Genomic DNA, 144179 nt, shown 5'->3' with positions numbered 1-144179 from the left:
TTGCTCTCTTCATCTTCATCATCTTCATCTGTTTTATACTGCGTAAAAGGATCTTCAGGTGAGTCCAGACTGATCTTATAACGTCGTACTTCAGTCTTTATATCTGACACTAGTTCACAAGAGCTCAGGTCATCGTCAATCACATTTACTTTCATTTGATCAGATTATTTTATGATTCTGTCACTTTAGTAGAACAGCTTTCTAGAGTATGAATTCATATTTGTATAGATTTTGGTGGAAGAAACAAAGAGGTGAAAATATAACTCATGATTTGACCTCATATAATAATAGTGTGTATAATAAGTGTCAGTGTGTTGTCAGATGTTTTCAGAGGTTCATCTGTCAGACTGATGATGATCCAGACAACAGGTGAGTGAATCAAACTGAGAGAAAGACTTATTTCTCTTCGTCACATGATCATCTCAGAGATGAGACAGATGATGATGATGTAACGTACAGCTGATGAAGATTAATCTGAATCTGTTTCACACAGGGATCTGGAGGTCGGATCTGATGATCCTCATTCACCGAATGAACATCAGAAGGAATGTTGAAAGATACTGAAATCAATCTTGTCTCATGTAATCCATCAATCAGTGTTTCAACCGTACAATAATTCAACAATAATCTGTAATTAATAATCTGATATGTCATATAACGTCACATTTACCTCAGAAAAGCCATTCGCTGACAATAAACTCCTAGAGAGGAGCATTTTGAAAAGCTGATGTAATGGAGATCAGGATTGAATGGGGAGATCAGCTTGAATCGGTGAGCGCCGGCAGATCTGCCTTCTGCAAACAACCCCAAGATCATGATTTCTGGAGAACAAAACATGAAGATAATAAATCTCAGTACAAGCTAGAACTGAAAACTGAAGGCTGCTATTGTGAACACAAGTACAGTTCATTTTCTAAATGCTGTACCTTAATGGAAATTAATTAAACAAAATGTTTATGTTTTGTATTAGTTGGTTGCAGAAGTACTGACAGACTTTATTTAGAGACAGAGCCATCGTTTGTTCAGTAATTTTTCGTTTTGTTTTGTTTCTTTTTCCCACTGTGAACCGTGACTTAAAAACGAGGTATTTTATTTTGTGTGTAGCGCTACACTGCATTTCTCTGCTTTAGCCTGGTTTCTGTAGCTTTCTAATAAATCTGTCTTTATGTAGGAATATCACTGGCTCTGTGATCGATTGCTTGAGATTTGATTTAATAAATGTAAATGAAGCTGCTGTTCATGTTTTGAATGTTGTTTATTCACTAGTTTGGTTTGTTTTTGTGCTCATTTACCCCTTTTCCACCAAAAAAGAACTGGTGCTGGTTCAACTGGCAAACCTTCTCAGAACCTGTTTGTCTTTACACTGACTATAGCGAACAACATCGTTCTGTCACTGTGTATGCCTACGTTGCCGTACGTCTTAGCTTTCCCAACTTCATGCATAACAATTACAATGGCGGACTACATTGTCTTTCTGCAAATGTTTCTTCTGGGTTTGCGATCCTATATTGGGGTCAGAAGAAGACGTTTAAAACACATTTGTGCTGCTCGTCTGGATTACTATAGACGGAGGTTACTTTCGATAAGAAGTTCAACAATAACCCCGGCCCCAGCCCCCGACGTAAGCATGACGTGGTTAAAAAACGGTTCTAGTCCAGCAAAGAGTTGGTGTCTCTTTGGAACCAATTTTCCTGGCCGAGAACCGGTTATTCGGCTGTCGAAACACAAAGAACTGGTTCACGAGTAGGCACCGGCTCCGAACCGGCACCAGCACTGCCTTGCTGGAAAAGAGAGGAGCTTGTACATGGAAATTGTGTTCACTTATTCTTACTCAAGTTTTGATTCAGCCACAGAAACTACAGAAACGCTCAAACATGTAAAAACACAACTCAACATCTCTCCCTTTTCACAGAAATGCATATAACACTTCGTTTCAACATTTACTGTTGTGGCCCACGCTCAATCGGCCCAGTGGAGGGTTTCATCTGACTCCATAAGTGAAAAGGTTTTAATGATATCTGTCCATCATTAAATGTGAGCGAATGTTTGACTATTCCTTTTAACTCTTTACTGAAAATAATTTCGGATTCGATTAGAATAAATCAAATGTTTACAATTTATTATGTCAGGTACATACTCAGTTCAAAGATAATAGATACAAAACATCAAATGCTCTGGAATAAAGAGAGAGGATGCAATACCTTTACATTATAAAATACATGAAGTGTTTTGCGTAAACTCAACATCACGGGCTGATCTGGGTTACAGAATCACGCTGATCCTCTGTTGCATTTCATTATATAGACAGAAACTTCTTTCACATGGAAACATATGCTAACGATGGGAATTTGCATTGATCACCTTCCCAGACTTACTGGAGGCAGAATTTGCATTGAGTTTATGTGATATAGTGGATTTTATATAAAAAATAAAAAGTGTAAGAATGAACATGGCAGTCTTCATTTACTCTTGTTATTACTCGAGGATGGATCTGTACTGTCTGTGATCCAGCTTACAGTCTCCGGAGTGATAGGCCTAACGTTACTGATCACGACAGTAATGCGCACTTTATTACAGTCAGAGTCAGAGTCGTGTATTACATCAGAGTTGTTTTACAGATATAAAGTTTACCAGTTTATTAAGCACCCCCTGAAAGGGTGTAAGGGTCAAACAGGTCAATTGAGCCTAAAGGGAATTATTTATTAATTTATAGGGAATTCGAAATAATCACTTATATCGGCCGAGCCAATGACTTGTCCAGCGTTCATTTGAACAGGCCGTAACTATCAGCTCTGCAGCGGATATAAATATCCAAACTAGTGAAAACACAGTTTAAGACATTAAAGGGGCTATATGCAACTGTTTCCCCAAAATAAACGCAACAATAGCCTTTTTATTTGACCATGTATGACTCAAACATCTCCTGATGAGCATACTGACACCTTGTCAGCTCACAGTGGGTGCACCTATAAGCCTGTATCCTATTTTTCCTATTTTCTGTCGGGTCGGATTTTTCGCGCGCTGTCTGCGGATGTGACGTCAAGCGCGTTCATGTTAAACGTTTCAGATCACTCTGAAACAAACTTAGTTTCTCAAACAATATATGTATTTGACTGTTCTTACCTCTGTAAACATAATGTTGACTTCTTTGCAGCGGATGACTTGTGAAGTGTGCACGTACGAGAGCGAGCAGAAAGGAAGAGCAGTTCCGTTTATTGGCCACAGGTGTCAGTCGCGAGTTTAAATTTCAGAAAAAAGCATATAGCCCCTTTAAGGGCCCTATTTTAACGATCTGAAACGCAAGTATCAAGCACGAAACGCAAGTAACTTTGTGGGCGGGTCTCGGGCGCTGTTGCTATTGTAACCACCCCACTGCAATAGAGTGATCTACAGGTTCTCAACTGGACCAATGATTTACTGTGGCTCAATAAACAAGGAAAACACTCAAGTACACAATTTCTTAGATATAAATATAACAATTTTATTTTTGGACAAGCATAGTATTAAAAACCCAGGGGGGACAGCAGGTTAATGCAATGACAGGTACAATTCTAATCATGTATTTGTAATTAATGATAACATTTAATCAATAAGCTTAAAGAGAAATAAAGCATCAATCAGACAGGACAATATACTCAGCACGAGGTTACCAAGGTTGTTAAATACATGCATTAAATCAATTCATGTGATCACCCATAACACACATAATTTCACTGCACTGCAAACCTCATATAAAATCATATAAATCACTTAAATACCACACCAATAAATACACACCAAATATCGACATACCATCAATACCACTCACGCTAAATACATAGCCGTCGTCAATAGCTATACAGAATAAGAGTCATATGGGAGGTAGCGCCGGGGGACCGGTAGTCACACACATAAATTAAGGCCTCCCCGGGGAACATAGCACTACCAAAACACACATCAATAACATTAAAAATGAGAGTGTACTGCTGGCTTCCTTACCCGCTACCGGACGTGGGTTCACGAATTCAAGGAAATCGATGGCAGCCGCCAAACTTTAAGGGGAAAACCCCAACAAAATATCCCTCCCAGTCGCACGCGTCTGTCTCCAACCCACGTCCCGGCACGGCAGCCTCGGCAAAGAACTCAGCAGCACGCACAAACCCCCCCCCCAAACAACAAATACATCATACCTTTATGACTTTGATCCCTGATTGCTAATGCAACACAGGTGTTTCTCTTCCCTGGCACATCATGAGGAAAACACTGTAGACGCTAGTAACGTTGCCACTCCCCTTATTTGGGATGAGCAGCTTACACTATTATACCGGCGGGATAAATGACTCTTGCGCCCGACGCAAATCTAAAATGGGTTGGTCTGAAGTAGCTTCATTACTCATAGGTGTGGTTTGGGCGTAACGTGAAATAAACCAATCAGAGCAACCTCTCACATTCCCTTTAAGAGCAGAAGCGCTTGTTCCATGGCGGATTGCTATTATAACGGCGGATTTGCTGAGACACCCCTTGCTGCCATAGATATCCATATTAATGACGTTCTGTATCCGCCACTGTTACAATGTCCAGCAATCGATTTAAATAGTAGGCTACATGGGGTTTAATTTGTCGTTTAATGAGATGTAGCCTAATATATGTTGTCAGTGCCGAGAATTTGCGTGTCAATCAGAATCAACCGTGTCAGAGGTTCTGGGTTCTAATCCGCACTCGTATAGTTTGGTGCTGGTCCTTCAAGAGTCACTCTGAATCTGTCTGTCTACATAGCCTATAAAAAACAGTCTTCATGTAACACTTCAGCTTGTGATTCTTATTAAGAGGGGGGTAATTTTTTAGGATTCTTTGCCTAACCTAAGTCTCTGAGACCCTGACACCTTGCTCTTCTGGAGACTCCAGGTTGGTTGCAGGTCTGGAAAATGGTGGCGCTGAAGACTAAAGGATTCCTGATGGTTTCACACTTAATTCTTCACCTTAATTCTTCATTATTTTGCAGTTAACATGTGTCTTTTCTTCTCCACCTGTATTTGTCTGACCCTGCTGACCTAATGATCATTTCACTGTCCAATGGTCATGCCTTAACTGCAATCTCTAGTATTACATTAGTATTGCGTTCTTCTCATGGGCATTTAATAATTTTTGATTTTTCTTTCCGAGTAAAATCTCTTTTTTAGCTTATTTTATCTGTAATAGAAAACTTGCCTAATAATTCTGCACACCTGAATATAAGGTATTTTTCATTTCCAGCCTTCATGAACAATTCTACACTGTAAAAATAAAAGGTGCCTGGAGGAACCTTTTGGGGTTCTTCACTTTGCCACACCGGCGGAACCATCTGTAGATCCTCTAATCACCCTTTAAAAAGGGCCGGTTCTCTGAGGAACAACACAGGTTTCCTGAGGAACTCTTATATAAGGCACTGTGTGGAACCACTTTGGGTGCCTCCAGGAACCAAATTTCATTTTTTTAAAATATTTAATTTCATGTTGTTACTATGGTTACCTTTGACTTCTATTATAATAAACAAATTGAACCAAATACAAAATAAGAATTGTTTATTACATATTTGATATTCATTTTTATACATACACTTCCATGCACATGGGAAAAAAGCTAACTATAGATTAATATCAGTGAATACACAAAAAAATGTATAATACATAAGCAACATGAATAATCAACCACGTATATACAATAGGCTATACAAGAAAAGACATTTCAACAAAATGCATGGAAACACATATGTTCCACGAAATAAATCAATGTAAAAAAATTACATTTTGACTAATTAAAAATGTCCATCTTTAATTAACTTTAAAACATTTGTGTTTCAGACCGATGGTTAGTCTGACATCACTGTTTCCAAGTACAAAAGCTCTATCAGATGCTAAAAACAAACAGTGCTAATATGCACTCATTGTGCTGTAATATTCCTGAAAATTATGATCCTAACCTTTATCTCTATACCGAAATCTCTGATGGTTAGTTATTCAGCTATTTTGAATCATAAAATGTTGAAATGCTGGGATGCCATTAGACTGGAGACTGTAATGTACACTATGGCTTTTGAAAAGCTTAAATGTGTGACTTGAATCAACAGTGTTCATAAATGGTTGTTGAGTATTCTCATGAAACAAGATAGAGGAAGTAGAAGTAGAGGCTTCGACCCGGAAAGAGAATTAAGGTGCAGTAAAATTATCTGTTGTTCTGTGAATGTTCACTGGTGAATTCCAGTCATTTCAATAAGAATTTACATGGTCAGCAATTTCGTTTGTGGTCAAAAATGTCACTATGGGACCAAGTTGGTGTGAGGTACTTAGTTAGAAAAGTGAAAAGGTACAGCAGATTCGTTTTCCGTTTGTTTTTCCTCTTTTCTGGTGGATGGTCCAGGCACTTCAGTGATTTTCAGGTCTAGAGGAGGATTTTTATTCTTGTTCAAACTTGTATTTCAGCTTACCGAGGTCCCTGCAAAGTACAAAATTTACTGTTAGTAAGGTTATTAAAGTTATAGATGTGAAATTTAAATAATTTCCTCAGCCTTGTGACGTTCCAAACCTGTTTGACTTTCTGTCTGTGGAACCCAAAACCAGATCTCAGGCATAATGCAACCCCAGTCACCATTCGCTTTCACTGCATGAAACACAAGCAGAAAAAAATTGTGTAAATCATTCATGAAACCATTCTGATGTACACTTGTCTAGTTCAATTCAGTGCAACAATTTATGTAAAAATAGTTAAGCTCCAAAAATGTCCCAGAAAAGATCCTAAAAATAATCAGTGAGTTCACAACTCATGTGAACTCATGTAAGTCTTCTGAAGCCATATAATAGCTTTTTCCTTTTTTTTTGTCGAAAAAGACTAAACTTGAAGTTATAATTCAGAGTTAAAATGTCTTATATTCAAATGCAAATGATAAAGATATAAGAAAAAATGCATAGCATTATTTGTGAACCAAACCTAATATTATTTTTCTGAGTAACATGAATGAGATTTGAGAGCATGAGGGAAGATTTTCAGAGAATAACTGATTAAAAAACACAAGTACACAGTCAAACAATACAATTTCACACAGAGAAAGTTCATAGTAATAATAAAGTACTTGCATGTGGTGCAGGTAACTTACTGTAATTCAATGTTGCCACTGAAATGTTCTTTTTATTTTAGAAATGTAATGGTTGTTCTGGGGATACAAAAGAAAAAAGCTGATTATTCACAACATAATATTTATTGACCAGTAAATGGCTTTAAAATGGTAACTTATTTGAGAGAATGAGGGCACCTGTAGTAAGTAAAGTTAGGCTAAACAAAAACAGACCAAACTATATTAACCTGCTTTTGTTATTCATAACAAACGCCAATGACAGCAGGAATCAGCTAAATTAGTTAGGCTATATCAGCAATTTGAAGGCACAGTTGTACAGAATATGTTTAATTGAATGACTAAATCAATCTAAGACAATAAGTCAATAATTTCCATTTGTTCATTAGATCAACGTAACGTAGTTAGCATCGCGGCTAAAACCTTCACCAGATACTGTGCAATAAACGAGTGGTAAACACTGTAAAAACGTAGTAATGTATAATACATTTAGTTTATATATATGTGTGTTTGAATATATAGTGAGTAGACTCTGTATTTATATTTATTTGGCGAGTTTACAAACCTTGTAACGGAGAGCCGAACAAACGGCGGAAGCTTTGATGAGAGGAGCCGTTACTTTCAAACCCGATGACGTCGATCAGCTGAGCTTTGTTGCGCGCGAGCAGCGCGAGCATCACTGAAGCGACGACAGCAGAGGAATAGCAGCAGTTTCGTGACAGAATAAAACTTCTCTCCTCCTCCTGGTTCTTCTTCTTCAAATTATTAATATTATTATTATTTAGTGTTGTTGTTTAAGGTTTAAATTACTTAATAAAATAGCCTAGGCCTATACTAAATAAATGTAAGCTACCCAAGTGAAAAAGACGTAGGCTACTGTTAAATGTATTAAAATGCATTAAAGTATATTTGTATTGTAGGTCTACTAAAAACACACTCAAGTACATTTTTAATACATTTAATAGTACGTCTTTTTCACCTGGGTATGTATACTGAATCAAACTTAAGTAGCCTATAATAATAATAATAATAATAGGATAATAATAATCTTATTCTGGCCTCACTGAACCATTGGGTTACTCCAGATGCTGGCTTTAACATAAGAGATCTTCCAGGAACCACTTAAATGTTAAAAGATCTTCCAATAACCCTTTTATCGCATTCAAGTTCCTCTATTTTCCCCCAAAGCACTTCGAGGTCTCATGGTAATGAAAAGGTGACTCCAGAACCTCTGAACTAAATACAAAGTGCTTAAAGGATCCCATAACTTCCAGCAAGAACCTCAAAGATGGTCAATGCTCCTCCAGTAACCCTACTATAGGAGAAAGAGCTTAGAGGCACCTAAATTACATTTTGAAGTTCCTTGAGTATCCAACAGGATATTTGAGGCTCCTTTAGTTTTTACAGTGTATATCACTATATATCACTTTTAAATGATTAAATACAAAATTAATTGTATTTATTATGATTAATGTGGTTTGGAATTGGTCAAATGTGCATGGAAAAAAAATATGATCAGAAAATCAACGTGCCTAATAATTCTGCACGCACTGTTTAAGTTCCTGTGTTTCCTCCATTCATGGTCAGTTGTTGGTTGTGAGTTATTATCTGAGTTTAATTTGTCATTAAATGACCTTGTATCTGAAACCTTTGGACTTTTAGAACTGTGACAGAATAACCGACCACAAGATGAATTATGCAGCTGAATTTGCTCCCATGGCCAGGAGAGATGATTCCAACGTCTGACACATGACTGTGTGCAAGTTACGTATTTCAGAATTGTACAAATCATGCAGTTAGCTAACAATGTATTCATTTAAACAATGCATTCATTTAAAGCAGAGACAATGAGCTCAATGAAGTAAAGAATACATGTGATATAACAAATGATTAGGATATATAGAAAATTTAGCATGTTGATTCAGTTGGCATCGTCTTAAAGGTATAGCGGAGGATTTTTTACTTCCGGGTGGATCACCTATACTATTGGTCCTCCTAATTGTCAATCATTCTGGTGAATCAATCAAACTTATTCAAAAAGTGGAGAGGGCGGGTCTTATCTAAAATTCGGAAAGATCCTCCACTATACCTTTAATTCCTCTGATAACAGATCACTCTAAATTGTAATTTTTAACACAAATTAATTTTCTGTAAAGCTGCTTTGAAATGATATATATTGTGAAAAGCGCTATACAAATAAATTGTATAATTGATTATATATAATTTGGCACCTTGCCGTTAGTTCACCATTTGATGTTGAAACCATCATATCTTTGTATTGGATTGGGGCAAACTATAGACAGACCTCCCATACATGAGTAATACTTATGCGGGACAGAGCATAGATATCATATAATAAAGGCTAGATGTCTTAAGGTGGAGTCACTTCCGGCATCACCGGCGGCCATCTTACCACAGGGAAGCTGTGAATTAAGGTGAGTGATCAGCACACACACAAATCCTCTTATCTCGCTGAAATCTTGACGGATTTACAAACAGCTTGGTTTCTTACAAACGTTATTAACGTGGCTATAATTCTTTCATATGGAAGTCCATTGTTATAATTATTCATATGTATGCAGTGTCATAACTACATCTCTGACGTTTATAACAAACCAAACCGTTTGAAAATCGGTAGAAAATTTAGCAAGTTATGGTTATTTAAAAGTACATGCACCATGTTACGAGTGAGCGAGCACCCTGTGGTAAGATGGCCGCCATGTGCGGACGTCGACCTCCATTGGCCAGCAGCGCGCACGAGACATCTGGCCTTTATTATATGATATCTATGGGACAGAGTGCCAAAATGATGGATGGTGAACTTTGACCTGGACCTCTGACCTCTTTCCACATTTCATCACAGGGGCATTTTATGGTTTGTCCTTATCTCTGAGAAAAAGTACGATTCTAACATCAAAATAAGTAGGCTAAAAGGAATAAACATTTTTATTTGGTCAGACCAAACCATAATGAATCACACACACACACAGTTCTATAAAAGATACTTATCAATATGATATCAATATTTTAAAGAAGATGGTAATAAATAAAATATATAATTATATATAACACGCAAAATATAAAATACACATGATATTAAAGGAACCATATGTAAGAAATGTATTTCAATTAATCATAAAATGGCCCTGATATGTCACTAGACATTAAGAAATCATGTTCATTTCAAATACTTATATCACTGACAACAGTAGTCCGGCCAGGATATTGTCATTTAAAAGTGAAGTTGCAGTCCTCAACTGATGTTGATGTTGTCATGTTGTGTTTTGGCCTGAAGCGCCACCCTCCACCGATCTACCAATCACGAAGTCACTAGTGTTTCGGCATCCGGGTTGCCAGCTCTGCTCTAGTTACCACAGCTGCAGCTACAAACGTGTCGGATAAAAAATGTCTAACGTTACTGTTACAAACTCTTATGATTTGCAAGGTCAAAAGAGGAAACATTGAAGTCGTGACACTATTTGGTGTGGTTAAAGTGGCAAAAGACAACATGGCAACAAAATAAAGCGGAAAAAGATAATTTATTATACATAATAAGTGAGATAACTATACAAAAGTAAAAGATAATAATAATAGTAATAATATTGAACTAATATAAACAATGAAACAAACAACAAGCGGCTTATAAATCAAAAAGATACTAGAAAGATAAATAAACCAAGAGTAATGAGAGGACGCTAGTAGTGAAGCCAAAGAAATGAAAGTAACAAAACAAAACTCATTCTAACTCGTAGTTAAACCTCTTACCTAACTAATAAACAAAAGAAAAGAAAAGACAACAACTCTTCGGCGTCACACGCCCTAACTTCCTTACTCTGTCTCACAAACAAAACATACAGGGGTCGGCGTTCACTTCCTTACCTGATGTTCTATACAGATCGAGTTACCTATGTGTTTGTAATGTAGGTCACGTGACGTATAAACTGTCCTCTTAACTCTATACTCTTTCCGTAACACGCCAAACAAAAATCAAACCTGAACGAAAAAGGAAAATACAAGGCAACAACAAAACCAAACGGCAGAAAACAAGTTGCGTCCATGCTCTCTCTCAGCGTCCTTTTAACTGCTGCCGAGGAACTCGATTGGCTGCGGTGGAGGTGACGTCACGCCACTGATAGCAAACGATAGCCCTCCAGCAAACAGGAGGTGGAGCAAACCTAAGAGCGCGACAGAGAGAGAGAAAGAAAGAGACACACACACAGGCACGCACAACCACTCAGGGACGTAACAGTTACGAAACCTAAAAGACCTCGTTATGAATCCAAAATACGCAAAACATCTTTCATGAAGCATAAACATAATTAACAGAAAAAAAAACTTAATGTGTAGGACTTGTCACTTGCCATTGGAAGCTCCTTGTAGCAGCCTACGTTCCTGCTGGATCCTGCAGCGTATCTGGCAACCTCGAGTCAGGGGGAGGGGGAGGGGATACACTGCTCTACAGTAATTTGAAAGTGATTGCAGTACCAGTTTTGGCCAGTTCCTTTAAAATAAAAGCAAAACAATTATTATAGTTTTAATTAAATAAACATAATAAAAACAGCTTTTGTTGTTGAAAATGTGTATGGTCAGCTGCTGTTTCTTTGCCATTTATTCACATTGTGATTCAGTTTCACGGAAACTGTATCTTGAACTTTTCTGCACCAAATGTTTTTAAAGAAGATCAGACAAGCATGAGGAATAAGGAAAGAAATGAGGAAAGCACACTCAGAAGTGTTTACTTCACATTTTTTCTTAAAGAATGTGCCAATAATCAACCTTAACAATTTGTTCCACATTTTTACACTTGTGGCATTCATGAAATTGTTCTCCAGAAATGTATTGAATGACATATTTAACTCATTCTCAGAGTTGAGGAATGCATGTTTTACTTTACTGCATTACTGATAACTAAAGCAAGAGAGAGAAGAAATCCTAATCGTGAAATATTGTACAGAATGGGGAATTGGAGAAGAAAACCAGACATAAGTTATATGTTGATGAATTCAATGCAGAGTTGAAACATTATTCTGAAAGTGTTTGAGCATATTTGTAAAAGAGAAAAAGAGATAAGGCTGTATCCAAAATATTTAAAGTTATTATTTAAATATATCTTCAAATTTGATCAAATACTTCAGTAAGTACTTCTTTTCGCTGAATGTGAACATGTGGCTTCAGTATTGACCAATGTTTCTTACCAATTACTGTCATAGTAATGTATATTGTATTACTGCTTTTCTGATTTGCTAAACTGACATCGCTAAACCTCATTCTCTGAACCAAATCCTCAATAGCCTAAACCAGTTTGTTGAATAAATCACTCTTTCTTGTAAAACATTCAACAAGTTCAGGGAGTTAAAAAAATACTGTTTGCAAATCTCCTGCACTCTTTTTGCAAAACTCTGAACACATTCTCTCATGAGTATGAGGAAGAGGATGAGTATGAGGAAGCAAGTTGTGGGGAATGTTGTCAGGACAGGATCCGATACACTAGAGGGTTTTCCCCTTGACTGGCAAGAGACGACACCGTCTGTGATGTTGAGTCAAGTCAGCTTATTTATATAGCGCTTATTATAACACAGAGTGTTTCAAAGCAGCTTTACAGAGAGAACAGGAAAATAATGCAACAAAGTTTGTTACAATCCAGCTTAAGTAAGTTCAGTGATGATTCATTTCTGTTGTAAAAAAGTTATTAATTTAGGTCATTTATATCTATAGCCGCTCTGGAGAAAACCGTGATGTCATCGTCCAGCTCAGTTCAGGTCTCATATAATGCTGTCAATGCAGGAGCTCAATAATATTGTTGAATATTAAATTAAATGGACAAAAAAGTAGACAAATTCCTCAGCACAATGAAGTCAAGATGCCGACTGAATCTCTCACTGTGACTGTAACATGCTTTCCCTGCAGAGTTTTCTTTGACCTTTCTGTTTTTTTTTTTTTCAGTTTGACTGTATTATAACAGTAAGTGCTGAGTACACAGACATTCAGTGCTATACAATATTCAGTACAATACTACACTTGGAGTGCACACAATATACAGTTCATTCACCTCACTACTGTAAATTGTGATTGCTATACTTTTTTGCGTATTTTCTAGATTAATTTACTTTGTTACAATATAGTTTTTTTCTGTAAACTGCATGCTCTCTGTAGTGACTCATGAAGGATTTCTTTTCATTTTGCTGCTGAATATGCATTTTAGTGAGACAGAATATGTAATATTATTGATATCTGTTTCCTACTTATTTGTGATTGTGGCGAGGGGGGCGTGGTTCTGCGGAGTCTGTAGCGGGAGAGAGAGGAAGGAAGCGAGCGGTGAGTAAGTAGGTCAAGTGCAGATGATGAACACCTGTGTCTGATTTCAGTAATTGGCGTGGAGAGACCGGATATAAGCGAGAGAGAGAGAGAGAGAGAGAGAGAGAGAGAGAGAGAGAGAGAGAGAGAGAGAGAGAGAGAGAGAGAGAGAGAGAGAGAGAGAGAGAGAGAGAGAGAGAGAGAGAGAGAGAGAGAGAGAGAGAGAGAGAGAGAGAGAGAGAGAGAATTTTGAAAAAACCTTTATTCACAATAATTCACACAACTATTACAACAGAAGGGAAAAAAACTAATCAACACACCTTAAAACCAACACACAATAACATATACCATCAAGCCTCACAAAAGAGGGGGACATTACAAAGAAAAAACTAACTCATCTTCAGAAATAACACACAATGCTCCATTACAACACCAAATCGTCTCAAAATTAGACAAGTCATCCATAGTTTTATAAAATTTAAAATCAATCACCACCCTTGATTTCACCAGCATTAAAAAAAAACTCAGTGATGCTTTGGCAAGGCTTTTGCTCAATTTTCCTTTTCCATCAACCCACTGACCAACCAAGAGTGTCTCACATTTTGTCCAATTGACTTTAGCAGAGGATAACAACATAAAATCTCTAATTAATTTAAGTAAAATTTGTACATCATTTTGTCCACTAATTAAAACCATCACATCATCAGCATAAGCTGACAAAACAATGTTATTTTTACAATTGGGTAAACATAAGCCACACACCTTTTGTCTTATTTGTTGTACCAATGGTTCAATGGCCAAAGAATATAGCATCCCAGATAAGGAGCATCCTTGTCTTATACCCCTTTGAACCTGGAAAGGAGCACATAAGCCGCCATTTATCTTCAGTACACTCTCAACTTTACTATAGAGTACTTTGACTTTGTCTATAAAATCTTGACAAAAACCAAAAGCTCTCAAAGTCCCCCACAAATAGGAATGTTCGACTCGGTCAAATGCTTTTTCTTGATCCAAAGAAATCAAGCCCACGTCTAACTTTAACAATTTTGAAACTTCTAATACATCACGAATTAGTGAAATGTTATCAAACATTGATCTACCACGAACACAATAGGTCTGGTCCGGATGGATGACCTCGTCCAACACTCCAGCAGTCTGCTAGCTAAGGTCTTGGAGAGCAGTTTGTAATCGCTGCACACAGAAGTGAGACGGGGCGCCAGCTCTTTATTTCAGTGAGATCCCCTTTTTTCGGTATGAGGGTGATTATTGCTCTACGACAACTCAGCGGCATCATACCTTCAGACAAGCTGTCATTCAGTACCTGTAGTATATCCACTCCCAGCTCCGTCCAGAATGATTTATAAAAATCAACTGGGAGACCATCCACTCCTGGAGCCCTCCCAGACTCCATGCCTTGAAGGGCCTTATGCAGCTCTCCCAAGCTCAACGCACCTAAAAGGGCTGCATTACCGTCTTCAGACATCTGGGGTAAGGAAGTGAACAAGGCATTTCCTTCATTGCTCCCCGACTCAGACTCACTTCTGTATAGATTCTGATAAAAACTAACTGCTCTCCTTCGGATATCACCAGGTTCTACTAACAATCTACTAACCATTCTCAGAGCGCAAAGCTTGAATTAAACGTCTTTGCCCATTCTTTTTCTCAAAGCTGAAAAAGTATTTGGACGGCGCATCCATTTGGGCTATACTCTGAAATCTTGACCGGACCAGTGCCCCTTGTATTCTATACCCCAGCAAATCATCTAACCGAGCCTTTTTCCTTAACCCAATTTCTAAATATTGATTATCTCCAGAGGATTCCGCTAACTGTTGACATTCACTTATTTCATTTTCTAAATTCTCCAAAAATCTTCTCATCTCTCTAGTAACATTGTGAGTGTACTGCTGTCAGAACTGCCTAATTTGAACCTTGCCAAAGTCCCACCACTGTTGTACTGATTGAAATTCGTGCTTTGTATTTCGGTATTCCTCCCAAAAAAAATTAAAAGAGCCCCTAAAAAAATTGTCACTCAACAGAGAAATATTAAAATGCCAGTAAGCACTTCTAGGTTTGAGAGAGCTTAAAATAAAACAGCATTGCACCATTCCATGATCTGAGAAGCCTATAGGAATAATTGAACATTTATTAAAAATATTAAGATGATGCTTAAATCCATAAACTCTATCCAATCTAGCAAGCGACATTACGTTATCTCTTGTATGAACCCATGTGTATTGTCTCTCAGTTCCATTTAATTGCCTCCAGATATCACATAATTCATACTTCTTTATTATGTGGATGAGACGTTTTTGGGAAGGCAAATGAGGTTCAATGTGGTTTCTGTCCAGTACGTGTTCAGTACAATTAAAATCACCCCCCAAAAATAAATATTCTTCAGAAGAACAACTTTGCAAGATAGAACATAATGTGTTTAAAAAAACCATCCTTTCAACTGCAGCAGTTGGAGCATAAACACAGATGAAAACAAACACATTATTTTCAAAACAAGCTCTTACTTTTAAAAGTCTGCCTTTTATTATTTCATCAACAACATATGAAATTGGACTAAAACTTTTTGCAAACAAAACAGCAACTCCAGCACTTGTTGAAGTATGATGGCTCAGTACCGAAATACCCTCAAACTCCCTCGCCCAATCAGCAGCATTTTTTCCATCACTGTGTGTTTCTTGTAGTAAGATAACATCTAGGTTCTTCTGTTTCATCACTTCATTCAGCATGGCTCTTTTCCTAATGTCTCTGGCACCGTTCACATTCAAGGTAGCCAGGCGTACTTCACTCATGACAAAAGTAAGCAGAAAAAAGAAGAACAGCCCTCCAACACACAACAAGTCATTAAAAGTGGTATCTCTTCATTTTTTAAACATCATTATACAACTCCTTGTCTAAATTCCTCACAATCTTCTTCAAACGATACACTTCTCTATTAGTAAAACAACCTTCTGCCATTAGGCTTCTCGTTTTTTCAACAAACTGCTTGATGTCAGGGAAATATTCTTGAACACAAACACCTCTTTTGTTTTTTGTTGCCCTAAGAAACATCTTTATATCCTCATTATCGTAACTTCGACCAGAAAAATCACTTTGAGAAAGCACTACACTGGAGTCAGACAACTCGCTATCACTTTCAGTCTCCTGATCCTCACTAACTTGTACATCCATTTTTTTGCAAGCTTTTTCATCCTGCAATTGACCAGGCTTTTTCCTTTTTTTGGGTACTCTGAACATATTGTTTTCCATCTCTGTAACAACACAATCCGCCTCACATACACTCTGCAAAGTCATATTCTCTGCAACACCAGATGATTTTTTGCCTTCTGTGTTCCCAGAAAACTGTACCCCAATCACTTTTCCATCATTGCAAATAGCAACGCCTGAGTTAATATTTCATCACTAAGAAAAGGGGGAACGTTGGATAAAGTCACTCTTTTTGATGGTAGTAAGAGGGGAAGCACAGTGACAAACTCATCGCTGATCACAATTCCATGTTCAACTAATTCGTTTGCTTTTTCAATACTGTTGAGGAAAATCACCATGGCATTGTTCATCCTCGAGGCAGAAACAATACATTCATGCCCCACAACCACTCCGACAGCCATGCAACATTCCTCAACACCTGCAGCGGACGCCACTTTAACCGCATGGCGCCGCGTGAGTGAACCCAAACCCTGCGCACTTTGGGCCGTCATGTTTCCCTGACAAAACAGGTAGCACGAGGCCCCAAAGGCAAAACCAAAAAAAATAAAAAACACAAACAAACAAACAACAAAACAACAAGAAAAAAGAAAGAAAAAAAGATCCACTCGAGTAAACCACCCACGCTCACAACCGTCCACTCGCACCCAACACTCACGCCGGAAGCAGAGAGAGAGAGAGAGAGAGAGAGAGAGAGAGAGAGAGAGAGAGAGAGAGAGAGAGAGACTTTTTGACTTTTAAGATCTCTTTATTTACAAAAGTATTAAAAATATAACATTTTCAGTAAAAAAGTTTTTTTTTTTTTTTTTTTTTTTTTTTTTTTTACCAACTAGAAATGAGAGCATTTAAAACAAAATAACCACAGAGTCTCAAGACTTTTACGATCAAAACTCACTCATGCATAAATTTGGAGACAGCCATCAATGTCAACATCACAAATAACATTCTTTATGCCCCATTTACCTCTGAAAACATCCAAGTCATTAACCAACTTGTAATAGCTAAACTCTATATTTATACGGGATTTTATTAACCCCTGTAACACTGCAACCACATCAGTTAATCCACCATTATTCAATTTTTTCTTTCGTGACAACCAAATTGACATTTTTGCTTGCCCAAATAAAAAATTTAATAAAACATGAACTTCTTTGTTTTTCCTACTGTACTTAGGCCCATAAATAAAAAACATAGGCATAAAAACTTCCCCCAGGGTCTGACACCACTCTTCTAATTTGTTAAATAATGGCTTTAATCTAAAACAGTCAAAAAACAGATGAAAAACTGTTTCCTGCATCCCACAGAACGGACAGCCCTCCCCTACCTGTGGGTCAAGGTGTGCTCTGTGTCTGTTTGTGGCTATTATCCCATGCACAATTCTCCACTGAAGGTCTCCAGACCTTTTCTCTATAGGAGTCTTGTACAGGGACCTCCAGCAGCCTTTAGGGGAAGCGCCTGGCCCAAAAACCTCCTGCCACTTGGACTCTCTTACACTCTCAAGCGAGTGCAGATGTGACACCTTCACACAAAGTAAATAAAAAGCTTTTTTTCCTGTGTTGCTAAAAAGCTCCAGTTGGGGGGTCTTAAAAGAAAGCAAGCCTCCCTCAGCCTCTTGCCATTCTCCAGTGTCTGCTGAAAAAGCCAGTTCTGGGAAAGTCGAGGTTTCCTCCTCTCTACCAGACGACTCTAAAACCAGTCTATAGTCCTGGGGCAAAAACTCACGTATTTGAGTCAGCATTCTCTCCACCACTCGAACTGATCTGATGTCCAGCTTTTGAGCCAAAATTTCAGCAGATATCCACCCATTCTCAGAAATCAGAAGTCCAACTTTAGTAATGTTTGCAGTCCATAAAGCTCTTCTGAGGGAGACTGAATTAAAAATGTTCAAAACCAGTGCCGGGTTTAAGAGCAGAGGTTCTTCCCTCATCCACAGGTCCAGCACACCATTTGGCTCCCGAGATATTTTTAAAAGTCTCCATGCTCTCAGTACCGACCTGTAGAAAGGTGTCAGTCCTGTTAAGTCCAGCTTGTCGATGTCCATGAGAAACAGGTGTCGGTCTAACCCCATATTGCCGGCTCTCCTCAGAAGAGCACAGGCCACCTCGGCCCAACTCACGTGCTCCCCGTAGAGTAGTCTCCGAGCCGCCTGGAGTCTGAAGGCTTGGATTCTGGAACTGATGTCGACCAGCCCCTGTCCTCCTTCCTGAATAGGCAGATACAGCACTGGCGCCCTCAGCCAGTGCTGTCCCGACCAGAAGAAGTCCACCAGGTTTTTCTGGATTCCTCTTACTAGCTCTTCTGGAGGCTCTAGAATCATCATCCTGTGCCATAACGATGAAGCCACCAGATTATTGCAGACCAGGACCCTCCCCCTGTAGGACAGCCGAGGCAGCAACCATTTCCAGCGAGACAACCGAACACACACTTTCTCCACTAGGCCCTCCCAGTTTTTCCTTTTAAATTCATCTACTCCTAAAAACACCCCAAGATATTTAAAGCCTGTTCTCCCCCACTGTAATCCACCAGGAAGTGATGGACTATTCAGACCAGGACCACACCAAAGAGCCTCACTTTTACCCCAGTTAACTTTAGCTGAAGATGCCTTCCCGTAACATGCTAGAGCTCCTTTTAAAGAATCAACCTCACTCTGACAACTAATTAACACTGTAATGTCATCTGCATATGCAGAAAGTTTAGTAGGTTCTTTAAAAACCAGTGTACTAACATTCAAGCCCGTGAGCTGCTGTCTTAATCTACATAACAGAGGCTCAATAGCTATGCTGTATAGCTGACCCGAGAGAGGACACCCTTGCCGAATACCTCTGTGGATCTTCACCGGAGTACTGAGGCCACCAGCCATTTTAACCATACACGTAGCCTCAGTATACAACAGTTTAATCTTAGAGATAAAAACATCCCCAAATCCAAAAGCCTTTAACGTATTAAAAAGAAAATTGTGGTCTACTCTGTCAAAAGCTTTTTCCTGATCTAATGACAGAAACCCAATATTAATATTGTTTTGAAAAGCAAAATCAAGCATGTCCCGTACCAAATGTAAATTATCTGTGATGGATCGATCTTTTATACAGTAAGACTGGTCTTTGTGTATGATTTCAGACAATACAGTATTTAGCCTGTTTGCCAGACATTTAGAAAAGATTTTGTATTCTGAGCATAAAATTGCTACAGGCCTCCAGTTCTTTAATAACGTTAAATCTCCCTTTTTTGGGAGTAGTGTCAAAACAGCCCGCCGACAGCTTGTGGGAAGGATTCCTTCTGTAATGCAGTTTTGCAAAACCTCAAAGTAGTCATTTCCTAAAACAGTCCAAAAGTTCTTATAAAACTCTGCAGGTAATCCATCCAAGCCAGGTGCACGTCCTGAAGAGAGACCCATTACTGCAGCGGTGACCTCCTCAAAGGTGAGCTCAGTCTCTAACAAGTGTTTGTGCTCTGGAGTTAAAACAGGAAGGTCCTGAAGCAGTTCATTTGTGCACTGTTCATCCGAGGTTTCAGCAGTAAATAAATCAGAATAAAAATCCACAGCGATTCTACGCATTATAATTGGATCAGAGGTTTCTTTTCCATTGTTTTCTTTTAAACAGTACATCTGCTTTTCCTGTCCAGCTTTTCTCTCCAAATTAAAAAAATAAGATGTAGGACCATCCATGTCCCTTGTTGTTAAAAAACGGCTCCTTACAAGGGCTCCTTTAACTTTTTCATTTAGAATGAAGCTCAGCTGGTTTTTCTTTTCTGTCCACAGTTCTTGTAAATCTGCAGTATCATTAACAGTCATTGTCTTTTCAATATCAATGATCTCCTTTTCTAGCAACTCTAGTGTCTTTTTTAAAACCAAAGAAGAATGGGTTGCATATTGCTGACAGAACCCTTTTATATGAACCTTACTGATTTCCCACCACTGAATTATATTTTCATATAAAACTTTTTCATTTTTACAGGTTTCCCAAAAAACTCTAAAATTATCACAGAAATGCTTATCATCCAGAAGTTTAATGTTAAAATGCCAGTAGTAACTTTTCTGAGCTCTATTCACCAACGAACACTCTATTGTAATGAGTTTGTGATCAGAAAAAGATGTAGGAGTGATAGCTGTATGTTTTACTCTATTCCTCATATTATGTGATGTGTAGAACCTGTCCAAACGTGCCCCAGAAATTCTACCATTGCTAAAATGTACCCATGTATATTGTTGTGCTGCTAGATTGTGTTCCCTCCATACATCTGCTAGATTGAATTTTTTTATCACATTTACTAAAACTGCAGCTGATTTTGCGTGAGGTTCTTCTCCATTCCTGTCTTTTGTGAAATCTAAAGTGCAGTTCCAATCTCCTCCTAAAATTATTAAATCCCCATCCTGCTGTTGGCTTAAAACTTTTTCCAAATTGGAAAAAAACTGCAACCTGTCAGATCCTAAATTAGGAGCATAAATGTTTATGAACACAAAAAAAAGGTTTCTAATTTCAGCCCTAATAAGTAATAATCTCCCTGGTTCTATCTCATTTTTAAATAAAATTTTCACTTGAAGACTAGGGGAAAAAAGCACAGCCACTCCAGCACTAAGATTAGTCCCATGACTTAAAACCTTCTCTCCTTCCCACCACAAACCCCAGTCAACCTCATTTCTTTGGTCACTATGGGTCTCTTGCAAAAAAACAACACTAAGATCTTTCAAGCGTATGGTTTCTGAAAGTAACCAATTTTTCTTCCCATCCCTCATCCCATTTACATTTAGGGATCCCACCTGTAAGGTCTCCATAAGGAAGAGAGAGAGAAAGAGAAAAAAACAGAGAAAAGAGAAGTCAACAGCCATCATATTTATTTAGTTTTTCCCCTCGCTTTTCCTGCTTTCTTACCTAATCTTATTGCAGTTATATGTTTCTTTAAACGAAACCTCTTTTGTTGTGTAAGCTCTTCATAGTTGCTCCTTTTTCTAGCCCATATTACCGAAGAAATAAACTTTTCCACGTCCGGGAAATAGTCACTTATTTCAACACCTGATTTTTCTTTTGTTTTGTCAAGAAAAGAGTTGATTTGTTCGACAGTATACATATCTTTTTCAACCTCTAACCACTGCTCATTCTCTCTCATTCCATCATTACTATACTGAGATAAAACCTCCATCTCATCAGTCATGTTTTCCATTTCACCTTCTACCTGTACTGTATCATTACTCTGACACACATCCTCAACATCACCTTGAGTCTCACTCTTATCAACATCAGACAATTCACACACTGATTTTTCAGGAACATAACTGCAGCCAGATTGTTCCTTACTTACAATTACATTATTTTCACTCACCTCCTGCTGTCCCTGCTCTTCCTCAGTAGTGACTGTATCATGCTCCTCTGCGTTCCGTGTTCCTGTGTTTTTTCCTGATTTATCAGTGTTGTTTGCGTCAGATGTGGACGCGCGCGGTTCGTCTCTGTGTGGACACGCGAAGCGCTTATGTCCCAGATCTCCACAATCAAAACAGCGTAGACTGTCGGTAGTAGCATAAACCATAAAATAATTCCCACCTTGAATGACACGGAAGGAGACTTCCAAGGTTCGCTCCGGTGAATTTAAAAACATATACACCTGACGTCTAAATGAAAGGACGTGCTTTAAAGTGGTGTTTTTACACCCTAAGGGAATCAATCGGACGAGACCCGCGATCTTACCAAAACGTTGCAACTCTTTTATGATAACATCATTAGATACAAAAGGCGGCACATTTGAAATGGTAACTTTTGTTGCTGGAGCGGATAGCGGGGTTACCGGGACATATGTTTCCTTCACCCATATACCGCTGACAGTCAACTGATTGACTAACGCCTCAGACTTTAAAAACACAACAACTGCTTTATTCATTCGAGAGGCCGAGACGACATTCTCAAAGTCCACCTGTTCTCCTATCACCAGCAGCAAATCCTCCACTGTCACTCCGGGCTCTGGCACACACCTGCACCCGTTCCGCAGTGACAGTGTTGCCGTTCCTGGCGTGGGAACAGACGCCATACTGGCGTCTCAAAAACGCACACACACTGAAGAAAAGAAAATTCTCTACTCCGTGTTAAAAAAAAAAAACGAGGGGAAAAAGAAACCGTAAAGAGGAAAACCAAAGTTTCCACAAGTGCTCTCAGCAACCACTCAGCTCCCACGCACACTCCCAACATGCACTCCGATAGAGAGAGAGAGAGAGAGAGAGAGAGAGAGAGAGAGAGAGAGAGAGAGAGAGAGAGAGAGAGAGAGAGAGAGACCTCGTGTGCTGCTGCCGACTGAGAGAGAAGCTGACGATTTATATTCTGAATTATTGACTGAGTTTATGCTGTGTTTGTTGCACGGTGAACGCGCTACGAGCGCACGAACGGAATTTACATTATTTTCTTTATTAGCATCGGTTTCCTTTAATTTATCCGGACAATTCCGAATTACATGTCCTGATTTGCCGCAACCGAAACACTTTGCTTTCGCGGTTGTAACAAAAATCACGTAATCAAATCCCTCAACTCGAAAATTAAGGGAAAATTCCAACTCGGCATCATCTTTAACTACCATATATGCGAAACGCCTAAAAGAAACGACATGTTTCAAAAGAGGGGATTCACTACTGATCTAGCCTGTGAGCTCTCGTTATATACACACTGGCCACACCCATCTTGACGGTTAGAAGGGTGTGGAGGGCGCGAAGCGCCCTCATTGGAGGCCACGTTTCACGAGGCTCACTGATAGGCTTAAGCAGTTGCCGCCGAGCAGCCAATGAGCACGCTTATACAGCCTGCCTTGGTCTGCCGGCTGCCGCACTGCGTTGACAATGAATACAAAATTAAGGATATTTTTTTGGCTTCAGATCTCGAAGAAAGACGACTTTCCCATAGCGTAAGCAACTTACGCAATACTCGTTCCCTCTTCTAGAGAGAACCGAGGTTACATTAGGTAACCGAGTACGATTTACACAAACTGATAAAGTCCAAAAGCGTTAGATTGTGCCCCGCTCACCCCTAAACATTGTACATTTATTTCCTTCCATGAACCTTTAGACGGAATTATATTTGACAATAAAAATAAATAAAATAAATAAATACTAATAATCTAATGTAATCAATCAACTGTTGAAGTCTGGTGATATATATATATCAGTGGCGGCTGCTGGTCTTTCAAAGAGGGGAAGCTCATTTTCGGCCTACATCATAAAAATTATTAATTTATTTATACGTAAATTCTACGTTCCTTTTCAAGAAAATGCTCTGTGAAAAAAGAATGTAATAATATAATAAAGGTATAAATAATAATATAATAAAGTATAATAATAATTATAATAATAATAAGATATTTTTTAAATTATTTTAATAATTATTTTTGAATTATTACTAATAATAATAATATAAACATATAATAAGTAATAATATAATAAAGATATAAATGTATAATTGTGTGAAATGTATTATAAAAATTGGCTAGCAATTTCGACAAGCAAATACCAAGAAATAGGTTGCAGCAGTTTGTCTTTGAAAAATCCGCGATGGGACTGAGCTTGAAAAGCTTCAACATCAGCGACTTTTTATTGTATGAAATCGCTGTCAATCAAAAGGAGACACAGCCTTTCGACAGACCCTCCAATCATCACGCGGAAGCCCGGAGTCCAGGCCAGCCCATTCCCCGTTCACCCCCAGAGAAGCTGATGCCGCGTTCCAGGCAACCTGTAACCCGTGTTTTTCCAACTCGTAACTGGGAGTACATCGATCTAGTACGAGTTCACGGGTAGGAAGTTACGGGTTTTACTGCCGTTCCAGTGCACTTTCACGGGTATAAGGTTGGAAAAACACGGGTTACAGGTTGCCTGGAACGATGTACTCCCAGTTACGAGTAGGAAAAACACGGGTTACAGGTTGCCTGGAACGCGGCATGAGCTTCCATGGGCGGGACATAATCACAGCATTTATCCAATGACCGTCTAGTTTCGAAACGCTGAAAAAAAACTGTTCGAAGCAGCCCCATTGAAGTCAATGGACACTGGGCTTCAACAGGGAAATGCACTGTGACGCTACGGGAATGTATGAGAAGGAAATCGAGTCAGCCGACCTGCAGTATGTAACTGATTCTGAACGAGCTCGTCTTTGAGACGAACGTTTTCTAACGCATTTTAGTCAATAAAATGTTAATACAATAGTACACATTTGACCATTCATTTTTTGACATTATAGGGGAAGCCGAGCTTTCCTTGCAGTCTTAAACAAATCGCCACTGATATATCAGTGGCGATTTGTATATATATATATATATATATATATATATATATATATATATATATATATATATATATCTTTAATTCTCTGATGCTCGATATGAAATGATGCTGTCACAAAATCCTGACTTTATTACAGTGTGGGTCAAAGTCAGTTCGAAGCTCATTCATAACATTGCGCATGCCCAGAGTTTGATCTGTGTGAAGGAAACACCCCAGGTGAATATGGGGCTGTTTACACCTGGCCACTTCATGCGTTTTCTCAGATCGGATAGCTATCCGATCGTGAAAAGACCAGGCATTTACCCTCCGAAACGCATTCGAGACGGATTTGAATCCGATCGCTCAAACCACTTCAGGAGGTGGTCTTGGCCGCATTCCAGACGAAACTGGACAAGTGTAAATGCATCTGGTTGTTGAAACCACATATGTAAATTGTACTCCTCCCAAAAATGCTAAAATATAAACGTGTGAGAGCGTGTTATAGGCTATATGTAATGTTATAGCCAGATATGACGACGCTACTGGAACACGCGCGTCACGCAGATGAGCAGCTGAGCATCTATTCATTAAGCCAACGTGCAAACTATCGCAAATCAAAGCGAAAGTAAGTCGCAGACGCTTAACACACAATCATCATCATTAAAAGTAAAGAAACGAAGTGATCTTACCAGGGCTGTTGCCGCTCTCTCTTATTGCGGTTACCTTTTGAAATTTTAGCTGATGAACAATAAAATGCAGCTCATATCTGTTGCTTTCGGTGACGTGCACTCCATTAAATCTGCATATAGCGCGGGAATTGAAGATCGGATTTAAATCCGTTTCGCAAAAACACATTTATGTGACCAGGTGTAAATGGAATCGTTTTGATAAATCAGATAGCTATCCGATCTGAGAAAACGCATGAAGTGGCCAAGTGTAAACAGCCCCTAGGATATATATATTATATCCTATTCTATTATATTCTATTCTATTATATCCTATTCAAGACAAAAATGTTCGATGCGTGACCAGGGCCACTTTTACTAAAACGGCTATAACTTGTGAACGGAAAGAGATATTCTCGCTACACCCGGGACACATGTTCATGAGCTCAATCTGAGGTCACATGAAAAAAAAATCGCAACGATTGGCCACTTGGTGGCGCTATAACAGGGAAAAAATCATTAAAATGGCTATAACTATCATTTTCAATACTTTGCTAAGAACTGGTAGCAAACTTATTGGTCGATTATTATGAATATTAAGCCAGGGCTGCATTTTTCTGTAGATGAATAACCTTTGCATCTTTCCAAGCTATTTTTAAATACAGATATTAAAGATGTGGCAAACTGATTCTGCCAAAAAAACATTTCTTCTCTTAATTTATCAACTTTATTTAAGAAAAAATCATTGACATAATTTCCAGTTTCATATGGTTTAAAAATAGTTAAAAATGAGTCACCTGTATCAGTAAAAGAAGGAATTTGAATTGTTTCCTATCCATTATTTCATTGAGTGTACTCCACATTTTTTACAGTCATATTAACATTAATTTATTTTACATTTATTTACATTCTTTACATTTGAGTTTCTTGATTTCTTCATTTGCAAAAGACGTCCCAGTCCTCCTTGTTCCCAGTTCTGTTTGCTGTACCCTTTGCCACATCTCTCTCAAACATGTTTTTCAAATCCATGGTGCCCTAACATTCTTCACTACATACATATACAGAGTATTTTGATATTTTACATTTTTTCTTGTTCTTGTCTTTAACTGGTCATTTATTTCAGAGGAATCACTATTCTATTCTACAGGGCTGCTGAGATCCTTGCCGAGGCGGCCGTGCCTGTTTGTGGGCTGGAGATTGTTGTATGATGTGTGCGAATAGACTGAGAGGGAAATTTTGTTGGGTTTTTCCCCTATTAAGTTGCTGTAGATTTCCCTGAACGCTGTTACCCACGTCTGGTAGAGGTGTAAGAAAGCCAGCAGTACACTCTTATTATTACTTATCTTATTACAATCTTATTATGAGGTTTGCTGTGCAATGAAATTATGCATGTTAGGTGATCACATTCACTGATTTAATGTATGTATTTAGCAACCTTTGAAACCCTGTGCTGAATATTATCCTGTTTTTTGATGCCTTATACTTCTCTAAGCAAACTTATTGCTGATTATCATTAATTACAAATACATGGTCAGTTGAAATGTACCTGTCATGATTCCATCAACCTGCTGTACCCCATGAGTTTTAATATTATGAATATTAATATTAAAAATTTTACATTTGTATCTAACAAATTTTGGGTACTTCAGTGTTTCCTTGGTTATTGAGCCCACATAAAACCATTGGTCTAGTAGAGAACCTGTAAAATCACCCTTATTATTCTTATTAGTTGTGGCTAGCTGACATAAGTTGTAGCTGGCGCGACTTCAACGTTAGGGGCAACTGCCGCTCAACCAGTCACTATTGGAGCGGACTGGCTGGCTGTCTTGAGGGGCAGGCAGGTTGGCTGTATTGAGGGATGGCTGGTTGGCTGCATTGAGGGACGGCTGGTTGGCTGTATTGCGGGATGGCTGGTTGGCTGTATTGAGGGGCGGGCTGATTGGCTGTCTTGAGGGGCGGGCAGGTTGAGGGACGGCTAGTTGTCTTTCTTGAGGGGCGGTCAGGTTGAGGGACGGCTGGTTGGCTGTATTGAGGGGCGGGCTGGTTGGCCATCATGAGGGCAGGCAGGTTGGCTGTCTTGTGGGGCGGGCATGTTGAGGGACAGCAGGTTGGCTGTCTTGAGGGGCGGGCAGGTTGAGGGGCGGCTGGTTGGCTGTATTGAGGGGCGACTGGTTGGCCTTCATGAGGGCAGGCAGTTTGGCTGTCTTGAGGGGCGGGCAGGTTGAGGGGTAGCTGGTTGGCCATCATGAGGGCAGGCAGGTTGGCTGTCTTGAGGGGCAGGCATGTTGAGGGGCGGCTGGTTGGTTGTCTTGAGGGGCGGGCAGGTTGGCTGTCTTGAGGGGCGGGCAGGTTGAGGGGCTGGCAGGTTGGCTGTCTTGAGGGCGGGCATGTTGGTTGTCTTGAGGGGCGGGCAGGTTGGCTGTCTTGAGGGGCGGGCAGGTTGAGGGGCGGCTGGTTGGCTGTATTGAGGGGCGGCTGGTTGGCTGTCTTGAGGGGCTGGCGGGTTGAGGAATGGCTGGTTGGCTGTCTTGAGGGGCGGGCAGGTTGGCCATCATGAGGGCAGGCAGGTTGGCCGTCTTGAGGGGCGGGCATGTTGGTTGTCTTGAGGGGTGGGCAGGTTGAGGGGCGGCTGGTTGTCTGTCATGAGGGGTGGGCAGGTTGGCTGTCTTGAGGGGCAGGCAGGTTGAGGGATGGCTGGTTGGCTGTATTGAGGAGTGGGCAGGTTGGCCATCATGAGGGCAGGCAGGTTGGCTGTCTTGTGGGGTGGGCATGTTGAGGGACGGCAGGTTGGCTGTCTTGAGGGGCGGGCATGTTGAGGGATGGCTGATTGGCTGTATTGAGGGGTGGGCAGGTTGGCCATCATGAGGGCAGGCAGGTTGGCTGTCTTGAGGGGCAGGCATGTTGAGGGGCGGCTGGTTGGTTGTCTTGAGGGACGGGCAGCTTGAGGGGCGGGCAGGTTGGCTGTCTTGAGGGCGGGCATGTTGGTTGTCTTGAGGGGCGACTGGTTGGCCTTCATGAGGGCAGGCAGTTTGGCTGTCTTGAGGGGCGGGCAGGTTGAGGGGCGGCTGGTTGGCCATCATGAGGGCAGGCAGGTTGGCTGTCTTGAGGGGCAAGCATGTTGAGGGGCGGCTGGTTGGTTGTCTTGAGGGGCGGGCAGGTTGAGGGGCGGGCAGGTTGGCTGTCTTGAGGGCGGGCATGTTGGTTGTCTTGAGGGGCGGGCATGTTGGTTGTCTTGAGGGGCGGGCAGGTTGAGGGGCGGGCAGGTTGGCTGTCTTGAGGGCGGGCATGTTGGTTGTCTTGAGGGGCGGGCATGTTGGTTGTCTTGAGGGGCGGGCAGGTTGAGGGGCGGCTGGTTGGCTGTCTTGAGGGGCGGGCGGGTTGAGGGATGGCTGGTTGGCTGTCTTGAGGGGCGGGCATGTTGGTTGTCTTGAGGGGTGGGCAGGATGAGGGGCGGCTGGTTGTCTGTCTTGAGGGGTGGGCATGTTGGTTGTCTTGAGGGGTGGGCAGGATGAGGGGCGGCTGGTTGTCTGTCTTGAGGGGCGGGCATGTTGGTTGTCTTGAGGGGTGGGCAGGATGAGGGGCGGCTGGTTGTCTGTCTTGAGGGGTGGGCAGGTTGAGGGATGGCTGGTTGGCTGTATTGAGGGGTGGCCAGGTTGGCCATCATGAGGGCAGGCAGGTTGACTGTCTTGAGGGGCGGGCAGGTTGAGAGGCAGCTGGTTGGCTGTATTGAGGGGCGGCTGGTTGGCTGTCTTGAGGGGCGGGCTGGTTGGCTGGCCCATGATGTTGATGCAGACCTCTGTCTCTGAAGCCTTTAACTGCACTGAATGAGGATCATTACATCTGACCTTCATCTGTGACCTAGAGATGCACCAGATAAAACTTAATTTAAAGTCTCAACTGTAGGTTAACATTAACCATCCGTTTCAGCTCTTAAATGTTGATGTGATTTATTTCAATCTTTCTTTCCCTTAGTATGAGATTCAGTCCATTATACTTATCATTTGGCAGATGCTTTTATCCGAGTGACTAACACTGCATTTATACTGCATTCAAAAAGCACATTTGATTCAATCATGTAAATGTAATGGAGTGAATCTCAAACTGAGAGAAAGAAAGACTGGGAATTGAACCCATGATCATCATCTAGTGTTGAGCTACAGGATTCACTCACCTGTTGTCTGCATCATCATCAGTCTGACAGATGAACCGCCATTATCTCTGAAAACATCTGACAACACACTGAATCTGATTATTACATATTATATAATTTTTAGACAGTTAAGATACTGCAATCTCATGATGGAGTTGAATATGATGACATGAACTCTTGAGATTTACTGACTGAACTGAGATCAGTCTGGACTCACCTGAAGATTTTTTTACGCAGTATGAAACACATCAAGAGCAGAATGATGATGAAAAGAGCAGAAATCCACCAGAACTGATCTATACAAGCCATACACAAACAACAAAATAATACAATCAGCTGATCCACTCAATTAATGAACCAATGAAATCAGCTGATCTATAATGATTAATCAATATTAAAGTTGATGTTTAAAGCTCTTGATGTTTTACCTGAGATCTGGAGAGACGGAGTCACTTCATTCACATCTTTAAAACACACAACGATCACAAATATCAGACAATATGACAGAAAACATTCACACTGGACTGAGTCTGAATCAGACCTGAATCAGTGTTTTATTAGTGAATTAGACACACGTTTATCAGCTGAAACTCACCTGAGTTTGGAGTCGCTGCAGTTTCATTCCTCACTGAAAAACACATTCACAATCATCATGATTCACTTACAGAAGATTCAGTTCAACACAGAGTTTAGTCTGATTCAGGACACACTGATGTTTTACGCAAGAGTCTCTCTCACCTCTGAACATGGTCTCTATTCTGAACTGAAATGAAAGAAACGAAGCATTAAAGCAGCATTTATAGAGTTTCATTAGGGATTAAATATGAATTATTGTTTGTTTAATGTTTTGATGAACTGCAAGACTGCAAATCAAAATAACATTATCATAATTTCTGTGTGTTTAAATAGAGTGGTGCAGGTATGACGTTACTAGGAATAGTCTTCCTAGAATTGTCTGGGAAGCAGACACACTCTGTCAGTTTAAATCTAGTCTAAAAACGCATCTCTTTAACCTGGCATTAACAACGCATGATGTAGTCAGCCGGATCTGGGCCGTATCCAGATCAGATGGAGGACCTGCACCTAGACACGACCACAACATTTATCCCCTGCACAGGAAGTTTCTTCATTTCACCCATCAAGGCACATGTTACGAATTCACGGATGTGCAGAGGCGGGCTTGGCTCCCCTGAGAATGTCAGGTCTGCAGATTTTGACATATACTGTGGTGAGCAGGACGAGGCCGAGGGCCGTGATTACTGATGAGTGACTCCTGCAAGACGCACCAGTCTCGTATCTCTCACGGAGTAGCGGAAGCATAAAGGATGAGCGGCGACAGTGAAGAGGGAGAGAGGAACAGGCCTGAGTTTTATGTGATGTTTTGTTCCTGTTTTGTGTGGCCAGTAGTTGTCCACGAGGGGCTGCTGGCTTATACTTTTGTTTTTGTATTGGTTTATTTATTTATTAATTAAAATGTTCGCCAGTTCCCGCCTCCTTCCCATAACAACGAACCTCGTTACACTGGTGCCAAAACCCGGGAAGAAGGAGGAACGCGCTGTCAAATAGCCCTCGCCGCTGTGGGGAATCCGCGGTGCCATCGAGCATGGCGGGCAGTTTCCGTCGCCATGGACGCTCGAGGCGGTGCACTGGAGTGAGTTGCCGGGGGGACGGTCAAGCTCGCTGCTGGCCGTCCGGGTGCTGGAGGGGCGGCTGCCGTCTGTGAGGGAGCGGAGGGGTCGCCGCTGTTCGCCGTGGGCTGCGTCGGCGTCAGCTAAACATGTCAGTGAGCTACATGTACTCTCAGTTCATTCCTCGTGCACTAAATTATCTCTTAGTGGAGGTTTTATGGTGGCGTTGAATTCGTGGGACCGCAGTGTATTTCGTTTATAGCCTACCTTTAGCTGTTTACTTCTGGCGACTGCATTTAGGCTTCAGAAATTCATAAAAGTTGTGTTCATCTGTGATTTATATATATTTACACACACACACACACACACACACACACACACACAGGCAGGAATTTAAATGCATGCTTGGTGACAGGAATGTGCATGGCCTGCCGGCCCTGTTCCTTTACTCCAATGTGTAATTGGAAATGAAAAAGGAGGGTCGCAGGGAAGGGCTATGAAGGCCCCACCCCCAAAACACAATGTGCTTCCGAGCTTCTGGTGACATCCAGCCGGTAGTAAAGCACAAACATCTAGGGAGAAGCCCAGCTGGCAGCAGAGCAGACGTCCTGCAGTGACACTCCTCTGAACAAAGCCCAAGAGCCCCTCGTGGACTGAGCTCTGATGTCTCCTGGGGGCTGCACTCCCTTTGATTCAAAGCTCCCAAAGCTATAGCTTTACAAGCCAATGCGAGAAGCGTTGCTTAGATATGGGACTCCCCTAGTGAGGGAGCGCCCATGAAATAAAGAGCTGGTCATTCTTCCAGGAAAGCACTGGTCCTGGCCACATATGTCTGTAAGGCACGGACAGGACACAGAGCATTCAGCCTCTGATCCTCCACGGAGGAGAAAGGTGGAGGGTGAAAAGCGGACAGCTCTAACACCTCCGATGGGAACTCAGGGAAGCATTTGGACATACAAGCCGGATTAGGCTTTTTGTATAAGAGCATGATTATAAGCATAACTGTCATGATTCATGTGTTCCCCTGTCTTGTCACCACTCTATATGAAAACAAATGAATGGGAGAGAGAAAGTTGATTTACTGCATTAGAATGACACTGAATCTCATGATGAAGCTCCTCCACACAGCGAGACGTGACGAGACGATCAGATGAGACTGAAATACCAGGATCCATCAGTTTTTCAGGATCTGATGGATCTGCTATCAGACGCCCGTCCTGAACACACCAAACACAAGAAGATCAAGTGTGAGTGTGTGTGTGTGTGTGAGTGAGTAAGTATAATGGTGTAGTTTGATGACAGAAACACACACACACACCTCTGAATACCAGCTCTGATCACAGTCGGGAATATTGGTTTGATTCAGTATATTAGACTGAAGTCTGTATTCAAACCCGCGGTCAGTCTGAATCTCTGCACATGTTTTATTGATTCCGTTCATGTTTCGGTGCTAAAACCAGAAGAGAAATGTTTTAAAGAACCAAATGACTGCAGTTTATTAATATTGTGTAGTAGAACAAACATTTAAACATACTCACCTAAAGGATTATTAGGAACACCTGTTCAATTTCTCATTAATGCAATTATCTAATCAACCAATCACATGGCAGTTGCTTCAATGCATTTAGGGGTGTGGTCCTGGTCAAGACAATCTCCTGAACTCCAAACTGAATGTCAGAATGGGAAAGAAAGGTGATTTAAGCAGTTTTGAGCGTGGCATGGTTGTTGGTGCCAGACGGGCTGGTCTGAGTATTTCACAATCTGCTCAGTTACTGGGATTTTCACGCACAACCATTTCTAGGGTTTACAAAGAATGGTGTGAAAAGGGAAAAACATCCAGTATGCGGCAGTCCTGTGGGCGAAAATGCCTTGTTGATGCTAGAGGTCAGAGGAGAATGGGCCGACTGATTCAAGCTGAGTAGTATTAACATACTTTGTGTCACTTTTGGTTGATTTATGACCCCCTTTGATTGATTTATGACCCTTGTCACTAGTGACTGACAGGGAATCCATGTGTCACTCAAACTGACTGGTCAGTGGGTGTCAATTGTTTTTACAGGGGGAACGTCTGTATGGGGGAAACTGTTGCTGATTGTATTTTCCTTTGATTGTTGGGGGTGAAATTCACCCATGATGGTATGTTGACACCCTGAGTGTCAAAATCATTGTTTGATCAATAGGGTAGCTTACATGTTAACTGAGTCAAAGTATTTGAGTCAAGACATTCAGGAAAACCATTACCCCTACACCACACTGGCTATATTCATTAAAATAACATGTCTGGGGATGTTCTTTTAAGTCAAGTCACGTCATCTTCATTTATATAGCACTTTTAACAATGTAGATTGTTTCAAAGCAGCTTTACAGAGATAAACGTATAATTTAAGGTAACAGATATTTTTTTGGCTTTATAGCGGTTCTTTAATAAAGTTATTTTCCAGCTAAAGTTAGTTTTGATTGATTTGCTTCCGTCGCAACAATCATTTGTTATTAAATTAGGGGCCGCTAAGACGACACCATTCTCTCTACACAGACTTTAAACGCGAACCTGTGAGAAATGCTGATGGCGTTCACATGCGCATTAAGAATTGGTTCTATAGTTATGTGCGTTTGAATATATGTCTGCAGGTTTGGAATTCCCTACAAACCAAGCCAAAACAAAAGTACTGGTCTTTCCGTATAAATTTTGATACAGAATTTTATTTTATTTTGTCACTTCGGGGTAGGTACGCGAAACGAATTTTCCCGACAACGCCTTATCTGTAGAGTGGTAAATGTTCTTTTAAAAACAACTGTGTGTGTGTGTGTGTGTGTGTGTGTGTGTGTGTGTGTGTGTGTACCTCAGTAGGATCAGTAGTACCTGAACTTTAGGTTTATGTTAATGCCTAAGACAAAGAATCAGACACGTTCATCAAGCCAAAGAGGCCTAATTACCCACACATCCCGTGCTATATTCTTCTCAACAAGAAAAGGTGTCGTTTTTTCTAGAACATCTGTATCTGTTTCCCGACGCCAATAGGATCAGTGTTAAAAAGACAAAGAATCAAAACATTTATCTAACTCACAGTGAAGGTGTTTGCGAGTGGAACTGGCGGGGGAAGAGTGCATCCTAAATGGGTTTGTTAATGGTTTTAGGACAGTTGCTTAGGCTAGCCTAGATGTTTAAAGAATGACACTTCATCAAAAGCTTTCTGGTGATTCTCTGGGCTCGCACACAAAAACATCTTTTGGTCATGCATTAACATGAACTTTTGGTCGTTACTTTTGTTATTTTAGTATTTTTTAAAGAAAATGTTTTCGTTTTTAACCCATCCCATTGTGTGTGTGTGTGTGTGTGTGTGTGTGTTGCAAAACAACAAATTTACATATTTTACTACAAAATTCTGACTAAAATAAGACACACAGGGATTTTAAACGTTCAAACATTTTATACATTTGTTTGCCATACAAAAAGCAAGAAAAGTTGTCTATTTCCTTTAAATAAAACTTTTACTTTATTTTATTCTTTAAAACAGACTGATGACCAGCATGTTTTATTAGCCTAGTACTGTAGCCGAGCAGTTTCCTCACATGAGTAAAACACAATTTTCACTTAGAAAACTTTTTAAATGTATGCATGTACCTTTTTTCTTTTGACAAACCTACATTTCAAATTATACCTGTGTGTGTGTAACAACCACAAGGGATATATGTTGACGCCAAAGTTTTGGGTACAGTGCAAACATGCAATACTCAAGAAATCTAATCTTAGTGTAATGTTACGTCCCTTTTGGTCTGTCTGTGTTTTTATGCTGTTGTGGGAGGTGTTTGTTTTTTATCCAGGAAGAAGACCGGATTGGTTCCTGCAGTCTGATTGGTGCCACGCCCTGATTGATCAGCTGACTCCTGGACGTGTATAAAGGCCTCCTTTGTTGTTGCTTCATTAGCCCTTTTGTGCTCACTTGCTGTTTTGCTTGACTGACTTTGTTATCTGCTGCTGGAGTGTAAAGATTTGAGAGTGTTTGTCTTTGGATTGTTCATTTGAGTGTTTGGACCAATGCCTGTTTAACGACTTTGAGAACGGATTATCCCCTTACATTTTTCTGGTAGAACTTACAATTGTATATATTGTACATAGTAATTTGGGAGGTAGGGAGACCGATGCCACCTTTTTGATTTGATATATTTCTGTGCCTGTTTTGGATTAGGGAGTTAGGGAAGTAATTGTATTTTTCTTTTCTTTTCTTTTATGGATTAGGGCAGGAAGAGGTATATTCCAAATTAGTTGTTTTTGTTTGTTATTTTGGCCTTGTCGGCTCCTGAGGTAAAATCCCATGGTAACATAAATCTGTTAATTTACTCAATAAATACTGTTTCATACACTTTTCTATAACCGCACTGTTGTTGTTGTTTTTTTTATTTCATGTTAAGTCCTTTACCCTAGACGGGGCGTAACAGTAATCTTCGTGTGGTCAGAACACAAAACTTTGTGTTGAGTGATCCAGACAAAGCTTCATGCTAGAAAATATCATGGAAGTCACTAGCCCTTCAACATCCAGCACAAAATTAAAGAGATGCGCTTAGGATGTTTCGACTACCATCTTCTATGACCCCCAAAAACGGGTGATATCAAGGTTCTATCAAAGCGACACAATATATAGTTAGATATTTGTGTGTGTGTGTGTGTGTGTGTGTGTGAATAGTTGTGCTAAACTCTTTGTGTGTATTTTTACACGCCAACATATTCTGTCAGGGGTGTGTCACACTGCTGTGATGCAAAGTTTTCACACTCTTGAATAACTTTCAAACATAATATTTATACAGGAGTTACTGTATGTGTCCAAAACACCTGTAAAATTCAAACGACCAAATCAGTAAGAAAAGAGGGCACAGCATACATTGAAAAGTAACATTAATATTAAATACACAAAATCCATTCGTGAGCAATTGTGAAAGTTTGTTCATTTTGTCTTGTAAGTGTTGTTTTATCACTCCACTAGTGTCCATCTTATTCAGATAGCACTATTTTGTTTGTTGGACTCTCCTTTGAGAACTGTCAACATTTGGTGTTTATAGGAATAAATGCAAATTAAGAATTTGAGTGATAGTCTTTCTGCTTGAGAGTGTTTGACTAAGTTGATATTTTTTAGTGTAACTTTACAGCTATCTATGATGTGGGATCACATGAAGCATCAGCAGGAAAAGTAAGTTATTATGTTTTACACTTAATCTGTTACAACTGAATCACATCTGACTATTGCACTGAGAGCTGCACATTCATTAACATTTGAGACTGGTAAACAAAGTTCCACACTCTGGTAAAACCTGCAGATAAAATAAAAAAAATGACTTGTGCAGAAATCACCATGTAAAATTAAGACCCCAAATCACTAAGAAAATAAGTTAGGCCATACAAAAATTGTTTATGATGCATACATATAGAAAACTCAAATGATGAGAAATTTGTAAGTTTGTTACACGTTTGTAAGTATGGTTTTGCAAATGACTTTTTATTACACCACTAGATTAGTCATCTTGTTGAGATGACACTGTTCACATTTCTTTGTTTGTTGGTCTGTGTTTTGTTTTAGGCGAAGACAAACCGATGTAAGTTCATGCTATTCCACACATGGGAAAACGTGTGATAAACGCAGGCCTTTCATTTAAGAGGCTTTTTAAATATATGACTGAACTTTCTCTTTTTGACAAACCAGTATTTCATATTATATAACATTATACAGTTGTTTAACGTCCGCAGAATTGTTTATTTCAACGTCCCGCTTAACATTAAAGATTATAGTTTGTTTTCAATTGTTATCACCATCTTCTTTAACTCAAATAAAGTTACTATATGTGCTAAAAATCTTTATAAATTTTTTGCTCTTCTGTCAGATTTGTTAGAGGAACTATGTCACACTGTTGTAATACAAACTCATTAAGAACTATAAAGTTGCATGTCCTTATATACAGGATTTATGTGTGTACAAAAGTAAATTCAAGAGGTCAATTTATTACGAAAGAGTGTAAGGCATATAGGAAAAGAGAAAATTAGCCATAAAGAATACAGAAATCCTCTCTCCTGGTCTATTGTGAAAGTTTATGTCGATACAGTATGTAAAATGATATTTTTCCACTAATCGATGACCCGCATTACATTTAGTTTCTTTGTTTTGTACAGTTTGTAAAGACTACTCTCTGAGCGTGGTCAAACATGTTCATAGGAATAATGAAAACATGAACATATCCGCATTTTGAGAATTAAATGTCAGTCCTTCTACATGACACTGCTTGAGACTAAACAAATGAAATTTCTTTTAGGACATCTTTCTGGTCTATCTACGCTGTGGGATCGCAAGACACAATGACCCAACAGGAAAAGTGAGTTATGCCGTTTATTCTGTTACCTATTCAACCATTACACTTCAAACTTTTCAAACTATTACACTTAAAACTCTGCATTTCACCGCACAGTCATAGATACACAGTTCATTGTGTTTGTCTCTAAACAACTGTTAAGTAAATGAACTACAGTTGATAAGTAGCCATTTTAAGTGAAAGGGGCAATGTTTCTGTCCATGCCAATACTTTGACACCAGTGTTTTAGGCGTCTGTCTTTTAGGTTTGATCCAGAAAACAGGCGGTGTGTTTTATGTCTTAATATTTTGTTCTCCTTTTTTTTTCTTTTTCTTTTTTTTATGAAACTTGCAGTTTTTGTTCACATCAGCAGAGTACCTAAATGTTTTAGTATATCGTAAATTTCAATAGTTAGCTAGCAAATGCAAGTGAACTATTTATTACTGTGATCATTTACAGTTATATGTGAAACAAGCTCAGTCACATCAGTGTTGAATTGGAACAGTTATTGTCACGCATGTTTAACAGTGCTAGTGTTCTTGGTCTCATCAAAGTTCACACAAGGCACAACGTTTTCACTGTGGTGCGTTTCATTCTTCCAAAGCACCATTGCTTCAAAGTTTAATTGTAGCATGTAACAGTTTGGAGACATTTTTAAAAAAAATGATATGCTACTTTGATTTTGTGTGCACTTTTCCTGAAACAAACTGTTTAGAAACTGTTAACCGTGTGTGTGTGTGTGTGTGTGTGTGTGTGTGTGTCTTCCTTACACTTTGAAAAACAACTGTTTCCTCTAATCTGCTGTAATTTTAGTGAGCTCTAGGTGTTCTCAGCTTCTCTTTGTTCAAATAAGACAATGCTCCCATGAATTTTGGGGTGGTATGTGGATATAGAATGCAGCACAAGGAACTCTTAAATATTTAATCTAATATAACATCTATGTAGTGTTTTTAAAAACACTGTAAAACAAAGGTATGAAGGCATCTTTCTATCAGAGACCTTCACAATCTATTTGTAAAACAAAATACAGTACCAGCAAATTACTGTAATCACTTTTGTTTGAAGAAAAATACTGGTTAATCTCACTAAGTGTGATGTTTTATGACTACTGAAGGTGTCACATCCTTAGAGCATTACAACCCTGGATGTTTCTCACCTACAGCTCAGCCTCCTGAATTTGGTATTTAAATAAGATTTAGGATATAATTAAAACTCTAGTGTTACAATGGCTACTCCAAAAACTCCTGAAACATCTAGAGAGATGTGTGTAACACCAACAAGAACAGCAACAGATGAACAGGACTGAACAGTTAACAAGCTTAAACACATGAAGACCTTCACTATCCATGCCAGAAAATTAGTTTGACAAAGTTTCTACGTGAAGATGAAGATTTTGTGAAACAGGATGTGTTTTTGTGGAAATTTGGAAGTTTTTTTACCTATTTACTGCACAATTACATAACTAGGCCATACATTGGCTCATGAAAAATGATTTTTTTAAAGAAAAAAATCACTTAAACTATGATCTTAATTAAATCTAAATAGTTTTTGGACATTGCTCTATGTGTTAGGGATAGAATACTGCCATCTAAAGGTTAGTCGAAAAACTATTTCTTATGGTTAAGGAATTAAAGTGCAATGACCACATATATCCAATAGAGGGCCATAGAGACTCATTCATTTTCACTTCATTTTTCTTGATGCTTCAACTTCTCACAACTTTATGATATATATTTTGTGAATATTTATTTAAACATTTTGAAATACATAACAAATCTGTAGTTTTGTCAAAGTTAGAATTTGTTGTTGTTTTCTGATATATTTTGAATTATCTGCTTTTTGCAAATTATTATACATACATTTGCAGAAACATTACAAGTCACCACTATGACATGACTGTAATCACACACTATTTATTTCAGAAAATTATTTATCAGCAATTATTTATTTTTTTAGAACAAGATGAATTCTTGTCACTGGCATTAATCTGAAAAATTTCACAAATGAACAGTTTAGTTGATTTTAAAAGGTAAAAAAAAAATTACACACCTTAAGAACAACCAAATCAAGCCCAGTTTTTTTTTTGTGCATGTTTAGATAGATTATTTAGGAAAAGTCACAGAGTTTCATGCCCCTGAGATGAAGGTAACACTTTTAAAAAATGAAGGAAAAGTCCAGTGGGGTCAGCGTGACCCCAAACAGTGATTAAGGGTTAAAACACAACTCTGATTTTATTTTTGGTTTATACCAAATTGAAATTAGCAAGAAAACCTCGCTCATTTAAGAACGTGCATTTATCGCATGGACAGAGCAAGAACATAATAATGCGAGTGTTAAATGCATATACTTCGGCTTGTTGTTAATGCAAACTGTCATGTTTAAACACCAGCGCAATGCGAATGTTCATCTGTCAGTCAGAAAGCAGTCATGCAGGACGATACTTTACTCAGGTCTGAAAGCGAGATGCTCAAACACTGTTTACAGTAAAACGATGGAAAAATAGCATAATGGAAATCTTAAGTTTCATTCTTACATCTACTTCATCTGAGCTTGTAGTCCACAGTATGGGGGTTCCCTCACTTAAATGTTAAAAGCCAGGGTGGGTTTCCTCCAGTTGAATGACTGAAGAAACACTGTCAGTAAGATGGTAGAAAACTGCACATTTCTCGTCTATTACCACCCACTTTCTTCTTCTTCTTCTTCTTCTTCTTCTTCTTCTTCTTCTTCTTCTTCTTCTTCTTCTTCTTCTTCTTCTTCTTCTTCTTCTTCTTCTTCTTCTTCTTCTTCTTCTTCTTCTTCTTCTTCTTCTTCTTCTTCTTCTTCTTCTTCTTCTTCTTCTTCCAGTTGAAATAGTGGACAGTTTCAGATAACTCTGAGTAAGATTGGACAACACACTTTGATCAGCACATTATGGACATTCAGAAAAGAAGTCATGTCAGTCATTCATAAACTCCAAGGACTTAACGTTGCTCCTCGATTATTACCGCTTCATCAAAGCATCTTTCAGACAATTTTATTGTATTGTTCTATTTTTATTTTATTTGTTTCAATATGCTTTCTGTTAAGAACTGGACCAAATTCACAAAGGTGTAACCGTGTTTGTTTTTTGTCTTTTGTATTATGTATTATATTGGTTATGTTGTGTGTGTTAAACAAGTGCAGTGCTGTGGAAAAGAATTTCCCCCTGGTGACAAAGTTAATCAATTAATGTTTTTTATTATACCAACGACGGAAAAAAGCGCAGTTATAATCTTCTTTTATCCCTTAATTCATGACTTCTTTTCAGAATGTCCATAATGTGCTGATCAAAGTGTGTTGGCCAATGTTACTCCGAGTTATCTGAAACTGTCCACTATTTCAACTGTTTGATTAATAACAGTAGAATGATGGGGTAGAAGAAGAAGAAGAAGAAAGAAGAAGAAGAAGAAGAAGAAGAAAGAAGTGGGTGGTAATAGACGAGAAATGTGCAGTTTTCTACCATCTTACTGACAGTGTTTCTTCAGTCAATCAACTGGAGGAAACCCATCCTGGCTTTTAACATTTAAATGAGGGAAACCCCATACTGTGGTCTAAGCTCAGATGAAGTAGATGTAAGAATGAAACTTAAGATGTCCATTATGCTATTTTTCCATCGTGTTTACTGTAACCAGTGTTTGAGCATCTCGCTTTCATACCTGAGTAAAGTATCGTCCTGCATGACTGCTTTCTGACTGACAGATGAACAGGGCATTCGCATTGCGCTGGTGTTTAACATGACAGTTTGCATTAACAACAAGCCGAATATATCATTTAACACTCGCATTATTATGTTCTTGCTCCGTCCATGCGATAAATGCACGTTCTTACATGAGCGAGGTTTTCTTGCTAATCTCAATTTGGTATAAACCAAAAATAAAATCAGAGTTCTGTATTAATATTTACAAGTAAATATGAAGATACATATTCACGAAGATACAACTCGCAAACATTTGCCGGTTTTATTGTGTTTGTCAGTTTATATGCTTTCCTGCCACAGACTGAAGCGCGCGAGTTACTTTCAGTTCATAAAGGACAAGCCTACTGCAACCACACACACACGCGCGCGCGCTTTCAGATGCGAGGTTCGGAGCTCCCCCGAGAACATTTGGATTTCTCTGACCTACAGATGTGCGATTTAAGACTTTTGAAGGCCAAAAAATGTAAAGGAAATATCTTTAACCCCATGTCAGTGTGCAGTAGATTATTAGTAAATACCAGGGGCGTCATTTATAACCGTTGCGTCGCACAAACCCCTGAGAGAGCCGTACACACTTCACACACAGGAGCTGATTCATAAACACACTTGACTGGAGAATGTGCGCCTGGAGTAAACTCTGATCACGAGACACAGCGGTCTCCATACCGGCGAGAGGACTCTGATCTTCAGATGAAACTACATATTCTGCATGTTCTGATCCAGTCTGACCTCTGACCTGTAACGCTGGATCATAATCACACACTGATCGCTCGGTGGCCAGAGGAGAACTGAGACTGAGTCTGGGTTCTCCCAAGGGTTTTCTCCATTCTGCCCTGATGGAGTTTTGGTTCTTTGCCACTGTCGCCTTTCCCACCTTTGTTGCATCGGCTTGGCTTGCTTAGTTGGGGACTTTAAATTTAACATTTATTTAATATTCAACAATATTATTGATCTGCCGGCATTGACACCATTACATTAAATAAACAACTTTTTACAACAAAAATGAAACATCACTGAAAAGCTGAACGATGACGCTTTTTTATTCTGGAAATCTGGGAGTTAAATGTCACGTTTTTAGACAGAGATTGCAAGAAAATGATACAAAAAGACAATACAAATATAATTTCACTCACCAAGCCTATCACTTGAAGCAAATATCATCCCTTTTAATGTCGCTGGCGCGAGCGCGCTGGGCCGTTTAGTGACACTGACGCATATGAGCCTATCTGACGGCAGATGAAGGAAACCCGTAAATATTAATGATGAATAATAAATACAGTGCATGTTCACAATAACAGTTAAAATATATAAAAGAATGATTTAAACTATGTTTTACTTAAACATTTAGATTAAATGTGCGAGTATTAGAATATTAGTGTTGTTTTAAACTGTGGAACATAATTTCCCTGCATGGTGACAATAAGTTATTCAATTACAATTTTTCTTATACCAACGACGGAAAAAAGCGCATTACAATCTTCTTTTATCCCTTAATTTAACCATGTGACTGAAACCCAAATGTGAGACGTTCAAACTGACCGGATAATTACAACTCCCACATCGTGTAAAATTATCAGAATTTCACATGCGACATTTTATTTAATGTGACAGAAAAAAAAAGACAGTAACTCCGACATACATGAGACCACAGATCATTATTCTTCAACTATAATTAAGCAGACGAGACTCACACAATCTATCACTGACACTTAGTGAAAGCAGTTTGTAAAAGATCATAAAGATCACGCGTTCAGGATCAGCATCTCTACACTGTCTGTAAAGTCACTGCTTCTCAGTTTAACTATATCTGACCAAAGCAGCTGAAATAACCAAATAACTAAATGAATAGCTTTGAATACAGTTTATCTATAAATGGGAGTCACTGGTGTTACCAATAAGAAAAGTGACACTAGTGACAATCTTCATGAAAAATGCATGTTTACAAAATGGCGGCCGCAAGGTATCAAACCACATGTTGTCAATCATGGTATAATCACTAACTAAAGTAGTTCAAGCCATATGTGTTCTAGTTTTTTACAATTTCCTAACAATAAAGTAGGTCAGCAGTGAGTTCAACTAAAAGCTTCATATATAGGGTGAATTGCCCTAATGTGGGACACTGCCTAATGTGGGACATCTAAGGTCTAGTGTTTGTAGGTCCCCCATAAATACATGAATGACAGTGGAACTATGGGTTAGACAAAGCTGTGGTGTCATGTGATCAAAATCACATGACCTATCAAATGTCCAATCATATTTGAGGGTGGAGCAATCATCAAACAGGAGGCACCTTGTGTGAAGACCATCCAAAGGCCATTGACATAGAGTTTTAACAAGTTTGATATTAAGGAGTTAAATACATTTTAAACAATCCTGCTACTTTTTAGCCTAATATGCTTATGAAATGTTTGTCCATCAAAAAATAGTCTAACTTTGTGTGTATAAACTATATATTTTATATTTTTAACAAATTTCTTAGTGTCCCACATTAGGAAATGTGGTTTCCAAATCTGGGACAGCATGATCAGCCTAATGTGGGACAGTACTTCAATGAGTCAAAAATGTGTGGTGGGTCATGGTTTGTGGGACAAACATGGTTATTTACATGGTTTTAGTCTTGTAATGCAATATTACTACTGTTAATGCAGATTTTTACAGTAATGTGAATGTTTTATTCTTGAAGGGCGGTTTGAAGGCTCTTTTTTGTGTGTATGTGTGCGTGTGCATGCCTACATATGTGTCTCTCTCTCTCTCTCTCTCTCTCTCTCTCTCTCTCTCTCTCTCTCTCTCTCTCTCTCTCTCTCTCTCTCTCTCTCTCTCTCTCTCTCTCTCTCTCTCTCTCTCTCTCTCTCTCTCTCTCTCTCTCTCTCTCTCTCTCTCTCTCTCTCTCTCTCTCTCTCTCTCTCTCTCTCTCTCTCTCTCTGTGTGTGTGTGTGTGTGTGTGTGTGTGTGTCATGTATGTGCCATGTATGTGTAAAAGGTATAGTTGACTTAAAATGAAAAATAGCTCTGAATTTAAAAATGCAGTAGAAAACCAATAAAGCAATTCCACTTTATTTTATGCATCTGATTAATTCAATGAAATGTATTTTAGATCACATTGGCAAAGGTGAGAAAGACAGGGACAGATTGTCACAGAAAGAGAGGCAGAAACAGGGAAAGGATAAGAGAAAGAAACTTAATCAGTGGAGGCAGGACAGGATGAAAAGAGCCATAGAGGAGTATTGTTGAGGATGGTGGGGTCCCTCAGCTGAGACTGTTGGCCAGGGCATGGAATGTCCCTATCTACTCTCCAGTGAATCTAAAATAAAAGATTTTACTATTCTACATGTATCAATGTGATTTTTGATCTTTTATCATAGATTTTTCAGTGTCCCACATTGGGGACACGTTCTGTCCCACATTAGGAAGCTGCAGATTTTCTCAGACGACTTGCAATAAGAGCACTAATATGTCTATAATTTATCTTATGAATGGGTTATCTGAATTTTCTCTTTTGATTTGATTAGGATACATCCTGGGTTTTTTAAAATGGTATTGGGTGTGGATTTAATGTTTTGGTTACACATCGCAATATGTCACAGAAGTCTGAAGTGCAAAAAATGTCCCACATTAGGGCAATTCACCCTAATCAGATAAATGAGAAGATTTCTGAAAGAGCCAGTGGATCTACCACTGTGGTCTCTATGAACCCCCTTCTATGAATTAAATATTTTGTTGGTTTTAAAAATATAACCACTTTTAATTTAAGTATGACCCAACAGGCTGCATTTGTGTTATAAATAGATATGAAAACTACATGTAAAATAAGGCATAATGCAGCGAAAGTTAGTTACGAGAAGAATGAGAAGTTTCTCTAAATGAACTCAAATGTCATCAGTAAAATATCATTGATGGTTTTGGCTGCTCGTGAATCCGAGGATCAGTTTCTGCCTGTGCATAAAATCATATTCTATCTAAACAATCAAATGCTTTGTAATAGTCCAGAAAGAGGCTAATGTAGACCTATAGCGCTACAGCCTATAGATAGATCAACGCTAGAGTGAGCTCGTGTGAAGAGTCTCCGTGAGATCGGGTTTGGACACATCGTGTAGTGACAGACAATGGCGGTCTTTTTCCCGGAAACGCGGAAGTGTTTTATCATTTAATTCTCTTTCGTGTGTTGTGTGTGTGTGAGTGTGTGTATGTCGTAGTTATGTGTATTAAAGTTAATATAAACATGATTTCTCCATACGCTGGAATATAGCCTACAGAAGCGCTGATTTCTCCACTTTATGAACAGATCATTGTGCCGTGTGGGAGTTTCACTTGAAACACTCGATAAAACTTTCCACACATGCCAGCATGATAAAACTTAGTGTACTAGTTTCCATATCAACTCTATTGTTCCGGCCCTGGACGTAATGTGTTGATCCTTTGCTGTGTGTCTGAAGTCTCGATGCTGTGACAGTGATTAGCCTAAACCTTAAAATAGACAGACTTTTGTCATTATTTTTTGTCTTTTTGACATCTCATTTGTCTCCTTCTGATCTCTATCCTATTCCTCTATGTTGCTCTCCTCTTTGTCCTCATATCCATCTTCCTGATCTTTCACATTTTTTTAAAAGAAATGCATCTACCGTATTTTGCCAAAACCTTTTTTGCCATTCTACACTCTCTCCGTTCTGTCTGTTTTGGAGGATAAGCAATTAGACCTTCTTTATTGCATCAATTTGTTATGTAACAATATTACTGTAATATATTTCCATAATAAACATTGCTATATGGATAAGTATTCAAATCTTAGATGTTTACAAAGATCCTTCTATTATCTATTGAATCCCACAATAATATTTAAAATATCAGTAAGCTTAATAAAATCATTATTTATTGGGTACTTTCAATTGGGAGGTGGCTGTCCCGAACAGTCATGACCGAAACATGTCATCATTGTTTTGGTAGTGACAAAAGGGAACACAATCATTCATTTGGGGGTAATAAACACTTTTTTTGTACAGTTATGTAAATCATTAGTATCTTATATGTTTTAGTAGTTTTTTTTTTTTTTTAAGATTCTGTAATGTGATGTGGTCGCTATCAATACATTACTGTCACTGCCGAAGATGTGCCGTCACAGGTCTAAATTATCAGCTAAGATGTTATTAAAGTGATTGTAATGAATCCTTAACTTTGAAATCAGTATGATTAAAATGCCTTTTACAAAGAAAGATTGGATTCAAAATACAACAAATCTGGTAAATTACACTTGAAATATTGTCGAAATTGTAATTGTTATTGATTTACCTGTGAAAACTTTATTTTTTTTATTGCAAAGGTAGATGTAAACAACATATGAATAGGTCAATATAAGCCTTCTTATTAAATTATTTATTATTGTGTTTCGGTAGTGACAAATTTGGGGAGAGGAAAAATATTCCAAAACTTTCTGAAAATACAATATGATAATTAACTGCACAATTACTAGAAATGGGTACCTTGGATATTATACAATTTGCATGTACAAAATTTGTGGAAAAAGACAAAAAAAAGTGTTTTTGAAACAATTCTGTAGAATGGCCCATATAGCCTAAATACGTAAGAATATGACACACACTGATGATGAATAAGGAGTGTAAGACTATTAAATAGCAGTTCCAAAATAGCTTTTGTTGATATAAAATAAGTTGATATGCGAGACCACAGTCCTTTATAAATATAGTTATATTTTATTTTATTTAAATAAAGTTAGAATAATGACACTGAAATAAAACTTCACAACATCTCATCTGGCCGTGGACAGTAAATGAGGACAACGCGTTTCTCTCAGTGAATCGCTTTCGTCAGAAAAGCAGAATTAGCCTACGCGGTTTCTTTGACTGCACACTCCGCGACCCACCCGTTGAGAAACACTGCTTTAATGAATGTTTTTATGATGACTTTGTGTAAGGTTAACTAAACAGCATGAGCCGTCTTCCAAATTTATTTTTATCAATGTTGAAAACAGTTGAGTACAATTTTTTTTCAGGATATGACGAATAGAAAGTTCCAAAAGAACAGCATTTATCTAAAATAGAAAGATTTTGAAACATTATAAATGTATATACTGTCACGTTTAATCAAAATAATGCATACTTGCTCAATAAAAGTATTTTTTTATTTATTATTATGCCTTTATTTAACTAGGAAAGTCACATTGAGGTTAAAACCTCTTTTACAAGTGAGACCTAGTCAAGACGGGGTCGGATAGCAGGATTAAACAGATAACAAGCAACAATATTTTCTAACTGACCACAAACTTTTGAATTGCATCTTAAAATATATTCAAATAGAAAACAGTTATTTTAAATAAATAAAAAAAAAAAAAAGTTTTTGCTGTTATTTTGGATCAAATAAATGAAGCCTTGGTGAACAGATGGGACTTCTTTTGTAAACATTAAAAAAATCTTACTGGTTGTGTGTGTGTGTGTGTGTGTATATAAAGTTCATTAATGAAGACTTTTGTCCAGAGGTTTTGAACGAATCGCATTGAAAACATTTTAATAGTCACTACTGGAATAGCCACAGTGGATCTACAATCTTTATTTGAAGGTAAACTTTCGTTTAAAGGGCATTTACTTATTTTGATAATAATTTCGAAGGTTTAATAGAGAGTCGTCTTTGTCATATAATATTAGACTACAGCCTATAATAAAAGATAATGAATTTCAAACCTGAAACAAATATAGTTTTATTCAAAGACCAACAGTCTGTGATTAGTCTTTAGTCTGCCACAAAAAAAAAAAAAATAATAATAAAAAAAAAAAATTACATTCAAATCATGAACTCAAATGTCATTGTGAATAATAATAATAATAATAATAATAATAATTTGTTGTAAGTTGTAACAGTGTGTAAATAATCAGACCTTTCAGGCTATAGCCTATACCGCTAATAAGCCTTAAGCCAAAATTTTTATTTCAACTAAATTGTCGGTCATTAAATAAGAAAACTAAATAATTGTGTAGATAATTTGCTTTGTGTAACCCGACATCAGGCCGAAGTATTTTGTTCCACACAGTGCCGCGACCAGTCAATCACTCTTTATTAGCAGCTGCGGCAACTTGCGCTCGCTTATTAATGTCTAAATTCAAGCCTACGATATTTTTGTAGAATTTCAAAAGAACTCCAGTCCTGGCTGCAGGACGACTCAACCTAACACTAGGCTACTCAAGATTTTGCTTTCTAAAGCATAATTTGCGGGACGTCCCGAAAATTATACTAAAGCAAAATCTTGAGTAGCTAGTGTCTGATAAAACATTAAAAACTATATATATAGTGCCGATAAAACATTAAAAACTATATATATATATATATATATATATATATATATATATATATATATATATATATATATATATATATATATATATATATATAGTTTTTAATGTTTTATCAGACACATTCAGACACTCAAGATTTTGCTTTAGTATAATTTTCGGGACGTCCCGCAAATTATGCTTTAGAAAGCAAAATCATGAGTAGCCTAGTTAGTGTTAGGTTGAGTCGTCCTGCAGCCAGGACTGGAATTCTTTTTTAGCGTTTTTAGCGTGATCTAAGCTGTTTTAGATTTCAGGACTGTCCCGAATTTTCCGGGACGTCTGGTCACCCTATATTTGTCCCGAAAATTATACTAGGCCTACACAAATATAATCCCAAATATTTCGGGATTCGGGACAACATCTTAGATTTCGGGGCTGTCCCGAATTTTTTTCGTCTGGTCGATGGAAGCTCATTCGCTTAATAATTCAAATAAAATAGACATATGTTTTTGAATACTCGCGCACAGTCACTCATTTCATATAGGCTACATTAACACTACATTTTCATATTCGTAAGTAACACGTTTCTAATTGTTGAAAATTCGTAGCAATTCTGAAATTCAGTTTTAAAGTTAATTTCTTGACCAAAAATGCAATGAACGAGTGTACTTTAAGTTACAAAAGTTAAGCTGACCTCTTTACAGTGTCTTCATCACGTTGCGTTTCAGAAAATCTTCACCCACTAACACAATAAACAAGTGTTTAATAATGTTAAACCTTTTCACCATCTTCACATGTGCTGCACAAAATGGCTACAATTTTTTGGCTGGAAAGGCATCACGGGAAATTGCATATCACGTGGCTTGTATATGCTACTTAAAATGTTATAGATTTACTTAATTTTGAAGCAGTTGATATGAAACAGCTGATACCTGAAGCGAGTGAGTGATGGAAGATGAAGAGCAGACCCAAACTCCTCCTGTTGATGCTGGAGAATCAGCTTTATGAGCAGAAACACACGAGAAACCAGTGAGGAGTGATGAACTGGACCAGATGTAAAGATAGAGGAGTGATGCGGAAACAACCGAGAAGAAGAAGTGCCTCTATGATCTTGTGTTTCCGTTCTAGCTAGGCTATTTCCTTTGAGCTAAACCTCTTGCGTGAGACGGTGTGTGCGTGAGAGAGAGAGAGACAGAGAGAGAGAGAGAGAGAGAGAGAGAGAGAGAGAGAGAGAGAGAGAGAGAGAGAGAGAGAGAGAGAGAGAGTCACCTTTTCATTACCAGGAGACCTCGAAGTGCTTTGGGGGAAATTAGAGGAACTCGAACTCTATAAAAGGGTTATTAAAAGATCTCTTAACATTTAAGTGGTGCCTGGGTTGGGGTTAGGTTAGGTTGTAACACAGGTCAGTTGTAACAAGAACAATTCCAATCTGTCCAATCAGGAACTAGTTACAAATCACCTGATTCACTTCGCACATGCTCAGTTTAGTTCTTATTCCACATGTGATAAAGTAGAGCCCTGTGGCAGACACAGCACATGTTAGAGTGGAAAAAAAACAATTTTGAGGTCAGAAAGTTACTTTATTAACTTTTTTTTGTTTTTGTTATGGGAATTTCTGCTCTGTAGTTAAACTCATCAAACTTTTATTATGTTTATTGTGTGTCTGTGTAGATATTTTCCATGCAAGTTGTTAGTGCTAATATTTTGCCTGTTAGCTGTAAGGTGAGCTAGTTCATGGCTACATGACTTTGGGTTAGTTGTAACAATAATGAAACGTTACAACCTTTACTATAGACTGACAGTAACAACCGTGCTTACACAAATAGAATGTTCAAGTGTTCAAGTTCAATCTATTATGGTCAATTACTATGACAGAGTAACAACAGAGTCACACACACACACACACGTCTGGTTTACTATCTTTGTGAGGACATTCCATTGGCGTAATGGTTTTTATACTGCACACACTGTATATTCTGTCCCCTTAGGCGGCGTTCACATATCGCGCCTAAAAACGCATAGAAAACGCTAGGCGCGCCGCGTTCTCCTTTTTCCAAAGCGCTCGGGTGGTTGCGCTCTGGAGGCGTCTGTCGTTGCTAAACTTGTTTCTTGTCACGTGACCTGCGGTGCGCTTGCGGCATTCTGAAAAGTTGAGATGTTTTTATCTCGATGCGGCGCGGACGCGCTTGGAAAAAACGAGCGCGTCGCACCGCGACCGCGTCGCTTCCATTATGAGCGCGCATACCGCGCGTCTACATTTGAAATAACGGACTTGCGCGCGCAAAAAACGCGATATGTGAACAGGCCCTTACACTGCCCCTATCCCTAAACCTCCCCATCACAGGAAACATTCTGCATTTTTACATTTAAAAAAACACTGCTTAGTATGTTTTTAAAGCCATTTGAAAAATGAGGACCCCCAAAATGTCCTAATTTTTCCAAGTGTCCTCATATGCAGGTGTGTTATAACGCGCACACACACACACACACACACAGTTCAAGTGTTCAATTTTATTATGGCCAATACTCACACTGGCAGTAACAAACATGCTTACAAACAAACAATGTTTGTGTTCAAGTTCAATTTATAATGGTCAATTACTATGACTGAGAGTGACAAACACACTGAGACTACGAGTGACACACACACATCAGTTAAATTGAAAAGTCAGTGTTGAATAAAAACCTTTCAAAATCATTTTTTTGTCCAAATCCTTATTTCATAATGTTACATCTCACCCCAGGGTATTACAACTAACCCAGACTATGGGGTGAATTGTAACATTTCACTCCTCGTGTTTCAAACTAAACCATGCATTTTCTGTTTATGTTGCAAAGATAATAGCTATGTCATTTAATAGCAGACACTTGTAACTAGAGTTGGGGTACTCGAACTCGGACTCGGACTCGAGTCCGGACTCGAGTCCAATTTTTAATGAACTCGGACTTGTCACGCACTCGGATGAATTTGTACTCGGACTTGACACGGACTCGGACATTTTAGACTCGGAAAATTTGCCGAGTACAGTCGAGTCCGGGCACTGGAGGACACAATATTATTCAAAAACGAAACGAAACGAAACTGCTTACATTGTGTTGTGTCAGTGTTGAGCATTGTAGCCAATCACAGACATGTATATTAAGCGCATGAACACAGTGGCCAATCAGAGGCGTTTTGAGTCACCATGCGGAGAAGTCGCTCAAAACGTATGTTCAGAATCAGCGCGAGTTTTATCCTTTCGCAAATCTCCTCATAAACAACAAAGTCTTGACGCGATATAAATAAGAGATTCGCTGTGCAGTGCGGACAACTTCAGTGTTTATAACGAGAGTTTCAGTGAGAGTGCAGAACGTGGTAAGTAGGCTAAGTGATGGCTTAAAGTGAGCGCTATTGACAATCTAAATAATATATTTTTTTCATGCTTGTAGAGGACCAGTGGTTACGTTCACACTGTAAATTAAAAAGAGTGATAACTGTATTTAAATGTGGGAGAGAATCCGCAGAATTTTAGTCCTGTGAGCCATGAAATTGCGATGATTGACACAGTAACCATAGCAACATGAGAACGTGATAACCAAAGCAACATTTTGGCGTCTAATAATGTTATGATTTTTGTTACATTGATTTAGCCTACACTTTAGTCATAAGTTTACATACACCTTGCAGAATCTCCAAAATGTAAATATTTATTTATTTTTTAATGAGGATGATCATAAAAACATTGTTTCTATTTATTACTGCCCTGAAAAATCTTTTTCACATAATGGATGTTTAATAGCCTAGTCCACAAGAAAAAATACAAACACAAAATACAAGACAAATTACATGCTTGATTTAATATTGTTTCATTACCTGAATGATCCACAAGTTTTTTTTTTTTTTTTGGTTGTTCATGAGGAAAAATCTCCAGCTCCTGCACATTATTTGCTTTTCCAGCATCTTCTGCATATTTGACTCCTTACTAGCAGTGACTATGATTGTGAGATCCATCTTGTCACACTGAAGACAACTGATGGACTCATACACAACTATTACAAACCCTGCAAACATTTAGTGATGCTCAAGAAGGAAGCAACCATTAGGAGCCAGGGGGTGTACATTTTTGAACTGGATCATTGGTGTAAATTGCTCTTATTTTATTTAAAAATTCATGAATTAATTTAGTCCTGCCATTTAGAGGCTAAATAAGATATTAGCATGTAAAACACAATAAGATGATCAAAATAAATTTTTTTTTAAAAATCAACGTCATCTTGCTCAAAAGTTTACTCCTGGCTCTTAATGCATGTTATATTCTTGAGCATTACCTTGCAGAATCTGAAAGATGTACAATAGGTAAACGTATGACTGTAACTATACATTGGAATCATTTTGTAAGGTTTAACATTAATTTAAGAGCTCAGTGTTGAGACCGTTCACTGGAATTTGATTGACATGCGATCTGACCAATCATAATGCAGATACCTGCCATTTTTGTCCGACAAACAAACCAAACCAGATAGTAGATTAAAGTCATTGGACTTGAACTTGAAAAATGCTGTGTATTGAATTCTTTTTGCAGTTCTGATGTTCATTCATGTTTAATTCCTGCTATAACTAGAAGATATTATCAGTTCATGTGCTGCTTGAGTTGAGGCCTATATTAAAGCACCACAAAACGGTATGTATTGTTTTAATTTCATAAAAATTACAAAATTTGAAAGCTGAGACTTTATTTCATATACCAGAAGTAGCCTTGTCTTATCTGTTGGCGCATTGTCAGTGTCCTCTTTGCTCCGCAATATATATTTCACTGTGTGAGAACATGTGGAGTGAGAGCAGAAAGGCTTGTCAGACAGACGTAGCGACAGTAAGAGGGGCGGGTCTTTGTGAAAGGTCAATTTAAAACAATTTAAATCTTTGTGGACTCGGCCGGACTCGACTCGGACTCGGATGTTAAGGACTCGGACTCAAGTGCGACTCGGCCCTCTTTGGACTCGGACTTGGACTCGGACTCGATTGTTAAGGACTTGGACTCGACTCGGACTCGACAATGGTGGACTCGGACCCAACACTACTCTGTAGCCTAATAAAACACAACATGCACAGATTTCTGCAAAAAGCTGTTGCAAATGGTATAGTGATGTAAATAGTTATTTTAAACGACCTGTCCCTTTTTATCAAATCTAAAAATCTAAAGTTACTTAATTGATAAAAAAATTATAATATAATATAATATATATATATATATTACAAACGCAAAAAGAATGTAAAAATAAACCTGTTAAACATTTTTACATTACATTTTGTCATTTAGCAGATGCTTTTGTCCAAAGCGACTTACTAATTAGGACTAAATTAAGCGAGTCATCGTGAAGATGCAAAAAACAACGCAAGTGCTCAAAATACGAAAAAAAAAAAAAGTTCAGGCATTGTTCAGAGTAGCATAAGCCCGACAAGCGAGGATTTAAAGGAAATGGAATTTTTTTTCCTCTCTCTCTCTCTCTCTCTCTCTCTCTCTATATATATATATATATAATAGCTAGTGTTACTAAAAAAAAGAAAACTAAAAAAAAATACACCCGGCCCACCTGGAACATCACTTGGCCCACCTTCCATCTCATATCTGGAGCCGGGCCTGACTGTGTCATTATTTTACGTAGCTCGGTGAACACCGACACGCCGCGCTCCCTCTCAGTGCGTGTGCACGCGCGCGTCTTTTGCATCAGTAAAATGTGATCGGTTAATTTGAATGACAAGTTGTAATCACGCATTGAATCGAAGCAAGATTTGATCAGCTGTTTCAGTGGCCAATTGTTTGGAGTTAGAAATATATAACTCGCGCTGCATATTTAGTAATTTTGCCTCAGATACAGGATTATACATTTGCTTAAGCAGGTTACCACGGCGACCGCTCTGGCGTCATGTAATTGAAATACTTATTTGCAGCTGTATCATACAAATAAATAGTTAAAAAATCATACATTGTGATTTCTGGATTTTTTTTTTAGATTATGTCTCTCACAGTGGACATGCACCTACGATGACAATTTCAGACCCCTCCATGATTTCCAAGTGGGAGAACTTGCAAAATAGCAGGGTGTTCAAATACTTATTTTCCTCACTGTATATATATATACATATATATATATTTATATTTATAGAGTATATTAATGAAGACTTTTGTCCAGAGGTTTTGAACGAATCTCATTGAAAACATTTTAACAGTCACTAGCCTACTGGAATAGCCTTACAGTGTAATAGATCTACAATCTTTATTTGAAGCTAAACTTTTGTTTAAAGGGCATTTACTTATTTTGATAATAATTTCGAAGGTTTAATAGACAGTCGTCGTTGTCATATAATATTAGACTACAGCCTATAATAAAAGATAATGAATTTCAAACCTGAAACAAATATAGTTTTATTCAAAGATCAACAGTCTGTGATTAGTCTTTAGTCTGCCACAAAAAAACTACATTAAAATCATGAACGCAAATGTCATTGTGAAAAATAATAATAATAATTTCTGTTGTAACAGTGTAAATAATCAGACCTTTCAGACTCACTGTCCTCGCGGCTGTGGCAACTTGCGCTCGCTTATCAATGTCTAAATTCAAGTCTACGATATTTTTGTAGAATTTCAAAAGAACTCCAGTCCTGGCTGCAGGACGACTCAACCTAACAATAACTAGGCTACTCAATATTTTGCTTTCTAAAGCATAATTTTCGGGACGTCCCGAAAATTATACTAAAGCAAAATCTTCAGTGTCTGATAAAACATATATATATATAATTTTCGGGACGTCCCGAAAATTATACTAAAGCAAAATCTTCAGTGTCTGATAAAACATTATATATATATATATATATATATATATATATATATATATATATATATATATATATGTAGCTGTTGTGAATTCCCTGCTGTGAGGAGGTCACGTCACAGCAAGCTGCTTCATACAGAGTCTGAGGGACTGTTTGCGCATGCGCAGTGTGTTCGGGGAAAATCTTCTGTGTAGTCAATAGTTGACCTTCCACCGACAGTCCGTGGTCTTCATTATTACTTTGTACAACAGTGTGCGTCGGTGATGATGTAAGTTACATGATGAGTAGATGTTGTTTATATATTTGAATGTGGCGTGATCTGTTGATATTACCGGGGTAATATGTTTATTTGTTGACTTCCTATTTAGCACGTGTTGCTGAGCCCCGTGAAACAGACGGCCCGACATGTAGTTAATTACCCCACATTTTATTTCCTTATTCTACTGTTTATTTAGCTGTGTAGCTTTGTTTATTGAGGTCGTTATTATTTTGACGTTAATGTGTCAAATTACAGATCGGTAGTTGACAGGGCTTTCTCAGTTTAGCTTGGTCACGTGACCTACCCGTGGCGCGAAGCTGTGGTGTTGTTTAATGATCCTACACTGACCCCTAGTGGCGATTTTCAGTATTACACGCTATTCATATCTGTTGTAATTCATGTTATTTTATCATTATTTACCATTGATGCCACTGAACTTTAATTAGTATTAATATTGTTTTACTGTTGTTATTTTCTGCAGGCATCACAAACCACACATACACATATTACAGTGCCCTGTAGAGTTGTAAAAAGACCAATAAATTCATCTAAAGGAAAGAAGTTTCTGCGTCTTCTCTGACCGGAGGATTAGGCCAGTATACATACAGCCAGCATTTCATCACCGCAGCTGTTCCGTTACAGTAGCCTAGCCTATATTAGTTTTTAATGTTTTATCAGACACTGAAGATTTTGCTTTAGTATAATTTTCGGGACGTCCCGCAAATTATGCTTTAACTAGGCTACTCAATATATTGCTTTCTAAAGCATAATTTGCGGGACGTCCCGAAAATTATACTAAAGCAAAATCTTCAGTGTCTGATAAAACATTAAAAACTAATATAGGCTAGGCTACACATATATATAGCCTATATTATTTTTTAATGTTTTATCAGACACTAGCTACTCAAGATTTTGCTTTAGTATAATTTTCGGGACGTCCCGAAAATTATGCTTTAGAAAGCAAAATATTGAGTAGCCTAGTTAGTGTTAGGTTGATTTGTCCTGCAGCCAGGACTGGAATTCTTTTGAAATTCTAAAAAAATATCGGCTTGAATTTAGACATTAATAAGCGAGCGCAAGTTGCCGCAGCCGCTAATAAAGAGTGATTGACTGGTCGCGGCACTGTGTGGAACAAAATACTTCGGCCTGATGTCGGGTGACACAAAGCAAATTATCTACACAATTATTTAGTTTTTAGCGTGATCTAAGCTGTTTTAGATTTCGGGACTGTCCCGAATTTTCCGGGACGTCTGGTCACCCTATATTTGTCCCGAAAATTATACTAGGCCTACACAAATATAATACCAAATATTTCGGGATTCGGGACAACATCTTAGATTTCGGGACTGTCCCGATTTTTTTTCGTCTGGTCGATGGAAGCTCATTCGCTTAATAATCAAATTAAATAGACATATGTGTTTGAATAGTCTACTCGCGCACAGTCACTCATTTCATATAGGCTACATTAACACTACATTTTCATATTCGTAAGAAACACGTTTCTAATAGTTGAAAATTCGTAGCAATTCTGAAATTCAGTTTAAAAGTTAATTTCTTGACCAAAAATGCAATGAACGAGTGTACCTTAAGTTAAAAAACTTAAGCTTACCTCTTTACAGTGTCTTCATCACGTTGCGTTTCAGAAAATCTTCACCCACTAACACAATAAACAAGTGTTTAATAATGCTAAAACGTCAAAATCTAATATTTTACCAAGTTTATAGAAAGTTAAGCTTGCCTTTTCACCATCTTCACATGTGCTACACAAAATGGCTCCAATTTTTTGTCTGGAAAGGCATCACGGGAAATTGCATATCACGTGGCTTTATACTTAAAATGTTATGCTAGATTTACTTAATTTTGAAGCAATTGTTATAGCCTAGTAGTCGATACTATATATATAGTCACTATATATATAGTCGATATATATATATATATATATATATATATATATACTTTTTCGTATCAAATATCATTCCACATAGCCTATATGAAACACAGCTGATACCTGAAGCGAGTGATGATGGAAGATGAAGAGCAGAACCAAACTCCTCCTGTTGATGCTGGATGTGGAGAATCAGCTTTAATGAGCAGAAAAACATGAATGAACTGGACCAGATGAACAGCTTTATGAGGAGAAACACACGAGACACCAGTGAGGAATGATGAACTGGAGCAGATGTAAAGATAGAGCAGCGATGCGGAAACAACCGAGAAGAAGTGCGTGCCCTCTGATCTTGTGTTTCCTCTCTGTATGACTGTTTCCTTTGAGCTAAACCTCTCGTGTGTGTGAGAGAGAGAGAGAGAGAGAGAGAGAGAGAGAGAGAGAGAGAGAGAGAGAGAGAGAGAGAGAGAGAGAGAGAGAGAGAGAGAGAGAGAGAGAGAGAGAGAGAGAGAGAGAGAGAGAGAGAGAGAAGAGAGAGAGAGAGAGAGAGAGAGAGAGAGAGAGAGATTGAAATCACCTTTATTTACAACATAGGTCAAACCAGTCTGTGTTACCACTAACAATCTGTATTACAAAATCTCAAAATACGAAAAACACACAAAAAAATAAATAAATAAATAAATGCAAAAAAAAACTAACAAAAAAAAACAACTTAAAAAGTCAACATTAAATCATCATTTTCATTAACTGTGCATAACACTCCATTTATGGCCCAAGTATTCACAAACACTGGTAAGCACCCAACCAATTTATAGTATGCATATTCTATCCTAAGCCTTGATGCTACCAAACCCTTGAACATCAAAGGATCTAAAGTATCTTTGCCAAGCATCTTATTTTTCCTTGTTTTCCAAATAGTGAGTTTGGCAGTTCCAAACACAAAATTTAGTAAAACCAAAACATGTTTACGACTAGCGAAATACTTTGGCTCAAAAATAAACAATTGAGGAGATAAATCTTCACCTAAAGATGATACCCATTGAGATAAAAAGGAGAATAAATTACCCAACCGTACACATTGCACAAAGAGATGAAAAATAGTTTCGTTTTCAGAACAAAATAAACAACCCACCTCTACATTTGGATTGAGGTGCACCACATGTCTGTTCGTAGCTATTGCACTGTGTACAATCCTCCATTGTAAATCACCAGTCCGTTTATCAATGGGGCGTTTATACAGTGACCGCCAGCTACCTTTGGGGGAGATATCTACTCCAAAAAAAATCAGTCCATTTAGATGACTTTACTCCGGAGAGAAGATGTGTATTGGTCACTTTCACACAAGTCACATACAGAGCTTTTTTCCCAACAGACTCAAAAGTATGCAGCTGAGGAGTTTTGAAAGACAATATGAGATTTTCCTCCTCATGCCATCCCCCCACATTAGCAGCTATCATCAAGGATGGAAAATCATAGTCACGTCCAGCCATCCACTCTTTGATATGATTAGAGTTGTTGATAAAAAAGTATCTGATCATAGTTCAGTTCTCCAAGTACTTCATCAGTAACTTGTTTCAAAAATCGAACAGATTTTATCCCTGTTCTCTCACTCAAGATCTCCGAACTGATGCTTAAAATGTGTCCAAGTTTTACACATCCAACAGCTATCAGCCGTGATGACAAGTTAACAGAGCTCAGGTGTCTAGAAGGTAAAAAGGGGTTCTGGAACAATGGCTCTTCCATCAGCCAAAAACCCGCATGTATTCCAGCAGGTCTTGAGACAGAGAAAACTTTCCATGCTTCCATCACAGATCTGTAGAAAGGAGTCAAATCTGTAAGAGTTGATTCATTCAAGTTCAATAGAAAGAGATGTTTGTCAAGTCCCATATTGCCTGCTTTCCTCAAGAGTGCAACTGCAGTGTTGGCCCAAGCAATGTCCCCATAATACAGCAGTCTCTGAGCAGCTTGCAGACGAAAGGACATGAGTCTTGATCTGATGTCCACAAGACCTTGCCCCCCTTCTTGCACTGGCAAAAAAAGTACAGCTGATCGGACCCAATGCTGTCCTGTATCAGCTGTACAAAAAAAGTACAGCTGATCGGACCCAATGCTGTCCTGACCAAAAAAAAATTCACCAGCATCCTTTGAATGTCTTGAACTAGTCCAACGGGAGGCTGTAACACAATAAAGTTATGCCACAGCGCAGAAGCGACCAAGTTATTGGCAACTAGAACTCTCCCCCTATAGGATAGCTGGGGTAGCAACCAGTTCCATCTAGACAATCGGGTGCACAATCTCTCCAAAACTCCCTCCCAGTTTTTCTTCTGAAACTCTTCTGATCCCAAAGACACACCAAGTAATTTCAACCCTTTTCTATTCCAGTTTAAACTTCCTGGTAGTTGTGGGAGATTTTCTAGATTTCTTTGACCTGACCAGAAAGCCTCAGTCTTATCCCAGTTTACTTTACCCTTCATACAGCTCAAGTGCTCTAGACAAAGCTTTTATGTCATTATTGTCATTGACAAACACTGTAACATCATCAGCGTAAGCAGTAATTGTAGTTCTTAAATGTTGAGGCATTGTAGGTATTGATAAACCATTTAGAGTTTTTCTTATATTGGAAAGTAAGGGCTCAATAGCAATACTATACAATTGTCCTGATAGAGGGCAACCTTGTCTGATTCCCCTTGAAACCACAATAGGCCGACTTAGGCCACCCCCCACCTTGACCATACAAGAAGCTCCAGTGTACAACAAACGTATCCATTTGATAAAATCCTGACCAAACCCGAATGCAGCAAGTAGATTAAAAAGATAGTTATGATCAACGCGATCAAACGCCTTTTCTTGGTCTAAAGCAATCAATCCAACCTCTGCATTAAACATTTTACAGATATCCAAGGTATCCCTCACTAAAAAAAGATTATCCATTATAGATCTTTTTGGAATGCAATAGGTTTGGTCTTGATGAATTATCAAATGTAAAAACTTCTTAAGCCTATTGGACAGACATTTAGACAAGATTTTATACTCTGTTGTTAATAAAGCAACAGGTCTCCAGTTCTTTAACAGAGTCAAGTCTCCCTTTTTAGGCAATAGGGACAATACAGCAGGTTGACATGTAGCAGGTAAAGTGCCATCTTTATAACTTTCACAGAAAACTTCATAAAGGTCCATTCCAATATACTCCCAAAAATGTTTATAAAATTCAGAAGTCAACCCATCAAATCCAGGAGAACGTCCGGATTTCAGCTGTCCAACAGCAATAGTGAGTTCTTGAAAAGTAATTTGTGTGTCCAAAGCAGTCTTAGAAACAGAGTCTATTTGAGGAAGTTCATGCAAAAGTTGTGCTGCACAACTAGAGTTACAATGATCAGCTTTGTATAGAGAAGAATAAAAACCAACAGCATGACGACGCATTTCTATAATGTCATTTGTAATCTTCCCATCTGGAAGACGTAAACATGTCATCTGCTTAGACTGTGCCACTGAACGCTCTAAATTAAAAAAATAGGCACTTGGGGCATCCATCTCATTAACTGTAAAACGTGACCTCACCAAAGCTGCTTTCACCCTCTCATTCAAATGAAAACTTAGCTTTTTCTTTTTCTGTTGTAAGTTGTTAATAAAAACTGGGTCATGTCTTCTTATCATTTCTGTCTCTATAGACTCTATATCTCTTTCCAGAGCTTGCATTGTTTCTCGTTGAGTAGTCGTACAATATGCAGTGTACTGTTGACAGGATAGTTTTATTTGAATTTTCCCAACCTCCCACCATTGTTTTAAATTTTCAAAATCATTTTTCTTCCCCTTCCAATGATTCCAAAAAACCACAAAATGTTCAGAAAATAAAGCATCCTGTAACAGTTTAGCATTAAAATGCCAATAAGAAGATTTTCTTGGAAATTGTGCCATGTTTACTGAAATATATACCAGATGGTGATCAGAAAAACCTATCGGAGTAATAAAACAATCAACAATCCTGTTATTTATATTTTTTGAAACATAAATTCTGTCTAAGCGAGCAGCACTTACTCTGTAGTCAGAAATTTTAACCCATGTATATTGATTTTATTGATTTAATTATTGCAAAAATGTGCAGTCCTTCATATATCTCAATCCGTGATATTGATCCATAAAAGAAGGATGATTTGATGAGGGATGGATGTATTTTATCTATCTATACAGATGTACAAACAATATCAAACAGATAAAATAGTACTGAATTATGTGTGTTACACTCAAGTGTTACAACTAACCCTCTGTCTGTTACAGTTAACACCGCACATGGGCTAAGCTGTCACATTTGCACTTCTGTCACTTTCAGTGCAACTGTACGAAAATGGTAGGTCCTAAACAACTTTAAGTGTTCATTTGTAGCAGAGATGTGTAAAAAGAAGAAGAAGAAAAAAAAGATTCATCTAACTTAATTATTTTTTTAATAATTAATCCAAAACCAAAATGTGTTCGGTTGTGCCACGCACTCCCCTACATTATTTCAGCTCGTCACAGCTCGTGCACGAGCCTGAATGCGGAAGAAGAACTCGTTCATTCAACAGGTGTCTGAACTCTTTACTCTAGGCTACCGGCAGACTTGTTTTCCGCTAAATGAGTTCACGGATGAATAAAATATTCACATTTATGGTGAAATATGCTCAACATAACGTGCACGTCCCATTATATGAACATGTGATCGGGCCACATGGAGCCGATCCGAGCCGATGTTCAGTTTAACTGGTTTCACTGGGTCCCGTGACAAGCAAGACTTTATTTATTCTGTCAAACAAACTTTTGCCATAACAAGTCGTCTTCATTTATACAGCGCTTTAACAATGTAGATTATTCCAAAGCGGCTTTTGATAATGGGAAATTAAAGTAGCCTATACAGAGATTGTTTTGGCTTTATATCAGCTCTGGAATAAAGTTATTGTCCAGCTAAAGTTAGTTTAGATTTTTTACAAGTAATTTTTCATTACTTAATTTTTAATATTTCCAATGACACCAGCATCATGATCGTTCACATCTGGCGTCAGGTCGCAGTTTAACTCGGTCACCAAACTGCTTTAAAAAAGCAGTCGACTTCATGTTCCAACGTCTAATTACGATTAATTACATAACGGAATATAAGGGGTTATTAATGTACATCCACACGTGTTCTTTGGTTCATTATAGTCGTGATCGGCTCAACTTATGTATCACGCTCACAAGCTGATAATAGTCACATTACATCACACTTTAATAACACTGTTCTCGTCAAAATGCATTGCTCCCCCAAATATTACACGACATAACAGCACACTTCATAAATCATCCAGTCCATTTACCTGCATTTTATTCTAAAACATAAATTAATGCTAAACGCCGGTTCAGTTGAAATTAACAGAATGAACGCGGTTCGCAGAAATGAAACGAATTCCCAGTTATTATTATCAGCATGTTTGCAAACCAGGTTTACAATAAGAAACGCGGGACATTCCTCGGCATAAATATATTCGCACACGAATAATACACACAATATGCAAATATAACGGCAATGTACATTTAAAAACCTTTCATAATGATAGTAAATCGCAATTCAAAAGCACTTACCATATAGCTGAGGTGAAACTGAAGACGGATGATGTGGTCTCTGTGTGTGTGTGTGTGTGTGTGTGTGTGTGTGTGTGTGAGAGAGAGAGAGAGAGAGAGAGAGAGAGAGTGAGGATCCCGCATGTCTACAAACCACACGCTCCTCCAAACTACAGTGACTCCTCCCGTGAAGAAACAAGCCTGGGTGTCATTGACTAAAACTATCTTTTAATTAAATTATTTTATGTTTTATGTATGAAATGTTTGTAAGGCTAATTTATTTTGCTTTCGAATCTTAAGAAATAGCTTTAAATAGAGAGAGCGAGGCACATCCTAACGTTTTTGACTTTCTCAGTTTGTGTAAATCTATAGGGTTCAGAGTGTTTATTTCACACATATGTGGTTTTGTTTTATTAATACAGTGTATAGTATACACTGTATTAATAAAACAAAACCACATATGTGTGAAATAAAAATACACTGTATACTTTTTTATTGATATACCCCGAAAGAATGGAAGTGAAATGTGACAACATGCCCCTTAGGAGTACATTATAGCATGACCATATGACAGATTAAAATGCTATCTGATCTATATACTCACACACACACACACACACACACAAGACAAACTAAACTATTTTCTCAATAAAATACAATTAATCACTTTTTCATATAAAATAATGACGTTTCAATGATTAAAAATAAAATCATTTTTGAGTTTGACATCGAACACACTGGAAAACACAGCTATATAACACAGTTCAAAACTTTATAATAATTAATAATTTCTGAACATTTACTCTCAGTCTTTATTCACTTTTTTTATCATGTTTTCTCACTATAATTCACAAAAGTAGAATATAATATCATAGTGTGAAGTCTATAATTCGATGATTATCTTGTGTCAGTCTCTACACGCATCATGTTCCTTAACAAAATACTGATTTCTTCTAGTTTCCAAACAGAACAGAAGCAAACAAAAGACACGTGCTTCCACAGCTGATCACACTGGGAGTAATGGGTTAAATAATACATCCTCCAAACACTCACACCCTATATTCTCTTAAAGAGACACCGTGTTAAATGCCAAAAAGTTTAGAAACATTACATAGGAAACAAAAAATATGAGATAAACACAGCAAAATATACTATTATTAAACATAAAATATGCACAAATACAAATAACATTATGGCCAATACACAGGGGCGGATTAAGGTGGTCAGGGGCCCCTAGGCTGCTGGTTGTGTGAGAGAAAAGAAAAAAAACTTAATATATTCTTATTTTGTCAAGAATTAAAAAAATCGGCAATAAGCTCATAATGTGTACTAAATAGTTTAAATGTTTAGTTTTAAAAACAATTTTAAAAAGCTGGCTAAGTCTATTCTGATGTTTCTGCGCAAGTTCAGCAGACAGTGAGGTTCGGGTTTGTTCCGATCAGAGCTTGTGAGCGCATTTCTGAATATTCCGCTCCGCTCGCTCATTCCGCAGGGTCGCTCGCTCAACACTGAATGGCCTGAGCCTGGCTAGAAAATATGTGGAATGAGGGCTGCCTCCGACTAAATTTTTTTTTAGTCGACTAGTAGTTGTTGACACAATTTACAGTGATATATTTCTCATTTAGATTTAGGTTCAAGTTATATTAAGAAAACGATAACTATGGGAACTTTGAACAGAAAATAAAATTAACTTTCAAATCTTTTGCCAGTCATTTTGAATTTAGTAATGACGCAGGGATTTGTTAAACACTGGTTTTATATGCTCTCAATAAGAAATCCAAACTAGTGAAATAAATGAGAAAATAGCAGCATCCAACGATGTTAAAATCATATAGGCCTATTCTAATGTTTTTCGTCAGCAAAGCTAACTGCACTTGCGTATTTACTGTAGCCTATGTAGTTTTGTCTCAACAGCACTTCAGTAATTATGTCTTGTCTTCCAAACTGCAAATGCTCTAAAAAATACTCTCTCGAGAGCAAAGGCGAATAATATTCCTATTGTTCGCAGCAAATTGCTTTGCGTTAAATTTAGTTATGACGCAGGCCTTTGTTAAACACTGGTTTTACATGCTCTCAATAAGAAATCAAAACTGGTGAAATAAATTAGAAAATAGCAGCATCCAACGATGTTAATATCATATCCTAATGTTTATCGTCAAGAAAGCTAACTGCACGTGCGTTTTGTCTCACCAACACTTCAGTGGATTTGTCTTGTCTGCCAAACTGCAAATGCTCTAAAAATGGGGGGGGGGGGGGGGGGGATATTGGAATCAAACACTTTTACATTCCAGTAATGTCCTGATAACACGCAGTTGTTAACAAGTCGATAAAATTAATTGCATCTGACATGCCTATGAATTCTGTTCAAAATATGAATATCTTAACAGCATTTGTAATAGATTGCAATATTTATGGACGTAAATTTAAGTTAACTTACCAAAAATTGAGTAAATAGTGCCTTTTATCTTCAACTCTTCTTAGCTGTTCCAGTCCACCAGTTTTCAAACCTGTATTCAGCCCCGCGCAATCCCATAATGCCACATCACAGTAAATTTTCTGTGCTTTCCAGACCCTGCCCTCTTCATACACACATGCATGATGTCAACTTGGGGCACCTCCTGAAGATGGAGATAGTGACTGGCACACACACACACACACACAGTATATTTATAATTAAAATGAATCTTTGTCCTTGTTACTTGTCGTTTAACCTTTACTGTAAATAAAATGAATCTTTGTTCTCGCTGTTGTTACTGTTTCCCAATATTTGGACAAACTTTACACAAGATTTACTGTGTTTGATTTACTTGTTTTCATATGAATAACTGACTTGATCTGAAAACATTCAGTAAACGTGATGGACGGACCTGTAGGACCAAACTATAGCATTAGGTGGTCCTGCGAAGGTTATGGGAATGTGGTGTAGACACTCGGGAACGTCCTATAGTAATGGTCCCCTAAACATTCCCAGAACGTCATGAATGTTCCCTTAAGGTCCACATCATGACCGTCTCGGAACGTTCCCAGAACGCCAATCAAACATTAATCCTATTATATACCCAAGTCAATGCATTATTCTTTCCTTTTTGTGTTAGTGTTTAACATATTTAATTTACAACTAATTATATTGATTTATATCTTCATTTATTTTTTTATTTTTTTTGCAAAATCGTACATATTTTACGAGTTGCCCAATTCGTATGAATTCATACGAATGACCTACCCCTGACCCCGCCCCTAATCCTACCCATCACGTGGGTTTAGACAAATCGTATAAATTCGTACGAGTGAGGTCGTACGAATTAGCCAACTTTTTATCATTCGTACGAATTCGTACGAATTGGTCGTGAGATAGTGTTGGTTTATTATAATATTAAATCTAATATTCAAGCTGTGCTTCGCCTTCTGAGAATATAGTTCCCAGTATGTATGCGGTTAGAAGACGGCTGTGACTCATGTGACCTTATGTTATTTGTACACGCTGTGACTATACACATCACAACATGTAAATAGGAAAATGTTGGCGTTATTTTGTCACTTATTGAGCAGTATGCTAGTGTTGAAGAATTTCCCCTTGATTCATGTCTAAGTATGATGCAATGAAAATGACAAGCATGAAAAAATAGGTCTGAAAAGGATGAGAGAATGGAAAAATACTCAGTATGCATAAGAAATGCAAGGTGTCAAAATACTGTATGAAACAGGACACCATTATGTAAGGTTTTGAGATGTTTGACCAATAGAGCTAATTGTGTCAAGGTCACCAGGCGTGACAGAGGGGAAGAGATAGTTTTGAGATTATCCATTGGAGACTTGATGATATGAAAAAAGTATAAGACATGAACACTGGCCAATGTAACCTTAGATGTCCGGATGGCCAGCCGGCTTCTCACTTTGTTGCTTGTCAATAAAGTTAATTCTTCTGACCTGGAACCTCGACTCTGAAAACTCTTTGAGACCTGAACCAAAAAGAACTATGAATTTGCCACAACACTAGCTGGAGCTGTTTACCTCCAGTCTTTGTGCTAAGCTAGGCTAGCGGTGGGTGCGTCAGACAGAGTTACGGCACGCACGGAGATGAGAAGGGTGTGTGTGGACTTATCTAACTCTGGGGGATGCAGTGAATAAGCTAAAGTCCCAGAAAGTCAACGTGTTCCTTGAAGTCTCACAGCAGCCAATCAAAGCAGTGGGCGTTTACCCTGAGTCTCACAACAGCCAATCACAGCAGTGGGTGTTTACACTGAAGTCTCACAGCAGCCAATCACAGCAGTGGGCGTTTACACTGAAGTCTCACAGCAGCCAATCACAGCAGTGGGCGTTTACACTGAAGTCTCACAGCCATTCTCAGTAGTGGGTGTTTACACTGAAGTCTCACAGCAGCCAATCACAGCAGTGGGTGTTTACACTGAAGTCTCACAGCAGCCAATCACAGCAGTGGGCTTTTACACTGAAGTCTGGTGGGCGTTTACACTGAAGTCTCACAACAGTCAATCACAGCAGTGGGCGTTTACACTGAAGTCTCACAGCAGCCAATCACAGCAGTGGGCGTTTACACTGAAGTCTCACAACAGTCAATCACAGCAGTGGGTCTTTACACTGAAGTCTCACAGCAGCCAATCACAGCAGTGGGCGTTTACACTGAAGTCTCACAGCAGCCAATCACAGCAGTGGGTCTTTACACTGAAGTCTCACAGCAGCCAATCACAGCAGTGGGTCTTTACACTGAAGTCTCACATCAGCCAATCACAGCAGTGGGTGTTTACACTGAAGTCTCACAGCAGCCAATCACAGCAGTGGGCTTTTACACTGAAGTCTCACAGCAGCCAATCACAGCAGTGGGCGTTTACACTGAAGTCTCACAACAGTCAATCACAGCAGTGGGCGTTTACACTGAAGTCTCACAGCAGCCAATCACAGCAGTGGGTCTTTACACTGAAGTCTCACAACAGTCAATCACAGCAGTGGGTCTTTACACTGAAGTCTCACAGCAGCCAATCACAGCAGTGGGTCTTCACACTGAAGTCTCACAGCAGCCAATCACAGCAGTGGGTAGAGTTCTCAATGGGCCTGAAAATTACAACCCGACCCGACCCGGCCCGTGGCTTTTAAAGCCCGGACCCGATCTAACCCGACACATCAACATAATTATCTGCCCGAACCCGGCCCGCGGCCCAACGCGCGTCGGATTTTTTTTTTTTCTCATACACGTATTATCATGACCAGCAGACGGGAATTCAAACCAACCTTTAATGTTCACGCCTTTTAATAATACAAACAATACAAACAACTGAAACAATAAACTTTAAAATATCTAAATAGGCTGTAGTAGCGACGGTGAATTCACCTGCAGCAAGTTTACTTTTCACCAACTCCATCTTCTTCTCTCCAGGCTAAAGGCGTGCACGCAGCGGCGTCAGGTCTGCCCCCGCCCCTCTCCATAATGCACGTTGCACGCAGCAGCCAGACTTTCTTTACGGTGAACAGCAGCGATGATTAATAAATGTTTTTTTTTTTCACTGAGCGGAAAAGATTAAGCCCGAGGTCCGACCCGACCCGAGTCATTTGATTATATTTTCGACCCGAACCCGCGGGTCCCGTCGGGTTTGTCGGGCCGACCCGACCCGTTGAGAACTCTAGCAGTGGGTCTTTACGCTGAAGTCTCACAGCAGCCAATCACAGCAGTGGGCGTTTACACTGAAGTCTCACAGCAGCCAATCACAGCAGTGGGCGTTTACACTGAAGTCTCACAGTGAATTAGTAATTTGTAATATTTGTAGTAGAATATTTGTAGTTTTAGAGTTTAAACAGGAACAAAATATGTTAAAGGAAATGCTAAACTGACATTTTACACGGTCATCCAATGTTTGCATTATGCATGATAAAAAAAGGTCCTATTACACTAGTAAAACCTTTGTAACTGCAATTAAACAATAGGCTAAATAAATTAAATGTTCAATAGGCTCACTAATATCTGTTGAGCATTTAGAATAAAAATATGCTGAAAACCCAAGCAATAGCATGTGACAAACGAAAAACGGCGTATTATGGTTTAATTTGCTGCGGTTACGAAAATTGAATAAATAAATAAATAAATGACGAACTACAGTAAAGTAGGCCTATGGGACATAAACTGTTTTGTGTTTATAGCCTAATGGTTCTTGTGTTTGTAGATTGTAGTTGTATTATTTTGGATATCATGAAGGCTATTTTTTTATATCCTATTACAGTTTTTCTCGATTGTTTACACACATTTTCTGAAAGCATGCCTCATATTCTCAGAACTCTACACACAAATCCAAAAAAACACACAATGGGCAAAACCCCTCAATTCTCCTGCAAAATGAAACTTTACATTCAAAACAATGTTATTTCTTCTCAAAATGGTATTTTGTTTTCAAATGACACACACAAACCATCATATGAATAGACATTTATAAGAACCAGTTGAACACTGATGTGCTCAATGTAAAACACTATGATGAATGGAAAACACTTCTTCTCCATTCATCATAATGTCTTAGGCCTTTTTTTGGTTCAGTGTTACACTTACTACAGACAGTACATACATAAGTGTGTTGTAAAATATTTGAGAATATTGTTTTTATACTCAGAACACACAAATACACGGTAAAATTTTATTTTATTTTTCCCGCAAAAACAATGTAGACAGTGTACATTAGGGCTGTGTATCACCAACAATGTCACGATGTGTACATCCCATTCCCAATCAACACAAAGTTGCACATACACTACATACAAAATAACAGAAGAATTTACTGTATACAGTTACAGTAAAAAAAAAAAACTATGCTGCATCCTCTCTTCTGTTGCGGTCTGGCCACAGCACCTCATCCACATCACAAGCAATGTTTTCCCTGGCCAAGCCGTGGGGGAAATATCGCCTAGCATGGCGATTCCAGCCATGAAAAGCATCAGCTGCTATATCTCCACATACGTCCTCCATAGCTTGGAGAAGAGGTATACACGTTTGTGGATTTCGGTCATACACTTTCCATCTCCAGGCAGAAAAAAAATCCTCAATAGGATTGAGGAATGGAGAATATGGAGGGAGATAAACAACTAAAAAGCGTGGGTGGGCAGTGAACCAGTTACGAACCAGAGCAGCCCTGTGGAAACTTACGTTGTCCCAAATGACAACGTACCTGAGCTGCTCTGGGCCATCTACCTGATCTGGTGGAATGAGTGTGTTGTGCAGGGTGTCCAGGAATGTGATCAGATGGGCGGTGTTGTAGGGGCCAAGGGTAGCATGGTGATGGATGACGCCGTGATGGGTAATCGCTGCACACATTGTGATGTTCCCTCCGTGCTGGCCAGGGACTTCAACAATGGCACGCTGGCCGATGATATTCCTTCCCCTCTTTCGTCTTTTTGTGAGGTTGAACCCAACCTCATCAATGAAGATGAACTGGTGCTCCACTGCAGCCACCTCTAGCTCAAGGACTCTCTGAAACACACATGACAATATCAGAAATAGACATGGAGTGGTCCCTATTGTGAAGCACAATCATTATGATTACAATATTGAAATACGTATAATTTACTGTATACAGTGTTGAGAGTATGCATCAATTGTGGGACTCACTTGCACATAGTTATGTCGCAATTCTTTGACTCTTTCTGAATTGCGTTCAAATGGCACCCTGTAGACCTGCTTCATCCTGAGATGATTTCTTCGCAAGACACGGTCCAGTGTTGATAAGCTTACCCTATCAATATTTTGAAATATGTCATTGTTTTCTATTATTTTTCTTTGTATTTGCCGTAATGTTATGGCGTTGTTTTCTAGGACCATGTTAATGATTTAAGTTTCCTGTTCAGGAGACAGAACACGTTCCCGACCGCCTTGTGTTGGTAATCTTTCAGTTCTGCCAAACAAATAGTAAAATACTGTAAATACAAAGTAGGTATACATTTCCTATATACATAAAGCATACTTTACAGTATTTTTACAGTCCTAGAACAGTCCACAGGCAATACTGTACTACTGTACTCATTGAGTACTGTATTGATATGCAGTACTGCAATTTTCTAGTGAGAGTAGATTTCTTACCTATTCTCATTTCGGAAAGTCCGGATGATGGATGCCACAGTGTACCTGCTCAAATTTGGCTGTACTCTTTGCCCAGCCTCCCTCATTGTTAGACCATGGTTGACCACATGATCAACCAAAGTGGCTCGGATCTCATCAGAGATTACGGTCCTTGGCCTTCCTCGTCCTCATCCTCCTCTTACTCTCACTCCTCTGGCTCTGCCTCTGTTTCCAATGTTGGCATCCATTGCTCCATTGAAGAGCTCACCTGTTGCCCTTTTATGCTAAAGCTCTGATTGCTAATTGTAAAACTGTGTGACAGGTGTTTGCCCATGTGATGAGTCAGTGTGCATATCTGAATGGCAGTGTGTTCCTTGTGAAAACAGATTTTCTGCATGAAAATTGTGTCAAAAGCAGAGAATTGTGTGTAGAGTTTTGAAAAAGGTGTGTTTTAGAACTGCAATTTGAGTGTAAAGCAGGAATTGTGCTTGTAGTTTAGCAGAACTGGTTCAGGGGGTTGGTGAATGAGTTACATGTTGTGGTCATTGTGTCTCAAGTACCAGAAATTGTGTGTAAACAATTGAGAAAAACTGTAACAATCTCAGTTGACGCGATAGATTTGCGATGTAGTGCCGAAGTGCTGAAGCCTAGGCCTATTAAAATTATAAAAGATAAAAACACAATAACAACCCCAACAATAAGCTATACAAATGCAATAGCCTGTGTCAAAAATGTTGTCTTATCAAAAAATAAACAATAAAAATACATATGATGTTGAGTGAGTATGTTGCAAACAAAGTTATGTTAAAGAACGATCAGAACGACAAATGCTGACAAATGCTGACGTCATTGAATATAAAGCGGACGTAAGGGGGACCCTCCCTGTTGCGAGACTTTCCAATCGGTCTCTGCAATCAGCTTTTAGCGAACAAACAGTTTTACAACAACGAAACAATTTACAATCAACAATAGAGTCTCTGCTGGCATTCCTTCTCATGATCCACGACACATTTCCACTGTTTCCTTCAATCTTCTGCTGTTCTTGAACATTTCCTGAAACAATCTCTCTCTCTCTCTCTCTCTCTCTCTCTCTCTCTCTCTCTCTCTCTCTCTCTCTCTCTCTCTCACACACACACACACTGATCTGCTTCTCCTCCATCTTCACCCTCACACACTCCAGCTTCATGTTCCTCAACTTTAAACTTTCCATCTGCCATTAAAGTGTTTCCAGATGAGCTCTTTCTCTAGGACAGAGCAATAATTCCGTGTGAAGTTGAGTGTAGAATTTAAATAGTTCGCTGAGTCACTCGTGAATGCGCGCCTGTCATTCAAAACGAAAGGAAGGATAAATCACGTGACCACGCGAGAGCACGCGAGAGCCAAAGAGCAGCGACATCAGCCAACATCAGCCAACCCAGTCACATTACGTCCAGCGCGGAACAATAGAGTTGATACGGCAACTAGTTATACACTAAGTTTCATCATGCTGGCATGTGTGGAAAGTTTTAAAGCACGAGTGTTTCAAGTGAAACTCCCACACGACACAATGATCTGTTCATAAAAGTGGAAAAATCAGCGCTTCTGTTGGTTATATTCCAGCGTACGGAGAAATCATGTTCATATAAATTTTAATACTCAGAACTACAACACACACACACACACACACACACACAACACATCAAAAAAGCACACAAGTTATATGTTTTATTTTGACCTATTATGACCTATTCAGTCAGTTTATAATGTTCTAATGTATGCAGCGTTATTGTTGTTTTCCTGCAGTCGGGTTAATAAAATTGAGTTGCAATTGCAATTTATATCTGTTGTTTTTCTTGGTCACATAATGAAATACAGTGCTTATAGAAAATCTTACAGTGAATTTGAGTAAAAATATCTATTTATATAAAAATGTTATGTACATTTTACATTTAAAATTACTGAATTTGTGTGAGGGACATCTGATTAATAGGAAAATGTTGATTTCATTACAAATATATTTTATAATCACATTCAGAGCTTCCATAGTGTCCATAACAGGGTTGAAGACTAATAGTGCCTATATCTTAAAATAATTACCAATAATAATAGGGATTTGATGCCTGAGGTGTAAATAAATAAAAGAATGATTTAAACTATGTTTTACTTCTGATATACATTTAGATTAAATATGCCATTTATTTTTTATGCCACTTTTTATGCCACTTTATTTATTATAAAGGGAATTCTGCGCAGGTTCTGGCGTTCGCACAGATTTATAAGTCTGAATATTCTTTGGCCTTCGCCATTTTGGGCTTTCGGGCGCACGTACACTTTTAGTAAGAATTGTAAGGGGTTAACACTTTAGGACCCAAGGACCAGATGTTTGAAAGAAGACCCGTAGTCAGAATTATAATAAATTGAAGAAAAGTTTTACTGAAGATAGTTTGCAGTTTCAGTTACAAAGATCACAGCAGTTACACACACACACACACACACACACACACACACACACACACACACACACACACACACACACACACACACACACACACACAGCAGTTACACCATTTCCATGGCTACGTCATTGCTTACAGGCTGAATGATTCTGATTGGCTAAGAAATAGATAAACATAGTAATTTTCCACACATATACAGATAGACAGAAGCATATCTCCATAGATTATGCCGCGCTGACACTCGGACCCTGAAGTTGTGGCTCAGTGGCTCCTTAACCTGTAACCAAAAAGACTAACACACACACCGACACACAGCTTTTCCCAGGTTGGATTTGGCCAGGCTCTAACTATAAACAGGAGAGTCCTCTCAAAACATCAAGATAACAAGTTCTTTCTCTCAGGATAGGACACTTTAGGCTAAATGGAAAATATAGGCTTTAACTGAGAAATGGTCCCTTAAAACTATAGTCTTTAATGACCCCTATGTGTTTTGGAGACCTTTCTCAAACACAACACCAGTCCCCATTTCATTTCTGGAAGCCGGGCTAAATGAGCAAGCACTGTTACTGCATTCAGATATCAAACACTGATATTAGAGAATGTGATCACATTATCATATCATATTTCAGTGATCACACTGGTGTACTCATATACACTGAAGCAGCAGTGGATTACAATCCCCCCTTCAGAATCCTACACACAGTTTTATCAATGAGACCCCAGTTGTGATCAGAGTGATTCTCCAGTCAAGTGTGTGTGTTTATGAATCAGCTCCTGCGTGTGAAGTGTGTACGGCTCTCTCAGGGGTTTGTGCGACGCAACGGTTATAAATGACGCCCCTGGTATTGACTAATAATCTACTACCCACTGACATGGGTATAAAGATATTCCCTTTACATTTTTTTGGCCTTCAAAAGTCTTAAATCGCACATCTGTAGGTCAGAGAAATCCAAATGTTCTCGGGGGAGCCCCGAACTATAACATCTGACAACGCGCGCGCGTGTGTGTGTGTGTGTGGTTGCAGTAGGCTTGTCCTTTATTAACTGAAAGTAACTCGCGCGCTTAAGTCTGCGGCAGGAAAGCATAAACTGACAAACACAATGTTTGCGTGCTAGGTGTAAATTACAAGGAGTGTATGCAAATATTAATACACAACTCTGACTTTATTTTTGGTTTATACCAAATTGAAATTAGCAAGAAAACCTCGCTCATTTAAGAACGCGCATGTATCGCATGGACGGAGCAAGAACATAATAATGCGAGTGTTAAATGCATGTACTTTGGCTTGTTGTTAATGCTGGCAAACTGTCATGTTAAACACCAGCGCAATGCGAATGTTCATCTGTCAGTCAGAAAGCAGACTCATGCAGGACGATACTTTACTCAGGTCTGAAAGCGAGATGCTCAAACACTGGTTACAGGAAAACGATGGAAAAATAGTACAATGGACATCTTAAGTTTCATTCTTACATCTAGTTCATCTATTCTTGTAATCTACAGTGATATGGGGTTTCCCTCATTTAAATGTTAAAATAGTTGCGGTTGTTCAGGCTGCAGGACTGCTGAATGACTGAAGAAACACCTTCAGTGAAATGAAACTGAACATTTCTTGTCTATTACCACCCACTTCTTCTTCTTCTTCTTCTTAAGTGCACTGTTAGACAGTTCTTGTAATTTTACAGGAAATTCCTGGCTAATAGTTGCCGTAAATTTACTGTAAACAGTATACAGGACTGTTATTGTAATACTTAATACAACATCCCTACTGTAATTAATTACAATAATCATGTAAATTTACTGGTATTTGCCAGGAATTTCCTGTAATTTCACAGGATAGAATACTGTAAATATTACAGCAAAATGTTATATTTACGGCAACTCAGTAGCCAGGAATTTCCTGTAATTTCACAGGACAAATCAATATACTGTAAAACATTACAAGTATAAATATTACAAGTAAAAAGCTGTCATTTTCCGTATTGGCCAATTAAAAACACAACAATGGTATATTTTCTTTTTTTTTAATTAACAAACTGTGCAAAAATACATATTACAAAAGTATCCACTTTATCACACATAAAACAAAATTTTACTTTTAAAGAGATACTCCACTTTTTTTGGAAATAGGCTCATTTTACAACTCCCCCAGAGTTAAACAGTTGAGTTTTACCGTTTTCGAATCCATTCAGCCGATCTCCGGGTCTTTAGAAGAATGTCAGAGTTTTTGGTCCCATTGACTTCCATAGTATATATTTTTTCCTACTATGGAAGTCAATGGGACCAAAAACTGTCTGGTTACTGACATTCTTCTAAAGACCCGGAGATCGGCTGAATGGATTCGAAAACGGTAAAACTCAACTGTTTAACTCTGGGGGAGTTGTAAAATGAGCCTATTTCCAAAAAAAGTGGAGTATCCCTTTAATGAAGAAGCTCACTTCCAGACATCCAGGCAGCCAATCATCAGGGGGAACATGATGATATGGAACAAAGGTGTCCAGCCAGACTTGAACTGCATAGGGGAAGTTGTTCATGTTACTATCCCATCAACTCAAAGTCCAGTTTTCTTAGGAGGGTGCAAACAGGTGCGTTGAGCCTGTGTCTCTTCTCGGCTTTACTGCCCGTCTGGGAGTGGATTCCACAAAAAGCTCTGAAAACCGAGAGAGAGGAAAAAAGTTAAAGTTTTCATATCTGTTAAATAATGACAAATACTGTGTAAAAAACATAAGTAACCTACTTGCTCATAAAATAAAATGACTTTGATGTATTTATTTAACATTAACAACTTTAACCATACAATTTAATTTAATGAATTAATGAAAGTTGTAATGTTAAATTGTTGTCCGTCAGTCTCTTCTGTTTACACAAATTATGTCCTGCAGGGGAAAACCAACTCTACTATAGAACAGACACTTAACAGCAATAGCTGGGTCTCCATCCAACTTTTTAATGCACATTTTAACCATTTGAAAAAGAAATCCTGACTGGAAACGGTTAAAATTCACATAAAATATTCTAATGTGAACAAAAACTTCTATGTGGATTGACAAATTTGCATTTTTTGCAATTATATCAGGTGTTTCAAGTTGCCCTGTCAACCTTACGTTTTGATCCCACAGCTGTTCACGACTCCTAGGTGCGTGACCATTTATAATTCGCATAACAGAGTTGATTGGAATGCTCTCCAATTAGAGGGTTTTTTTGCCAAATTTTTACGAATGCGTTTAAAAGTTATGTTTTAATTGGATGGAAACCTATCTATTGACATCATTGCATAGAATATATCAAAGAACCTAACAATACTGGTAATAAGGTAATAATTCATGGGACGCTACATATGAGAATGATGGATTCACTTTACAGTAAGAATTATCATGAATTCATGTATAAATTCATGCATGAATTATGCATTCATATCTCATGAATCATCAGGAACTAACACGAGTTCAACGTTTTTCATTCATGACTTCATGAGTGAACAACACCTTAATTAAAACATTAACTAAGATGGGTAAATCATCATGAATTATGATTTATTACGCATGATCATGATGTTTTCTTTGTTCACAGTTATACCACTGTTCATCAGTGTTTCTAAGGACCAGTCACCACTTTAGTTGAGGGGCCACACACATGAAGTCATTGATAGATAATGCTTAGTTAATGATGACTACTGTATTTGAATGTCAACAGTTCATGTCTTCTTCAAAGCCTGCAGGTGATGATGATGATGATGATGATGATGTTTATTTCAAACCTGCATTCTAATTTTCTCACAATCAACATAACAGGCAACATAGCAGACAAATTATACAAGTGCATGGTTTGAAAAGGAGGTGGACGAAGCAAACGCTTGTGGTAGTTGGACAGACCCCAAAATAGACCAATCACAGCTCAGAGCACACAGATTCTGTTGACATTCAAATACAGTAGTCATCATTAACTAAGCATCATCTATCAATGACTTCATGTGTGTGGCCCCTCAACTAAAGTGGTGACTGGTCCTTAGAAACACTGATGAACAATGTGCTAATGGTCGCATATGTGAACAAAGAAAAGCATCACGATCATGCATAATAAATCATAATTCATGATGATGTACTCATCTTAGTTAATTTTTTTATTAAGGTGTTGTTCACTCATGAAGTCATGAATGAAAAACGTTGAACTTGTGTTATTTCCTGATGATTCATGAGATATTAATGCATGAATGAATGCGTAATTCATGCATGAATTTATACATGAATTCATGATAATTAATGTACCCATACTGTAAAGTGTTACCTCATTTTCTTTATTAGTGTGTAAACAGTTTAAACATACCTTTGTATAAAGTGCCTGAGGCGTCTTTAGGATACTGCATGTTGAACACATAGTAAGCAGCGAAGTTTTCAGCCACTCCATTCAAAAGACTGTTTTGGGCCCCATCACAACTGTTCCTTCTATGAACACTTGTTGCGATTAGTGTCTCTCCTGAAATGCATTAACACAATATGATAATAAAAGGTGAGTAAATCATGGGGTAATTTTCATTTAAAAGTGAACTACTCTATAAAATAAGGGAAGAATTTACCTTGCACAATTAAGCAAGGTGTGCTGGATAGGTCTCTCTCTCTCTCTCTCTCTGGATATCAGCAGCTGTGGCAGAGGGCTAGGCTAGGGAATAAAAAACGTAAACATTACCAAATGTATTACCAATTACACAAATGCCAAATTAAAAATCTATTATTATTTTAGTCCATATAGTCTGCCAGGCAGCCACATGTAATTTGAGACAAACAAAATGGTTAACTTAATTTTAATACTACTGATAATTTGCTGCCTTTTCTGAAGACAAAGAGAGCATTGAAAGCTTTTCAACAGAACCCAGGCTCCGGAAAAAAAATATTTTATGACGATGCTGGTTGGATTTAGTTGCGCACGCGCAGTTTATTTTAGATACAGACAGTTACATGACTGCTCTTCCAACCTGGTTTGCCAAGCACAAAGTAATGTTATAACATATGAGCATACCAGATGCTATATTCAGCTTATCTCACAGTTATAGCTGACTCACATAATTAAAGATACCAACATTGTCGTTTAATTAAAGCCCATATTTCAACTAAAATTTGCTTGTGTTTATTCAGTGGCCGTAAAATCTAACGTTACAAACTTCGTTTATGCTAGTGTGCAAACCACGGCTTCAAGACCCCCGATTACAAGACAGCAAAGCCCTAATAATGTTACGATAGCCTGTCCAGTAGCACGTGTAATCAATGCAATAATAACCTGAGCTTACTGATCGGGCTAACGTTAATGCTTATTTTTAACAGTCTGGGCTAACGTTATTTGAGCTATCGTCATTGTGGTGGTTTTCCATTAACGTTAGGCTACGTTACAAGCTCAGCTCTACTCGATTCTACTCACCATGTTTGTTTTTCCATTGAAAATAGTGCCGTGTATCTGCATGTGGTAACGTTACTATTTTCTTTATGGATTGAGTAACTTAAAGAAGACGCCGCTTCACCGCGGTCAGTTCAGGTTTATAACGTCGTTACCCGGGAGTGAGCGGGGCGAGTTGAGCTAACGTTATATCTAACATTACTCTAGCTAATGTTACTGAAATATACCAAGCGGAAAATTGTGAATATCTCGTACCTTGTAGCTGCATGTGGTAACTTTTTTCCGTATGGGTTGAGTAAGAAGACGCCACTTCACCGCGGTCAGTTCATGGTGTTGTTTTACCGGGAGTGAGCGAGTCGAGTCGGGGCGAACGTCACAGAAGCTAATGTCACTGAAATATACCAAACGAAACAATCACCACTCATATGACCGGTATTAATATATCCATAGACTTATAAAAATAGATGGCATGTTAACGTTTCATACCTGAGATGTGTTCCTTCCAAAAGCTGCTTCTTCCAAAAGTGTTTGATTCTGGTGCCGTTGGCCGCCGCGGTACCGCGCAATTTCAAAATTCAAATCGCAGCAATCCCACAATGCTATGCGGTGGCTGTAAAATAATGCTTCTACAGTGTAGTTACAACAAAATTACAGGACTGTCCATAAATTTCCCATCATGCATTTGTATTTACAATAAAAACATGAATACAATATGTTGTTGTAAATTTTATTGTAAAAATTACATCAATTGCTAACAGTGTGTGTTTTTCTCTTCTCTGTATTATGTCTTTTGTATTATATTGGTTATGTTGTGTTACTTGTACCCAGCATTTCTGAGAGAGAGCGAGAAAGAGAGTGTAGAGTAAGAGACAAAGAAAAGAGGAGGTAAAGAAAGAGAGAATAAAAGAGATAGAGGAACAGTTACAATCTTCTTTTATCCCTTCATTTATGCTTTCAAACTGACCGGATAATTACAACCTCCCCCACGGCACTAAAGGAGTGAGAGTTATCAGAGTTATCAGATCACCTGATCTCGGCCTCCAGTTCTCCATCACTGTCAGCATCTCTGTGTCTGTAGGAGTTACTAATATGGAGGAGAGAGGAGGTGGAAAACAGTAAAAGCAAATGTCTCTCAAATATCTTGGATTATTTTCAACATTACATCTTCATCTAGTAATCAATGCAACCGTTGAGAAGAAGAAGCTTCTACTACTTCAGTGTCTTAGAACTGAAGGACAACGATGCAGAAACACACACATTTAACCCTTGACCCTATGGACATTTTTCACTTTTTCAGTTTTATTTGTTTTGATAATGTCGCCTGTGTTAATGCCAACTGCACACATTTTGGCACCGGTGTGTATTTTCATTGGATTTTTATCATTTAACCACAATTTCCTAATATAAATCTATTTTACACTAGAAACACACAATAGTTCCTCTCAGGAGCTCCAGGACAAAAATGTCCCATTTAAACCCATTAAAACTGCAATTTTAATCCCAGGGTCATTTAACTATAAAATGACGCAATCTTTGTTAACAGGCTTTCATTCTGATGGTAAATGCTCAATAATTTACATTTTTACATAACTAAACTAGAATAAAAGAGATAGAGGAACAGTTACAATCTTCTTTTATCCCTTCATTTATGCTTTCAAACTGACCGGATAATTACAACCTCCCCCACGGCACTAAAAGAGTGAGAGTTATCTAACTGAATAAAAAAACTCCTTAACTAGGAGTTAATCTGACACTGAATAAAAAAAATGATGCATCAAAAAATAATGTTGTTAATAATCAACATATTCAAGAATAATCAAAGAAAAAAAAATCTGCCTTAACATTTATATGGAAAATAATTACTATTTTTCTTTTTCTTTTTTTTCATAAAAAAAATAAATAAAAAAAATAATATATATATATATATATATATATATATATATATATATATATACCCTTGCACATATGAACCCATCTGTGTGTAACTCTTTCTAACTAAGGCTCAAGGGTTAAATAATGAACCACAGACTGGCAGTTGAAGGTGTGTCGACAGTGGTTTCCTCTCTCCGTCTGTGTTCAGCATTTTGCTTTGTTATTTCCATTCACAAGTCATAAACACATGGAAGTGGTCACGAACACAAACATGTCACTCACACATTTGAGATTTCATGACATTTCCGGTTCAATAACTTAGTTATTATTATTTTTAATTTTTTTTGAAAATGAAGTTTTTATTGGTTTTCTTTATAGCCTACATAACAAAACCTACCAGTACAAACAATAAATTCATAAATACACTCTATAAAAAACACACAACAAAATAAATTAAATAAATAATAATAATAAAATATTGTTATAAGAAACTACACTTTAATGCACAACCTGGTAGGCAAGTCACAACTCAGGCATGGATCTAGTCTCAGTCATCATCAGAAGTGATATTCAGAATTAAATTCTCCCACACAACCGGGTAAAGGTGATTTCCATCGACTGTATGGCATTTTCTGTGCTTTCCAGACCCTGCCCTCTTCATACACACAAGTTCTCCCAACTTCGGTTTTCAACATTACAGCAGCATATTGCTGACAGGCCAGAACAAGGTCAATTTCACATCATAATATGATACGTTTATTGTTATAACAAGATGTTTTTCACCTTATATGAACAATATGTTCATATTTTCTCTATAATAACATAACTGATTGATTTATCCCTTCACTTATTTACTTATAATACATCTAAGTATAATTAAAAGCAATTAAAAAGTAAGTGAAGTGATTAGTAAATATTGTTGTGTATATGGTACTTTCAGGCAGCAGAACAACTTGGGGTGCACACACTCACACACACACACATACACAGACACACACACACAGAGAGAGAGAGAGAGAGAGAGAGAGAGAGAGAGAGAGAGAGAGAGAGAGAGAGAGAGGGGAGAAGAGAATGCAGTGTATCTTTTGACTGGGCTTCATTAACATTTGAGAAGACATTTGAACCCACCCACACGCCTGATACCCCGGTTACATGTCTGACTAATGAGCTGTTTCTCAAATGCACACATCGCTCACCAATTGGTATCTTTTACTTTTTCTGTAACAACTGCTACTTATCAACAACAAGACACCACAGAATATCCTACGCATGATGACAAGATAATTCACATCTGTGTGCCTGATCCTTGTGTAGAATGTTTCAATTGACACAGACTTACTGCACTCATTAGAACTAGAATAGAACTAGAATAGAACAGAATAGAACAGAACAGAACAGAATAGAACAGAACAGAACAGAATAGAATAGAATAGAATAGAATAGGAAAATGTATTTAGGTAACCAAAATGTGTTTCATGTGGTAACATCTAAATTCTACAACTCCCAAAAACTTAACATGACTAAAGCAGACTGAAGTGTAAGTTCACCCATAAATGAAAACTCTGTCATTAATTACTCAGCCTCATGTCGTTCCAAACCTGTAAGACTTTCGTTCGTCTTCAGAACACAACTGAAGATCTTTTTCTGTCCCTCCATTGACCGTCTACGCAACTACCACTTTCCAGTCCCAGAAAGCCAGTCATTAAACTAGAGTAATCCACGTGACTCCAGTGGTTTAACCTCAGTTTCATGAATATTAATCTCCAACGCGCGTTCACACATGCGTTGTGGTGCTCCCATGAACACACGTTGGAGATTAATATTTTTGAGAATAAAGTGGTTTTACCCTTTACACTATAATCCTGAAGACAAATTCACCGTTCACATTTATACTCTTGATAGACTCTTATCCAAAGCGACTCTCTGTTATTCCCAGGGCCCAGTTATTTAAAAAGCTATTCTGGATCAGAATGATCCAATTCATCCTACAATTGTGCTTGTTTTTAAACGTAATATTGTATTGAATCACCCGAATCCAAATACAAACTTGACCAAATCTGGATTAGCAGTGCACTCAATGGGACTACTGTACATCAAATTGTATAGGTTATGTAAAAACAAGAAAAACATCCCCTTTCATTTTCAATGCAAAACTAAATAACATTTATATTATTTTAAACAATAAATAAATAATAAATCTATTAAAATAATATAAAATAACAATAAATCTAGTGTTTTTGTTTGACACTGACAGCTGTTTGGAGGATTATTTTATGGTGACAAAAAAAATTATAGTACGGTTCAATATAGGAAGAGGACAGGGTCGGCTTGGGAGCCTGTGGGGTTTATAAAACAAAATAAAAATACAAAGAAAAGGTGCGCACACAACACTGCAACAAAACAACTCAAATAATTCTCTCCCAGTCCATAAAGGGTTAATTCCCTCAAGCGGTCTCTCTCTCTCTCTCTCTCTCTCTCTCTCTCTCTTTTTCATTTTCAGGAATTTACATATTACAGTCTCACAAATAATGTACCTGCTTTTTGTGAAATCTGGTGTATCAATGAGGTTCTATGTGTTGTACATGATGATCAATTGGTCTTAGGTTTTTAAAAAAAAAAGTATTTTTATTTATTTTTTTGAATATTATATTTTATTATTATTATTATTATTATATTATTATTGTGAATGAGATATAAATGATGTCTAAATAAAAGTTGTTTAATCCTCCTCTCTCTCTCTCTCTCTCTCTCTCTCGCACTCGCCGGCTGCCGGCGCTCTCTCTCTCTCTCTCTCTCTCTCTCGCACTCGGGATACACTTACATTTACACTTACATTTACACTTACATTTACATTTACATTTGTTATTTCAAAACAAGACAGACATCAGTATATTGAATTGACAAATCAAGAAGAATATATTAATATTATGATGTATCTAAGAATATAAACTAATTGCATAAACCAAGTAAAATAAATATGCAAAGACATCACATTCATATTATGTATATACATCCACACATACACACTCATATACATATATACATATATATACATATATATATACATATACACACATTTTTTTTTTTAGAAGAATTAATATGAGGTTTCTAAGAATCTGATACAAAATAGACATAAAATAAAAATAAATACACATGCATACACATCCATACTTTTTTTTTTTTTTTTTTTTTTTTCTCAAGAAGAATAAATAATAGGTTTCTAAGAATCTGTTTTAAAATAAATAGAAATAAAACACTCACACCGCACACATACACACGCACGCATACAGACAATTTCTAGTGTATCTCTTTTTTTTTTTTTTTACTCTCTCTCTCGCACTCGCCGGCTGCCGGCGCTCTCTCTCTCTCTCTCTCGCACTCGCCGGCTGCCGGCACACTCTCTCTCTCTCTCTCGCACTCGCCGGCTGCCGGCGCTCTCTCTCTCTCTCTCGCACTCGCCGGCTGCCGGCACACACACTCTCTCTCTCTCTCGCACTCGCCGGCTGCCGGCACACACTCTCTCTCTCTCTCGCACTCGCCGGCTGCCGGCACACACTCTCTCTCTCTCTCTCTCTCGCACTCGCCGGCTGCCGGCGCTCTCTCTCTCTCTCTCTCTCTCTCTCTCTCGCACTCGCCGGCTGCCGGCACTCTCTCTCTCTCTCGCACTCGCCGGCTGCCGGCACACACTCTCTCTCTCTCTCGCACTCGCCGGCTGCCGGCACACACTCTCTCTCTCGCACTCGCACTCGCCGGCTGCCGGCACACACTCTCTCTCTCTCTCTCGCACTCGCCGGCTGCCGGCACACACTCTCTCTCTCTCTCGCACTCGGGCTGCCGGCGCTCTCTCTCTCTCTCTCTCGCACTCGCCGGCTGCCGGCGCTCTCTCTCTCTCGCCGGCTGCCGGCACACACTCTCTCTCTCTCTCGCACTCGCCGGCTGCCGGCACACACTCTCTCTTTCTCTCGCACTCGCCGGCTGCCGGCGCTCTCTCTCTCTCTCTCTCGCACTCGCCGGCTGCCGGCACACACTCTCTCTCTCTCTCGCACTCGCCGGCTGCCGGCGCTCTCTCTCTCTCTCTCGCACTCGCCGGCTGCCGGCACTCTCTCTCTCTCTCTCTCTCGCACTCGCCGGCTGCCGGCACACACTCTCTCTCTCTCTCGCACACACTCTCTCTCTCTCTCTCGCACTCGCCGGCTGCCGGCACACACTCTCTCTCTCTCTCGCACTCGCCGGCTGCCGGCGCTCTCTCTCTCTCTCTCTCGCACTCGCCGGCTGCCGGCGCTCTCTCTCTCTCTCTCTCGCCTCTCTCTCTCTCGCACTCGCCGGCTGCCGGCACACACTCTCTCTCTCTCTCTCGCACTCGCCGGCTGCCGGCACACACTCTCTCTCTCTCTCGCACTCGCCGGCTGCCGGCACACTCTCTCTCTCTCTCTCGCACTCGCCGGCTGCCGGCACACACTCTCTCTCTCTCTCTCGCACTCGCCGGCTGCCGGCGCTCTCTCTCTCTCTGTCTCTCTCTCTCTCTCGCACTCGCCGGCTGCCGGCACTCTCTCTCTCTCTCTCTCGCACTCGCCGGCTGCCGGCACACACTCTCTCTCTCTCTCGCACTCGCCGGCTGCCGGCACTCTCTCTCTCTCTCTCTCGCACTCGCCGGCTGCCGGCACTCTCTCTCTCGCACTCGCCGGCTGCCGGCACACACTCTCTCTCTCTCTCTCGCACTCGCCGGCTGCCGGCACTCGGCGAGTGCGAGAGAGAGAGTGTGTGCCGGCAGCCGGCGAGTGCGAGAGAGAGAGAGAGAGAGCGCCGGCAGCCGACCCAAGGACCGGGAGGTTCGGACCGAAGCCACGCCGCCACCGGTCGAGCTCCCCCACCTGTCCATGAACAAGATGGGGTCCCAGGATGACCCGGAGGTCTTCCTGGACCTCTTTGAGAAAGCAGCAGAGGCAGGTGGGTGGCCGAAGGAGCATTGGCCGGTGCGCCTCATGCCACTGCTGTCCGGGAGGCGTAGGCACCCGCCCAACAACTGCTGGTCCAGAACCTTCCGGTCTTCGACGACCTCAAGAGGGTCATCCTGGAGCCGGTCGGCCGGAGCCCAGAGCAACATCGCCAGCGATTTCGGTCGCTGGATCTAGGCGACAACGGCCGACCCTTTGTGATGGCCCAACAGCTCCGGGACTCTTGCCGCAAGTGGTTACTGGCCGAGGGAAGCGACGCCGAGAAAATCATCGACCGTGTGGTGCTGGAGCAGTTTATCGCTCGTCTACCGAAGAAGACAGCAGAGTGGGTCCAGTGCCACCGACCGACGTGGCTGGACTCGGCCATCCATCTGGAAGAGGATCAGCTGGTGGCGTGCTCCAGGGTCGGCGATACCCTCCCTAATGTTTCTCTCCCTTCTTCTTTTTCAGCTTCCCCCTCCTCTACACCCTCCCCTTGACCTATACCACTCCCCAGGTACTGTCCGCCAGGACCCTTCAGAGGCCTTCAGATGTCGCCGGACCAGGCAGGGGACATACGGGGGCAACCAAGGGTGGTCGCATCCGCCGGAGCAGAAGCTTCTCCTCTTGTTTCCCCGCTCTCTCCATGCCAATCCCTTGGCCCACTTCCTGCCACTAGCGAGGCGGAGAGGCCTGGGCCGGCCTGCTGGCGTTGTGGGGACCCGGATCATTTCATTGATAGATGTCCCATGATGGATATAGGGACAATGATCCGGGTCCCAGACGTCCAGCAGGCTGCCCACGATCAGGCTGGCCGGTACCAAATACCTGTGAGTATTAAGATGCTGGCTTACAGAAAAGATCTTCCAGGAACCACTTAAATGTTATAAGATCTTTTAATAACCCTTTATAGAATTGGAGTTCCTCTAATTTCCCCCAAAGCACTTCGAGGTCTCGTGGTAATGAAAAGGTGACTCCAGAACCTCTCACGCACACACACACACACACACACACACACACACTCTCACGCAAGAGGTTTGGCTCAAAGGAAACAGTCATACAGAGAGGAAACACAAGATCAAAGAGGCAAGCACTTCTTCTCGGTTGATTCTGCATCGCTGCTCTATAGGAGAGACCAGGGACGGTTGCAACATGTGATTTTTCTCCAATCAGAAACAAGCTAGATTGATGACACTCACACTGCACATGCTCAGTTAGACCACCCTCCCCCCTCTCCCCTCACCAGGAAGAGGACAGAAGACATCTTTAACATCTTCTGCTGCATTTATTGAACAAAACTTGTTTTGGAGGTATGAAAGTATTTTTTTTTTTCATGAGATGTATTTTTGTCATACTGTCCTGACATTTTGTATGAATTAATCAAAACTTACTTAGTTTGAATTATTGTTGTGTTGACTTCTAAGTGCCATGGATAGCATGTGTCAGAGTCAGTGTGTCTAGCAGGAGTATGATGCTCTGTCATGGCTGATAGGGTCGGGGACGGTTGCAACAAGTTATAAATTGCATGTTTAATAAAAGTTTGTTGCACTGCAAATTGTTCAGTTCTTCCTGACACTGAAATATGGAGAGATTGAATAACATCTGTAATTCCTGCACACTGAATCTATGTAGGCCTATGTTCTACACATAAACTAACAAAACTCAATAACTGTTATTTGATAAATATGACTATATAAATAAATAATAGGTTACAATAATATTACTGTATAAATAAATAATACTATAATATTATAGTAGGCCTAAAACAGTTAATATTTTCAGAATTCTATGCTTATTGAGACAAAAAAGCTAAAGTTAATTAGTGAAATTTAAGGTATTTTTAACATGTTGCAATTTTCATCTGGCTTCTTCCATTCAAATAAATACTGTAAACGATATGTCATATATAATCATCTTTAAATGGTATGGGTAATTAGCAGACAGACGCAAGTTTAATATATACAAATTTGGTTGGTCTAGTCCAAATAGTCTCTGAGTAACTGAGAGAAATGCAAAAAGTGTTGCAACTGTCCCCGGGCTCCCCCTTTAGGCTACATCTGTACATCAAATACTTGTTCTCCCCACTGTATGCATATATATATATATATCACCAGACTACAACAGTTGATTGATTACATTGCTAATTGCAAACATTTTTTTTTTGCATTACAAGTTTTCTGAAATATTTAAATATGCAAACTATGTGTTATCTAATTAAGTATGCACTAATTTGCATACATTTCTAGAACAAAAATCTGAACATTGGATGAAGTCAGGTTCTAAATTCCTGTTTATTTTTTTTATTTTTTTATATATTAGAGTCAAAGGTTTTTAAAGAGGGGATTTTGGATATCTCTAATCACTCCACAAATCAGAAAATACTGTCAACAGACACAAATAAAATATAAAAATCACATTTTTTTTAGGAATTATATCAGGAAAATTATATATGAACAAACCCCTCTGTAAAACCCTTCAGAATATGGATAAGAATCAGGGCTGGACTGGGACAAAAAATCGGCCCGGGCATTTTGGCCCAGACCGGCCCACTATATGATCATAAACACCACCCTTCTTTGCACGCCCTTAATTATATGCATACCAACTCCTATTCATTAAAACCACTAATGCCATGTAATGAGTGAGTATAGGAACGAGTGAGAGTTAACAGATGAAATAAGTAAAAATGTGATATTTATTAATACGGCCCAACTATACTTCACAGTGTTGAATACTAAAACAAGGTGTAATCTGCATTGGCATAGCAATACAAGTGTTTCTTACAGGATTTTTGGTAAAACTGTAATTGGTGGACCTCAGTCCTTCTAGGGGGGTTCGGGGGCATGCCCCCCCGTGAGAAAATTTGGTGCATTTTAATGTTAAATTCATCAATCTGGTGCACTTTGAAAGTTCAAAATTAAAAGCTCCAAACCATATTCAGTGTGCAAATTAAACAAAGAAAAATTCAAACCTCTTTTAGTTACAGTGTCTATTTACATTACACCTACTACATAATAATAGTTATAGCCTAATATTAATCCAATGACAGTAATTTTTTCTTTTTCCATTCGTATTTTTTCGGCCCCACCAATTTCTTTCTCTTCTTTCCTTCTTTTCGCCATTCTTACCGTCTGTCTCTCTGTTGTATTCACACAAACCCAAACCTAACCAAAAGTAAACTCCTTTGATCGGCGCCCGCGCCTTTGAGCCAATCGGATGTCAGGAAAAACGAGGATCAGTCCAAGCTGGGAGGGGCCGCTCATATCCCCCCTCAAGATTGGAAGTATTGGTCTGGCCCGGTCTGAAACACACACACAGACACACAGCGTTCCGCTGCCGCTGAGCGGCCGGCCAGGCCGGTACGGTAGCTAATCATTTGAAAAAAATGTCTTGCCCACCGGCCGGTTCGGCCTGAAATGGACCGGCCGTTCGGGATTGTTCCCGGTATTCCCGATTGCCAATCCGCCCCTGATAAGAATAACACTGTAAAGTTTGGTGTGTGTAAAGCTTTCGAAGTGGAGATTTCTGGCTCAATCATTTGTCTCGCCTTTACGAGTTTGACATTGATCAGTTCTACAGATTCTACAGGATTTTGCGTTTAGCAGTTTAATAAATGATTATTAGTATTTGTTTAATATTGTCAAACATAATTCCGTCTAAAGGTTCATGAAAAAAAAAATATGTTTAGGGGAGAGCGCGGCACAATCTAACGCTTTTGGACTTTCTCAGTTTGTGTAAATCTATAGGGTTCAGAGTGTTTATTTTTCACCACATTAATTTCACACATGTCTAGTACAATTATTTGGTTTTGTTTTATTAATACAGTGTATATTTTATTATTGATATACCACGAAAGAATGGAAGTGAAATGTGACAACATGCCCCATAGGTGGAGTATTGTAACATGACCATGTGACAGATTAAAATGCTATCTGATCTAAACAAAAAATATACAAGACAAACTAAAATATATTTCCAAAAAATAAAAAAAATATAAAAAACAGCTATACAGCATAGTTCAAAACGTAATAATAATTAATAATTTCTGAACATTGACTCTCAGTCTTTATTCATCTTTTTCTCATGTTTTCTCAATATAATTCATAAAAGTAGAATATAATATCATAGTTCTAATAGCGGCTCATTGTAGCGCAGTGTGACAACGCAACCCGGTCACACTAAATGCGTCTCTATAGCACGCATTGTGTTTATCGTGCAAAATACGCTAATGAGTTTTTACGTGCATATGATACGCGTGGGTAGGATTAGTCGTGTGGGGCGTGTGTATTACACGCAATAATGTGCGTATCAAATGCACGCGAAAACTGCGTATGCACGTAAAAACTCATTTTCGCGTATAAATTGCACGATAAACACGATGCGTGCAACATGCCCCGCCTGAGCAACTTAAACCCGGCGAGTGTTTCTGCTAGTTAGCGAAACATTAAGGAACCATATCAACTGTTACATAACATATTGGATATTAAAATAATATCAGATTTGTCTAATTTAAAATAAACACCCAAAATAGAGATGAAAAATTAACATAAGTAATAAATTAACTTTTGCTACGGTTAAATAAAGGTTCAGGGATTATCTTTCAAAGATTTCAGAATTTTGGCGCATTTTTTTCCTCTATATAGGCTATAGTGTTGATATGGCAACTAGTAAATACTGAGTTTCGTCATGCTAGCATGTGTAGCATGTCCAAATGTTACCAGGGCCATAGCTATAGAGGATTCGGGGCCCCCTGTAATGATATTGATGTGGGCCCCCACCACCCTCCACCAATATCATATACTGTAGATGAGCATGGAGGCCCACATATAACAGAAGATGGTGATGTTGTTGTAAAACCTTTATTTTAAAAGTTAAATGTTTATATAAAAATTAAAACTAGTAGGCCTAATAAAAATGAACAAAAAGCAAAAAATTTTTAAATAATAATAAAACCAATTTTAAAAAAGTAACAGCAAAATAATGTTTTTCCCATTAGTCTGTTATAATTCCTAAATCAAAAAGTAAACATTTAGAAATTGACAAGAATGTAGTCACATTAAAAAGATAAAATCATTTATTGTCTTATTTTCTAATAAAGGTAATATTAGTAAATAAATATAATAAATGTATTCATTCAAGTGCAGTGTGTTGTATTCGTGTTTTCTTGATGTAATAAGTACATCATCAGCCGGCAGGTCAGGTGCATAATGCAATGCGTCGTGACTCGTGTAAATTGTGTAAAAAGACAGGACTTTTGAACACGTAATCATTCGGTGGATTGTGGTTCGCACCGGCAGGGACGGACTGGGGCTAAAAATCAGCCCTGGACTTTCTCCCACATAGGCCCATCATCCGGCCATTCGCCTCTAGCCGTGTGCGACAGACACTATAGCCAGGATGTCCTGATACTACATGCCACAATACTGTAGCCTAAGGTATTCACAGCAAGTAACATCTCAAAACCAATGATGATAATTGGGGTTGTGTTTATTAATGAAGCCTCAGCCTTCAAATAAAAACAGAAAATGTACAACGCCATAAAATACAAATAATGAAATGTCACTGGCTACAGAAACCCCAAATTACACAAACTTGTAATTATAAAACATATACCAGGGGTCTCCAACCTTTTTGTGTACCTTTTTATCCCCTGCCTGAAGGGATAAAATAATCTAGAAGAGATTTTTGTTTGTTATACTCAAATATGTATTAACATGGTGGTGCTTTTTTACTTTACACCATCATATGCGAAATAATAAAATATCTTGATATTCTGGTTCAGACTTACAAGCCTTTAAAAAATAATAAAAAATCAACAATTCCTGAAAAATTATGAAAATATTGTTTGTTTGTTTTTTGTTGATTTTCTATCAAATAAATAAATTCTATAAAATATAAAACAACCTCTTGTATGTGTTATCAAAAACAGTAGCCCAAACATTTAGTTTAAATATAAATGCATAAATAAATAAATAAACTACCATAACTTCTAAACAAAAACATTACTGCATTACATTTAATACATTTAGGCCTATACATGACTATATTAATTTAACAGCATTTTTAACCTCCTCAGACCCCGTGTCCACATACGTGGACACCACATTTTTGGCTGTGTGCAGCTTAATACTTAATTCTGTGTAACTGGAACATGTTTTTCACAAACATGGACACTTATACTGCCATCTGGTGGTGTCAGGAGAAAAAAAAATGTAACATAAATAATTTCAAGATGGCGGAGAACAGAGGCGAAATGTCACGCAGCCACATCAGACCAAAACGCCCACAAGGTAAAAAATTTAATAACATTTCATCGTTGATTCTTGTTAAGTTATGCATAATAGTGTTGTATGATTAAAATGGCATGCACATTTGACAAACTTTTGTAACAGGAAAGATTTACTAGGCTGCTAAACTTTATGTCCACATATGTGGACATTGGGACTTAACTTCGATGAAACTGTATAAGAATTTTAGCAAAAAAAATGAAAATTTGTAGTTGCACAACTTGCACTGAGCTTCGTGGCGCGCGTGCACACACACACACACACTCTTGATCACTCGCGATCGCACACACAGACACTCTCTCTTGCCCATTCACGATCGCGTGCGCGAACACACACACACACACTCTCTTGATCACTCGCGATCGCACACACAAACACTCTCTCTTGCCCATTCACGATCGCGTGCGCGCACACACACACACACACACACACTCTCTTGATCACTCGCGATCGCACACACAGACACTCTCTCTTGCCCATCCACGATCGCGTGCGCGAACACACACACACACACACACACACACACACTCTTGATCACTCGCGATCGCACACACAGACACTCTCTCTTGCCCATTCACGATCGCGCGCGCACACACACACACACACACACACACACTCTCTTGATCACTCGCGATCGCACACACAGACACTCTCTCTTGCCCATTCACGATCGCGTGCGCACACACACACACACACACTCTCTTGATCACTCGCGATCGCACACACAGACACTCTCTCTTGCCCATTCACGATCGCGTGCGCGCACACACACACACACACACATTCTTGCTCACTGCGATCGAGCGTGCACACACACACAAATAAAAATAACATTCCTAGTTTGGAGAAGTTGAAGTTTTGGAGTGTTACAAAAAAGAAAGCAAATTTTCTTTTTTTTTTTGGATATGTTTTTTATTTGGATATAAATTTTGTTTTTCCATATCAATGTTCAGAAGTGGTGATCAGTTGACAGCTCCGCCCCTCTCTTCACCGAGTGTCCAAGATATACAGCCAGAGGCCAGATGAAACGTCCACAAAGTCACAAAGTCGATCATCGACCTCCGGCCTAAGGTGTCCTGGTGCCACGTGCACTGATGGACACCCTTATGCTTGAACATGGTGTTCGTTATGGACAAACTGTGACTAGCCCGCTCGGGTTCAGATCAGGGGGGCCGTTCCTCCCAATCACGCCCCTCCAGGTGTCACTGTCGCTGCCCACGTGGGCGTTGAAGTCCCCAAGTAGAACGATGGAGTCCCCAGTCAGAGCGCTTTCCAGCACCCCTCCAGGGTCCAGGGATCAGGTCGTCGAAGCCCCCGCCTTCGACTGCCGCCCGATCCTCTAAGCACTGGCCCCTTACAGTCCCACCTACGGGTGGTGAGCCCACGGGAGGGCAGCCCCACATCGCTTCTTCGGGCTGAGCCCGGCCGGACACCATGGGGGAGGCCTGGCCACCAGGCGCTCTCATACGAGCCCCACCTCGGGCCTGGCTCCAGGGTGGGGCCCCGGATAAATTTTCCTACTCACCTGGGCTGAGCTGTGGGTCATGACCGAAAAGACAAGATCCCGGATACAAGTGGCCGAAATGAGCTTTCTCTGCAGGGTGGCTGGGCGATCCCATAGAGATAGGGTGAGAAGCTCGGTCACTCCGGAGGAGCTCAGAGTAGAGCCGCTGCTCCTCCACATCGAGAGGGGCCAGCTGAGGTGGCTCGGGCATCTGTTCCGGATGCCTCCTGGACGCCTTCCTGGGGAGGTGTTCCGGGCACGTCCCACCGGGAGGAGACCCCGGGGAAGACCTAGGACAAGCTGGAGAGACTATGTCTCCCGGCTGGCCTGGGAACGCCTCGGTGTCCCCCTGGAAGAGCCGGACGAAGTGTCTAGAGAGAGGGAAGTCTGGGCATCTCTGCTTAGACTGCTGCCCCCGCGACCTGGCCCCGGATAAGTGGAAGATGTATGTATGTATGTTCAGAAGTTATACAAGAGTAACAACGAAAAATGTTCAGGCACAGGCTGTAAATAAAAGAGATTTGCACTTTGTTACACAATGGTGTATTGATTTTTTTCTGTGAATTCAGACCCAGTGTCCACATATGTGGACATAATTTTTTTCAAAAAGTGCTTCATGTTCAAAGATAATATCTGGTTATTATATATATTGGTCCCTCCTAACCCCAAAAAGCTAGAAGAAATCTAAAATGCACGCCAAACCAAAGCTCGGGTCTGAGGAGGTTAATATAAATATATACAGGCACATTTCTGCCAAAAAAGTTTGTTTTACTACAGTTTTACTACAGTTAATTCATAAGTTGTGGAGTGAAATCCTTCTGACTGGTTTGTTCTTGGAACAATGCTTCGCCTGTTTTTTGCGTCAATATGTTGAGAATATCAGCGCTGTTTCATCTGGCTTTTAACAACCTTAAATCACAATGTCATCTGTGGGTTTATAATAGAGACAGAGAATTCTGCGCTGAATTGAACTGCTTCTCAGTGGATCGCGCAGCGGTGTCTTGCCGAATGTGGTATCTTCTTGTCAGCAATTACAGTTTGTCTATAAGCTTACATTCGGCAAGACACACGCAATGACCATCGTGATTATCTGTAAGAAATGTACAACACTATCAAAAACAATAGCATAATACAGATCTGTATGTTACAGAATGAAATATCCAAAATACTGTCCAGCAGGAAGACGGCTCATGCTGTTTAGTTAACCTTTCTCAAAGTCATCATAAAAACATTAATTAAAGCAGTGTTTCTCAACGGGTGGGTCGCTTTGAGTGGGTCGCGGAGTGTGCAGTCAAAGAAACAGCAAGCGTAGGCTAATTCTGTTTTTCTGACGCTAGACTTTTATTTTAAAAGACGCGCGTGAAAGCGGTTGACTGAGAGAAACGCGTTGTCCTCATTTCGGCCAGATGAGATGCTGTGAAGTTTTATGTCGGTGTCATTATTCTAACGTTATTTTTGTAACTATATTTCTAAATGACTGTGGTCTCACATATCAACTTATTTTATATTAACAAAAACTATTTTGGAACTGCTATTTAATAGTCTTACCTTATACTCTTTATTCATCATCAGTGTGTGTCATATACAGTATTTAGGCTATATGGGCCATGCTACAGAATTGGTTCAAAGACAGAGTTGGAAATGTCTTGAATTATTATTTATTTATTTATTTTGTCTTTTTCCACAAATGTTGTATACATGCAAATTGTATAATATCCAAGGAGCACATTTCTAGTAATTGTGCAGTTAATTATATTGTATTTTCAGAAAGTTTTGGAATATTTTTCCTCTCCCCAAATTTGTCACTACCGAAACACAATAATAAGGCCTATATCGATCTATTCATAGATTGTTTGCATCTACCTTTGCAATAATAAAAAAAGTTTTCACATGTAAATCAATAACAATTACAATTTTGACAATATTTCAAGCGTAATTTGTTGTATTTTGAATCCAATCTTTCTTTGTAAAAGGCATTTTAATCATACTGATTTCAAAGTTAAGGATTCATTACAATCAATATAACATCTTACATGATTATTCAGTATACCTTATTCTTAGACAAAACATGTTTTGGTTGTGACGGCACATTTTCGGTAGTGACAGTAATGTATTAGTAGTGACCACATCACATTGCAGAATTTTAAAAAACCCTACTAAAACATACTAAGATACTAATGATTTGCATAATAAAAAAATGTTTATTACCCCCAAATAAATGATTGTGTTCCCTTTTGTCACTACCAAAACAATGATGGCATGTTTCGGTCATGAATGTTCGGGACAGCCACCTCCCAATTGAAAGTAACCAATAAATGATGATTTTATATATATTAAGCTTACCGATATTTTAAATATTATTGTGGGATTCAATATAATAGAAGGGAAAATGTGGGTCCAATGGCCTAACCAGTAGAGAACCACTGCATTAGAGCACAGACAAAGTTATTATTACTTATCCATATAGCAATGTTTATTATGGAAATATATTACAGTAAGATTGTTACATAACAATTTTTGATGCAATAAAGAAGGTATAATTGTGTATCCTCCAAAACAGACAGAACGGAGAGAGTGTAGAATGGCAAAAAGGTTTTGACAAAATACGGTAGATGTGTTTCTTTAAAAAAAAAAAAAAAAAAAAAAAAAAAAAATTGAAAGATCAGGAAGATGGATATGAGGACAAAGCTGTTATAGAGTGATTTTTTTTTTTTTTTTTTAAAGAAACACATCTACCGTATTTTGTCAAAACCTTTTTGCCATTCTACACTCTCTCCGTTCTGCGTAACATTACGTGTGACTCTTTTGACTCGATTCTGCAAACGGCTGTGAAGTAAATAAGCGATCCTTCACAACAACACACTGTCTGATTCACGATATTTAACTCGCCTGTGAACAAATATATTTAGAAATCCTGTTTTAGAGTTAGTTTTATTATAAATTGTGTCAGTGGCTACAGATGCTAATGAATGTGAACACAGTATAAGCCGTGTTTAATCCTATTTATTCCTGCAGACTTGAGCTTCATTAAGAATTCAACACATCTAAACCTGCCGATCAAGTTCTTTACAATTCATTCACATTTTTAGGCAGGTGTGTTGGTTAGCCTATTTATGTGAATAAAATAAAGTAAATATTACAGCACCTCCACTGACACAGAAGTGCTGAACAGGAATATAAAATAATATAACAATATCTGATGCACTGAAGGGAATGTGGTGAAAAAGTTTTATATTGCGTCTAGACGCGATGGGAAACTCCTTTTCTCCTGATACTGAAGCCTTTATAAAATAACGCAGTGCTTCGCACAGCCATATAACAGTGCCGAGACTCACTCGCGCGCTATTGGCTGGTCAATGGGAACTGCACTAACCTATGGCGGAGCGGCGTAACTACGGGAACCAATCGGAGCACGCCGATCTGAGCGCGCAGCCCGCCAGAAGGGGCGAGGCATCTGCCTATAAAGCAGCTCATTTCGCCTTATGATTCAGGTTACTCGACTGAAGCGACGATCTTTGGACCTCGCAGAATATCCAGAAAGTCCTCTTCGCGCTTAGACCTTGTTTTTCAGCCGGAATGCAAATTAAACTAGCACACAAAACACAAATGGCATTTGATTGGATTATTTAGTTAGCAAACATGTCACTATAAGCTCTTTCCATCGATCAATTTCTTATTTTCACATTTAAAAGATTTCATGAAGTTAACTTATTCCCTACCCTACTTATGGTCAGTCAGCACAAATAACGATTAACGTGCTTGTTTGCGGCCCCTTTGAGTATAAAAAGGCATTTAATCTACTTCGAGCGTCCACAAATCTTTCTACCAAGTTGTTGGCAGGGCGGCGAGAGCGACTTTTGACGCTCTCGCCGGCGGCGGTGTGAACGCACCGTTAGACGAGCTGCTCTCACTGTGAGAACATGCCGCTCTCATCTCTCCGCTCTCGGGTCACGTTATTCTCAGAGCGCGACTCCGGTCCTCGCGCTCTCCCGTTTGCTTTCGCTCTCGAGCCTCGGAGGAGGAAACGGTGGAGTCGAGGGTTGAGCAGTCGAACACAGTGAGTTCATAGAGAGATGTCGCCGGTGCCCTTCACCCTCCAGACCAGCGGCCCTCGTGCGATGCGAGCGGCATCGTCTCGTTCGAGCTTATCCGCGTCCTGTCGAAGCTTTCGAGGAGCTCGGACTCACTGGGCTTCTCCTGAACGAGCCGCCTGGACGAGTGGTTCCTGCCGGTTCCTCATCACCAGCGATCTGAACCGTTCCTCCCAGAAGTTCACGAAGAACTGACAAGTCGTGGCGCGCCCCTTATTCGCGCATTGCGTTTATTGGGAGATTCTCATCTCTAATGATCCGCCTCCTTTCATCCTTCTTTCATCTTTCTTTCATCCTTCTTTCGAGCAAATCTCATTTCAGAAAAGCTACATGGTCGTGATGCCATAGCCTATATAACACGCGCTGAAGCCCAGCGAGTTTCCGGACGAAAATATTTTAGTTTTCTACAAATTTTGACTAGAATCCGATCATGGTTTAAATATGTCTATTTTATATGCTTAAGATATTTTTGGGAGGAAACCGGGTAACATTTTTTTTTTTTAAAGAAAAAACAGTTTTTCACTCAGATCTCACTGACTGACGCTGGATTTATTTTCACAGTCAAATGTTCTACTCTCAACTGTCATAATCAATTCAGCCTATCCAAACAATGATACGACATTCATAAAGTTATACAGTTTTAGTAAAGTTACAACTCTGCACTTTTATGCTCTGCATCGGCCATTTATACTTTGGTATTTTTGTGCAATAAAACAATCATAAGATACTAAGATAAAGCAGACTAGTATTTTTTTTTTTCTCTATTGTATCTATTTGGCTACAGTTGTTGCCCTATTAAAAATCTTTTAGACTAGACAATTTATTATGAATATTTAGTTTTGAATAATTTGAATAATTTGTTACACAAATAGGAGTTTGTATATGCATTTTTTTATTATTAATGTTTTCCCATAGATTTTGCAGTAATGTCAACACTTACTTTCACTTTCATTATTTCATTAGTGACAATAGCGCCCTCTTGTGCCCTACATGCATGTAGGGTCCTTCTGCATGTCATTGTTTTGTTACAATTTATACGAGTTTCTTCTGAAATGTGATGCTTTCTGGGAGGAAAAGATTGAAATTAAGGTTGTTTGTTGAAAACTTCATATTTTAAGGGGTAATTTTCACTGGTTTAAATGCACATCTCTACACATTTTCCACATGTTTAAATGTTTGTTCTACAACACAATATTAATAAACTGCAGTCATTTGGTTCTTTAAAACATTTCTCTCCTGTTTTCAGCACTGAAACATGAACAGAATCAATAAAACATGTGCAGAGATTCAGACTGACGGCAGGTTTGAATACAGACTTCAGTCTAATATACTGAATCTAACCAATATTCCCGACTGTGATCAGAGCTGGTATTCAGAGGTGTGTGTGTTTCTGTCCTCAAACTACACCATTATACATACTCACTCACACATACACACTCACACTTGATCTTCTTGTGTTTGGTGTGTTCAGGACCGGCGTGTGATAGCAGATCCATCAGATCCTGAAAAACTGAGTGATCCTGTTATTTCAGTCTCATCTGATCGTCTCGTCACGTCTCGCTGTGTGGAGGAGCTTCGTCATGAGATTCAGTGTCATTCTAGTGGAGTAAATCAACTCTCTCTCTCAACATTCCTCTGTTTTCATGTAGAGTGGTGCAGATATGACATCTCTCTGAAGGCCAAGCCGCGGAAACAAGTTGCATTTTAGCACTTGCATTTTTTATTTTCCCGAAGTCAATGGGGTTTTTTTTAAATGGAGTTTTGGTTAAATGGCTGAAAACTTTCACGTTTTATTCCACGGCATAAAATACATCAGTATTACCCACTCGTGATTTTAAAGCTGTTATGTGTCTTGAAAAAGGCAAATGCTAAAAAGTGGCTAAATGGGACTACAGAGGCTGTCGAGGAGATTAAACGTCATCACGCTGAACATGTGAACTCTTTTACAGGCTCGTTATTATGGAAGCCCGTTTCCGCCACGTTGAGTAAAAAAAAAAAGATTCTTTAAGTCATAATAATGAGAAACTTTCTCATAATTATGACTTAACATCTCGTAATAATGAGAAACTTTCTCGTAATAATGACTTAAACATCTTGTCATAATATGGAAGCCCTATGGAAGCCCATTCCCGCCACATAAGAAAAAAAAACGAGCATAAAAACTCGAAATTATGACATTCTTAAGTCATTATTACATAAAATGTCGAATTTATGATTTACTAAATCGAAATTATGACTTTAAAAGTCATAATTATGTGATAAAAAGTCAAACTTTTGACATACCAAGTCAAAATTTTGACATACCAAATCGAAATTATGAGATTAAAAAGTCGAAATTATGACTTTAAAAGTCAAAATTATGACATAACTAAATCGAAATTATGACTTGCCGACTGGCACGCTCATTGATCTGACGCACGCGACCCGACACATGATGAATTATGAACAGGCTAAGGAGTATTTCGATCGTGGTTTTACAAATGATGAATTTCTTGCCGTACTAGTGGAACGGCATGGAATAGCTCTGAGCAAACGCACTCTTGAGAGGATTTTAAGCAAGAACAAACTTTGGCGCAGAAAGAACAAAACGGATGTGGCGGAGGTGGCAGCTTTCATAGAACAACTTCAAACATCTGGGCAATGTCATGGCTATAGATTGATGCACCAAAAATGTTGTATGAATGGGACTGTAACTGATAGGGAAACAGTGAGAGTTCTGCTGTATGGAGCTTATAATATGACAATATGATTTGAATTTGAATTGTGTAAATTTGAATTATTTAGGCTACAAGACATGTAATCTAAATTTGAATTTTATGTGGTATTTTAAATAGTTCTGAATTTGATTTCTTTAAACGAATATTGAACATTTGAAATTTAACGAATTGAAATGTGTTTATGGCTGAATTTATTAGACATGTATTTTCAAACAGCTATTTTTTTTGTTCTGAATTCTTAGAAATGCAAATATTCAGTTTAAAAACAATACAGATTCAAGTTTTCAAGATGAAGAAGAAATCCAGAACTTCAAATTCAGTTTTCTAAAAATCAAACCGCGGAAAAATCAGATCTTACAGAAAGTAGGTCACAGGTCATCCACAGGGAAGAGTAAAGGATCTAGAAGAGTAAAGTCGAACAGAGCATTTTGGCTGCACTGCAGTAGTTTTCTGCCGCAAATGTGGTGGTGGTTCAAGAGAATCCGTGTATCTTTTTTTATTATATTTAATATTAAGAGTAGAAAAATGAGAAAACAGCTTGAGTATTAGATTTCTAATATTCATAATAATGACTTAAGAATGTCATAATGTGGCGAGCAGGACGAGGTCGAGGGCCGTGGGAGGACGGCGCGAGACCGGTGGCGTAATTATGATGAGCCACACCTGTGAGACGCACCGGTCTCGCATATCTCACGGAGGAGCGGAGGCATAAAGGAGGAGCGACGACAGTGAAGAGCGAGAGAGGACAGGCCTGATTTTTAGTTCATGTGTTGTTTCTGTTTGTGTTGCCAGCAGTCGTCCGTGAGGGGCTGCTGGCTTTTACTTTCATTTTTGTATTTGTTTATTTATTTATTAAAATCTTTAAATGTTCGCCGGTTCCCGCCTCCTTCTTCCCGTAACATCTGAACTTCGTTACACTGGTGCCGAAACCCGGGAAGAGGGAGGGACACGCTGTCGGAGAGCCCTCGCTGCTGGGAGGAATCGCGGTGCTGAGGAGGTCGGGCAGCACGAGGGAGCGTCGGCCGCCGATTGCTGCCCGAGGCGATGGTGCTGGAGCGATGGAAGATCTGGTGGGACGGAGAGCTCGACACCGTGCTCCTGGATCGAGGAGGGGTGGCTGCCGTCAAGAGGGAGCGGAGGAGTCGCTCCCGTTCGCCGTGGGCCGGAGCCTGTTGCCGTCGGCCATGATGGGGGCGGAGCAGGGAACGGGAAACTCGCTGCCGGCTGCCCTCGAGAGGAGTCACCGCCGGCCGCCAGGAGGCGGAAGGGCGTCGAGCCGTCCCCCAACGAATGTCCAGTACCATCGCATGGCACCGCGAGTGACTCTCAGCTGTTTGAGGACCGAGCGGCAGTGTGTCCGGGAACCGGATCAAGAATTTTTTTTTTTTTCCTCTCTCCCCTCTCTCCTCTCTGTCGCTCCTCATGCTTCCGTCTCCTTTCCTCTCGCCTCGTCTGTCCATACCCCCAGGTACCGCAGCCGCCATGATTGGTCCCCCCGGGGAGGGGGGGGGGGGGAGTAGGCGCAGCCTCGGGAGTACCCCCCGGCCTGCGAGGGGCGATGGGGGTATGTGGCGAGCAGGACGAGGTCGAGGGCCGTGGGAGGACGGCGCGAGACCGGTGGCGTAATTATGATGAGCCACACCTGTGAGACGCACCGGTCTCGCATATCTCACGGAGGAGCGGAGGCATAAAGGAGGAGCGACGACAGTGAAGAGCGAGAGAGGACAGGCCTGATTTTTAGTTCATGTGTTGTTTCTGTTTGTGTTGCCAGCAGTCGTCCGTGAGGGGCTGCTGGCTTTTACTTTCATTTTTGTATTTGTTTATTTATTTATTAAAATCTTTAAATGTTCGCCGGTTCCCGCCTCCTTCTTCCCGTAACATCTGAACTTCGTTACACATAATTTCGAGTTTTTATGCTCGTTTTTTTTTCTTATGTGGCGGGAATGGGCTTCCATATTATTACGAGATGTTAAGTCATTATTTCGAGAAAGTTTCTCATTATTACGAGATGTTAAGTCATTATTATGAGAAAGTTTCTCATTATTACAAGAAAGTTTCTCATTATTACGAGATGTTTAAGTCATTATTACGAGAAAGTTTCTCATTATTACGAGATGTTAAGTCATAATTATGAGAAAGTTTCTCATTATTATGACTTAAAGAATCTTTTTTTTTTTTTACTCAACGTGGCGGAAACGGGCTTCCATATACTTTATTGTAACGCTGAGGTTGAAGCAGAGGCAGAATCCAGATCCACATCCAGCACACTTTATTTAACCAAACTCAAAACTAAACAAAGACAGACTCAGACTAGGGAACAGAACAACCAACATAAAATATCAAGAACCCACAAACACTCACACAAGACACAGGGTTTAAGTACAGAGGCAAACAAGCTAAACAAGATAACAAGGGGCATGGTTAACCAGAGACACCCGGGGAGACTAATAGGCATTAAACATAGAAGACAGACATGAATCATGACAGTTATGCTTATAATCATGCTCTTATACACTTAACTGAAAATGTTTTTAGATCAAAACTGAAAGAGTTGTCGGAAGCTGATGGTGACGTTGAATTCGTGGGACCGTGGTGTAGTTCGTTTATAGCCTTCCTTTAGCTGTTTACTTCTGGAAACTGCATTTAGGCTTCAAAAATTCAGTTCTGTTCATCTGTGATAATTATCTATCTATCTATCTATATCTATATCTATCTATATCAATATATATACACACACACCCAGGAAGAAATTTAAATGCATGCTTGGTGACAGGAATGTGCATGGCCTGCCGGCCCATTCACCCCCTGTTCCTTCACTCCAATGTGTAATTGGAAAGCGAAAAGGAAGGTTGCAGGGAAGGGCTAAGAAGGCCCCACCCCCAAAACAGAATGTGCCACCGAGCTTCTGGTGACATCCAGCCAGTAGTAATGCACAAACATCTGGGGAGAAGCCCAGCTGGCAGCAGAGCAGACGTCCTGCAGTGACACTCCTCTGAACAAAGCCCAAGAGCCCCTCGTGGAATGAGCTCTGATGTCTCCTGGGGGCTGCACTCTGATTCAAAGCTCCCAAAGCTATAGCTTCCACAAGCCAATGTGAGAATCGTTCCTTAGATATGGGACTCCCCTTGTGAGGGAGCGCCCATGAAATAAAGAGCTGGTCGCTTTTCCGGAAAGCGCCGGTCCTGGCCACATATGTCTGTAAGGCACGGACAGGACACAGAACATTCAGCCTCTGATCCTCCATGGAGGAGAAAGGTGGAGGGTGAAAAGCGGACAGCTCTAACACCTCCGATGTGAACTCAAGGGTTAGGGTTAGGGTTAGGCTTTTGGAAAACCTCCACTAAGAGATAATTTAATGCACAAGGAATGAACCGAGAGTGCATGTAGCTCACTGACACGTGTAGCTGACGCCAAGGCAGGTCCCACTCAGGAACAGTTCTCAGAAATCGCCACCAACAACTTTAATCGTTGAAAAAAACCTGTCCATTTCCATAAGGTCTTGAAGGAAACACAAAATATCAGAAACTGAGCACCCTTCAAACACTTGCCGCTTACAACCATATAAGGACCGTGTAGAAACAGCCCTGGCATGCTGTATAGTAGCAACCACACGCGGGGCAAGCCCTAGTGAGCCTAGGTTTGTCCTGTCACGGGCCAGACCCATGGACGGCCACCCTGGTGTGGGTGATAAATCTCCCCGTTCGCTTGGGACAATAGTTCTGTGCGGAGGGGGAGGGGCCACGGCTGGGCATATAACAAAGGGATTATCTCCACCAGAGAGATGTGATGTGCGTAAGCACACGGCAGGTGTCCTTGCAAAACTTTCCCCTTCATTTCGGCTAAAATAAGCCAATCGTATGTGTAACGAGGTTTGTTGTTATGGGAAGAAGGAGGCGGGAACCGGCGAAATACAAAAACGAAAGTATAAGCCAGAAGCTCCTCGCGGACAACTGCTGGCCACACAAAACAGGAACAAAACATCACATAAAACTCAGGCCTGTTCCTCTCTTGCTCTTCATTGTCGTCGCTACTCCATTATGCTTCCGCTCCTCCGTGAGAGATACGAGACCGGTGCGCCGCTCTCCCACGGCCCTCGGCCTCGTCCTGCTCGCCACAGTATATCTATGTCAAAATCTGCAGACCTGACATTCTCAGGGGAGCCAAGCCCACCTCCGCACATTCGTGAATTCACATCCATGAATTCGTAACATGTGCCTTGATAGGTGAAATGAAGAAACTTCCTGTGCGGCGGATAAATGTCGTGGTCATGTTTAGGACCTGGTCCTCCATCTGATCTGTATACGGCCCGGATCCGGCTGACTACCTAATGTGTTATGGTCGTGTCAAGGTGCAGGTCCTCCATCTGATCTGGATAAGGCCCGGATCCGGCTGACTACATCATGCGTTGTGGTCGTGTCTAGGAGCAGGCCCTCCATCTGATCTGGATACGGCCCGGATCCGGCTGACTACATCATGCGTTGTGGTCGTGTCTAGGAGCAGGCCCTCCATCTGATCTGGATACGGCCCGGATCCGGCTGACTACATCATGCATTGTGGTCGTGTCTAGGATCAGGCCCTCCATCTGATCTGGATACGGCCCGGATCCGGCTGACTAAAGCATGTGTTGTGCTCGTGTCTAGGCGCAGGTCTTCCATCTGATCTGGATAAGGCCCGGATCCGGCTGACTACATCATGCGTTGTGAATGCCACGTTAAAGAGATGTGTTTTTAGACTAGATTTAAACTGACAGATTGTGTCTGCTTCCCGGACAATTCTAGGAAGACTAATCCTAGTAACGTCATACCTGCACCACTCTATTTAAACACACAGAAATTATGATAATGTTATTTTGATTTAATTATGAATCATTAGACTCACAGTTCATCAGAACATTAAACAAACAATAATTCATATTTAATCTTTAGTGAAACTCTATAAATGCTGCTTTAATGCTTCGTTTCTTTCATTTCAGTTCAGTATGGAGACCCTGTTCAGAGGTGAGAGAGACTCTTGCGTAAAACATCAGTGTGTCCTGAATCAGATCAAACTCTGTGTTGAACTGAATCTTCTGTAAGTGAATCATGATGATTGTGAATGTGTTTTTCAGTGAGGAATGAAACTGCAGCGACTCCAAACTCAGGTGAGTTTCAGCTGATAAACGTGTGTCTAATTCACTAATAAAACACTGATTCAGATCTGATTCAGACTCAGTCCAGTGTGAATGTTTTCTGTCATATTGTCTGAAATTTGTGATCATTGTGTGTTTTAAAGATGTTCTGAATGAAGTGACTCAGTCTCTCCAGATCTCAGGTAAAACATAAAGAGCTTTAAACATAAACTTTAATATTGATTAATCATTATAGATCAGCTGATTTCATTGGTTCATTAATTCATAAGTTCATTAAATATTTTGTTGTTTGTGTATGGCTTGTATAGATCATTTCTGGTGGATTTCTGCTCTTCTCATCATCATGTTCCTGCTCTTGATGTGTTTCATACTGCGTAAAACAATCTTCAGGTGAGTCCAGACTGATCTCAGTTCAGTCAGTAAATCTCAAGAGTTCATGTCATCATATTCACCTCCATCATCAGATTGCAGTATCTTAACCGTCTAAAAATGATATAATAATATGTAATAATCAGATTCAGTGTGTTGTCAGATGTTTTCAGAGAAAAGGGTGGTTCATCTGTCAGACTGATGATGATACAGACAACAGGTGAGTGAATCCTGTAGCTCAACACTAGATGATGATCATAATGGGTTCAATTCCCAGTCTTTCTTTCTCTCAGTTTGAGATTCAATCCATTACATTTGCATGAATGAATCAAATGTGCTCTTTGAATGCAGTATAAATGCAGTGTTAGTCACTTGGATAAAAGCATCTGCAAAATGATAAGTATAATGGAGTGAATCTCATACTAAGAGAAAGAAAGATTGAAATAAATCACATCAACATTTAAGAGCTGAAACGAATGGATAATGTGTTAACCTACAGTTGAGACTATAATGAAGTTTTATCTGGTGCATCTCTAGGTCACAGATGAAGGTCAGATGTAATGATCCTCATTCAGTGCAGGAATCTCAATCTCAGCAGTTAAAGGCTTCAGTGACTGAGGTCTAAATCAACATCATGGGTCATTTTTCATATCTACTCACCTTTTTGTTCCTTTGAAATGAGGCACAAAGTGGATTTCCAGCCCCTCCACCGTCTCTGTTCCTCTGTGGTGAAATTATCTGCCGAACTCCATACGGCCTTCAAGAAGCAGCTGAAAACATCTTAACCAATCCACAACCTTAAAAACCAAGACTCTTACCAAAAATATCTATTCTTTTCTGCATTTTAATTCTGATCGAGTTTGTTTCCTGATCTAGCTTCATAATGAACATGTCCATTTTGATAAAAGCATCTGCTAAATGAGTAGATGTAAATGAAAACTTCTCATGTTTTAATATTGTTCATTCACTGGTTTGTTGTTTCTGGTTGTGTATGATGTCTAATATAATGTACAGCTGAAATTATTGTTTCATAACCTTATTGTTAATAAACTCTTTCTCTTATAAACCTTCTGCAAATTATTTTGGCTTTCAATGGACTGTTCACCCAAAAAGTATTATTCTGTCCTCATTTATTTATCCTCATGTTGTTTAAAACTTTATGACTTACTTATGTGCTCTGTTGAACAGGAAAAATGTCAATGAGGCATTTGAGGTCCAATGTTGTTTGAGCCCCAACGATTTTCAAAATATCTTCTTTTGTGTTTACATAGAAGACAGAAAGTGTTTGAACAAAATGAGAGAGAATAAATTATGACAGAATGACCATCATCCCTAAAATGAGTTTGACTACATACTGGACTGTTTTGGTTTCGACAACACAACCAAATACAATTAAACTGAGATGGTACTGAATTAGATCATGGGGAATACTGAGAGAATTTGACCATTTTTTTCTTCACCTCTAGGCATATTAATAAAGGGGCTCACACTACATAGCTAAAGTTCAACTTGCTCAGTCAGCTTTCTACATACAGTAGTTCAAAGATTATTATCCAACAAATCTTCAACAATTCTGAGTTAGACTATAGGTCTAATGTCTGTTTCAAAAACTTGTAACTGAAAAATTATACCTAAATGAAACTCAGTAGCCATGGGGGCAGGGGGAAATGCCCTTGTGTGGGTTTTTGTTTCCAGAATTACTTTCAAAACACTTATGTCATGAGTATGAACCCATAATCCAGCTACACATTATTTCCACATCTGCATAGAATTTACTAGAGTTGTGTAAACATGTTTCCCGCCCCTAAAGACAGCCAACCAACCCGCCCCTCAAGACAGCCAACCAGTCCGCCCCTCAAGACAACCAACCTGCCGGCCCGTCAAGACAGCAAACCTGCCCGCCCGTCAAGACAGCAAACCTGCCCACCCGTCAAGACAGCAAACCTGCCCGCCCCTCAAGACAGCCAACCTGCCCGCCCCTCAAGAAAGCCAACCTACCCGCCCGTCAAGACAGCCAACCTGCCAGCCCCTCTTAACAGTCAACCTGCCTGCCCCTCAACACAGTCAACCAACCCGCCCCTCAAGACACCCAACCTGTCGGCCTGTCAAGACAGCAAACCTGCCCGCCCGTCAAGACAGCAAACCTGCCCGCCCGTCAAGACAGCAAACCTGCCCGCCCCTCAAGAAAGCCAACCTACCCACCCGTCAAGACAGCAAACCTGCCCGCCCGTCAAGACAGCAAACCTGCCCGCCCGTCAAGACAGCCAACCTGCCAGCCCCTCTTAACAGTCAACCTGCCTGCCCCTCAACACAGTCAACCAACCCGCCCCTCAAGACAGCCAACCTGCCGGCCCCTCAAGACAGCCAACCTGCCTGCCCCTCAAGACTCCCACCCTGCCCGCCTCTCAAGACAGCACTGTGTGGAGTGTGGAGGAAGAGTAAGTGGCAGTCTGGACCTATCAACAGCGATGCACTGCAGTGCAGCTTCTTAGAGCTTTCATATGCATCATTTGAGGAAGACCAGCTCTGCTGTAGTGCTTCTTTCACCAGCCCAGCCTGCACGCCGGAAATGTTGGCTGTTTCAGCAGATGGAAACAGAAAGCTATATCGCTTTCGCCGAAACGGAAGGTGATCTTTCTTCCAGTCTTTTTATTGATTTATTTTCTTACTTTATATATTTCATGGATGGATTTTCTATTTTTCTTTCTTCCTCAGCTCTAATGATCCTGGCTTTTTTGAGGGGCTCTTTGTGGCTAAAGATGTGGGGACTCCCAGTGGACAGCAGCGAGGGAAACTTCAAGGAGGGCTTCAAAATTGGATGAAGAGGGGATGGAGGTTGCTGTGTGTCGCCATGGATTCCTTCTGAAAGCCCTTAACATGTACAGGGGGAGATATTTGCCTACCCTCTGTATCTTCAGAAGGAGCTCATGTCAGCCAATGCACAATTCTTCGCAATGGACGTGGCTTGCAAATACTGGCCATACCTGGAGAAAGCTGCTAGTGTTCTTCCTGCTCTTCAGGAGCTGACCACTATGAAACCCTTTCTCAGTGTGATGCATGCTTGAGCCCATGCTACTAAATGTGAGGTATGCACATTAATAATATGAAATTGAAGTGAAGCTACACATTATCTTGTCTTTTTGCATAACCATTTCTTGCACAGATTGTAATGCCCTTTGATGCAAATTGTGGTTTGTGATATTGGGCTATATAAATAAAATTGAATTGGAATTTCTTCCACCCTTTACTAACAGATTAAATGGAGTGGCAGGAACCAGGAAGGAGGAGGGACAACCGCTGGTGAGGAGGTGGAGCAAGTGAACAGCTACCGCTCACGTTGCTCCATTAACTCCACGTGTTACATTTTCTCGCTTATGTCCATCCTGTTTGTGATAATCCTAATTTGTTTCAACAAGCACTGATCCTTCGCTGACTTGTTCAGGGAACACAAGGGGTGGGAAAATGGTGGTGTGGTTGTGAGCATGAAATGTGCTCATCAAATTTCATAGCAATCCAATAAATTGAGATATGTTGCCTTCAAGTTAAGTGTTCATGGGACACTGACATTCCCAATTATTTTGAATATTCAAATTATCCTAATATCTTTAATCATTAAATTTGGTCTAGTAATTTCAGTATTCGATTAGTAGCATTTTTTTTACTTTTAGATTTATAATAGACTCACAAAATTCCTTCCAACAGTCCTAGTACAGAATCAGATAGACCTATCATCTATCTGATTGACTTTTCTAGCAGATTATCCATGGAAAATGAGAACCTTGTGAGTTTTAATTTATCAAACAGCAAAAAAGTTATAGCATAGTGTGTTTGAGTTCATTTCCCCTACTTGACATCATGTATCCTGCATTGTGACTATTTCACATGCACACATTGCAATGTCGATGCTGAAAAGAGCCCTAACCTGCATCAAGCTCTATGGGGGAAAAACACTGGAAATCGAGTAAAGTTAAGGTAACCCATGGGTCAAACACTTTAGGCCTTTACAAATATAAACTGTAACTTTTTAAATTTGTTATAATTACCTTGCCCCTCCGTGGGGCTCGCCTGCTCCACCTGCCCCTCCGTGAGGCTCACCTGCTGCCCCTCCATGGGGCTCGCCTGCTCCACCTGCCCCTCCGTGGGGCTCACCTGCTCCACCTGCCCCTCCGTGGGGCTCGCCTGCTCCACCTGCCCCTCCGTGAGGCTCGCCTGCTGCCCCTCCATGGGGCTCGCCTGCTCCACCTGCCCCTCCGTGGGGCTCGCCTGCTCCACCTGCCCCTCCGTGAGGCTCGCCTGCTGCCCCTCCGTGGGGCTCGCCTGCTCCACCTGCCCCTCCGTGAGGCTCGCCTGCTGCCCCTCCGTGGGGCTCACCTGCTCCACCTGCCCCTCCGTGGGGCTCACCTGCTCCACCTGCCCCTCCGTGGGGCTCGCCTGCTGCCCGTCCATGGGGCTCGCCTGCTCCACCTGCCCCTCCGTGGGGCTCGCCTGCTCCACCTGCCCCTCCGTGAGGCTCGCCTGCTGCCCCTCCGTGGGGCTCGCCTGCTCCACCTGCCCCTCCGTGAGGCTCGCCTGCTGCCCCTCCGTGGGGCTCGCCTGCTCCACCTGCCCTTCCGTGAGGCTCGCCTGCTGCCCCTCCGTGGGGCTCGCCTGCTCCACCTGCCCCTCCGTGAGGCTCGCCTGCTGCCCCTCCGTGGGGCTCGCCTGCTCCACCTGCCCCTCCGTGAGGCTCGCCTGCTGCCCCTCCGTGGGGCTCGCCTGCTGCCCCTCCGTGGGGCTCGCCTGCTGCCCCTCCGTGGGGCTCGCCTGCTCCACCTGCCCCTCCGTGAGGCTCGCCTGCTGCCCCTCCGTGGGGCTCGCCTGCTCCACCTGCCCCTCCGTGAGGCTCGCCTGCTGCCCCTCCGTGGGGCTCGCCTGCTCCACCTGCCCCTCCGTGGGGCTCACCTGCTCCACCTGCCCCTCCGTGAGGCTCGCCTGCTGCCCCTCCATGGGGCTCGCCTGCTCCACCTGCCCCTCCGTGAGGCTCGCCTGCTGCCCCTCCATGGGGCTCGCCTGCTCCACCTGCCCCTCCGTGGGGCTCGTCTGCTCCACCTGCCCCTCAGTGGGGCTCGCCTGCACCACCTGCCCCTCCGTGAGGCTCGCCTGCTGCCCCTCCATGGGGCTCGCCTGCTCCACCTGCCCCTCCGTGACGCTCGCCTGCTGCCCCTCCATGGGGCTCGCCTGCTCCACCTGCCCCTCCGTGAGGCTCGCCTGTTCCACCTGCCCCTCCGTGAGGCTCGCCTGCTGCCCCTCCATGGGGCTCGCCTGCTCCACCTGCCCCTCCGTGGGGCTCACCTGCTCCACCTGCCCCTCCGTGAGGCTCGCCTGCTGCCCCTCCATGGGGCTCGCCTGCTCCACCTGCCCCTCCGTGGGGCTCGCCTGCTCCACCTGCCCCTCCGTGAGGCTCGCCTGCTGCCCCTCTGTGGGGCTCGCCTGCTGCCCCTCCATGGGCTCGCCTGCTCCACCGGCCCCTCCGTGGGGCTCGCCTGCTCCACCTGCCCCTCCGTGGGGCTCGCCTGCTCCACCTGCCCCTCTGTGAGGCTCGCCTGCCCCTCCGTGGGGCTCGCCTGCTCCACCTGCCCCTCCGTGAGGCTCGCCTGCTGCCCCTCCGTGGGGCTCGCCTGCTGCCCATCCATGGGGCTCGCCTGCTCCACCTGCCCCTCCGTGGGGCTCGCCTGCTCCACCTGCCCCTCCATGAGGCTCGCCTGCTGCCCCTCCATGGGGCTCGCCTGCTCCACCTGCCCCTCCTTGGGCTCACCTGCTCCACCTGCCCCTCCGTGAGGCTCGCCTGCTGCACCTCCGTGGGGCTCACCTGCTCCACCTGCCCCTCCGTGGGGCTCGCCTGCTGCCCCTCCATGGGGCTCGCCTGCTCCACCTGCCCCTCCGTGAGGCTCGCCTGCTGCCCCTCCATGGGGCTCGCCTGTTCCACCTGCCCCTCCGTGAGGCTCGCCTGCTCCACCTGCCCCTCCGTGGGGCTCACCTGCTCCACCTGCCCCTCCGTGAGGCTCGCCTGCTGCCCCTCCATGGGGCTCGCCTGCTCCACCTGCCCCTCCGTGGGGCTCACCTGCTCCACCTGCCCGTCCGTGAGGCTCGCCTGCTGCCCCTCCGTGGGGCTCGCCTGCTCCACCTGCCCCTCCGTGAGGCTCGCCTGCTCCACCTGCCCCTCCGTGAGGCTCGCCTGCTGCCCCTCCATGGGGCTCGCCTGCTCCACCTGCCCCTCCGTGGGGCTCGTCTGCTCCACCTGCCCCTCAGTGGGGCTCGCCTGCTCCACCTGCCCCTCCGTGAGGCTCGCCTGCTGCCCCTCCATGGGGCTCGCCTGCTCCACCTGCCCCTCCGTGAGGCTCGCCTGTTCCACCTGCCCCTCCGTGAGGCTCGCCTGCTGCCCCTCCATGGGGCTTGCCTGCTCCACCTGCCCCTCCGTGGGGCTCACCTGCTCCACCTGCCCCTCCGTGAGGCTCGCCTGCTGCCCCTCCATGGGGCTCGCCTGCTCCACCTGCCCCTCCGTGAGGCTCGCCTGCTGCCCCTCCGTGGGGCTCGCCTGCTCCACCTGCCCCTCCGTGAGGCTCGCCTGCTGGCCCTCCATGGGGCTCGCCTGCTCCACCTGCCCCTCCGTGGGGCTCACCTGCTCCACCTGCCCCTCCGTGAGGCTCGCCTGCTGCCCCTCCGTGGGGCTCGCCTGCTCCACCTGCCCCTCCGTGAGGCTTGCCTGCTGCCCCTCCATGGGGCTCGCCTGCTCCACCTGCCCCTCCGTGAGGCTTGCCTGCTCCACCTGCCCCTCCGTGAGGCTCGCCTGCTGCCCCTCCATGGGGCTCGCCTGTTCCACCTGCCCCTCCGTGAGGCTCGCCTGCTGCCCCTCCATGGGGCTCACCTGCTCCACCTGCCCCTCCGTGAGGCTCGCCTGCTGCCCCTCCATGGGGCTCGCCTGCTCCACCTGCCCCTCCGTGGGGCTCACCTGCTCCACCTGCCCCTCCGTGAGGCTCGCCTGCTGCCCCTCCGTGGGGCTCGCCTGCTGCCCCTCCGTGGGCTCGCCTGCTCCACCTGCCCCTCCGTGGGGCTCGCCTGCTCCACCTGCCCCTCCGTGGGGCTCGCCTGCTCCACCTGCCCCTCCGTGAGGCTCGCCTGCCCCTCCGTGGGGCTCGCCTGCTCCACCTGCCCCTCCGTGAGGCTCGCCTGCTGCCCCTCCTTGAGGCTCGTCTGCTCCACCTGCCCCTCCGTGGGGCTCGCCTGCTCCACCTGCCCCTCCGTGAGGCTCGCCTGCTGCCCCTCCTTGAGGCTCGTCTGCTCCACCTGCCCCTCCTTGAGGCTCGCCTGCTCCACCTGCTCCTCCGTGAGGCTCGCCTGCTCCACCTGCCCCTCCGTGGGGCTCGCCTGCTCCACCTGCTCCTCCGTGGGGCTCGCCTGCTCCACCTGCCCCTCCCTCCTGATCATCATTGCCACTGGAATCCTGGGCCCAACCTGTGCAAGTTAAACAAGTGTTGTGTTTTGCTTATTTAAAACAGAGGTTAACCATAAGCTTGATCTGTACCTGTTTTAAGTTTTAATCTGTTTGAATCATATAGTCCAAATTTTCCCCAACCAGATTTGAAGGCACTTTTGATTGCAGGAAAACTATTTAGAGTCTACTGGATGTATTAGATATCTGCAATATATTTGATTGATTTCCAATGACTATAACCAATACAATATATCTTTAAGTCAGGAAAATAAAACCCAGAGTGCTCATAATATCTATTAAAAAAATGACAAGTAAAATGTTTGTTTACAATCTGGGTCAAACTATTTAGTTCAGACTGGACTGCGTGTGCTAAAAAACTTTGGGCTTTATGCCTCAAAGTTAGTAGCAGTGTAAGTTTGTGGTGTATCCAGCCAACATTTGATGGTTTTCTTTTTCTTTGTGTTATTTATGTTAATGATCTACATTTTAGCACCGTCCTTGATATTGTTTTATTGAGTATATATATATATATTCATTATCATTTGATTCATTGACCCAGTGACCAAAACGGGTCTTTGCAAATTTCATGTGTTCAATTAGTATGTCCCTATAAAAATTGCTGTGGTGAGTGTGCCTACCCAGATAGCAGACCGATGTCGATTCAACGTTGATTTTTAGTTGTAAAGGTTAGTATCAGTCGTCGATCAAATTTCAACGTTGAATTCGTTCACTATTTCTTTTCAGTGAGGAGTAGTTCTCACTCAGCTCTCTATATTGTCTTTCGAGTGCACTCTCAGGGGAAAGCTCATCTAAAGGAGAGAGAGAGACACACACACACACTTTACTAAGGACAGGCAAACACATTGTGTAACAAACTAACAGTGTCAGTTTATGAATTAATCAAAATTAGGAGTTTGGCAAACCTGCAGCTGATTCCAGATCAGGCATGACACTAGGTCTCTCATCGGGAGCCCTTGATTCCTCCCGTCTTCTCTGTCGTTCATACCTACGACAAACAGCAGAGGAAGGCATATCAACATTAAAATATCAGCAAACTACTACAATCTAGGCTGTTTTCGAGAGAAAACAACATATACAGACAGGACACAGAAACTGGCAGAAAAAAAAACTGTCAAACAAATGAGGTCAAAATATTTATGGTAAAAAATAATGGTAATGGTAAAAAACAACAACAACAACAAAAAAAAACATACAGACCTTGACACCTTTCCAGTACTGTCTCTGGTGATACTGATATGAGGGAAAATGGAGGTGTGCACAAGTGTGCTGGATGTCCTTGCATGTTTCTGTTGTACTGAAGGGTTCATTCTAAAACCTGTAGAAATTTCCCGCACATATTGTTAATGTATAAATAAATAAAAATATCCTTAAAAATTGAGCAGGATTCCTGTAGGTTATTTTTCTAAGGAAAACAGTTTAATTCACACCTAATTAACATATATAGATGCATTGTTAGAGAGGCTTTTGGGCTGTTAGGTTCTGATTTGTTAATGAATGAGTAAACCCTTCGGGATGCCGGTCAGAGCATGAATAATGAGGAGACAGGTGATCAGATTAACTCTGTGTATTGTATTCAATGATGTACATAGTCTGGAAAATAAGTACAATAAAGATAATGAATAAACTAAATATATATACAATAATAAGCATTCACTGTTACATAATGTAAATAATTATTCTTAATTCACATCAGTGACATTTCTCTACCCAACATCCAGTTAAATAAACAGAAACGAGGTATTCCACAGGAAAATAGGCTGTAAGCAACCATGTCATCAATACAGTGCCCAAATATGGATAACCTTGTGGCAATATGAAAAGCATTCAAACAAACATGACGCTAATCACTCGTCTGGTATTATAACATCTTAACAGACCAACATCATATCATTAATAACCCATAACACTGATCTGCAGCTTAATAAAGAATGAAGAATCATACTTTAAATATTATTACCGATCTGAATAACAGAACGATCTCTACAGGACATGTCCGGGCATGCACGTATGTCACGGACGCAAAAAACTCTGTTCAGATCACGTTTAACACAAAAATAATAAAATTATCTTACTTTGAGGTCAGTGACTAACATCATGACATTCCATCACTACGAACAAACAGGAATCAACAACTTTGCAGCTGACAGCTCGAACAGATCACACAGACACAGCAGATAGCGGCAGCTCAACTAATACTGTACAATGCTCACTAACGGCACATTACCATGACTACGGTTTCATAATAAAAGTCCCTACTAAATGAGCCTTTAAAGACCCACTCCGATGAAAATCATGTTTTTCTAGGTGTTAACATGTTCTTGTGGCATTTTTCTGATGTTAGAGGACATATCTTGAGAAAAATAAGTTCAAAGTTGTATTTCTGAGTATTTCTGCATTCAAATGGCTGTGAATCAGTAGCAGACGCTAAAATGCCAGCTAAAATAGACTGGAGTTGTGACGTAGTAACTCCACTGGGCGGGGCCACAAGCTCATACTCCCCTCCGCCCCCGCGGCTCAGGTTCTGAGGAGTAGAGAAGACGATGGCGGATCAACACCTATGTGCGGTAGCGGGTTGCAATGCTAACTGTACGTTCACACCGCCGCCGACTTGAGCGGCAAAGAAGCTCTGGCCGCCCTGTCAAGGACGCTTGTCAAAAAGTACGAGGAAGCTTGTTGACGCTTTGGCCGCTCTGACGTAGCAGCATTCTATGTTCGACCATGGGAGAAGAGAAGTGTCACACCATGAAAAGTAAACAAAATAAACAAGCAATACATTGACACTAGAAACCTTTTATAATGACAGCATTTGTATAACCGTTTTGGTCACATTATTATTTATTATTATTAATAGTGAGTGCGCGCGCGCGGCCGAGGCTCTCTCTCTCTCTCTCTCTGCTATCTCTCTGCGTTCTTATATGCCCTGTCAAGCGCGCCCTGTTAAACTGGCAGGACTTAAAAACACATGCAAATGATAAACTTTCACTCTGATGGTTAAACTGCAATTAATCCGATAATGATAGGAAACCCAGCAACGGCGATGATCAGCTTCTCCTCCGTTTTCTCGGAAGCTCAAGTCGGCGGCGGTGTGAACGAGGGGGAGGGTCGTCTCCGTGCCAACGGCTCCCCCCACAACGCAGAGGCGAATTGCTAATGAGCTACTGCCGCTCTGCTGAAGCAAAGTCCCAGAAAACGGCACAGGTTTTGTGATTTTGGCTAAAAACGGCATAATCATCATTTAAAGACCACTGAGAATGTTTAAAAATAGCTCAAAATATGATCGGAGTGGGACTTTAATACATGCACCTTGTACTTCTCTTACATGTTTGATTTACTTTCAATTCTTAAGATAGATTTCAAAACTGCATTTTCAAAATTATAAAGCTCCTTTAACAAAACAAATGTGCAAACGTGCAAACGCGTTAGTCAGCTCTGGGGAAAACGCTCACAATCCCGCAAATTATCATACTATGATAAAAGCATACATTTCCACATATTATTCCATATCATACTACTTACCTCTCTCAACTATTTGTACATCAAAACAGAATGCTGCCACCATAAAGGATGCCACGCGTTGATAGAGTAAACTCGTGTCTGTGGGGCATGGTTCTTCGCTTGTATGCATGCTTATTGGTAACTCGCATATCACCACCTATGGGTTGTTGAATATGTATTATATGTTATGTATGTTTCCCTTCCAGGTAACCCAACACTGACTGCACAACCGATTAATTTTAATTGTTAATTAATTTTGTAAATCTAGCCAATTTAGTTAACATATTTATATTCTAAAGTTTATAACTTATATTTACTAAATTATTGCGGTAAATCCTTTTTTTAAGGTAACACAAGGCATCATTATATAAATGTACATTTAAAAAAATAAATAAAATAATATACATTTGTGCGCATGCCAAGCCCGCAAAACCTGCCAGTATATAAGCAGGGGTTGTGACCACCGCACGCAGAACCCGGTTTTCATCATTGTAAGTGGACATCCATATTCTACCAGCATTTCTGAGGTAAAGTACCTTTTACTTAACCGATTTACGTACTGTTAAAACATACGAACCCCATACAAATGTAAATGACACTTAAAACTTTGAAGAAAGTAAATAATAAAATCGAATTATAGCATACTAGGATAGGCCCCTACTGAGGGTAACCAGATACGATAAATAACTGCCACTTTCACCTAATGAACATTTTTAATTGTCTCAAAATTGATTACCTGTGTTTTCCAGTAAATGTACCACAACTTTTCACATAAACAATGGTTTTCCGTTTTTTTTCCCACCGTCCACTAGTAGCTATAATTAAATACCGTTAAATGCCATTACGTCTGTGTGACGTCATTTGGATAGAGAAAATCCGCATATATTGAAATTTACTTTTTCGTTTCATCATATGTCTGTGATGTTATCTTTACTTTAAAATAAATAAATTATACAATTGTTGTATGGTAATTATATTATAATAATTATATTAATCTGTCTAGAGACAGAGCGCATTTAGGCCACGCCCACACAGGGACATATCAGTCTCCATTGACATTTCATGGCGTTTTTCCTTGTCATTTTTGACTTCTAACAAAAACGTTTTCAGATGTTATTGTAAATATTTACACAACCATTAATAACTTCGTGAAAATAATGATTCTTTGTTGTTTTTTATAGGGTTAACTGACATGACTGTCTTAAGTGATCAATCTAATAGTCATCATACATCTCTGATTTGCCATGATGCTCATAAATGATCTAATGAAAAATATGTGTAATTTGAACAGTAATGTCTGAATAATGTTTTTTTGTGTGTCTTGCAGCACCTAAAATACACCCCAACGGCTCTTTTGAGAGCCAAAGTACAAAACATCTTTGGCTTTTTTTCTTGTATAAAACATAATTAATATAATTATAATCTTTTTTTATTGAGTGTCAGACACTTTCTTAGTATTTGTATTTAGATCATCAAACAGATACATCATGCATCATACATCAGAGTCACCAGTAATGCCTTTACAAATTAAACGGATATACATCTTATATACATATACATCTTGTGTATAGGGTGCCTGCCCACCCGGCCGCCCCTCAACCTGTAGGGCTGGTTGGCTGTCTTGAGGGGCGGGCTGGTTGGCTGTCTAGAGGGGCCGCAGCCTGCCCACCCGGCCGCCCCTCAACCTGTAGGGCTGGTTGGCTGTCTTGAGGGGCGGGAAGGTTGGCTGTCTTGAGGGTGCCTGCCCACCCGGCCGCCCCTCAACCTGTAGGGCTGGTTGGCTGTCTTGAGGGGTGGGCTGGTTGGCTGTCTAGAGGGGCCGCAGCCTGCCCACCCGGCCGCCCCTCAACCTGTAGGGCTGGTTGGCTGTCTTGAGGGGCGGGAAGGTTGGCTGTCTTGAGGGGCGGGAAGGTTGGCTGTCTTGAGGGGCGGGCAGGTTGAGGGGTGGCTGGTTGTCGGTATTGAGGGGCGGGAAGGTTGTCTGTCTTGAGGGGCCGCAGCCTGCCCACCCGGCCGCCCCTCAACCTGTAGGGCTGGTTGGCTGTCTTGAGGGGCGGGCAGGTTGAGGGGCGGCTGGTTGTCTGTCTTGAGGGGCCGCAGCCTGCCCACCCGGCCGCCCCTCAACCTGTAGGGCTGGTTGGCTGTCTTGAGGGGCGGCAAGGTTGGCTGTCTTGAGGGGCCGCAGCCTGCCTGCCCGGCAGCCCCTCAACCTGTAGGGCTGGTTGGCTGTCTTGAGGGGCCGCAGCTTGCCCACCCGGCCGCCCCTCAACATGTAGGGCTGGTTGGCTGTCTTGAGGGGTGGGAAGGTTGGCTGTATTGAGGGGCGGGCTGGCTGGATGTATTGAGGGGTGGGCAGGTTGGCTGTCTTGAGGGGCGGGCTGGCAGGTTGGCTGTCTTGAGGGGTGGGCATGTTGGCTGTCTTGATGGGCGGGCTGGTTGGCTGTCTTGAGGGGCGGGCATGTTGGCTGTCTTGAGTTGCGATCTGGTTGGCTGTCTTGAGTGGCGGGCAAGTTGGCTTTCTTGAGGGGCAGGCAGGGTGGGAGTCTTGAGGGGCGGGCAGGTTGGCTGTTTTGACGGGCAGGCAGGTTGGCTTTCTTGAGGGGCTGGCAGGTCGGCTGTCTTGAGGAGCGGGCATGTTGGTTGTCTTGAGGGGCTGCAGCCTGCCCGCCTGGCAGCCCCTCAACCTGTAGGGCTGGTTGGCTGTCTTGAGGGGCGGGAAGGTTGGCTGTCTTGAGGGGCGGGCTGGCTGGATGTCTTGATGTGTGGGCATTTTGGCTGTCTTTAATGGCTGGCAGGTTGAGGGGCCCGGAGCCCATTCTCCCCTCAAGACAGTCAACCTGCCCTGCAGGTTTAGGGGCGGGCAGGTTGGCTGTCTTGATGGGCGGGCTTTTTGGCTGTATTGAGTGGCAAGCTGGTTGGCTGTCTTGAGGGGCGGGTAAGTTGGTTGTCTTGAGTTGCAGGTTGGCTATCTTGAGGGGCGGGCAGGTTGAGGGAAGGGCAGCTTGACTCTCGAGTTGCGATCTGGTTGGCTATCTTGAGTGGCGGGCAGGTTGGCTGTCTTGAGGGGCGGGCAGGTTGGCTGTCTTGAGGGGCGGGTTGGTTAGCTGTGTTGAGGGGCAGGTTAGTTGGCTCTCTTGAGGGGCTGGCAGGTTGACTGTTAAGAGGGGCTGGATTGGTCATTGAAAAATGACCCATGATGTTGATTGAGACCTCTGTCTCTGAAGCCTTTAACTGCTGAGATTCCTGCACTGAATGAGGATCATTTCATCTGACCTTCATCTGTGACCTAGAGATGCACCAGATAAAACTTCATTATAGTCTCAACTGTAGGTTAACACATTATCCATCCATTTCAGCTCTTAAATGTTGATGTGATTTATTTCAATCTTATTTAAATTATACTTATCATTTTGCAGATGCTTTTATCCAAGTGACTAACACTGCATTTATACTGCATTCAAAGAGCACATTTGATTCATTCATGCAAATGTAATGGAGTGAATCTCAAACTGAGAGAAAGAAAGACTGGGAATTGAACCCGTAATCATCATCTAGTGTTGAGCTACAGGATTCACTCACCTGTTGTCTGTATCATCATCAGTCTGACAGATGAACCACCCTTTTCTCTGAAAACATCTGACAACACACTGAATCTGATTATTACATATTATTATATAATTTTTAGATGGTTAAGATACTGCAATCTGATGATGGAGGTGAATATGATGACATGAACTCTTGAGATTTACTGACTGAACTGAGATCAGTCTGGACTCACCTGAATATTTTTTTACGCAGAATGAAACAAATCAAGAGCAGGATCATGATGATGAGAAGAGCAGAAATCCACCAGAAATGATCTATACAAGCCATACACAAACAACAAAGTAATACAACTGATCCACTCAATTAATGAACCAATGAAATCAGCTGATCTATAATGATTAATCAATATTAAAGTTGATGTTTAAAGCTCTTGATGTTTTACCTGAGATCTGGAGAGACAGAGTAGCTTCATTCACATCTTTAAAACACACATAGATCACAAATATCAGACAATATGACAGAAAACATTCACACTGGATTGAGTCTGATTCAGATCTGACTAAGTGTTTTATTAGTGAATTAGACACACGTTTATCAGCTGAAACTCACCTGAGTTTGGAGTCGCTGCAGTTTCATTCCTCACTGAAAAACACATTCACAATCATCATGATTCACTTACAGAAGATTCAGTTCAACACACAGTTTAGTCTGATTCAGGACACACTGATGTTTTACGCAAGAGTCTCTCTCACCTCTGAACAGGGTCTCCATACTGAACTGAAATGAAAGAAACGAAGCATTAAAGCAGCATTTATAGAGTTTCACTAAAGATTAAATATGAATTATTGTTTGTTTAATGTTCTGATGAACTGCAAGTCTAATGATTCATAATTAAATCAAAATAACATTATCATAATTTCTGTGCGTTTAAATAGAGTGGTGCAGGTATGACGTTACTAGGATTAGTCTTCCTAGAATTGTCCGGGAAGCAGACACAATCTGTCAGTTTAAATCTAGTCTAAAAACACATCTCTTTAACCTGGCATTCACAATGCATGATGTAGTCAGCCGGATCCGGCCCATATCCAGATCAGATGGAGGACCTGCTCCTAACTCGACCACAACATTTATCCGCCGCACAGGAAGTTTCTTCATTTCCTCTATCAAGGCACATGTTATAATTCACGGATGTGAATTCACGGATGTGCGGAGGCAGGCTTGAGAATGTCAGGTCTGCAGATTTTGATATACTGTGGCGAGCAGGACGAGGCCGAGGGCCGTGAGAGAGCGGCACGAGGCCGGTGGTGTGATTACTGATGAGCGACACCTGCGCACCGGTGTCGTACCTCTCACGGAGGAGCGGAAGCATAATGGAGGAGCGACGACAGTTGAGAGCGAGAGAGGAACAGGCCTGAGTTTTATGTGATGTTTTGTTCCTGTTTTGTGTGGCCAGCAGTCGTCCCCGAGGGGCTTCTGGCTTATACTTGCGGTTTTGTATTGGTTATTTATTAAAATATTTGAATGTTCGCCGGTTCCCGCCTCCTCCTTCCCATAACAACGAACCTCGTTACACATACGATTGGCTTATTTAAGCCGAAATGAAGGGGAACGTTTTGCAAGGACACCTGCCATGTGCTTACGCACATCACATCTCTCTGGTGGAGATAATCCCTCTGTTATATGCCCAGCCGTGGCGCCTCCCCCTCCGCACAGACCTATTGTCCCAAGCGACAACAGGCCATGCACATTCCAGTCACCAAGCATGCATTTAAATTCCTGCCCGGGTGTGTGTGTATAGATAGATAGATAGATAGATAGATAGATAGATAGATAGATACAGTGGCATCATGTCCATTCAAAGTGAGGGGGCACGTGCCCCCTCAGATTTTTCCTCCCTGATAATTTTTTTGTCACAACTTTATTCCTATTATGCTCCATAATATACCAGAGCCTATAACGACTCAAATGTATTCTTCTGGATGTGTAATAAATCAGTCAGCATCAGCCCGCCCCTTTTTCCTAATATGGTGTCTGTGTATATAAAATCTAGAGCGCTACGCGCGTCTTTCGATAGGAACGCACGTTGAGCTGGCAATGTTAACTTAATTTCAGAGCACCACAAAGTCAGACCTCAGCACCTTTATGTACCTTTAATGTAAGATCGTTCTTGGGTCACATACCCATTTAAAATCATAACATAAAAACTGCAATGGTACTGTTTTTAAAATCATGTGTAGTAGGCCTAAGTGTACAGTAAGTGTGTGTGTAAACATGCTTTAATGAAGTAGACTTCAAAAGCTTTTGAATTTGAGCTTCTTTCATCAAACTGTCTTTTACATAAACTTACAAACTAGATACTTTAACTTAGTCCTCAGATAGTGGAGGGTTGCTGCTAGCTCCGTTAAGGTATTTCTGTCCCTCCCAAACTGCATTGAAATGGTATGTTTAGCAGCCAGAATTTAAAAATTTTCAGGGGGAGAAACCCCCTTACCCCTCCTAACATGATCCATATCACCCGTCAGAAAACAATTGCAACGTCTCAGATTGTGCCCCCCCAGAATTTTGGCTTGCATGACGCCCCTGGATAGATAGATAGATAGATAGATAGATAGATAGATAGATAGATAGATAGATAGATAGATAGATAGATAGATAGATAGATAGATAGATAGATAATTATCACAGATGAACACAACTTTTATGAATTTTTGAAGCCTAAATGCAGTCTCCAGAAGTAAACAGCTAAATGAACTACACCACGGTCCCACAAATTCAACGTCACCATCAGCTTCAGACAACTCTTTCAGTTTTGATCTAAAAACATGTTCAGTTAAGTGTATAAGAGCATGATTATAATCATAACTGTCATGATTCATGTCTGTGTTCCCGTCTTGTCCCATGTAGCAGTTCCCCGTTATGTTTAATGCCTCTGGTTAACCACGCCCCCTTGTTATCTTGTTTAGCTTGTTTGCCTCTGCACTTAAACCCTGTGTCTTGTGTCAGTGTTTGTGGGTTCTTGATATTGTATGTTGGTTGTTCTGTTCCCTAGTCTGAGTCTGTCTTTGTTTAGTTTTGAGTTTGTTTAAATAAAGTGTGGATGTGGTTCTGGATTCTGCCTCTGCTTCAACCTCAGCGTTACAATAACGAGCCTGTAAAAGAGTTCACATGTTCAGCGTGATGACGTTTAATCTCCTCGACAGCCTCTGTAGTCCCATGTTTGCATTTTTCAAGACACACAGCTTTAAAATATCATGAGTGGGTAATACTTATGTATTTTATGTCGTGGAATAAAACGTTAAAGTTTTCAGCCATTTTACCAAAACTCCATTCAAAAAAAACATTGACTTCGGGAAAATAAAAAATGCAAGTGCTAAAATGCAACTCGCTTCCGCGGCTTGGCCTACAGAGAGATGTCATACCTGCACCACTCTATATGAAAACAGATGAATGTTGAGAGAAAGAGAGAGAGTTGATTTACTCCACTAGAATGACACTGAATCTCATGACGAAGCTCCTCCACACAGCGAGACGTGACGAGACGATCAGATGAGACTGATATAACAGGATCACTCAGTTTTTCAGGATATGATGGATCTGCTATCAGACGCCCATCCTGAACAAACCAAACACAAGAAGATCAAGTGTGAGTGTGTATGTGTGAGTGAGTATGTATAATGGTGTAGATTGAGGACAGAAACACACACACACCTCTGAATACCAGCTCTGATCACAGTCGGGAATATTGGTTAGATTCAGTATATTAGACTGAAGTCTGTATTCAAACCCGCCGTCAGTCTGAATCTCTGCACATGTTTTATTGAGTCTGTTCATGTTTCAGTGCTGAAAACAAGAGAGAAATGTTTTAAAGAACCAAATGACTGCAGTTTATTAATATTGTGTTGTAGAACAAACATTTAAACATACGTGGAAAATGTGTAGTGATGTGCATTTAAACCAGTGAAAATCACCCCTTAAAATATGAAGTTTTCAACAAATAACCTTAATTTCAATCTTTTCCTCTCAGAAAGCATCACATTTCAGAAGAAACTCATATAAATTGTAACAAAACAATGACATGCAGAAATGACATTATTTGAATATGTAGGGCACAAGAGGGCGCTATTGTCACTAATGAAATAATGAAAGTGAAAGTAAGTGTTGACATTAACATCTATGGGAAAACATTAACAATAAAAAAAATGTAAATACAAACTCCTATTTGTGTAACAAATTAGTCAAATTATTCAAAACTAAATATTCATAATAAATTGTCTAGTCTAAAAGATTTTTAATTGGGCAACAACTGTAGCCAAATTGATACAATAGAAAAAAAAATACTAGTTTACTTTATCTTATAGTATCTTATGATTATGTTTTATTGCACAAAAATACAAAAGTATAAATGGCCGATGCAGAGCATAAAAGTGCAGAGTTGTAACTTTACTAAAACTGTATAACTTTATGAATGTCGTGTCGTTGTTTGGATAGGCTGAATTGATTATGATAGTTGAGAGTAGAACATTTGACTGTGAAAATAAATTCAGCGTCAGTGAGATCTGAGTGAAAAACTTGTTTTTCGTAAAAAAAAAAAAAGTGTTACCCTGTTTCCTCCCAAAAAAAAATCTTAAGCATTTAAAATAAACATATTTAAACCATAAACGGATTGTAGTCACAATTTGCAGAAAACTAAAATATTTTCTTCCGGAAACTCGCTGGGCTTCAGCGCGTGTTATATAGACTATGACGTCACGACCATGTAGCTTTTCTGAAATGAGATTTGCTCGAAAGAAGGATGAAAGAAGGATGAAAGAAGGCAGATCATTAGAGATGAGAAACTCCCAATAAACGCAATGCGCGAATAAGGGGCGCGCCACGACTTGTCAGTTCTTCGTGAACTTCTGGGAGGAACGGTGCAGATCGCTGGTGAGGAGCCGGCAGGAACCACTCGTTCAGGAGAAGCCCAGTGAGACCGAGCTCCTCGACGGCTTCGACAGGACGCGGATAAGCTCGAACGAGACGAGGCCGCTCGCATCGCACGAGGGCCACTGGTCTGGACGGGTGAACGGCACGGGCGACATCTCTCTCTATGGAGAGTCTAACCGGCGTGAGCTCACTGACGTCCCGTAGTTACGCCGCTCCGCCATAGGTTAGTGCAGTTCTCACTGACTAGCCAATAGCGCGCGAGTGAGTCTCAGCGCTGTTATGGCTGTTACTTTATAAAGGCTTCAGTATTCGGAGAAAAGGAGTTTCCCATCGCGTCTAGCAGACGCAATATGAAGGACCGCTCGAAAGGGAACTTTTTCACAGCATTCCCTTCAGTGCATCAGATATTATTATATTATTTTATATTCCTGTTCAGCACTTCTGTGTCAGTGGAGGTGCTGTAATATTTAATTTAAATATTTTATTCACATAAATAACCAACACACCTGCCTAAAAATGTCAGTGAATTGTGAAGAACTTGATCGACAGGTTTAGATGTGTTGAATTCTTAATGAAGCTCAAGTCTGCAGGAAGAAATAGGATTAAATTAGAATTAATAGAAATAGGCTTATACTGTGTTCACATTCATTAGCATCTGTAGCCACTGACACAATTTCTAATAACACAGGATTTCTAAATGTATTTTTTCACAGGCGAGTTAAATATCGTGAATCAGACAGTGTGTTGTGAAGAATCGCTTATTTACAGAATCGAGTGAAAAGAGTCACACGTAATTTCACGCAGATTATAGAGCGAGTCCCGCCCCAGCTCGAGAACAGAACCGGTCAGAGTTGAGGCGGCAGTGCCTGAAGATAACGATGATCTTGGGGGAAGAGCAGGAGACTGACTGACTGACAAAAAGAAAACATAAATCAGGGAACCAGAAATGCCATGAAGAGAAAGAGAAGGAGGCAAGGAGAGTTGTTGTATCCCAGTCGAGCAAGGCGTTCTTAAAGAAGCACTCTCGCCTTCGGCACCAAATAACCTAGAGCCGGCCCTGACCATAGCAAAAGTTAATTTCTTACTTATGTTCATTTTTCATCTCTAGTTTTGGTGTTTATTTAAACTAGAGAAATCTGATATTATTTTAATCTCCAATATTTTATTTAACAGTTGATATGGTTCCTTAATGTTTCGCTAACTAGCAGAAGACACTCGCCGGGTTTAAATTCCAGTTGTGCAGGCGGGGCATGTTGCACGCATTGTGTTTATCGTGCAATTTATACGCGAAAATGAGTTTTTACGTGCATATGATACGCAGTTTTCGCGTGCATTTGATACGCACATTATTGCGTGTAATACACACGCCCCACACGACTAATCCCACCCATGCGTATCATATGCACGTAAAAACTCATTTTGGCGTATAAATTGCACGATGAACACAATGCGTGCTATAGAGTCTCATTTAGTGTGACCGGGTTGCGTTGTCACACTGCGCTACAATGAGCCGCTATTAGAACTATGATATTATATTCTACTTTTATGAATTATATTGAGAAAACATGAGAAAAAGGTGAATAAAGACTGATAGTCAATGTTCAGAAATGATTAATTATTATTATGTTTTCAACTATGCTGTATAGCTTCTTTTTTTTTTTAATTGGAAAAATATTTTAGTTTGTCTTGTATATATTTTTGATTAGATCAGATAGCATTTTAACCTGTCATATGGTCATGTTATAATGTACTCCACCTATGGGGAATGTTGTCACATTTCACTTCCATTCTTCCTTCTTAGACGGAATTATATTTGACAATAAAAAAAACCTAATAATAACTAATAATCATTTATTAAACTGCTAAACACAAAATCCTGTACAATCTGTAGAACGGACCAATGTCAAACCAATGTTTTTCACTGTTATGTCAAACAAATGAACTCCACTTCAGCAGCTTTACACACACCAAACTTTGCAGTGTTATTCTTATCTATATTCAGAAGGGTTTTACAGAGGGGTTTGTTCATATAGAATTTTCCTGATTTAATTCCTAAAAAAAATGGTGATTTTTTATTTTTATTTTTGGCTGTTGACAGTATTTTCTGATTTGTGGAGTGATAAGAGATATCCAAAATCCCCTCTATAAAAACCTTTGACTCTAATATATCAAAAAATAAATAAATAAACAGGAATTTAGAACCTGACTTCATCCAATGTTCTGATTTTTGTTCTAGAAAGGTATGCAAATTAGTGCATACTTAATTAGATAACGCATAGTTTGCAGATTTAAATATTTCAGAAAACTTGTAATGCAAAAAAATGTTTGCAATTATCAATGTAATCAATCAACTGTTGAAGTCTGGTGATATATATATACATACAGTGGGGAGAACAAGTATTTGATGTACAGATGTAGCCTGAAGGGGGAGCCCGGGGACAGTTGCAACACTTTTTGCATTTCTCTCAGTTACTCAGAGACTATTTGGACTAGACCAACCAAATTTGTATATATATTAAACTTGCATCTGTCTGCTAATTACCCGTACCATTTAAAGATGATTACATATGACATATCGTTCACAGTATTTATTTGAATGGAAGAAGCCAGATGAAAATTGCAACACGTTAAAAATACCTTAAATTTCACTAATTAACTTTAGCTTTTTGTCTCAATGAGCATAGAATTCTGAACATATTAACTGTTTTAGGCCTACTATAATATTAAAGTATTATTTATTTATACAGTAATATTATTGTAGCCTATTATTTATTTATTTAGTGATATTTATCAAATAACAGTTATTGAGTTTTGTTTGTGTATGTGTAGAACATAGGCCTACATAGATTCAGTGTGCAGGTGTTACAGATGATATTCAATCTCTTCATATTTCAGTGTCAGACAGGAAGAACTGAACAATTTGCAATGCAACAAACTTTTATTAAACATGCAATTTATAACTTGTTGCAACCGTCCCAAACCCTATCAGCCATGACAGAACATCATACGCCTGCTAGACACACTGACTTTGACACATGCTGACCATGTCGCTTAGAAGTCAACAAAACAATATTTCAAACTAAGTAAGTTTTGATTAATTCATACAAAATGTCAGGACAGTATGACAAAAATACATCTCATTAAAAAAATAAATAAATACTTGCATACCTCCAAAACAAGTTTTGTTCAATAAATGCAGCAGCAGATGTTGAAGATGTCTTCTGTCCTCTTCGTGGTGAGGGGGGGGGGGGGGGGGGGGGGGTCTAACTGAGCATGTGCAGTGTGAGTGTCATCACTCTAGCTTGTTTCTGATTGGAGAAAAATCACATATTGCAAATGTCCCCAGTCTCTCCCTGTAGAGGAGCGATGCAGATACCAAGAAGAAGAAGAAGTGCCTGCCTCTTTTATCTTGTGTTTCCTCTCTAGTATGACTGTTTCCTTTGAGCAAAACCTCTTGCGTGTGCGTGTGTGTGTGTGTGTGTGTGTGTGGTTCTGGAGTCACCTTTTCATTACCACGAGACCTCGAAGTGCTTTGGGGGAAATTCCCCCAAACTCGAATTCTATAAAAGGGTTATTAAAAGATCTTATAACACTTAAGTGGTTCCTGGAAGATCTTTTCTGTGAAAGCCAGCATCTGGAGGAACCCAATGGTTCTGTGAGGCCACGGTTATATTTTTAAACAGATATAGGGTAGACTGAGTACAGTTGAGACACTTTTTGCATTTTGATTTTTCACACAAAAATAGATAGTGAAAAGAAGTGAATTTCCACATGACATTACATTAGCTTGTAGACTAAGATATTATCAATCAATAATACTCATAAGTAGTTTATATTTTCCACAATTAGCTCATAAAAATAGGGTGCTTTTTGTCTCAACTTTGTCTCAACTATATGTGGTACAGTTGAGACACCCATTTTTAATGATGTAAAGGTACCTTCATTGCAAATATAAAAAATAAAGATAAATAAAGAAATAAATCAGTCTTGTATCACTCGATACAACCTATCTTTAATAATCGCAAAATAAGGATAGGTGAGCGGACGGTCGGGTTGGAGAGACTGACTGTCGATAGTATGGACCTGTTCAAAAGCGTGTTTTAATGACTCATCTTGAGACTGCTCCAGGGGAAAATCATCACGCTCCAAGAGAATCTGTCGCTCGTTTGCGCTCGGTTCCCCTGGATCCAGTCTCGAAGGTCCTGGTTGAGCCTGTCCCATCCACACCGCCGCGCTTCTATCCTGTGCTTTCTGTACATAGACATTCGCACATAAACCCCTCAATAACTCACTAAAAGCTGGCCAATTTGTTCCCAGGATCAGCAGATGCCGGAGGTGCGGGTTAACTGCCACCTCTAGCCTATGCTTTTGACCCCTAAATTGAATCACAGCTGACATTAACGGATAATTCAGCACGTCCCCGTGCACACACCTTACCCGAACCTTGCAGCTCATATCCAATGCCTCAGGTTGAATCAGGCTTTGGTGGATTGAGGTTTGGTTACAGCCTGAGTCCACCAGAGGTACCCCCCTTAATACTCACAGGTATTTGGTACCGGCCAGCCTGATCATTGGCAGCCTGCTGGACGTCTGGGCCCCGGATCACTGTCCCTATATCCATCACGGGACATCTATCAATAAAATGATCCGGGTCCCCACAACGCCAGCAGGCCGGCCCAGGCCTCTCCGCCTCGCTAGTGGCAGGAAGTGGGCTAAAGGATTGGCGTGGAGAGAGCGGGGGAAGAAGAGGAGAAGCTTCTGCTCTGGCGGATGCAAACCCTCTGGGTTGCCCCCATATGTCCCCTGCCTGGTCCGACGACATCCCACTCCGGCCCCGGGGTGGGCCTCTGAAGGGTCCTGGCGGACAGGACCTGGGGAGCGGGATAGGATGAGGGGAGGGTGTAGAGGAGGGGGAAGCTGAAAAAGAAGAAGGGAGAGAAACATTAGGGAGGGTATCGCTGACCCTGGAGCACGCCACCAGCTGATCCTCCGCCAGATGGATGGCCGAGTCCAGTGACGTTGGCCGGTGGCACTGGACCCACTCTGCTGTCTTCTTCGGTAGACGAGCGATAAACTGCTCCAGCACCACACAGTCGATGATTTTCTCGGCGTCGCTTCCCTCGGCCAGTAACCACTTGCGGCAAGAGTCCCGGAGCTGTTGGGCCATCACAAAGGGCCGGCCGTTGTCACCTAGATCCAGCGACCGAAATCGCTGGCGATGTTGCTCTGGGCTCCGGCCGACCGGCTCCAGGATGGACCTCTTGAGGTCGTCGAAGACCAGAAGGTTCTGAAGCGGCAGTTGTTGGGCGGGTGCCTGCGCCTCCCGGACAGCAGTGGGATGAGGCGCACCGGCCAATGCTCCTTCGGCCACCCACCTGCCTCTGCTGCTTTCTCAAAGAGGTCCAGGAAGACCTCCGGGTCATCCTGGGACCCCATCTTGTTCATGGACAGGTGGGGGAGCTTGACCGGTGGCGGCGTGGCTTCGGTCCGAACCTCCTGGTCCATCCAGCTCCGGAACCTCTCGCGGTCCTCTCGCTGGCCCTGGACGAGGAGCTCAAAACGACGTTCCATGTCGCTCCTCATACCCACCAGGGCCTGATGCTGCTCATGGTGGAGGGCCGCGAGGGATGTTATGACGTCCGCAAGTGGAGACGTTGACGCCGTCGGTTTCGGCACCAGTGTAGTACGGTTCAATATGTAGGGAAGGAAGAGGACAGGGTCGGCTTGGGAGACTGTGGGGTTTATTCCAAAAACAAAATAAAAATACAAAGAAAAGGTGCGCACACAACACTGCAACAAAACAACAGAAAGAATTCTCTCCCAGTCCATAAAGGGTTAATTCCCTCAAGCGGTCTCGCGCTTCAAGGCTTGCAACTTGGAACCTATTTCATGGTTTGCATTCTGGAGCCACCAGACACTGTTGTTGTGCGAATGAGCGGCCGGAGCGCATTAAGGGTTTTCTATTAGAATGGTGTCGTGTTAGCGGCCCCTTAAATAATAACTAATGATCTTTGCTACGGAAGTGAATTGATCAAAACTAACTTTAGCTGGACAATAACTTTATCCTAGAGCTGTTTTAAAGCCAAAACAATCTCTGTTACTTTAATTTCCTATTATCACTGTAAAGCTGCTTTGAAACAGTCTGTATTGTTAAAAGCGCTATATAAATGAAGGTGACTTGACTTGCCTTTCCAAAACAGGGTGCACTATTCTCTAACTGACTTGCAATTTCTGATAAGTCTATTTATAGGCATGAATGAAGCTCCAGTGTCATTCCCGCACGACCTCCCTGAGACTGGCACATCACAGAGCAACCGAAGACCAGAGAGCCGACCGCAGATCTACAGTCTCTTCCTTTCATTCAGCCAAGTCAAGCGATTGATAAACTGGGCCGGAGCTCTTTGAAATGGTAAGACTGTGAGCGGGAACCTGTGCGCTGGTGCTTTCCCCAAACAGGAAGCCGAGGTGATGGGTAAACTCTTTCCGTGAGCGCACACTGCACTCACTCACTGTGTCGTGTTTTGGGTAGGAGAAATCAACATACAAAACCACTGTTAGAGAAAACAAGCATTTATGCAGTTGAACTTGAATCGTGGAGGGTTTTCAGTTAAAGTTCAATTGCATAAATGCTTGTAGACTTGACTGTAGATCTGCTGTCGGCTCTCTGGTCTTCGGTTGCTCTGTGATGTGCCAGTCTCAGGGAGGCCGTGCGGGGAATAACCTGACACTGGTATCAGCTGTGTTTCATACAAATGTAGACTGATGTTTGATACGAAAAAGAGATTTTTAATACAAGAATGTCTACGCTCTCTCTCTCTCTCTCTCTCTCTCTCTCTCTCTCTCTCTCTCTCTCTCTCTCTCTCTCTAAAATTCAAATTCAAATGAGCTTTATTGTATTGGCATGACTTGTACAGTATTGCCAAAGCATTGGCCATTACATAAGCAATGGACAAATAATCAAAGTCAATAAATCAATCAGTTAACAATTGCATGAATACATTTATATACACAAGAAGAAAAAAAACACCTTTGTACATTTGTACCAACATTCAGACAAGATAGGAATGATTCTGACTGTAGTTTTGTCCACTGGCTGACTCTCGTAGTTTGTGGCAGGCTGTCACATATTTTGCTGCTGTTGTGATTGAGCTAGAGTTCTCTCCCAAAATATGATTTAATTTTTCTGAATTTTGGTAATGCCATAAAATTTGGTTCTAGTTGTTGGAATCTAGTGAAATAGTCCGATCTAATGCTGTGATAATGATAACAGTGTATCAGGAAGTGTTCTTCTGTCTTCACCTCTCTCTGAGAGCGCAGTGAACACAGTCTCTGCTCACACACACACACACACACACACACACACACACCTCTCTCTACAGCCAGACAGTGGCCACTCACACACACACACACCTCTCTCTGAGAGCACAGTGAACACAGTCTCTGATCTCTCTCTCTCTCTCTCTCACACACACACACACACACACACACACCTCTCTCTGAGAGCACAGTAAACACAGTCTCTGATCTCTCTCTCTCACACACACACACACACACACACACACACACACACACACACACACACACACCTCTCTCTACAGCCAGACAGTGGCCACTCACTCACACACACACACACACACACACACACACACACACACACACACACACACACACACACACACACACACACACACACACACACACACATACACACACACCTCTCTCTACAGCCAGACAGTGGCCACTCACACACACACACACACACACACACACACACACACACCTCTCTCTACAGCCAGACAGTGGCCACTCACACACACACACACACCTCTCTCTAGAGCCAGACCGTGGTCACTCAGCCTGTATTTGGTCAGGGTCTTTCTCGCCTTATGCTCTTTCACACAGCTCAGGTATTCTGCTGGTGTATAATCTCTTTTCAGGTGTAAATAGAGTTCCATCTTCTTTTGTGATTTAGTAGCATCTTTCCAATATGAAATGTAATTTTGTTTTTGTAATTTAATAATTTGGTTGGGCCAGATAGTGCTGTGCTGGTCTGGCTGTAATTTCAGCATCAGCTGTAAGAGTGCGCTCCGGTGCCGGTTCTGCTCCTGACCCCACAGGGCCTCAGCCTGGTATGAGCTGGGGTCACTACGCTCCGGTGCCGGTTCTGCTTCTGACACCGCAGGGCCTCAGCTGGTATGAGCTCGGGTCACTGCGCTCCGGTGCCGGTTCTGCTGGTTCGTACTACTGCAGTCTCCAGGCCCTCCCCGTTCCTGAGCCGTACTACTGCAGTCTCCAGGCCCTCCCCCGTTCCTGAGCCGTACTACTGCAGTCTCCAGGCCCTCCCCCGTTCCTGAGCCGTACTACTGCAGTCTCCAGGCCCTCCCCCTTTCCTGAGCCGTACTACTGCAGTCTCCTTCCTGAGCCGTACTATTGCAGTCTCCAGGCCCTCCCCCGTTCCTGAGCCGTACTACTGCAGTCTCCAGGCCCTCCCCGTTCCTGAGCTGTACTACTGCAGTCTCCAGGCCCTCCCCCCTGAGCCGTACTACTGCAGTCTCCAGGCCCTCCCCGTTCCTGAGCCGTACTACTGCAGTCTCCAGGCTCTCCCCCGTTTCTGAGCCGTACTACTGCAGTCTCCAGGCCCTCCCCCATTCCTGAGCCGTACTACTGCAGTCTCCAGGCCCTCCAGGCCCTCCCCGTCCTCCCCCGTTCCTGAGCCGTACTACTGCAGTCTCCAGGCCCTCCCCCGTTCCTGAGCCGTACTACTGCAGTCTCCTTCCTGAGCCGTACTACTGCAGTCTCCAGGCCCTCCCTCGTTCCTGAGCCGTACTACTGCAGTCTCCAGGCCCTCCCCGTTCCTGAGCCGTACTACTGCAGTCTCCAGGCCCTCCCCCGTTCCTGAGCCGTACTACTGCAGTCTCCAGGCCCTCCCCCGTTCCTGAGCCGTACTACTGCAGTCTCCAGGCCCTCCAGGCCCTCCCCGTCCTCCCCCGTTCCTGAGCCGTACTACTGCAGTCTCCAGGCCCTCCCCCGTTCCTGAGCCGTACTACTGCAGTCTCCAGGTCCTCCCCGTTCCTGAGCCGTACTACTGCAGTCTCCAGGCCCTCCCCCGTTCCTGAGCCGTACTACTGCAGTCTCCAGGCCCTCCCCCGTTCCTGAGCCGTACTACTGCAGTCTCCAGGCCCTCCCCGTTCCTGAGCCGTACTACTGCAGTCTCCAGGCCCTCCCCCCTGAGCCGTACTACTGCAGTCTCCAGGCCCTCCCCGTTCCTGAGCCGTACTACTGCAGTCTCCAGGCCCTCCCCCGTTCCTGAGCCGTACTACTGCAGTCTCCAGGCCCTCCCCCGTTCCTGAGCCGTACTACTGCAGTCTCCAGGCCCTCCCCCTTTCCTGAGCCGTACTACTGCAGTCTCCTTCCTGAGCCGTACTATTGCAGTCTCCAGGCCCTCCCCCGTTCCTGAGCCGTACTACTGCAGTCTCCAGGCCCTCCCCGTTCCTGAGCCGTACTACTGCAGTCTCCAGGCCCTCCCCCCTGAGCCGTACTACTGCAGTCTCCAGGCCCTCCCCGTTCCTGAGCCGTACTACTGCAGTCTCCAGGCTCTCCCCCGTTTCTGAGCCGTACTACTGCAGTCTCCAGGCCCTCCCCCATTCCTGAGCCGTACTACTGCAGTCTCCAGACCCTCCCCCGTTCCTGAGCCGTACTACTGCAGTCTCCAGGCCCTCCCCCGTTCCTGAGCCGTACTACTGCAGTCTCCAGGCCCTCCCCGTTCCTGAGCCGTACTACTGCAGTCTCCAGGCCCTCCCCCCTGAGCCGTACTACTGCAGTCTCCAGGCCCTCCCCCGTTCCTGAGCCGTACTACTGCAGTCTCCAGGCCCTCCAGGCCCTCCAGGCCCTCCCCGTCCTCCCCCGTTCCTGAGCCGTACTACTGCAGTCTCCAGGCCCTCCCCCATTCCTGAGCCGTACTACTGCAGTCTCCTTCCTGAGCCGTACTACTGCAGTCTCCAGGCCCTCCCTCGTTCCTGAGCCGTACTACTGCAGTCTCCAGGCCCTCCCCGTTCCTGAGCCGTACTACTGCAGTCTCCAGGCCCTCCCCCGTTCCTGAGCCGTACTACTGCAGTCTCCAGGCCCTCCCCCATTCCTGAGCCGTACTACTGCAGTCTCCAGGCCCTCCAGGCCCTCCCCGTCCTCCCCCGTTCCTGAGCCGTACTACTGCAGTCTCCAGGCCCTCCCCCGTTCCTGAGCCGTACTACTGCAGTCTCCAGGCCCTCCCCGTTCCTGAGCCGTACTACTGCAGTCTCCAGGCCCTCCCCCGTTCCTGAGCCGTACTACTGCAGTCTCCAGGCCCTCCCCGTTCCTGAGCCGTACTACTGCAGTCTCCAGGCCCTCCCCCGTTCCTGAGCCGTACTACTGCAGTCTCCAGGCCCTCCAGGCCCTCCCCGTCCTCCCCCGTTCCTGAGCCGTACTACTGCAGTCTCCAGGCCCTCCCCCGTTCCTGAGCCGTACTACTGCAGTCTCCAGGCCCTCCCCCGTTCCTGAGCCGTACTACTGCAGTCTCCAGGCCCTCCCCGTTCCTGAGCCGTACTACTGCAGTCTCCAGGCCCTCCCCCCTGAGCCGTACTACTGCAGTCTCCAGGCCCTCCCCCGTTCCTGAGCCGTACTACTGCAGTCTCCAGGCCCTCCAGGCCCTCCAGGCCCTCCCCGTCCTCCCCCGTTCCTGAGCCGTACTACTGCAGTCTCCAGGCCCTCCCCCATTCCTGAGCCGTACTACTGCAGTCTCCTTCCTGAGCCGTACTACTGCAGTCTCCAGGCCCTCCCTCGTTCCTGAGCCGTACTACTGCAGTGTCCAGGCCCTCCCCGTTCCTGAGCCGTACTACTGCAGTCTCCAGGCCCTCCCCCGTTCCTGAGCCGTACTACTGCAGTCTCCAGGCCCTCCCCCGTTCCTGAGCCGTACTACTGCAGTCTCCAGGCCCTCCAGGCCCTCCCCGTCCTCCCCCGTTCCTGAGCCGTACTACTGCAGTCTCCAGGCCCTCCCCCGTTCCTGAGCCGTACTACTGCAGTCTCCAGGCCCTCCCCGTTCCTGAGCCGTACTACTGCAGTCTCCAGGCCCTCCCCCGTTCCTGAGCCGTACTACTGCAGTCTCCAGGCCCTCCCCGTTCCTGAGCCGTACTACTGCAGTCTCCAGGCCCTCCCCCGTTCCTGAGCCGTACTACTGCAGTCTCCAGGCCCTCCAGGCCCTCCCCGTCCTCCCCCGTTCCTGAGCCGTACTACTGCAGTCTCCAGGCCCTCCCCCGTTCCTGAGCCGTACTACTGCAGTCTCCTTCCTGAGCCGTACTACTGCAGTCTCCAGGCCCTCCCTCGTTCCTGAGCCGTACTACTGCAGTCTCCAGGCCCTCCCCGTTCCTGAGCCGTACTACTGCAGTCTCCAGGCCCTCCCCCGTTCCTGAGCCGTACTACTGCAGTCTCCAGGCCCTCCCCCGTTCCTGAGCCGTACTACTGCAGTCTCCAGGCCCTCCCCCGTTCCTGAGCCGTACTACTGCAGTCTCCAGGCCCTCCCCGTTCCTGAGCCGTACTACTGCAGTCTCCAGGCCCTCCCCCCTGAGCCGTACTACTGCAGTCTCCAGGCCCTCCCCGTTCCTGAGCCGTACTACTGCAGTCTCCAGGCCCTCCCCCGTTTCTGAGCCGTACTACTGCAGTCTCCAGGCCCTCCCCCGTTCCTGAGCCGTACTACTGCAGTCTCCTTCCTGAGCCGTACTACTGCAGTCTCCAGGCCCTCCCTCGTTCCTGAGCCGTACTACTGCAGTCTCCAGGCCCTCCCCCGTTCCTGAGCCGTACTACTGCAGTCTCCAGGCCCTCCCCCGTTCCTGAGCCGTACTACTGCAGTCTCCAGGCCCTCCCCGTTCCTGAGCCGTACTACTGCAGTCTCCAGGCCCTCCCCCGTTCCTGAGCCGTACTACTGCAGTCTCCTTCCTGAGCCATACTATTGCAGTCTCCAGACCCTCCCCCGTTCCTGAGCCGTACTACTGCAGTCTCCAGGCCCTCCCCCGTTCCTGAGCCGTACTACTGCAGTCTCCAGGCCCTCCCCCATTCCTGAGCCGTACTACTGCAGTCTCCTTCCTGAGCCGTACTACTGCAGTCTCCAGGCCCTCCCCCGTTCCTGAGCCGTACTACTGCAGTCTCCAGGCCCTCCCCTCCCCCGTTCCTGAGCCGTACTACTGCAGTCTCCAGGCCCTCCCCCGTTCCTGAGCCGTACTACTGCAGTCTTCAGGCCCTCCCCTCCCCCGTTCCTGAGCCGTACTATTGCAGTCTCCAGGCCCTCCCCCGTTCCTGAGCCGTACTACTGCAGTCTCCAGGCCCTCCCCGTTCCTGAGCCGTACTACTGAAGTCTCCAGGCCCTCCCCCATTCCTGAGCCGTACTACTGCAGTCTCCAGGCCCTCCCCCGTTCCTGAGCCGTACTACTGCAGTCTCCTTCCTGAGCCGTACTACTGCAGTCTCCAGGCCCTCCCCCGTTCCTGAGCCGTACTACTGCAGTCTCCAGGCCCTCCCCGTTCCTGAGCCGTACTACTGCAGTCTCCAGGCCCTCCCCCCTGAGCCGTACTACTGCAGTCTCCAGGCCCTCCCCGTTCCTGAGCCGTACTACTGCAGTCTCCAGGCCCTCCCCCGTTTCTGAGCCGTACTACTGCAGTCTCCAGGCCCTCCCCCGTTCCTGAGCCGTACTACTGCAGTCTCCAGACCCTCCCCCGTTCCTGAGCCGTACTACTGCAGTCTCCAGGCCCTCCCCCGTTCCTAGGCCCTCCCCCGTTCCTGAGCCGTACTACTGCAGTCTCCTTCCTGAGCCGTACTACTGCAGTCTCCAGGCCCTCCCCCGTTCCTGAGCCGTACTACTGCAGTCTCCAGGCCCTCCCCCGTTCCTGAGCCGTACTACTGCAGTCTCCAGGCCCTCCCCGTTCCTGAGCCGTACTACTGCAGTCTCCAGGCCCTCCCCCGTTCCTGAGCCGTACTACTGCAGTCTCCAGGCCCTCCCCCCTGAGCCGTACTACTGCAGTCTCCAGGCCCTCCCCGTTCCTGAGCCGTACTACTGCAGTCTCCAGGCTCTCCCCCGTTTCTGAGCCGTACTACTGCAGTCTCCAGGCCCTCCCCCGTTCCTGAGCCGTACTACTGCAGTCTCCAGACCCTCCCCCGTTCCTGAGCCGTACTACTGCAGTCTCCAGGCCCTCCCCCGTTCCTGAGCCGTACTACTGCAGTCTCCAGGCCCTCCCCCGTTCCTGAGCCGTACTACTGCAGTCTCCAGACCCTCCCCCGTTCCTGAGCCGTACTACTGCAGTCTCCAGGCCCTCCCCCGTTCCTAGGCCCTCCCCCGTTCCTGAGCCGTACTACTGCAGTCTCCTTCCTGAGCCGTACTACTGCAGTCTCCAGGCCCTCCCCCGTTCCTGAGCCGTACTACTGCAGTCTCCTTCCTGAGCCATACTATTGCAGTCTCCAGACCCTCCCCCGTTCCTGAGCCGTACTACTGCAGTCTCCAGGCCCTCCCCCGTTCCTGAGCCGTACTACTGCAGTCTCCAGGCCCTCCCCCCTGAGCCGTACTACTGCAGTCTCCAGGCCCTCCCCGTTCCTGAGCCGTACTACTGCAGTCTCCAGGCTCTCCCCCGTTTCTGAGCCGTACTACTGCAGTCTCCAGGCCCTCCCCCGTTCCTGAGCCGTACTACTGCAGTCTCCAGACCCTCCCCCGTTCCTGAGCCGTACTACTGCAGTCTCCAGGCCCTCCCCCGTTCCTGAGCCGTACTACTGCAGTCTCCAGGCCCTCCCCCGTTCCTGAGCCGTACTACTGCAGTCTCCAGACCCTCCCCCGTTCCTGAGCCGTACTACTGCAGTCTCCAGGCCCTCCCCCGTTCCTAGGCCCTCCCCCGTTCCTGAGCCGTACTACTGCAGTCTCCATCCTGAGCCGTACTACTGCAGTCTCCAGGCCCTCCCCCATTCCTGAGCCGTACTACTGCAGTCTCCTTCCTGAGCCGTACTACTGCAGTCTCCAGGCCCTCCCCCGTTCCTGAGCCGTACTACTGCAGTCTCCAGGCCCTCCCCTCCCCCGTTCCTGAGCCGTACTACTGCAGTCTCCAGGCCCTCCCCCGTTCCTGAGCCGTACTACTGCAGTCTTCAGGCCCTCCCCTCCCCCGTTCCTGAGACGTACTACTGCAGTCTCCAGGCCCTCCCCCGTTCCTGAGCCGTACTACTGCAGTCTCCAGGCCCTCCCCGTTCCTGAGCCGTACTACTGAAGTCTCCAGGCCCTCCCCCATTCCTGAGCCGTACTACTGCAGTCTCCAGGCCCTCCCCCGTTCCTGAGCCGTACTACTGCAGTCTCCTTCCTGAGCCGTACTACTGCAGTCTCCAGGCCCTCCCCGTTCCTGAGCCGTACTACTGCAGTCTCCAGGCTCTCCCCCGTTTCTGAGCCGTACTACTGCAGTCTCCAGGCCCTCCCCCGTTCCTGAGCCGTACTACTGCAGTCTCCCCCCTGAGCCGTACTACTGCAGTCTCCAGGCCCTCCCCGTTCCTGAGCCGTACTACTGCAGTCTCCAGGCCCTCCCCCGTTCCTGAGCCGTACTACTGCAGTCTCCCCCCTGAGCCGTACTACTGCAGTCTCCAGGCCCTCCCCGTTCCTGAGCCGTACTACTGCAGTCTCCAGGCTCTCCCCCGTTTCTGAGCCGTACTACTGCAGTCTCCAGGCCCTCCCCCGTTCCTGAGCCGTACTACTGCAGTCTCCAGACCCTCCCCCGTTCCTGAGCCGTACTACTGCAGTCTCCAGGCCCTCCCCCGTTCCTGAGCCGTACTACTGCAGTCTCCAGGCCCTCCCCCGTTCCTGAGCCGTACTACTGCAGTCTCCAGACCCTCCCCCGTTCCTGAGCCGTACTACTGCAGTCTCCAGGCCCTCCCCCGTTCCTAGGCCCTCCCCCGTTCCTGAGCCGTACTACTGCAGTCTCCTTCCTGAGCCGTACTACTGCAGTCTCCAGGCCCTCCCCCGTTCCTGAGCCGTACTACTGCAGTCTCCTTCCTGAGCCATACTATTGCAGTCTCCAGACCCTCCCCCGTTCCTGAGCCGTACTACTGCAGTCTCCAGGCCCTCCCCCGTTCCTGAGCCGTACTACTGCAGTCTCCAGGCCCTCCCCCCTGAGCCGTACTACTGCAGTCTCCAGGCCCTCCCCGTTCCTGAGCCGTACTACTGCAGTCTCCAGGCTCTCCCCCGTTTCTGAGCCGTACTACTGCAGTCTCCAGGCCCTCCCCCGTTCCTGAGCCGTACTACTGCAGTCTCCAGACCCTCCCCCGTTCCTGAGCCGTACTACTGCAGTCTCCAGGCCCTCCCCCGTTCCTGAGCCGTACTACTGCAGTCTCCAGGCCCTCCCCCGTTCCTGAGCCGTACTACTGCAGTCTCCAGACCCTCCCCCGTTCCTGAGCCGTACTACTGCAGTCTCCAGGCCCTCCCCCGTTCCTAGGCCCTCCCCCGTTCCTGAGCCGTACTACTGCAGTCTCCTTCCTGAGCCGTACTACTGCAGTCTCCAGGCCCTCCCCCATTCCTGAGCCGTACTACTGCAGTCTCCTTCCTGAGCCGTACTACTGCAGTCTCCAGGCCCTCCCCCGTTCCTGAGCCGTACTACTGCAGTCTCCAGGCCCTCCCCTCCCCCGTTCCTGAGCCGTACTACTGCAGTCTCCAGGCCCTCCCCCGTTCCTGAGCCGTACTACTGCAGTCTTCAGGCCCTCCCCTCCCCCGTTCCTGAGACGTACTACTGCAGTCTCCAGGCCCTCCCCCGTTCCTGAGCCGTACTACTGCAGTCTCCAGGCCCTCCCCGTTCCTGAGCCGTACTACTGAAGTCTCCAGGCCCTCCCCCATTCCTGAGCCGTACTACTGCAGTCTCCAGGCCCTCCCCCGTTCCTGAGCCGTACTACTGCAGTCTCCTTCCTGAGCCGTACTACTGCAGTCTCCAGGCCCTCCCCCGTTCCTGAGCCGTACTACTGCAGTCTCCAGGCCCTCCCCGTTCCTGAGCCGTACTACTGCAGTCTCCAGGCCCTCCCCCCTGAGCCGTACTACTGCAGTCTCCAGGCCCTCCCCGTTCCTGAGCCGTACTACTGCAGTCTCCAGGCCCTCCCCCGTTCCTGAGCCGTACTACTGCAGTCTCCAGGCTCTCCCCGTTCCTGAGCCGTACTACTGCAGTCTCCAGGCCCTCCCCCGTTCCTGAGCCGTACTACTGCAGTCTCCTTCCTGAGCCGTACTACTGCAGTCTCCAGGCCCTCCCCCGTTCCTGAGCCGTACTACTGCAGTCTCCAGGCCCTCCCCCGTTCCTGAGCCGTACTACTGCAGTCTCCTTCCTGAGCCGTACTACTGCAGTCTCCAGGCCCTCCCCCGTTCCTGAGCCGTACTACTGCAGTCTCCAGGCCCTCCCCGTTCCTGAGCCATACTACTGCAGTCTCCAGGCCCTCCCCCCTGAGCCGTACTACTGCAGTCTCCAGGCCCTCCCCATTCCTGAGCCGTACTACTGCAGTCTCCAGGCCATCCCCCGTTCCTGAGCCGTACTACTGCAGTCTCCAGGCCCTCCCCCGTTCCTGAGCCGTACTACTGCAGTCTCCTTCCTGAGCCGTACTACTGCAGTCTCCAGGCCCTCCCCCGTTCCTGAGCCGTACTACTGCAGTCTCCAGGCCCTCCCCGTTCCTGAGCCGTACTACTGCAGTCTCCAGGCCCTCCCCCCTGAGCCGTACTACTGCAGTCTCCAGGCCCTCCCCGTTCCTGAGCCGTACTACTGCAGTCTCCAGGCCCTCCCCCGTTCCTGAGCCGTACTACTGCAGTCTCCAGGCCCTCCCCCGTTCCTGAGCTGTACTACTGCAGTCTCCAGGCCCTCCCCCTTTCCTGAGCCGTACTACTGCAGTCTCCTTCCTGAGCCGTACTATTGCAGTCTCCAGGCCCTCCCCCGTTCCTGAGCCGTACTACTGCAGTCTCCAGGCCCTCCCCGTTCCTGAGCCGTACTACTGCAGTCTCCAGGCCCTCCCCCCTGAGCCGTACTACTGCAGTCTCCAGGCCCTCCCCGTTCCTGAGCCGTACTACTGCAGTCTCCAGGCTCTCCCCCGTTTCTGAGCCGTACTACTGCAGTCTCCAGGCCCTCCCCCGTTCCTGAGCCGTACTACTGCAGTCTCCAGACCCTCCCCCGTTCCTGAGCCGTACTACTGCAGTCTCCAGGCCCTCCCCCATTCCTGAGCCGTACTACTGCAGTCTCCAGGCCCTCCCCGTTCCTGAGCCGTACTACTGCAGTCTCCAGGCCCTCCCCCCTGAGCCGTACTACTGCAGTCTCCAGGCCCTCCCCGTTCCTGAGCCGTACTACTGCAGTCTCCAGGCCCTCCCCCGTTCCTGAGCCGTACTACTGCAGTCTCCAGGCCCTCCAGGCCCTCCCCGTCCTCCCCCGTTCCTGAGCCGTACTACTGCAGTCTCCAGGCCCTCCAGGCCCTCCCCGTCCTCCCCCGTTCCTGAGCCGTACTACTGCAGTCTCCAGGCCCTCCCCCGTTCCTGAGCCGTACTACTGCAGTCTCCTTCCTGAGCCGTACTACTGCAGTCTCCAGGCCCTCCCCCGTTCCTGAGCCGTACTACTGCAGTCTCCAGACCCTCCCCCGTTCCTGAGCCGTATTACTGCAGTCTCCAGGCCCTCCCCCGTTCCTGAGCCGTACTACTGCAGTCTCCAGGCCCTCCCCGTTCCTGAGCCGTACTACTGCAGTCTCCAGGCCCTCCCCCCTGAGCCGTACTACTGCAGTCTCCAGGCCCTCCCCGTTCCTGAGCCGTACTACTGCAGTCTCCAGGCCCTCCCCCGTTCCTGAGCCGTACTACTGCAGTCTCCAGGCCCTCCAGGCCCTCCCCGTCCTCCCCCGTTCCTGAGCCGTACTACTGCAGTCTCCAGGCCCTCCAGGCCCTCCCCGTCCTCCCCCGTTCCTGAGCCGTACTACTGCAGTCTCCAGGCCCTCCCCCGTTCCTGAGCCGTACTACTGCAGTCTCCTTCCTGAGCCGTACTACTGCAGTCTCCAGGCCCTCCCTCGTTCCTGAGCCGTACTACTGCAGTCTCCAGGCCCTCCCCGTTCCTGAGCCGTACTACTGCAGTCACCAGGCCCTCCCCCGTTCCTGAGCCGTACTACTGCAGTCTCCAGGCCCTCCCCCGTTCCTGAGCCGTACTACTGCAGTCTCCAGGCCCTCCCCCGTTCCTGAGCCGTACTACTGCAGTCTCCAGGCCCCCCCGTTTCTGAGCCGTACTACTGCAGTCTCCAGGCCCTCCCCCGTTCCTGAGCCGTACTACTGCAGTCTCCAGGCCCTCCCCCGTTTCTGAGCCGTACTACTGCAGTCTCCAGGCCCTCCCCCATTCCTGAGCCGTACTACTGCAGTCTCCAGGCCCTCCCCGTTCCTGAGCCGTACTACTGCAGTCTCCAGGCCCTCCAGGCCCTCCCCGTCCTCCCCCGTTCCTGAGCCGTACTACTGCAGTCTCCAGGCCCTCCAGGCCCTCCCCGTCCTCCCCCGTTCCTGAGCCGTACTACTGCAGTCTCCAGGCCCTCCCCCGTTCCTGAGCCGTACTACTGCAGTCTCCTTCCTGAGCCGTACTACTGCAGTCTCCAGGCCCTCCCCCGTTCCTGAGCCGTACTACTGCAGTCTCCAGACCCTCCCCCGTTCCTGAGCCGTATTACTGCAGTCTCCAGGCCCTCCCCCGTTCCTGAGCCGTACTACTGCAGTCTCCAGGCCCTCCCCGTTCCTGAGCCGTACTACTGCAGTCTCCAGGCCCTCCCCCCTGAGCCGTACTACTGCAGTCTCCAGGCCCTCCCCGTTCCTGAGCCGTACTAC

General features: G+C 42.4%; 4 protein-coding genes and 2 long non-coding RNA genes across 8 annotated transcripts in view; 2 read left to right on the top strand and 4 right to left on the bottom strand.

The window, feature by feature from the left end:
* Positions 1-1207, top strand: part of LOC311066279 (uncharacterized protein) — a 7783-nt gene extending 6576 nt beyond the window's left edge. The window contains exons 7-9 of the mRNA XM_084087356.1: positions 1-58; positions 322-369; positions 494-1207. The exon at positions 1-58 is cut by the window's left edge and continues 18 nt beyond it. Of these exons, the coding sequence (XP_083943482.1) occupies positions 1-58; positions 322-369; positions 494-554 (167 nt within the window). The 3' untranslated portion in view covers positions 555-1207. The remainder of the gene's footprint in view (positions 59-321; positions 370-493) is intronic.
* Positions 1208-29883: 28676 nt separating this feature from the next.
* Positions 29884-128567, bottom strand: LOC311079157 (uncharacterized protein). 3 transcript variants are annotated; one of them, XM_084108361.1, is made up of 9 exons: positions 128503-128567; positions 124120-124251; positions 123890-124024; positions 121164-121188; positions 121021-121053; positions 120854-120889; positions 120644-120725; positions 120445-120501; positions 120024-120151 (listed from the first exon to the last, which is right to left on the bottom strand). In XM_084108361.1, the coding sequence occupies exons 2-9, from the start codon at positions 124240-124242 to the stop codon at positions 120130-120132; spliced, it is 513 nt and encodes a 170-aa protein (XP_083964487.1). In that variant the 5' UTR covers positions 124243-124251; positions 128503-128567; the 3' UTR covers positions 120024-120129. The 3 variants fall into 3 exon arrangements, 2 of the variants coding, with proteins under 2 accessions (XP_083964487.1, XP_083964488.1); XM_084108362.1 differs by lacking the exon at positions 128503-128567 and having other exon boundaries at positions 124120-124433; XR_014605345.1 differs by lacking the exons at positions 120024-120151; positions 120445-120501; positions 120644-120725; ... (4 more) ...; positions 124120-124251; positions 128503-128567 and adding exons at positions 29884-29929; positions 30062-30097; positions 30229-30261; positions 30372-30396; positions 32344-32439.
* Positions 69733-71337, bottom strand: LOC311066751. The gene is made up of 3 exons (XR_014603134.1): positions 71181-71337; positions 70713-70995; positions 69733-70574 (listed from the first exon to the last, which is right to left on the bottom strand). It is a non-coding gene; the product is annotated as an uncharacterized lncRNA (long non-coding RNA).
* Positions 75878-79724, bottom strand: LOC311098307. Its single transcript, XR_014609458.1, has 4 exons — positions 79232-79724; positions 78165-78247; positions 77915-78064; positions 75878-76241 (listed from the first exon to the last, which is right to left on the bottom strand). It is a non-coding gene; the product is annotated as an uncharacterized lncRNA (long non-coding RNA).
* LOC311079375 (uncharacterized protein) lies at positions 87026-106552 on the top strand. Its single transcript, XM_084108732.1, has 9 exons — positions 87026-87092; positions 98911-99042; positions 99136-99270; positions 105354-105378; positions 105489-105521; positions 105653-105691; positions 105818-105899; positions 106042-106098; positions 106416-106552. Exons 2-9 carry the CDS (start codon positions 98920-98922, stop codon positions 106501-106503), a joined length of 582 nt encoding a protein of 193 aa, XP_083964858.1. The 5' UTR covers positions 87026-87092; positions 98911-98919; the 3' UTR covers positions 106504-106552.
* Positions 118289-119635, bottom strand: LOC311079147 (uncharacterized protein; the record flags this gene model as incomplete). Its single annotated transcript, XM_084108353.1, has 2 exons — positions 118289-118465; positions 118891-119635. 2 exons carry the CDS (start codon positions 119633-119635, stop codon positions 118461-118463), a joined length of 750 nt encoding a protein of 249 aa, XP_083964479.1. The 3' UTR covers positions 118289-118460.
* Positions 128568-144179: the final 15612 nt, after the last annotated feature.

The sequence above is a fragment of the Abramis brama genome (genome assembly GCF_963993115.1).
Source record: "Abramis brama genome assembly, chromosome: 1".
Lineage (NCBI taxonomy): Eukaryota > Metazoa > Chordata > Actinopteri > Cypriniformes > Leuciscidae > Abramis > Abramis brama.
The sequence above is the reverse complement of the archived record's forward strand: the minus strand, read 5'-3'. Positions and strand labels throughout refer to the sequence as shown.

Coding starts and splice junctions, on each gene's coding strand:
- LOC311079375 (XM_084108732.1), top strand. CDS start 98,920: ATGAACAGAATCAATAAAACATGTGCAGAGATTCAGACTGACGGCAGG. Junction 105,692..105,817: donor TCAGTCTCTCCAGATCTCAG/GTAAAACATAAA, acceptor TGGCTTGTATAG/ATCATTTCTGGTGGATTTCT. Junction 106,099..106,415: donor GATGATGATACAGACAACAG/GTGAGTGAATCC, acceptor GTGCATCTCTAG/GTCACAGATGAAGGTCAGAT.
- LOC311079157 (XM_084108361.1), bottom strand. CDS start 124,242: ATGAACAGACTCAATAAAACATGTGCAGAGATTCAGACTGACGGCGGG. Junction 121,054..121,163: donor TATGGAGACCCTGTTCAGAG/GTGAGAGAGACT, acceptor TGTGTTTTTCAG/TGAGGAATGAAACTGCAGCG. Junction 120,152..120,444: donor GATGATGATACAGACAACAG/GTGAGTGAATCC, acceptor GTGCATCTCTAG/GTCACAGATGAAGGTCAGAT.